The sequence below is a fragment of the Macrobrachium rosenbergii genome, chromosome 6, assembly GCF_040412425.1.
Source record: "Macrobrachium rosenbergii isolate ZJJX-2024 chromosome 6, ASM4041242v1, whole genome shotgun sequence".
Taxonomy (NCBI): domain Eukaryota; kingdom Metazoa; phylum Arthropoda; class Malacostraca; order Decapoda; family Palaemonidae; genus Macrobrachium; species Macrobrachium rosenbergii.
The window spans coordinates 679,192-790,833 of NC_089746.1; the positions used below are offsets into that span (position 1 = coordinate 679,192).

Consider the following 111,642-nt stretch of genomic DNA (forward strand, 5'->3'; position numbering starts at 1 on the left):
GCACCCAACGGGAGCTCCCGTTCTATTTTCTATTCAGGTTGATAGAAGCAACCCCACTCCTTCCTCTTGCAAGGGGGGGAAGGACGCACAGACTATAAGACAAACCCAGTGCTTGTATTTGCCTTTATGTTATCCGACGCCAAGTTCTTCTCAGCCTACTTTGCATGAACTGACGTTTCCTCCTTTCATGCAAAGGGGACTCCAGAAGTCTGACAACTGATCCTGCATTTCTTACAACCCGAGATCATTTTGTCAGAGGTAGTCTTTCCTTCCTCGCTCACGACCAGAAGGGAAGACAAGGTGGTGAACTCAGTCAGTTCATAGAGACTCACTCAGATTCCTCCTCCAACCAGTAAGTCTCTAATGTAAAGGACCGAGGGTTTGTATATTGTGTCGGAACAAATCACAATTTTAAAGTAAATTGTATTTTTCCTAACTATACAAACCCGAGGTCCTTTACACTTTATGCCCACCTCACACCACCTTGTTTGAAGTTCAACGGCCGTTTCCAGCCTACGCCTGAAATTAATCCCCTAATGTAAAGGACCTCGGGTTTGTATAGTTAGGAAAAATACAATTTACTTTAAAAATTGTGATTTTGGGGATGTCTTCTGGCGCTACTGGTACCTGAAAATATGCTTTTAAGGGATCTAATTTTGAGAATATTTTGACCCCGTGGAAGGAGGCCATTAGGTCCTACATGTTTGGTAGAGGGTAGTGGTCGGGTTCTGTGGCAAGGTTGAGCCGCCTATAGTTGCCGCAGGGTCTCCAGGTGCCGTCTGCTTTCTGCACCATGTGAAGGGGGGAGGCCCATGGGCTGGGAGCCTTCTTGCATATGCCCATCCTTTCCATCTCAGCAAAGGCCTTCTTGGCCTCCTGAAGGCACTGTGGGGGAAGCCTCCGGAACTTCGCATGCGTCGGGGGGCCCTTTGTTTTGATGTGATGATATATCCCGTGTTTGGCAGGGGCCCCGGACACCTGACGAAGCTCGGGTTTGAAGAATCCTGGGAATTCCTTCAGGAGGGAACCATACTGGTGGAGGGCGACAGAACAGACTGCGGGCTCCCTGGGGCCTAGCGAGAAGGGTAGGGACTGGCAGGACTTGGTGTCCAGCAGGCATTTGCGGCCGACGTCGACTGCCAGTCCGAAGTGGGTGAGGAAGTCCGCACCCAGGAGTGGGGTCCTAACGTCCTCGATGATGAACTTCCACCTGTACCTGAAGCAGCCTTGTTTCGTTTGTTAATCTGCACTCCTGTTTTGTGTGAGGTTACGTTCGTCTTTTTCTTTTTCTTCCTCATTCAGGTTTTGGAAGGCAGATCGACAGGTTCTCGTGATGCAGTCGAGAACAAGCAGCAGCAGTTTTTGAAGTATGTTGGTGATGGTCTTTATATGGCAGGTGCGGGTCACCTGTTGATGTCAAGGAGTATGTCAACCCAGCTCCCGAGGTTGAGGTGGTGACCAAACCTTGGTTTCCAGTTTTGAGGAGATATCCTTCTGGGGCAGCGAAGTGGCTGTCGCATCAACTCTGTTGTGGTCATTGGTGATGTCTCGGCAGTGTAGGATGGTCGACCTCGAGGATCGTGGATTGTGGCTCTGGATGATTACTCTGTTTATGATATGTTTATTTCATTTAGATATGTTGAAGGAGCAGTGTATGGCTTTGGGTAATCATTATGTTGGTTTATTTCACTTTGTTTGACGTATGATGGTTCATTACCTGATTATTTATTAGTGAGGAGCTCATGTTGTTATTGTGATTTGTGATGAGCAAGTGTATGGCTCACATTATTATTAGTTATTATTGGTAATGAATAAGTGTATGTTTAAATGGTTGTTGATTTATTTATTGCTGCTGTTTAACATGTTTATTTTAGGTCATTTTATTCTGTTAACTTTTGATAATTTAGTTAAAGTTAATTGAATTTATTGGTAATTTATGATAATGACCATTTATGTCTCTGTGCTTTCCAAAACCTGGACTCATTGTAATTACTGTAAATAACTTAGGTTTAATAAATTAGGTTTAAGACACTTGAGTACTTTCTTTTGCTCCCTCCAAATTGGGTTGTTGCAGTCCGTCAGCCCATTCCAGTCCCATTTTTACTTACGGTTTATGAATCTGGTGGTCACGTAGGAAAGTGACCATGACAATAGAGAAATAGTTTGACCTCAGATCACTTGTAAATTTTTGTACCCGCGGTCTCTGCATATACGCAGACGTCCACACGCCGCTTTATAAGTGGGTCGCTTCATCAAAAACCAACAGTACTTTTCCTGCTCATTATTTCGCACCTCTCTCACAGTGGTGACCCCGGAGTGGTTCCCGGAGCCATTAACAGACCCAAACGGCAACTTAGTCTTGGCCCGATGAACCAACCCACCCCTCTAATGGAGTAACTACGACACTCTAATAAAGCATTTGTGCTTTACTGACCCTCGTCAGCAAATCACCGGCATCATTAGCAGAACCACCCGGCATGCTCCCAAGCGTGTATTGATGCGAGTGTTCCCTCACACTCCAAGTGAGAGCGCGGAATGAGCATGGACACAGACATCCCCAACCACATACAAATTACCGCAAACTTCTCGGAGGCAGACGTCTCCCTCGTGCAACCCCATCCTGCGCGCTCCTCCACGCCGGTGCCCGTTCCCCACGTGATGCCCCTCCTGATGGACCAACCAAGGGTGGCCCTCAGCATAAAGCTGCTGCCATTCAACCATCAGAACCCAGTGTCCTGGCTCTACAGGGTCAAGGGGCAATTCAGGAGGCAGGCCTGACCGACGAGGTGTTGAAGGTGGACATCGCCATCAATTGCCCTACCAGAGGAGATATACATGAAGGTCGCCCCATGGGTGACAACAATGACGAGCCTTGCCACCTTCCAGGAGTTAAAGGCCACTCTTGTCGAGACCTGCTCCCTGCCGGTCTCCAAGAGAGCTGCCCGCGCCCTCAACCTCGCCATCAACCCCCGGCAGGACACAAACCTCTTGGAGACATGGCATGCCCTCCAGGACCTCCTCCTCCTCCCTGAGACTGACAGCAGCGGCAGGCGCAAAGAGATTAGCCTGTCGAGGGAGATCCTCCTGCGGCAGCTACTCCCAGAGGTCCATGGGCAGATCACAGAACCATACACCTTGCTGGTCGAGGACCTGATCAAAGTGGCGCAGCAGCTGACGGACTCCACGAGGGCGGCGAAGCGGGTGTCCACGCACAGACACCCCATCAACTGCCTCCAGCCGGAGGACCCCACCACAGAGGGCATCAACGCCGTCGACAGGAGGAGGCCACCCCACAAGCAGAAGAAGGAAAGGCCGGGGCTTTACTATTACCACCAGAGGTTTGTTAAGCTTCCCGAAATTGCGAAGCCCCCTGCCTTTTCTCCCCTCCAAAAAACGGGGTAAGCGGTGGCCTTCCTCATAGGCCGCCATGGCAGCAGCATCTGAAACACCCAGGGTCCCCGCACCAGTAGGCTTCTACGTCCGCGACACTATCTCCAGTAGGATGATGCTGATCAACACTGGGGCCATGAGGCCAGTGTTCCCGCCTTCCAGAGAGGACCGCAGACGTCTGCCGGACCCGGCTGCCTCCCTGACGGCCGCCAATGGGTCCCCCATCCTCTCCTACTGCACCAGGCTCCTGTCGTTCTCCATCCTTGGCCGGAGGTACAGGTGGAACTTCATCGTCGCAGACGTTAGGACCCCGCTCCCGGGTGCGGACTCCCTCGCCCACTTCGGACTGGCATTCAACGTCGTCCACAAGCGCCTGCTGGACACCGAGTCCTGCCAGTCCCTGCCCTTGTCGGCGGGCCCCAGGGAGCCCACAGTCTGTTCTGTCGTCCCCCACCAGTATGGCTCCCTCCTGAAGAAATTCCCAGAATTCTTAAAACCCGAGCTTCGTGAGGTGCCCGGGGCCCCTGCCAAACACGGGATATATCATCACATCAAGACAAGGGTCCCCCTGACGCATGCTAAGTTCCAGAGGCTTCCCCCACAGCGCCTTCAGGAGGCCAAGAAGGCCTTTGCCAAGATGGAATGGATGGGCATATGCAAGAAGGCTCCCAGCCCATGGGCCTCCCTCCTCCACATGGTACAGAAAGTGGACAGCACCTGGAGACCCTGCGGCGACTACAGGCGGCTCAACCTCGCTACAGAACCCAACAACTACCCTCTACCAAACATGCAGGACCTAATGGCTTCCTTCCACGAGGCCAAAATATTCTCAAATTTAGATCTCTTGAAATCGTACTTTCAGGTACCAGTAGCTCCAGAGGACATCCCCAAAACCTCCATCATCACACCTTTCGGGTCCTATGTCTTCACCTTCTCCACCTTCATCCTGAGGAATGCAGGGACGACCTTTCAGAGACTGATGGACAGCATCCTGGGGGACCTGAACTTCTGCATCTGCTATGTCGATGATATCCTAATTTTTTCCAGATCCCACAAGGAACACCTACGGCTCATCCGGAAGATCCTGCAACGCCTACAGGAGAGTGGCCTCGTCGTCAGGTTCAACAAGTGCACCTTCGGCACTGATAAGGTGGAATTCCTAGGCCACGAGGTATCCCCAGGAGGCGTCCACCCAGTTTCATCGAAAGTCGAGGCCGTCGTCATGTTCCCCACCCCTACCTCCGTCAGGGCCGTATAAGAATTCCTCGGAATAGTCAACTGCTACAGGAGATTCATCCCGGGGATCGGGCACACCATGGCCCCCCTGACAGAGATCCTCAAGGGCTGTCCGAAGACCTTAGAGTGGGGCCCAACCAGCAAAGGGCCTTCTCCCTAACGAAGGCCGCCCTCGCCAAGGCAACAGCTTTGGCCCACCAGGACCCCAGCACTCCCCTCCAGCTGACAACGGGCACCAGCAACATCGCCTGCGGGGCCATCCTGGAACAAGTCGTCAACGGAGCCACTCAGCCCATCTCCTTCTTCGGCAGAAAACTCAGCCCCACCGAGTCCCGCTACAGCACCTTCGACAGGGAACTCTTCGCGGTGTACCAGGCGGTACGCCACTTCAAGTTCCTCCTAGAGGGTACGCCCTTCACAATTTGGATGGACCACCAGCCGCTGGTCCACGCCTTCACGAAGCTGGGGAATGCATGGTCCTCCAGGCAGCAGCGGCACCTCACGGCCATCGTGGAGTTCATTTGCACCATCAGGTACCTCCCCGGCAAGAAGAACCCAGTAGTTGACGCCCTCTTGAGAATTGAAATCGATGCAGTGCAGCTCGGGATCGAATACGAGGACCTTGCCCGTGAACAAGCCGCCGACCCAGAGACTCTAGCTTACCGCACTGCTATCACATCGCTGAAGTGGAATGACGTGCCCCTCGGGCCTAGAGGGCCAACACTGCTGAGCGATGTAAGCACTGGCCACCCCCGCCCACTGGTGCCCGCCTCCCGTCATCGGCTGGTCTTTGACGTCATCCATGGACTGTCCCACCCCTCCGGCAGAACGATGGCCAGGCCGCCGGTGGAGAAGTTCGTCTGGCACGGCATACGGAAGGACACGACAGCCTGGGGAAGACAGTGTATACAGTGCCTGGCCAGCAAAGTAGGGTGGCACACCAAATAAGGGGTGGGCGACTTTCCCCAGCCGGGGGGACGTTTCAGGCACATCCATGTCAACGCCAGTGGGTCCTCTTCCCCCCATCAGGAGGAGCAAGATACCTTCTAACAGTTGTCGACCGCTCCACCAGGTGGCCCGAAGCTACGCCTAAGGAAGAAGCCACCTCCAGTGCGTGCACAGAGGCCCTCCTCTCCAGCTGGATCAGCCAGTTTGGTGTCCCGGACCATATAACTACGGACAGGGGCCCCGCTTTCCTATCCGAGCTGTGGACCGCCCTGGTATGCCTACTGGGACCACTCACCACAGCACTACCGTTTACAACCCCGCAGCCAACAGAATGGTGGAAAGGTTCCACAGGTCCCTGAAGGCGTCCCTCATGGCTCGTAGCACCTCCAAGAATTGGAAGTGCCAGCTGCCCTGGGTCCTCCTCAGGCTGAGGACCACCCATAGAGCCAACGGCGACCTGCCCGCAGCAGAAAAGGTCTTCGAGGAGACTCTCGTAGTCACAGAGGACCGGGACAACTTCACAATGCAGAGGCTCCGCGACAGGGTTGGGAAGTTCGCCCCCTGCCAGCGGACACATACCGACAGGACATCCCCCTTCATGCCTCCTGGTCTGTCCTCCGCCACCCACGTCTTCATCAGGGACGATGCCGTATGTCCACTCTTAACCAGACCCTACAAGGGGCCTTTCCTCATTCTTGAGAGGAACAAGAAGGCATTCCGGGTAGCTGTCCACGGGAAGGAAGACTGGGTATCGATAGACCGCCTCAAGCCTGCATTTCTGGAGGAAGACATCAGGGGCACTTCCTAAAGCCCCCTGCAGGAGATGGCGCCCCCACAGCCCCTGTCTGCAAGAAAACCTCGTGGGCGCCCCTGGAAGGCCCCAGGACCAGGCAGGAGGGCAACCCAACACACCCATCCACAGGGCACCGAAGAAGACGACCCCCCACCAGCTGGCATCAAGAAGGAGGGGCCCCCTCCGCCACCCCAGCAGATACTTGCTTTGATCAGACATTCCCTACGTCTTAGGGGGGGAGTATTGTAAAGTCCCCGCTCAATGGGTTCTCTATAATGAACACCCCGTTTTCTGCGGTACCTCCACATGCGATCTAAGGTCTGACGAACACAATCTTATTATCATTATTGTGAATTGTATACTTATTATCTGTTCATTTGCCCTTGTACCTCGTATATTTGACAGAGTATTTTTTTGTCCAACCAGTTATTGTTAATCATCATGTTTTCTGTATATACCTGTCCTGTTTTGTGTAGAGAAATAGTTTGACCTCAGGTCACTTGTAAATTTTTGTACCCATGGTCTCTGCATATACGCAGACGTCCGCACGCCGCTTTATAAGTGGGTCGCTTCATCAATAAACCAGCAGTACTTGTCTTCTTGCTCATTATTTCGCACCTCTCTCACATATGCATTGAAGCATGAACCAAACAACACAGAGAGGTCTATAGCAAGATAAGTGGCAAAAGGATATTCCCAAGTGAAAGGCGTGGATTATGAAGAGACTTTGTCACCGCGTGGATTATGAAGAGACTTTCTCACTGATCGCATGCCAGGCTACAATAAGGATGATGATGCAAGTAGCAGTGCAAGAAGATATGGAAGTTTACCAAATGGATGTGAAAACTGCCTATTTAAATGCTGATATAGACTGTGAAATATATCTTGAACAACCAGAAGGGTTCAAGAAAACCAATGAAAAAGGTGAACATTTAGTTTACAAATTGAACGTCTCTTTGTATGGACTAAAACAAAGTGGAAGAAATTGGAATAATCTGTTATATAGATTTCTTGTTAGTCATAAGTTTAAGCAATCTGCTGCTGATGCATGTTTTTATACAAAATATGAAGGCAATGATATAACTATGATATTGATATGGGTTGATGATTTGATAATTGCTGCTAATAATGGTAATGTACTCTATGTCTTACAGGAATCTCTCAAAAATAAGTTTAAAATGAAAGATATTGGGAGAATCTCATATTTTTTAGGAATTGAATTTTTTATTGATTCAGGGGGGACTATTGTTTTGAACCAAAGGAAATTTTGTGAGAAAATTCTTGAGAAATTCAGAATGAATGAATGTAACCCCAAGGCAATCCCTTGTGATTTAAGCGTAAACAAGTTAATTTCTAGTGATTCCAAAGAGTTAACTAACCCTAAATTGTATAGGGAGGTTGTTGGTAGTTTAATCTACATTATGACTGGTATTAGACCTGATTTGAGTTATGTTGTTACTAAGTTCTCCCAGTATGTCTAACTCTACTATTGCACCTTTAAGTTTAGCAAGGCATGTTTTGAAGTATTTGAAGGGTGCTTTGCATTATTGTTTAACTTTTAAGAAGTCAGATGACCCATTATGTTTAGTTGGTTACTGTGACTCAGATTGGGGTGCATCTGAGGATAGAAGAAGTATTACAGGATAGCCTATTGTTTTAAACTATGAAGGTGGACCACTAATTTCATGGAAGACAAGGAAACAAAAGGTAGTATCTTTGTCCACTTGTGAAGCTGAATATGTAGCTATAACCCACGCTATGCAGGAAGGAAATTTTTTTAGACAATTAAATGCTATGATAAATTGTAATTGTGAAACTATTATTTTGAATGTTGACAATAAGGGAGCTGTTGCATTAGCTAAGAATCCTGTCCACCACCAAAGATCTAAGCATATTGATATTAGGTATAATTTTATAAGATCTCAAATTGAAAGTAAAATTGTAGATCTTGTTTATGTGCCTTCAGATGAAAATATTGCTGATATGTTGACAAAGCCTATGTCTAAGCAAAAGTTAAAGAAATTTGCCATTGTTAGAGGCAAATTAATTTAAGTTTAAGGGGAGATGTTGAGATGTAAACTCAAATTAATTATTTTACTTGAAGAGTATGTTTAAAGATATTATACTCATTTACTTTGTAGGGAATGGTACTTTATATTATTGATACCTTTTATATTGAAGGTCCCTATTGTTATTGTTTCATGCGCTGCCATCATGTGGCGAGTCTTGTAAATAGAGTTGAGAATAAAGACGCTCACATGGAAGACATGAGTTCAAGTTGATCCTTGCATTTCTACTTATATTTTCCAAAATGGTGGACGTAAACGCAACAACTAATATCGAGAATTTTTCTCGTTATTGATTAAGCGGACTGTATTAAAGGGTTAGAGGCCCAATTTTATGGGATAAGATGTGCAGTCCTTACGGCATGAGTACAAACCAGAATCACAGGTTGTAGGATGACACACAAACAAGTTAGAACTTTACTATTTTGATACAAAAAACAGACTACAATTGCCCTAGCTGCGCACACTTACATTAATAAAAAAATATGGTAATTCTATATATTAGCTCTTCATCTATTTTTACCTTTTCAACTGGTTTTTTCTACACTTTTAGGGATTCTGATACTGGCGGTGCATCTGGTTGTTGTCGGCCAAATGGAATGTCCCTTCGCTGTGTTCAGTACTGGCCGGGGTTTACCCATACGTTAACAAGTTATTGCACTTGCCGGACGGGGTATGAACCATTCGAAACAGATGTACCCGTGCTGTGTCTTGTGATGATCGCGTATGGAAACCCCTTGTTGGATGGACTTTGGGGGTTAATTACAGGTTAATTAGACTCGAGCGCCAAAAATGAAAGGTAAATTCATAATTAGCAACCAAATAACTGTAAAAAAAAAAGCCAAGTTATAGTGCCGTCGGCGACGCGGAGCTACCCTATAGTTCTACCAAAAATATGGGAAGTTGACAAAATTACTCAGAGTTGCGCCTCACGCAACGTTACGCAACCTATGTTACTCTCAATAGCTCATTACAACATGAAAAGTTAAATTCAAAGAGGTAAACTTATGAAAGTTTCTGAATGTGAGTGGGTCATGTTAAAATTCACAAAAATTGCTTAAATCAAAAACACCGACTTCGCAATGGGCACAGGGGTTATAGCAAGACCAGGTTCTAGACATGATCCATGTCTCTACACAAAAAATGATGACCAAGATATTGACTGATATGCCGAAGTGACCTGACTTAGCCAGAGATCACAACAGGATTCCTCTGAAGCTCTTACCGTATATCTATAGTGTATGCTTTCTGAGAGAAGTTACGTGCATAATGTTGTCTGGCGTAGGCCTATTTATAGGAAACTGCTTAAGGCTTTGTTCTGGAACATTCAAGTATTTGCAACTGCAAAAACAATTATTCCCTCGGAACTGTGATCATGGAAGTTGCCCTAAATTAACAGTGCAGCCATTGGCACGCGTCACAGAATTTTACAACATTACACAAAGAAAATATAATCAAAGCTTCACATTTCGTCATGCCATTTCCTCAACCATACGTAGGTCTAGGTTCGATTGCACAGCAAAACAGACGTGACTCGTTCAGCTATTGCGTTCAAGAAACGCAATGTATAAAGGCTATTTAAAACAACTAGATTGGAAGTTTTATGACGGCAAAAATCCAACTGACAATTTTTGGTGACAAGTAATTCGCTTTTTTTTCGTAGAGCAACACTATTTATTCATTAATTACTGCATTTCCTCATATTGCGTTCGAGACTAAATACAGATTTTTATGATAAAAATAATTTACAGTGTACTTATAATGTAGTAATGTATCTGTTAAGCTCGTTCCAGATTGAGTCCCAGACTGAGCATAACAAGTGTACGCTCTCTCTCTCTCTCTCTCTCTCTCTTTAAAGTGTTTTTGGATGACAGAGCATATTATACAATATCTAAAATATTTGCTAATTATTTTCATTTTATTTTCCAGTCTGCTTTTACTAAAAAATAAAATTAAAATAATCAGCGAATATTTTATATGTATTGTACAGTATGCTCGATCATCCAAAAACACTTGACAGTAATATAATTTCAAATACATCTTACATTACCCTTATAGAGAGAGAGAGAGAGAGAGAGAGAGTAAAGCATACACTTGTTATGCTCAGTCTGGGGCCCAACCTAGACTGAGCTTAATAGATACATTTCTTATAAGTACACTGTAAACTATTTTTATCATAAAAATCTGTATTTAGTCACGAACACTGAAAAAATACAGTTATTAGTGAATACACAGTGTTGTTCTAAAAGAAAAAAAAAAAAGCGAATTAGTGATAATTTTAGAGATAGGGTCCATGGAAAAATCCGTGAATTAGTGCAAGTTCCCACAGAAAAGTGAAAGATATGTTCCATAAAAAACCCGCGATAAAATGAAGCGCGGAAAAATGAAGCGCAAAACAACGGGGTAGCACTGTGCAGCAATGGCATGCTCCTATACAATATGTGTACCTTCATGCTTCTCAAAATATTAAAACCTAAGATTTAAAACAAAGAGCCTGAAAGATTGCTCTTTCTTCAGTTCAAGAAAAGACTTTAACCCCTGCTAATAGGCGACTAAGGGCTTTACTGTTTTCAAACACGATTCTGCATACTTAAGGTAGTGAACGGCAAAAATCAAATTGCTCTTCTGCTGCACCACATTAATCTCATCCTCAAGCAACAACTTGTCATAAAACTAAATGAAGTTGCAACAGCTTTCACATTATGAATGTTTACCTTCAATAAAAGATGTTCTAGGTTTCTAAAACCCCAACAAAAGATGAACTTTGCCTCCTCCAGGCTTAACCTTTGACAAAGAGGTTCTAGATTTTCTAAAACCACAGAACAAAAGACTAACTTTGCCTCCTCCAGGCTTAACCTTTGACAAAGATGTTCTAGGCTTCTAAAACCACAACACAAACGGTTAACTTTGATTCTTCCGGGCTTAACCTTTGACAACGACACTAAGTTTTCTAAAACCACAAAAGGTTAACTTTGCCTATTCCAGGCTTAACCTTTGACAAAGATGTTTCAGGTTTTCTAAAATCATAAAACAAAAGGATAACATTGCCTCTTCCAGGCTTAACCTACCTTAGTAACTTTTAATTGCTCTAACAGAACAGAGAAGTGTTTCTGTAAGGTGTCAAAGAAACGAGCAGGTAAAGGTTACTGCTACTTTATTACAGATCCAGGCAGCTTATATTGCGGCCGACTGACGCCGGGCCGTGAGAGACAATGGAATTGACTGTGACCTGAGGTCGAAACAATAAACAATAATATGCAGTGAACGAGTACAAATTACAATACAAAACATACAGAGCTACAATATAGATACAGTCTTGATGCCTGTGAATGAAGAAACATGTGATACACAATGTGACATCCGTATAAATACCATAAAGTAAAAATGATTAAAATGCGTGACCTGGCACGTTTTAGGCGTGACTAATTGAGCTTGAAGAAAACGGGAAGTCACCAAAGAAAACAAGCTCAGCGGAGACTTAATTAATGGCGCCGCCGAAACACTATCCTGGCGCCGAATTGGTGACTTTACAAATACTCCCCCCCCAAGACGAGGGACGCGTCTGATTAATCCCTGTACCTGGTGGGACGCTGAAGGGTGCCGCGGCTCCTTGAAGATAACTGAGGGGCCTCCCGCCTGTGAGGCTGCTGTTTGGGCGGTCCCTTCCTGGGGCGGCCGCGCCTGCGGGGTGAGGGCGTGCTGGAGTGCGTTTGGGCGGAAGGGGTGCTGCGTCGCTGCCGGGACTCTCCGACAGGAAGGCGGGCTTTAGCCGGTCTATGGAAACCCAGTCGTTCTTGCCTGGGAGTGCCAGCCGGAACGCCTTGCTGTTCCGCTCCAGCACGCGGAAGGGTCCCCTGTAGGGCTTAGTTAGTGGTGGACGGACGGCGTCGACTCTGACGAAGACGTGGGTGGCGGATGACAGCTGTGGCGGCATGAAGGTGGTTGCTTTGTCGATGTATGAGCGCCTGCAAGGGGCGAACTTGCCGGCCACGTCGCGGAGCCTCTGCAGAGATGGGGAGTGGCGATCATCCGTCACGAGCTCTCCCGGCACCACGAGGGGTTCCCCAGGTTTGTTCAGCTGCGGATGGGGTGCCGTCGGCTCTGGGGGCGGTCCTCAACCCGAGGAGGACCCACGGCAGCTGATGTTTCCAGTCCTCGGCGGTGCAGCGGGCCATGAGGATGACTTTAAGGACCTGTGGAACCGTTCAACCAGGCCGTTGGCCGCTGGGTTGTACGCTGTGGTGGTGTGGTGCGTGGTTCCCAGCAGTTGAGCCAGGGCAGACCACAACTCGGAGAGGAAAGCGGGGCCCCTGTCGGTTGTGATGTGGTCCGGGGCGCGGCGGCTAACCCAACTGGAGAGCAGGGCCTCAGCGCACGCCGCGCTGGCGGTGGCTTCTTGCATGGGCGTGGCCGGGCCACCTCGTTGAACGGTCTACCACCGTGAGGAGGTATCTGGATCCGCCTGATGGGGAAGGGGCCCGACGACGTCGATGTGGATGTGGCCGAGCGGCGCCCTGGCTGTGGGAACTCGCCTACCCCGACTGCGTGTGACGACCCACTTTACTGGTCTGGCACTGCAGGCACTGTTTTGCCCAGGCTGTGGCGTCCTTTTGCACCCGTGCCAGACGAACTTTTTGAAAGCAGTTTGGCGTGGTCCTGCCGGAGGGGTGTGAGAGGCCGTGAATGATGTCGAATACCTGGCGGCGTGAGGCTGGAACCAAGGGGCGGGGCTGGCCTGTGCTGATGTCACAGAGCAGGCTGGGGCCTCCGGGGGCGAGGTCACGTCCCGCCACTTGAGGGATGTGATGGCGGTGCGGTATGCTGGGGTTTCTGGGTCAGCGGCCTGTTCTCTGGCAAGGTCCTGGTAATCTACACCAAGCTGCACTGCGTTCAACTCGACTCTGGAGAGGGCGTCTGCTACGGGGATTTTTCTTGCCGGGAGGTACCTGACGGAACAGGTAAATTCGGCTATGGCTGAGAGGTGGCGCTGCTGTCTGGAAGACCATGCGTCCCCCTGCTTCGTGGCGTGAACCAGTGGCTGGTGGTCTGTGAAGATTGTGAAGGGCGTCCCCTCCAGGAGGAACTTGAAGTGCCGAACTGCGCGGTACATCGCGCAGAGTTCCCTGTCGAAGGTGCTGTAGCGGGACTCTGCGGGACTGAACTTCTTGCTGAAGAAGGCGATGGGCTGGGGCGCCGTTGATGATTTGCTCCAGAACAGCACCGCAGGCAACGTTACTGGCGTCTGTCGTCAGCTGGAGGAGCCTTGGGATCCTGGTGTGCCAAGGCGGTTGCCTTGGTGAGGGCGGCCTTCGTCAGGGAAAAGGCCTGCTGCTGGCTGGGTCCCCAAGACAGGGACTTCGGTTGACCTTTAGGACTTCCGTCAGGGGCCGTGGTGTGCGCGATCCCGGGGATGAACCGCCTGTAGAAGTTTACCATCCCAAGGAACTCCTGGACGGCCTTGATGGAGGTGGGTGTCGGGAACTTGGCTACGGCTGCCACTTTCGATGTAAGAGGGCGGACGCCTGTCGGAGACACCTCGTGACCCAGGAATTCTGCTTTCTGGACGCCGAAGGTACACTTGTCAAAACGGACGACGAGGCCGTTTTCTTGGAGGCGCTGGAGGACTGCTTTGATGTGCCTCTGGTGTTCGCTGTGAGACCTGGAAAATATGAGAATGTCGTCGACGTAGCAGACGCAGAATTTTAGGTCCCCAGGATGCTGTCCATGAGCCGCTGGAAGGTGGCCCGGGCGTTCCTCAGCCCGAAGGTGGAGAAGGCGAACACATAGGACCCGAAGGCGTGATGATGGCTGTCTTTGGTATGTCCTCTGGCGCAACAGGTACCTGGAAATAAGATTTAAGAAGGTCCAATTTAGTGAATATTTTGGCCCGTGAAAGGAGGCCGTGAGGTCTTGCATATTGGGCAGAGGGTAGTGGTCGGGCTCCGTTGCAATGTTGAGCCGCCTGTAGTCGCCGCAGGGTCTCCAGGAGCCGTCCGGTTTCTGCACCATGTGGAGGGGGAGGCCCATGGACTGGAGGCTTTCCTGCAGATGCCCATCTGTTCCATCTCCGCGAATGCTTTTTTTTCGCCTCCTGAAGGCGCTGAGGGGGAAGCCTGCGGAACTTCGCATGTGTCGGGGCCCTTTAGTCACTATATGGTGGTATATGCCGTGCTTGGCTGGGGCCCCGGGACTTGGCGAAGCTCGGGCTTAAACACCTCAGGGAACTCCGACAGAAGGTGTGCATACTGGTGGGGGCGGCGGCGCTGATGGTGGGTCTGGGTCCCGCCGTTAACGGGAGAGACCGGCAGGAGTCGGTGTCGAGGCGCTGCGCCCCACGTCGACTAGCAGGCCGAAGCGCCAGAAAATCGGCCCCCAGGAGTGGGGTTCCTACGTCCGTGACGATGAAGTCCCAGGAGTAACTCTGGCCAAGGATGGAGATCGACAGGAGCCTGGTGCCGTGGAGAGGATGGGGTTCGTTGGCGGCCGTCAGGAAGGCGGCCGGGTCTGGTGTCTGGTTGCGGTCCTCTCTGGATGCTGGGAAGACCGACTTAAAAGGCTCCTGTGTCGACCAGCATCATCCTGCCGGAGACGGTGTCGCGGACGTAAAACCTACTGTTTTTGAGGCCCTGGGTTCTTCGGCTGCCATGGCGGCCTGTCCTGCTGGCCGCCACCACCGCGTTTTTGAACGGTTGAACGAGCAGGGCGGCTGGCAGTTTCGGGCGCCCTTTCCGAACCACTTGTGGTAGCGACAGAAGCCCGGGGACCTCCGTCTGCTGTGGTTCGGTGGACGTCTGTTGGCGATGGCGTTGACGGGCTGCTCTCACGTCCTCTTCAGGCTGGACGGAGCTGACCGGCTGTGTGGCCGGTTTTAGCCGCTGTGAAGCCTTGACGGAGTCTGTGAGGTGTTGTGCCGCCTCTATGAGGTCCTCGACAGGCATGGTGTAGGGGTGAGCGATCTGGTTGCGTACTTCCGGGAGGAGTTGGCGAAGGAAGATTTCCGTATGAAGCTTATCTCCTGCCGCTTGTTTGTGCCACCCAAGACTGGTATTGACAGGAGATCTACGACCATGCCCCAAGCGTCTCTTGGATTGAGGTCGTGGCGTGGATTATTGGCAAGGTCGATAGCACGGGCGGCCCGCTCGGCGATGGGCAGGGAGCAAGCTTCGAGGAGGAACTTTTTTGTGGTGCTGTATGTGAGGGTGTGTGTTTCGGGTACTCACGAGATGAGTTTGTTGTACGTCCTCCGGAAGGGCGTTGAGCACTGTGTCGGCCTGTAGGATTTCGTCCGTGAGGTCCGCGATTCTGAAGTGGCTCTCCACCCTGCGCAGCCACCTCGATGGGTTCCCCTGCGTAAACGGCGGCAGCTTTACGGTGAGGGCGGCCCGCGATTGTGTTGCCCGGCCGTCATGTGTTCGGGGCGCTGGTGTGGAGTTGCGGGGAGGGCCTCGATGCGGGGCGGGCGCGGCTGTGATGGGAGGTAGGTAAACCTCGGAGTCCGCGGGGTCCGCGTTTAACTGCATGAAGGAGGATATCCGCGTCCATGCTCGCTCCTTTGACCCCTTACTGGAGTGGGGTACTCGCGTCGTCACGCACTTTCGTGCGCCCGTGTGGTTCCGCTAGTGGCGCTGGTGGGGTACGCCGACGAGTCAGCACGCTCAAACGCTGGTTACAGCGCCGTGTTTAGGCCGCTAAGAGTGTTTTGGAGAAATCCTGGAGCCAAGACTGAGTCGCCGTGTGAGTCCGCTAATGGCTCCGGGATACTCCGGGGGTCACCACTGTAAGGTGTCAAAGAAACGAGCAGGTAAAGGTTACTGCTACTTTATTACAGATCCAGGCAGCTTATATTGCGGCCGACTGACGCCGGGCCGTGAGAGACAATGGAATTGACTGTGACCTGAGGTCGAAACAATAAACAATAATATGCAGTGAACGAGTACAAATTACAATACAAAACATACAGAGCTACAATATAGATACAGTCTTGATGCCTGTGAATGAAGAAACATGTGATACACAATGTGTGACATCCGTATAAATACCATAAAGTAAAAATGATTAAAATGCGTGACCTGGCACGTTTTAGGCGTGACTAATTGAGCTTGAAGAAAACGGGAAGTCACCAAAGAAAACAAGCTCAGCGGAGACTTAATTAATGGCGCCGCCGAAACACTATCCTGGCGCCGAATTGGTGACTTTACATTTCCTCTTCTTCCCCACCAAAGAGGTTAAGTTGGAATTCTTACAGTTGTAGGAAAAACTTAGCCCTAACATCATTCTCAGCACTAAGGCAAAAAGATAAAATAGCATTCCCTTTACAATAAGGAGAGTGCTTGCAATAAATTTACTCTTTTAACTGCCGATAGTGCTAAATAAAACTCATAATATAGTACAGTAGTTCAATGGAATTCATTCCACAGGCTCAAAAGGATCTGCAGGCAAAATTTAGACCTGCGTCTAAATTTCATAACATATTACTGTGCTTATCACCAGCCAGAAGTAATTGCACATGATGCAATACCGAGGAAAGCATGCAATGATAACCTTGAAAGTAGACAGTGAGAAACTCTTACTATATCTAAGAAAGCTGAGAAACCCTGATGTCTACAGGAGTACAGGTGCTGAAAACTCCTATAGAACAGCATCTGAGCAATACAAAAACCACTGCTTCTGATACAAGGCCACGGTTGTTTTCCCTTTGATTAACGATAAAACCCATAATACCTTTGAAAAACCCCTTATTGGGAGGAGACGGTCGAGCATCTCCAAGCGGTTAGGCGTGAGATGCGGAAGTTAGTGGAACCGAATGGAATTCGGTAGTTTGAGTCAATTTCTCCTTAACGGAAGAATATGAGAGACATCTACCGAGAGAGCTAGAAAGTCCGAAAATTATTTGTCCTGAGGCTAATGGGGCTCTACAGGAGTCAATGAGTAATTCTTGTACTCGAAATTTGTCCAGTACTTTCCTTAGATTAGATAAAGGGGGAAGGCATATGAGCCTAAATCAGGATGAACCTGAAGAAATGCATCCGCTGCTCAAGCCTGAGGGACCTCAAAGGGGTAGTAGTAGACTCGTTTCTGTTCATCCACATGCTAACAAGTCCACACTGAGCGCTCCTCTCATTCAACAGTGACTGCCGGACTTGTGGGTGTACCGTAATGACCTCTCTGTAGGTAGTTCTGTCCTTCCTGAATCCTTCATCGCCAAAAACATTGTCCTTCAGCAGAATCAACTCTCTAACCAATATCATTTGTTCATCCCATTCAAAGAAGCAATCTTTCTGCTGTGACTTAGTTTCTGGCCAGGAATAAACCTAAGTCATAAATCTACTAAGAATCTTCGATGATAAGGTTTATCAGGGGTAGTGTTGACCATTCAATGGTGTAATGTAAATCAGTGTAACGACACTTGTTAAAATTCTTTGTTTTGTTTTACAAGGAAGAGGGAAAAACAAAACCTGGACATATGTTTATTAAGAATACAATTCAGCTGTGGCATCCCTCCTATAGAACCTGGCAACAATGGTGTTCCTGGAATACTTACAAGTTTAATGAACATAGCTGTAAGTTATAATCCCTTATGCAGAGATTGTAATTGTGCCTGATTAATATGACAAATTCTCTAGTGTGGCCATGTCTCCTAACGAAGAAAGCCATTGCCGCATAGGAAGCTTTCCTTAAGGGCTAAAATTCTTCAAGAAGCAAGAAGTGCCTGTTAATCTTCTGACAGACAATCCTGCAAATTGCAAAAGTATCCCCACATCACCAGATAAAAATGTACTGAGCAGGAGTTATGGAAGATGACTGAAAATCATAATGCACAGAGACTGAGTCAGGTGAGACAACATATCCTTGGCCTTTGGAAAACTGTCGACTGAGTTGGCCAACCTGAACCAGTTGACTCAGTAGAAAAGAATTCTAGTCCTAAAAGTAGACACCATCCGCCTAGGGGCAGCAAATTCCCCGTGAATACTTACAGAGGCGCTGTACACAAGCCAAACAATGCACCTTGAACAGCAACACCTTCTCTGCAAATACACATCGACGGGACTTTCGTGTCTGAGGATGTACTGGTATGAGGAAAATGTCTCCTGCACGTCCACCGAAAAATTCAATAGTTCTTTAGGAAAGCCAATGAAACAATGCTGGAAAAACCAAGAGCATGGGGACAGACACATGAAGTTGTTCAGTCTCAATATTTCCTACACTGGGTGCCAGCATCTGGTTGCTTATGGCGCTAGGAAAGTTAGAGGTAAAATCGCAATGAATTACCAACACGTGCTACATTGCATTGTCTCTAATTACAACCCCCTACCGGAACCTGAGGGCTGAACTGATCCCCGAAAGGTATAAAATACTTGTACCAATATATCCTCCCTTATACCCTTAAAGAGCATTAGACTTAGAAGGTGACCCACAGGAGAAATCAAAACAGCTGCCATATCCTGTGCAGCATAAACCTTTACTTCTTCCAAAACAAGTTAGTATCACAAGCAAAAAAGTGATGAAATCACAGAAGGGGTAGTAAAGTCCAGCCACAAGAGACAGATATGGAGGTCAGGGGATACTCTGCAATCTGATAAAGTAAGATGAAAGCGAAAAGTAGAAGTAGGAGTCTTTTCTCAATTAGTATAGAAAGCAAGTCCCATTATAATGCACACAACGCTAACCACACCTAAAGAGATAGACAGTGGCACTTCTTCACGGAATACAGTTTGAAGACATATAAGCAAATGTATCCACTCAGAAGCGTGTGATCATATAAATGAAACTCTTCTTTGTGGGTAACAATTTTTTTTCTTCTTTGTCGTCGAGAATAATGCGATGAACTCATTCTGGGCTGGGTCAGTGTTAGGTGGTACTGGAATCAAGCGCTCTTGCTTAATTTTCACATCATCAGCCTTTTCAATATGCGTATTATAATGGCACTCACTTTCTATACTGATTGAGAAAAGACTGTGAGAGAGGTGCGAAATAATGAGCAGGAAGACAAGTACTGCTGGTTTATTGATGAAGCAACCCACTTATGAAGCAGCGTGCAGGACGTCTGTGTATACGCAGAGACTGCGGGTACAAAAATTTACAGGTGACCTGAGGTCAAACTATTTCTCTACAGAAAACAGGACAGATACATACAGAAGACATAATGATTAACAATGCCTGGTTGGACGTAAAAATACCCTGTCACATATACGTGGTACAAGGTCAAATGAACAAATAAATATACAATTCACAATAATGATAATAAGATTGTGTTTGTCCGACCATAGGTCGCATGTGAAGGCACTGCAGAAAACGGGATGTTCATCACAGAGAACCCATTGAGCGGGGACTTTACAATACTCTCCCCCCAAGACGTAGGTAACGTCTGATCAAATTAGGTATCTGCTGGGGCGGCGGAGGGAGCCCGCCATCTCGATGCCAGCTGGTGGGGGGTCATCTTCTTCGGTGCCCTGTGGATGGGTGTGTTGGGTTGCCCTACTGCCTGGTCCTGGGGCCTTCTGGGGCACCCACAACATTTTCTTGCAGACGGGGCGGGCTGTGGGGGCGCCATCTCTTGTGGGGGGCTTTGGGAAGTGCCCCCGACGTCTTCCTCCAGAAATGCAGGGTTGAGGCGGTCTATCGATACCCAGTCTTCCTTCCCGTGACCTACCCGGAATGCCTTCTTGTTCCTCTCCAGTACGAGGAGAGGACAGACTGGGAGGCATGAAGGGGGACGTCTTGTCGGTATATGTCCGCCGGCAGGGGGCGAACTTCCCAACCCTGTCACGGAGTCTCTGCGTTGTTAAGTCGTCCCGGTCCTCTGTGATGAGTTCCCCCGGGACTATGAGGGCCTCCCAAAGACCTTTTCTGCTGCAGACAGGTCACCGTTAGCTCTGGGGGTGGTCCTCAGCCCGAGGAGGACCCAGGGCAGCTGGTACTTCCAATTGTCGGCGGTGCAACAAGCCATGAGAGATGCCTTCAGGGACCTGTGGAACCTTTCCACCATTCCATTGGCTGCGGGGTTGTAAGCAGTGGTGTTGTGGTGAGTGGTCCCCAGCAGGTGTGCCAGGGCGGTCCACAGCTCGGACAGGAAAGCGGGCCCCTGTCCGTAGTTATATGGTCCGGGACACCGAACCGGCTGATCCAGCTGGAGAGGAGGGCCTGTGCACACTCACTGGAGGTGGCTTCTTCCATGGGCGTAGCTTTGGGCCACCTGGTGGAGCGGTCGACGACTGTTAGAAGGTATCTTGCTCCTCCTGATGGGGGAAGAGGACCCACTACGTCGACGTGGATGTGCCCGAAACGTCTCCCTGGCTGGGGAAAATCGCCCACCCCAGATTCGGTGTGCTGCCCTACTTTGCTGGCCTGGCACTGTATGCACTGCCTGGTCCAAGCCATCGCATCCTTCTGTATGCTGTGCCAGACGAACTTCTCCCCCCGCAGCCTGGCCGTCGTTCTTCCGGAGGAGTGGGACAGTCCGTGGATGACATCGAAGACCAGCTGACGACGGGAGGTGGGCACCAGTGGGTGGGGGTGGCCAGTGCTTACGTCGCTCAGCAGTGTTGGCCCTCCATGTCCAGGGCCAAGTGGCACGTCCTTCCACTTCAGCAACGTGATGGCTGTGCGGTAAGCTGGAGTCTCTGGGTCAGCGGCTTGTTCGCGGGCAAGGTCCTCGTAGTCGATCCCGAGCTGCACTGCGTCGATTTCGATCCTCGAGAGGGCGTCGACTACTGGATACTTCTTGCCGGGAAGGTACTTGATAGTGCAGGTGAACTCCGTGAAGTGCCGCTGCTGCCTGGAGGACCATGCATCCCCCAGCTTCCTGAAGGCGTGGACCAGCGGCTGGTGGTCCGTCCAAATTGTGAAGGGCGTACCCTCCAGGAGGAACTTGAAGTGGTGTACTGCCTGGTACACCGCGAAGAGTTCCCTGTCGAAGGTGCTGTAGCGGGACTTGGTGGGGCTGAGTTTTCTGCTGAAGAAGGTGATGGGCTGAGTGGTTCCGTTGACGACTTGTTCCAGGACGGCCCCGCAGGCGACGTTGCTGGCGTCCGTCATCAGCTGGAGGGGAGTGCTGGGGTCCTGGTGGGCCAAAGCTGTTGCCTTGGCGAGGGCGGCCTTTGTCAGGGAGAAGGCCCTTTGCTGGTCGGGGGAGGTTGACTCTAAGGTCTTCAGGATGAATCCCTTGAGGATCTCTGTCAGGGGCCATGGTGTGTGCCGCGATCCCCCTGGATGAATCTCCTGAAGGCGAGACATAGGACCCGAAAGGCGTGACGATGGCAGTTTTGGGGATGTCCTCTGGAGCTACTGGTACCTGACAATATGATTTCAAGAGATCTAACTTTGAGAATGTTTTGGCCTTGTGGAAGGAGGCCGTTAGATCCTGCATGTTTGGTACAGGGTAGTGGTTGGGTTCTATAGCAAGGTTGAGCTGCCTGTAGTCGCCGCAGGGTCTCCAGGTGCCATCCGCTTTCTGTATCATGTGAAGGAGGGAGGCCCATGGGCTGGGAGCCTTCTTGCATATGCCCATCCGTTCCATTTCGGTAAAGACTTCTTGGCCTCCTGAAGGCACTGTGGGGGAAGCCTCCAGAACTTTGCGTGTATCGGGGGACCCCTTGTCTTGATGTGATATATCCCATGTTTGGCAGGGGCTCCGGGCACCTGACGAAGCTCGGGTTTGAAAGCTTCCAGGAATTCCTTCAGGAGGGAGCCATACTGAACAGATTGTGGGCTCCCTGGGGCCTGGCAACAAGGGCAGGGACTGGCAGGACTCAGTGTCCAGCAGGCGCTTGCGGCTGACGTCGACTGCCAGTCCGAAGTGGGCGAGGAAGTCCACACCCAGGAGTGGGGTCCTGGCGTTTGCGACGATGAAGTTCCACCTGTACCTCTGGCCAAGGATGGAGAATGACAGGAGCCTGGTGCCATAGGAGAGGATGGGGGACCCGTTGGCGGCTGTCAGATAGGCAGCCAGGTCCGGCGGACGTCTGTGGTCCTCTCTGGAAGGCAGGAACACTGACCACATGGCCCCTGTGTTGATCAGCATCATCCTGCCGGAGATAGTGTAGCGGACATAGAAGCCTACTGGTGCAGGACCCTTGGGTGTTTCAGATGCTGCTGCCATGGCGGCCTGTGAGGGTGGCCGCCTCCTCCCCCGTCTTTTGGGGGAGGAAAGGCAGGGGGCTTCGCAATTTCAGGCAGCTTTACCGAACCTCTGGTGGTAATAGCAAAGCCCTCGCCTTTCCTTCTTCTGCTGGTGGGTTGGCCTCCTCCTGTCGACGACGTTGGTGCCCTCTGTGGTGGGGTCCTCCGGCTGGAAGCAGTTGATGGGGTGTGCGGGCATGGAAGCCCACTTCGCCGCCCTCGTGGAGTCCGTCAGCTGCTGCGCCACCCTGATCAGGTCCTCGACCAGCAGGGTGTACGGCTCTGTGATCTGCCCACGGACCTCTGGGAGTAGCTGCTGCAGGAGGATCTCCCTCAACAGGCTAATCTCTTTGCGCCTGCTGCTGCTGCTGTCAGTCCCGGGGAAGAGGAGGAGGTCCTGGAGGGCATGCCATGCCTCCAAGAGGTTTGTGTCCTGCCGAGGGTTGATGGCGAGGTCAAGGGCGTGGGAGCAGGTCTTGACGAGAGTGGCCTTTAACTCCTGGAAGGTGGCAGGGCTCGTCATTGTCGTCACCCACGGGGCGACCTTGTATATCTCCTCTGGTAGGGTGTTGATGGCGATGTCCGCCTTCAACATCTCGTCGGTCAGGCCTGCCACCCTAAATTGCCCCTCGACCCTGTAGAGCCAGGGCGCTGGGTTCTGAGGGTGAATAGCGGCAGCTTTATGCTGAGGGCTGCCCTTAGTTGGCCCTTCAGGAGGGGGACAGCGCGGGGAGCGGGCACCAGCATGGAGGAGCGTGCGGGAGTGGGTTGCACGAGGGAGACGGCTGCCTCAGAGAAGTTCGTGGTAATTTGTATGTGGTTGGGGATGTCTGTGTCCATGCTCATTCTGCACTCTCACTTGGAGTGTGAGGGAACACTTGCACCAATGCACACTGCATGCTATGTGGGTCCACTAGACGCTGGTGATTTGCCGACGAGGGTCGGTAACGCCTGAACGCTTTGTTAGAGCGCCGTAGTTAGTCCGTTAGGGGTGTGGGTTGGTTCATCAGGCAAAGACTAAGTCGCTGTTTGGGTCTATTAATGGCTCCAGGAACCACTCCAGGGGTCACCACTGTGAGAGAGGTGCGAAATAATGAGCAGGAAGACAAGTACTGCTGGTTTATTGATGAAGCGACCTGCTTATAAAGCGGTGTGCGGACGTCTGCATATACGCAGAGACTGCGGGTACAAAAATTTACAGGTGACCTGAGGTCAAACTATTTCTCTACACAAAACAGGACAGGTACATACAGAAAACATAATGATTAACAATGATTGGTTAGACATAAAAATACTCTGTCACATATACGTGGTACAAGGTCAAATGAACAGATAATTATAATACAATTCACAATAATGATAATAAGATTGTGTTCGTCCAACCCTAGGTTGCACGTGGAGGCACCGCAGAAAACGGGATGTTCATCACAGAGAACCCGTTGAGCGGGGAGTTTACAAGACTCCTACTTCTACTTCTTGCTTTCATCATGATTTATCAGGCTGCGGAGTAAAGCCCTACACCTTACTCCTTGCTTTGTATCCCCTGACCTCCATATCTGCCTCTTGTGGCTGGGCTTTACTACCCCTTTTGTGATTTCATCACTTTTTTCCCTATGATTTCAGTCCTTTTTTGCAATGGCAATGCCCTAGATCAAGAAAAATGTGTTGACTATGGAATGGGGTTGTTCAGCTTTTAGATATAGTTTTCTTAGACTTATGTGGCTTCTCCGTGAAAATGGTCAGCTCAGCTTGTTTGCTGCATAATTGTATAATTTACACACACAACACACAAATATATATATATATATATATATATATATATATATATATATATATATATATATATATATATATATATATATATATATATATGATTGTATATATACGTTTGTGTGTGCGTGTGAAAACCAGGGTGGGTCACCAATCGCAAAAACCAAAACAGCGAAGGCAAATTCGTGTGATCATTTTTAATTAAGACTAGACCACCCATGACCCATTGGATCACTTTTATAGTTACTACATTTTTAACAAAAGGCCCATACCATACCTATACCCATACCCACCATACCCATACCCTTACCTGCACCATACCCATATCCATACCATACCCATATCTGTACCATACCCATATCTGTACCATACCCATATCCATACTATACCATACCCATATCTGTACCCTACCCATATCCATACCATACCCATAACCATAGTGATAACCATGCCCATACCAATATCCATACCATAACCATATCCATGCCATACCCATACCACAGGTAAATTAACCCTACTAATATTAGTCAGCAAAAGTCTACCCGTTGGGTGACGTTTTTATTTACCATGTTTTGAACAAAAGGTCCATATCCATACTCATACCAATACCCATACCATACCCATACTAATACCCATATCTAATATACCCATATCCATACCATACCAATACCCATATCTGTACCATACTCATATCCACTCTATAATTATATCTGTACCATGCCCATACCTATACCCAAACCCATATCTGTACCATACCCATACTCAAATCCATTCCATACTCATACCCATATCTGTACCATACCCATACCCATATCCCTACCATACCCATATCGATACCATACCATTCCTATACCCATACCCATATCTGTACCATAACCATGCCCACAGCTAAATTAACCCTACTAGTAATAGTCAGTAAAAGTCTCCAGTAGTACCAGCCCTGTTTATGGGAGAGGGGAGGGAAGGGGTAAGGGGGTGGATGGAGAGGGGAGGGAAGAGGAAGGGGAGGGGAAGGGGAGGAGGAGGTGAGGGGAAGGGGAGGGGAGGAAAGGTGAAGGGGAGGGGGGAAGGTTGAATGGAGAGGGAAGGTGGAAGGGGTGAGTAGGAGGGTGAAAGGGAGGGGATGGAAGAGTGAAGGGGGGAAGGGGGAGTAGGAGGGTGAGGGGATGGGAAGGAGGATGGAAGAGTGAAGGGGAAAGGGGAGTAGGAGGATCAGGGTGAGGAAGGGGATGGAAGAGTGAAGGGGAAGGAGGGGGAGGGAGGGGAAGGTGAGTGTGAGGAGGAGGAAGAAGGGAGGTGAATGGAAGAGGGAATGGAGGGGAGGGGAAGGGGGTAAGGGGATGGAAGAGGGAAGGAGAAGGGAAGGAAGAGGGAAGGGGAGAGGGGAGGGGAAGAGGGGAGGAGAGGGAGGAGGGGAGGAGAGGGGGAAGGAAGAGGGAAGGGGAGGGGAGGGGTAAGGAAGAGGGAAGGGGAGGGGAGGGGGAAGGCAGAGGGAAGGGGAAGGGAGGGGGAGGACAGCTAAATTAACACTTGATTATGTGCTCTAGTGTGCAAACAAACAAACGTTTCAGAGTTTTGGTACTATACAGAGATGAATGACAGCAAGGTGGTGTTAGGGCGTCAAATCGCCTCTCCTTTCTTGTGTGTTGCTCTTCATACGTACATTAATCATGTCATATATGTTACTTGTTGATATTTCAGATTCTTTATGTATCTCATTGTATGCATCACTGTACAGCCTGTCCATCAATATATATACCTGCCTTTTACATGTTCTGTAATGCATTATATATGTCTTTTTATGCCTGTTAACAAACACCACCTCTGTATGGATGCACCAGGGGGCCTCAGGTCGCCCACTACCTTTGTGTCCACTTTCTGTATTATAAACACCTGTCGAGAATAATAAAGGATCAGTCTTTCACTTCTGACATTTCTTGAACCTCACACTGGTGACCCTGGAAAGGGACAGGTAGCGTGGTTTTGGCCCAGCCATTAACGGACTAAAGACGGCCGCAGTCTACCATCAAAGAGCCTTTAGCGGACTAACTATGGCGCAAAGTTTAGGTCTCTGATAGCTCCCTCCCTGGCAGAAACCGTGCCATTAACGGACTAAATATGGCGTACACAAAAAGGTCACGTTTTGGCACTTCGTTCGACCACTTGAACAATCAGCACCATTAATGGACTCAATACGGCGCATTTTCTCGTGTTTTGGTGTGTGAGTAGTAAAGATGTCGGAAGCTGAACCTCAATGTGAAACCACGAGCATTGTCTGTATGCCTCTCACCAACAAAGCCAGATGCGGTCAAACTTCCCGTTTTTGCTGCAGAACACAGCATCATGGTTCCTGCGTGCAGACACGCACTTTCGCATGGTGTGCATCTCAGACAATGCTATCAAATCCGACACCACCATGACAGCGCTCCCAGAAGAGGTGTTCAACAGAATCTCACCCTGGCTTGACACACAACTGGACAAGGTCACATACGCAGCCTTGAAGGATAAACTGATGCAGTCTTACTCAATGCCCGTGACTGAGAGTGCAGTGCGCACTCAGACCTATTATCCCAGCTCCTCGGAGAAGCATCACCCAGGGAAGCCTGGGATGAACTACGGTGGTTGGTAACACTGCCAGGCTGCAACGAAAATGGGAGGAGGAGGACGGTAGATTAAACAAAAGTGATCTTCCTTCGGCACCTCCCACAGGAAGTTAGGCGCCAGATAAGGGATGCAAACACCCTTGACATGGACGCCTTAGTCGACGACGCCCAGAAACTGCACGAGGTTACCAAGGCATCAAAACACGCCGCCACCCTCGCAGCTGCCATCTTGGGAGCCTGCGGCCTGACAGAGGAGAACGATGACAATGACAGAGACATCAATGTTATTTACAGAAAGAAGACACTGTTCAGGGCACACAGGACATGGTCAAACCTGGCGTGGTGCTTCTTCCACATAAAGTTCGGAACCACTGGCCTTTTCCGTCAAAAAAAAAAAAAAAAAAAAAAGCGGCCTGCGTAACGGTGGCTGTTGAAATAAACTTCCCCTGCAGGTTTCTTTAGCGAGACAGATTTCCCTAGGACCTCACGGACTTCTCTGTCGGCGTCGCACCATCAGGAAGACAAACGCCTCCTGACTCGACACAGGAACCTGCCAGCCCGCCAGCTCTCCACCGGACCTGGAATGCCCACCATCTATCTCCACTGCCCCCAACGGCTACACGTTCCAAATGTATTCAAACCAGAGCTCCACCAGTCACCTAGGGCTTCAGCAAAGCATGGCATCTTCCATCACATCACCACAATGGGCCCACCAACCCATGCCAAATTCCGACAACTGTCCCCCCAGAAGTTACAAGACACCAAACGGGCCTTTGCAGAGATGGAACGGTTGGGTGTGTACAAAAGCATCAAGCCCGTGGGCTTTCCCCCTCCACATGGTAAAGAAATCCGATGGTTCATGGAGGCCCTGCGGGGACTATCAGCATTTTAATTTACTAACAATAATAATAATAATAATAATAATAATAATAATAATAATAAGCTTTATTCCAATATTTACACTACTCCCTCCTTAACATGCAAGACCTGACGGGTGCCCTCCTTGGAGCGAAGATTTTCTCCAAGATGGACCTGTTGAAGTCATACTTCCAAGCCCCTGTGCATCCTGACGACGTCCCAAAGACCACCATCATCAAGCCCTTCGGGAGCTACACATTTTCCTATTCCACCTTTGGTCTTAGGAACGCAAGTGCCACATTCCAGCGCCTGATGGACACCATCTTGGGGGATCTGCCTTTCTGCATCTGCTACATCGATGACATTCTCATCTTCTCCAGGTCCCCAGAGGAACACCTTTGCCACATCCACACCATCCTGAAATGTTGGCAGGACAAAAGACTAGTCATCAGGTTCGACAAGTGCATTTTCGGGAAAGAAAAAGTAGACATCCTCGGCCACGAGATTTCCCCAGCAGGAGTGCGCCCCACGGCCTCTAAAGTAAAAGCTATAGAGAATTTCCTGAAACCACAAACCATCAAGGCCCTTCAGGAGTTTCTCGGGATGATAAACTACTACCGACGTTTCATCCCAGACGTCGCCCGCACTATGTACCCCCTGACGTCAATCCTGAAGGGCAAACCAAAAACACTGGCCGCCTGGGAGGCTCCGCAGCAGCAGGCATTCATTAAAACAAAGAGAGCCCTCTCCAGTGCCACTACCTTAACTCACCACAACCCCACTGCTGCCCTCAGGTTGACAACGGACACCAGCAACATCGCCTGCGGCACAGTACTCGAGCAGCTGGTGAATGGCACCCCCCAGCCCTTGGCCTTCTTCAGCCACAAGTTTTCGCCAGCAGAGACCCCTAAAGCGCCTTCGACAGGGAGCTGCTGGCTATCTACCAGGCCGTGAGGCACTGCAAGTACCTGCTGGAGGGGACCAAATTCACAATACTAACATATCACAAAACCTTGGTGCACGAATTTGCAAAGCTGGGAGATGCATGGTCTGCAAGGCAACAGTGGCACCTGACCACCATCTCCGAATTCGGGTGCACCAACAATTACGTTCCTGGCAAGAAAAAAACGGTAGCCGACGCCCTGTCAAGGGTAGAAATCAATTCCCTTCACCTCGGCATCGACTACGAAGACCTGGCAAGAGAACAAGCAGCGGACCCAGAGATGGCAGACTACAGGACGGCAGTAACGGCTCTTAAGTGGGAAGACATGCCCTTAGCAAGCTTGAACACAACTCTCCTCTGCAGCACCAGCACAGGCCGACCATGCCCCCTAGTGCCCGCTTTGAGGAGAAAGCAGGTGTTCGACATAGTCCACTGCCTCTCCCATCCATCAGGGCGCACAACGGCGTTCCTCATGACTAACAAGTTCGTCTGCCATGGCATCAACAAGGACGTTCGACAGTGGGCAAGGAGCTTCATCCCGTGCCAGGCAAGCAAAACGTCCTGGCACACAGAGTCCGAGGTCGGCGACTTCCCCAGCCTCGTTGGCGTTTCGGCCACATCCACATCGATGTCGTCGGGCCTCTTCCACAGTTGGGAGGAGCCAGATACCTCCTGATGATCATAGACCGCTCCACCCACTGGCCCAGGGCAACCCCCATGGAGGAGGCATCAACAGCATCATGCACAGAGGCCCTCCTCTCCAGTTGGATCAGCCATTTTGGAGTGCCAGACAGCATCACTACGGACAGGGATTCAGCCTTCCTGTCAGAGTTCTGGGTCTCCTTGGCACACCTGATAGGTACAACTCTACACAGCACAACGGCCTACAACCCCACAGCGAACGGCATGGTCGAGAGGGCGCACCACTCTCTTAAGGCAGCTCTCATGGCACGTTGCACCAATGAGAGGTGGAAGGAACAGCTGCCCTGGGTCCTGCTGGGTCTCCGCACTGCACTGAAAGCAAATGGCGACGCCTTCCCTGCTGAGAAAGTCTACGGGGAGACACTGGTCGTTCCTGGAGAATTCTTCCTGCCGTCGGCACCGACAACCCCCCCTCCCGAGGTTGAGGGAACTCGCACAGAAGTTTGCGCCCTGCCATAAGACCTTCACCGACAGAACCACCACCTACAACCCACCCACCTTACACTCCTGTACCTACATCTTCGTCAGGGTGGACACCCATCGGCTGCCCTTAACCAGGCCCCACAAGGGGCCCCACCCAGTCATCAGGCAGGCCGCCAAGGCATGCCTCCTTGATATCCACAGGCAGGAAGACTGGATTACCATCAACAGGTTGAAGCCGGTATTCATGTTGGACAGCGAAGTACGCGAGGAAGAAGGCAGGCGGCCCAGAGTTCCCCCTCAGTACCTCACTGCAGACATACCCGCTCCCCCACCAAAGCGGTGTCCGGGGTGGCCCAGAAAACACATGGAGCCAACCCCAGATGTCGGTTCCACCCCACGCCGACAGTTCTCCAGGTGCAGGGACCCACTCCAACTGCCTCAGCGTTTGTGTGATTAATGTTGTTTCATCCAATAATTGCTCCTCTAATTATTGTTGGGGGGGTGGGGGGTATTTGTAAGGGCGTCAAATTGCCTCTCCCTTTTTGTGCTTCGCTCTTCATACGTACATTAATCACGTCATATATGTTACTTGTTGATATTTCAGATTCTTTATGTATCTTATTGTATGCATCATTGTACGGCCTGTCCGCCGATATATATACCTGCCTTTTCCATGTTCTGTAATGCATTATATATGTCTTTTTATGCCTGTTAACAAACACAACCTCTGTATGGACGCACCGGGGGGCCTCAGGTTGCCCGTTACCTTTCTGTCCTCTTTCTGTATTATAAACACCTGTCGAGAATAATAAAGGATCAGTCTTTCACTTCTGACATTTCGTGAACCTCACAGTGGGTATAAAGGAGGTGGTTGCATCTGGAGCAGAAGGAAATTGACTAGTTGGGATCTCACGTCGGCCCTGGCACTTGCCTGCCTAGCCCACACCCCCTTTACACCAGGGCTGAGCATTGACAGAAATTCCTCTGCTGAATGGATGAAGATGTCATACTACAGACATGTCACCTGCGGGAATATTTCCGCAATGAGCATCTTTTGTGTAGAATTCCCTCAGATGAATAAATAATAAAACTGAAAACTAGATGAGTATTTCCTATTGGTTTGCCCGTCACAATAAATACATTAGGTGAATATGATTATTTTTGGTTTCTGCATGTTAAGTACTTCCTATTACAAGCATTTAGTCATTTACATAATAATTTTTTATTTCTTGGAAAGCAATGAAAATTTACAAATTTCCTTATGCTTTTCTGATTTATGTGGCATGTAGTGATAGCACAAGACACCATAATTTAGCTATGTTAAAATGTCAACACAGTTTAAAAGACCGGCTTCCCGCTTTGACAACTGACAGATGACGAGGATGGTAGAAATGGGGCGGAGCTTAGTGATGTCATAGCTAGCCAATCAGGACAAAGTAGTAGTTTTTAATTAAGGCTTTTTTCATTTTTTAATCATTGTTGGTATCAGTATCAGGAGTGCAACAAAAAATCTACAACTTTGTATAAGCTTGTGAAGCTATTTTTATTATAGTGAAACTCAAAAAACAAACAGGTAAAAATCTTATTTAGGTTTGTGTTACCACAGCGCTCAATGTGGGTGACGCTACCTCTTCCTCTAGATGCCTTGACTGAAAGAAAGTCAGCAAGCTTCTCCTAACACCACTTGCTACTTACACACATTAAGAAAACCGTATCTTTTCTAATGTTGTGAGCAGTCCGTACCTGAGCATCAAGAAATTTGAATTTTGGTGGCACTGTACGTTTAAAATTTCATTATTTCAAAAACAAACCCTGAAAAGCACCCATCTAGAATGTGAGCTTTCAGAAAAACTAAGTTTCACAGCTGTATCTTTTACCCTTATAGCTCCATAGATATGTTAGGACCCATCCACCCACCCTCTGAACGCCAAAATTCAATATCTGGATATCTGGAATGGTGTAACAGGATTTTGATTTTGTTTGGCACAATTAGAGATCTTAGTGGGAAACCTCTAAGGCCAGAATTTCATCCCAGTCGGCTGAATATTTTCAGAGTTATAAAGGGCCAAAGTTCAGGTTTTTGTGTACTCTGGGTTACTGGGCTTTACTGCTAACTACTGTGGCAGATAATAAACATGAGGACATTAGCCTGCAGTGTCAGAAACAGGTTTAACTGCACAAGTTAAAAACTCTGACACTTCCTTGCTAAACTTCTGCTGGCACCAAAAACACTGAGGCTGGGTCCACAAACTCCCTAAACTGGTGCCACAAACAAACTAAGCTGGTGCAGAAAAGCGGCAATTATGCTGAGCAAAAGTTCAGTAAAAGATAAAAATTTCAACAATCTAAACAGAGACCTGGACAACAAACTCCCTTTCAGCAAGCCCAAAGCACTGACCAGTCTTGAGTTTGTCTCTCAAAGGAACGGTACAAAGAAAAATCACAGTTTTTAAAAGTAAATTGTATTTTTCTAACCATACAAACCTGAGGTCCTTTACATTAGGAATTACTTTCAGCGTAGGCTGGAAACAGCCGTTGAACTTTGGAACAAGGTGGTTAGGCAGTTAACTACTGTCCAGGAGGCGGGAGTACCGCCTGCCCAGATGTAAACATTCCAATTTGCCTTTCAGCCCAGGTATCAGATTGAGGGATGGCATGAGGTGGGCATGAAATGTAATGTAAAGGACCTCAGGTTTTTATAGTTAGGAAAAATACAATTTACTTTTAAAAATTGTGATTTGTTCTGACACGATATACAAACCATCAGTCCTTTACATTAGGAAGACTCACTGGTTGGAGGGAGGAATCTGAGTGAGTCTCTATCAACTGACTGGAGTTCACCACACCTTGTCTTCCCTTCCTGGTCGGTAGAGCGAGGAAGGGAAAACTGCCTCTGATGAAATGATTGGGTTGCAAGAAATGCGGGATCAATTGTCAGACTTCTGGGTCCCTTTGCATGAAAGAGGAATTGTCAGTTCATGCAAAGTAGGCTAGGAAGAACTTGGAGTTGGTGACATTAAGGCAATCACAAGCATTGGGTTTGTCATGGTCTCCTTCCCCTCCTTCCAAGGGGAAGGAGTGGGGTTGCTTCTATAAACCTGAATGGAAAATAGAACGGGAGCTCCTGTTGGGTGCTTCCCTGCATCAACCGCCAGATCCAGCATGTAACGGCACGTCCGCTGCCTGCCCATGGGAAGAGAACCGAGATCGGGAGAAAGAAGAGAGGTCAGTCACTCCACATTCATTCTCCCAATCATAACCGTACATCTTAGGTGAGATGCAACCTGTCCTGTTAGAGGAGCTGGGTAAGCTACACAACTTGTTGAGCAGCCACCACAGGACCCAAGGAAAAAGTGTCCAAGGACTTGTGAGCAACATCCCAAAGGTAGAAGAAGGTGAAGGTGGTCTGTTGGGACCACACACCTGCTTTCAACACCTGAAGAACCGACATGTTCTTCCGTAATGCGAGGGACAGACCAATGCTGTGGACTTCATGAGCTCTCAGACAAAGTGTACCGGCGTTGTCTTCTCTAGCAGCAGAATACACTCTCCTTATCATCTCACGAAGCCAGAAAGAGATCATGTTCTTGGACACTTCTTTCTTGGTCGAGCCAGTACTAACAAAGAGTCGTCGACACTCAGGCCGGAGACGTCGAGTCCTCTACAGATAGCGCCGCAGCACTCTAACAGGACACAGTCGCATCTCGTCTGGTCCATTACCTACAAAGTCCTCTAGGGAGGGGATCATGAAGGACTGGAACTGTGCGTCAGGGACCGAAGAATTCTGAGTCTTCACTACGAAATCCGGGACAAAATTGAGCGTAACCGATCCCAAGTGTTTAACATCGAAGGAAAGTCCATGCAGTTTGCCAACTCTCTTTGCCGATGCCAGGGCCAGCAAGAGGATGGTCTTGAGGGTCAGATCCCTGTCTGAAGACTCTCGTAAAGGCTCGTACAGTGCACAGGTCAGGCTCCTTAGAACGACAGTCACATCCCACGCAGGGGGCCTGAGGTCCCTGGGTAGGCAAGACCTTTCAAAGCTTCTCATCATTAGAGAAATCTTGAAGGAGGAGGGGATATCTACTCCTTTCAGCTGCAAGACCAGGCCAAGTGTGGTGCAGTAGCCTTTTACAGCTGAAACGGAGAGAAGCTTCTCTTGGCGAAGGAAGATGAGGAAGTCCGCGACCCACTGAAAAAATAGCTCTGACTGGAGAGATACCCCATCCACGACACCAACCACAGAAGACGGACCACTTTCCCTGGTATACCGCTGTGGAGGATCGTCTGAGGTACCCGACCATCTCTGTTGCTGCATGATGCTAAAAGCCTCTTGCTCATGGGAGATGGTGGATAACCTGCAACCATGAAGACACAGGGACTGCACTGCCTGGTGGTACCGCTCTACGTGGGGTTGACACAGCAGGTGGGGGGGGGGTTGTCTCTCTCGGTGCCTCAGAGAGGAGAGCTAGCAGGTCGGGATACCAAATGGCCCTGGGTGCCACCAGAATCATTCTGAGATTCAGAGTGATCATCGCCTGGCTGATCACTCTGCGAATCAGACAGAATGGAGGAAAGGTGTAGACGTCAAGGTTATCCTCCGCAGCGGCCCATGGGTCCAGCACGACAGAGCAGAAGACCTGAAGTTTTCTGTTGTGCCGGGTGGTGACCAGATTGATGACTGGATGCCCCCACAGGTTGAAAAGCTTTTCCGTGACTTCTAAGTGAAGGGACCATTCGGTTCCGATCACCTGATTCTGGTTGCTGAGCTTGTCTGCCACGACATTTCTCTTGCCTGGAATGTAGCTGGCTGACAGCTCTACCGAGTGAGCCACGGCCCACTTGTGCACCTGCATCGTTAACTGGTGGAGCGGGAGGGATACTAGACCCCCCTGCTTGTTGACGTATGCCACTACCATGGTATTGTTGTTCTTCAGTACCACGGAGTGTCCCATCACTCGATCGTGGAACTCTTGGAGAGCCAGGAAGGCTGCCTTGAGTTCCAAGATGTTGATGTGAAGGTGCTTGTCGTCTCGGTGCCACACTCCCGAAGTCAGCAACTCCTCCAGGTGTGCGCCCCATCCCTCGGTTGATGTGTCTGAGAACAGCAGCATGTCTGGAGGGGGAGTATGCAGGGATACTCCTATCAAGAGTATCCCTGAATACTCCTATCAAGAGGTTCCTGTCGTCCATCCACCAACGAAGGTCTTCTCTCACCTCCTCGGAAAGAGGGATGAGAAAGGACTGGGGGTCTCGGGACTAGGACCATTACTCCTTTAGTCTCCATTGTAGAGGCCGCAGGTGAAGACGCCCATGAGGTACCAGCTTCTCCTGCGACGACAGGTGACCGATGACGACTTGCCATTGCCGGTCTTGACAGGAACAGATGTGCTGCCTGCCTAAACCTGCTGATACGAGAGTCCGAGGGAAAGATTTTTGCTGCTACCTTGTCTATCAGTATGCCCAGGTACTTTATCCTCTGCTTGGGGGTGAGATCCGACTTATCAAGATTCACCATGATCCCAAGATCGAGGCAAAACTCGAGGAGCTGATCCCTGTCCTGCAGCAACTGTGAGCGGGAGCTCACCAGGACTAGCCAGTTGTCGAGATACCTCAGTAGACGTATCTTGTGCAAATGGGCCCAAGCTGACACAAGAGAGAAGACTCTTGTGAACACCTGGGGATTGGTCGAGAGCCTGAAGCAGAGTGCCCTGAATTGGAAGACCGACTCCCTGAGGATAAAGCAGAGGTACTTGCGAGAGGATGGATGAATGGGTATTTGGAAATACGCATCCCTCAAGTCCACCGTAAACATGAAGTTGTCCTCCCTGATGGAAATGAGCATGGAACGTGTCGTTTTCATCGTGAACAGAGTCTGGCAAACGAATCAGTTCAGGGGAGAGAGGTCTATGACCGGTCTCCATCCCCCTGCGGCTTTCTCTACGAGGAAGACATGGCTGTAAAAGCCTGGGGACTGGTCTGACACGACTTCCACAGCACCCTTACTCAGCATGGATTGCACTTCTTGCTGTAGTGTGGAGTCCTTTGGTGTTCCTTGGACATAGGTGCAGAGACGGACCAGAGAGTAGGTGAGGGGTGGCTGAGACTCGAAGGGTAGTAGCTATCCCTCCCACAGGACATCCACTATCCAGGTCTCGGCTCTGTGTCGCTGCCACGTTGCCCAATGGCTCGACAGGCAACCCCCACCTTTGGGAGCTGTTGGGGAGGGAACACTGCCCCTAGCATTTCCCCTCTTTCTTCTTCCCCTTGCCCCCTTTTCTGGATTGGACAGCGGGCTGAAAGGGGAGGGAAGACTCACCTTTTCCAGAGGAAGAAGGCTGGGTGTTTCCACGGGATCCCTTCGAAGACTGGGACTTCTTAAGGGCCGAGGAAAGCGACCTGACCCGAGGGCCTAGCCACAGTGGAATGCAAAGACCCGGAGGTCTTGGCCACTGCCTGGTGAACAAGGTGGTCACTGTCATCGGCCCGAAGCTTGTCTACCAACTCTCTAGGGAAGAGAGAGGTATACCCCAGCAACGGTCCATTCCGCAGGGTCATTGCCGACTTGGGCCCCATGGACCAGGAGAAGCGAGAAGGAACAGCGTCCCTTCGCCTCAGGACCAGGTTAGCCCACAGGTTTGCCGTCTGGTGGCGAGGTAGGAGATGGCTCTACCTCCAGACTGGCATAGTCTCCCGTAAGAAGTCTTCCACAGGTACGATAGCATCCGAGGAAGCAGCCACTTTGAACACTGTGAGGGACCACAGATCCAGCCAGGAGACTGCCTGGAAAGCTGCCATGGCGGTGGCTTCCAGGGTTTGCGGCCCCTTGCTGAGAGAGAGGTGATGCTCCCTGCAGTAAGTTGCTGCAACGAGGGACCCGGATCCAGATGAACCAGGTCCGGGTCAACCTACTTAGACAGCAATGGCCTCCCGATGGCATGTAGAAATGCTTCTGACGAGGCAGAGGAGGGGGAAGCAGCTTCTCCGAGCAGTTAGATCGGAGTGAATTGCCCTGCCCAGACACAAGACCATTCACCTGATCGAGGACCCCCCTCAGCAAGTGTGGACCACGGCAGCCCCATCAAAGCCTTGGGTTCCTTCTTGGGTCCCCAAAAGGATTCAAGGTGCAATGGATGATCCACAGACGAAGCCATGGTTCCTTCCCCAAGTTCGTTGTGCTGATGAATCAGCTCAATTACCTCTGCAAAAGTCCTCTGTATCTTGGGGGTCTCCGCGTCCTGGGGAAGAGGACACTCGAGTCCTTCCAGCATGCAGTCCTCCTGATCTACTCTCCCTGCAGGAGGGAGAACCTCAGCAGACCCCTGTGATCCTTCCTGCGCCACGCAGGCGTATGACCTGGCTGTATCAAGGACCGAGCCAGGCACATACACCCCTGAGGTAGAACTCTGGGGAGACAACTCACCAGAGTTCTTCCTGTCCGACTCACGCCCCCTGGGTAGACAGGACAGGTGAGGAGGATCAGGCGCTCCCACTGGTCTTGCTGGCAGAACCAACGGAAGCAGTGGGCCAGGAGCGGTCACCAACCCTTGGTGGTGACAGAAACCCAGGTCGAGGGAACTCTTTCGCCTGGTGAAGCATTCTCCCGAGGGGAGCGGAGTGGCTCACGCGAGTCGAGCCACGCACTCAGCTTCTCCGAGCCAGGCTGGCCACGCAAACGCGGTCGGGGACTGGGAGAAGTCGAGCGTGCGTTGGCTGCCGCGAACTTGCACTGTCCTCTGGACACACCCCAGTCTTCTTCAAGGCCAAAACCTCTCGGGAAGACTGAGCAGGGACCTCTTCTCTACCTCCCCAGGTGTCTGGACCCAAGGGACTGGTGTACCTTCCCGGGAACCTGGTTTGGTACTCGAAGAAGCACCAGCAGGAAGAGTCTGAGCACCTGCATGCTCAGACTCTTTCTCCCGTCCCGTGCCCGAGTCGGTACAGAGAGAGGTTTCTCCTGTACCAGCCCAGGGTACTCTGGTCTCCTTAGAGACCTGGGTACTCGGAGCAACTTGCGATCGAGTGTCCGACATGGCCCTGCTGGCCTTAGAAGCAGGCTTCTTAGGCACAGCGGGGGGAGTGCAAACTGTGGTCTGCATGCCCTCAGCTCCCGATACGACTGACCCGGGGGTAAACACAACGGTTCCCTGGTCCATAGACCAGGAAGAGCCAACGAGAGATCCCACTGCCTTCCCTGTGGAAGGAGACAGTCCCTTAGAAGTCTTGGTGCAAGACTTCTTAGGGCAGGGGAGAGGTAGGTTTCTTCTTCGGCTGGCGAGCCTCAGAAGAAGAGGTAGCAGATGACGACGATGACAAAGATGAGGACGATGACACCTTCCTCGATCTCTTCTTCCACTTCTTCTTCATCATCTTCCTTAGGATGGCAGTCAGGTCCCCTATCAAGAAGGAGCAACAGAAGGCACAGGAACAACCAGGGGGGCCAGGGGAGCAGGCGCGACCCATGGAGGAGGCGCACCGGGTAGCAGAGATGGTGCGCAGGCCAGCAGCTATCGGGACAGGTGCAGCAGCGTGGGAGCCAGGAGACGTAGCCAGGTTCGAAGGCCTGGGTGGCGCATGGGAAAACAGGCTGGGCTAAGTGTCAGGGAAGCACGTAGCCGGAACCGTGGTCATGAACGAGCGTGGGTCGGCAACAGGAGCAAGCATTGACAAGTAGGGCACCGATGAAGTCACCATGTGCAAGGGGGCAGCCAGGGATAACGGGGCCAGGAACCCAGGAGGCAGCGGCACAGAGTGGAATGTAGCAGGAGCAGCTGACACCTGGGTGTCCAGGTGCGAGGCCACCATCACAGGCAGCTTACCAAAAGTCAAAGGTGAAGGTCGTGGGGGTGGATGTGTTGGCTGCGTGGGTCGTCACCAGAGCGCCTGACAAATGGGTCACCAGACCCTCCAGTGACGGAATGCCAGGCAGACCCAGGTGCAGCCAGGCAGAGGCGAGACCAGGTACCTGGCCAACAGAAGACGCTTCAACCCCCAAAGCCTGAGGACAGAGTCGGGTTAAAAACAAAAGCCTCTACTTGCTCTGAGGGAAAAAATTCGCCCCTGGAGTGAGGAGAGGCCCCAGAGAGGATGTCATGAGCGACCGCTTCCCCGCGGCCTTCCACACCCGATGAAATGAATGAGGAAGGGGAAGGGGAGTCCTCACTCGAGGGAGAGGCAGCAAGAAGGGGAAGCGTGACAGAAGGGAGAAACAATCCAGACAGATCAGCCACCACAGGAGTTGTTGGGGGTGTGCTACCCTCGGATGACGCCTTGGCGGGCTTCCTATGGTATCGTCTCCTCCCCTCAAACTTTGCCCACTGCTCGGCAGACCAGGAGCAACAGTCAGCACAGGGCGAAGCGCACACATACACACGTCCCCTGCAGGTGGGGCAGGGGGCATGCGGGTCCGTGTCAACCCTAGATCTAAATGAGTTACATTTTTCACCTCCCACCCCAGGATACACACGCTGGGGGAAGAAGGGCTTAAAGGACTTATCCACATTCATTGCTAAGCAAAAGAAAAATGGAAGTTCCCACAGGGAAAAGCTCAACAGCAGTCAGGCAGAAAGCGAGAAAACAACGACCAGAGTCTACGATGGCCGAAAGCAAATTGGAATTTTTACATTCAGGCAGGCTGTACTCCCACCTCCTGGACGGTAGTTAACTGCCTAACCACCTTGTTCAAAAGTTCAACGGCCGTTTCCAGCCTACGCTGAAAGTAATTCCTAATGTAAAGAACCAACGGTTTTTACATCATGTCGGAACAACTGGCTCTTTGGATGAAGACCATTTAAGTGCCAATTAGGCACCTGTATCATAAGAGGCGGTTCTCTGCGACTTCATAAGAAACAGGAGACAAGCGTCAACAGACTTAAAAGAAGCTTTGTGCACCAGAGTACGAGAAAACTTAATGCACTCTAATTGAAGGAGAAAGCTTGAGTTCTCTCTCTCTAAATACTTAAAGGGCGCCAAAATACTTGAAGACAACAGAGACCTATCTCTACATGGCATGTCTCTTCACTAAATAAGGATAAAGAAAAGTGCAATGCTCCAGTAAATGCTGACAAACCGAAGGAGATTCCTCTGATTCCAACTTCTTCTGCCAGAGGGCGACAGGAGGTGACAGAAAGTGACAGCTGATGACAGGAAATGACAGCAGTCGAGTACTTTTAAAGCATCCACGACTCGGTTAAGGGAGAGGGAAACGCAGACTGAAGAGACTCAGCTGAGTAAACACAAGTCAGCTGAGCAAAAGAAAATGGTAAATGTTGGAGTTACATCAACCCTGCCGCCTTGTCTGGAAGCGAGTCAACAGACTTGAGAACATTCCCATGTGACACGTCCTTAGGAAGCTAAGTAGGTAGAATAATATCTAGCTTGGAAACAACAGAAGATACTGTAGAAAGCATGTAAACAACAAACAAGTGTATATTGATGGAGCAAGAGGAAAAGGCTACCAGATGGTTTAGAATGAGTAATAGATGAAATGATTGGTTTAACACTACTAAATCGAAATCACATCAGAACAGGTCAACTCACTACAGACACATTATTGTTAATAACACAGTCCATAGTCCTATCGGTGCTAACGACCTCATACAAGGTGCCGGTGACTGTAGAATCACATACGTTGTGAAGATTAAGTTTCCAAAAACGATCTTTCGGCTAACACATTAAATGAGACTTAGAGCATGAAAAATGAGAGCCAGGTGACAGAGGGCACAGAAACACATCGCCCCCAGAACAGGCCCAGTTCCTTGGCAGTGGACCCTTCCAACCGTCGCAGGGCAGTACTAGGCTTGGGCTACAGGTGGGCTCGGGGACCAACACCTTACCTCTTATAAGGGAATGCGAAAATGATCGCACACCATGGGGGAACCTGGAACAGTTCCCTTACAAATTTATAATTTCTCAATAAGTTTTTCCTGTACTGAAAGGGGAGTGAAAGGCAGAGGTAAAGACGAAGCCTCAGTACTAACTAAAGCATTAGCAAAGGAAAAGCCTAGATTGAGTATGAATAACTACAGATGAAGGACCTGGAGGAGAAAATAATGACAGGTTGGTGACCTGATCCAACTAGTTGATTTCGCAATCTATCTGCTTTCCTTCTTTTTCTATACAGTACTAATGAACTTGAGCAGGGAGTCTTTCGAAAACCCACACTTCCTCACATCTATTAAAAAAATCAAACTTTATACCATTACAGCTGGTGCAGTGTATATCTCCTAAAAAAAACTTCCTGCTAACACAGTAATCATTTCTACAGACTCTGACATTCTTAGCCTTGATTCCAGTGGCAGGCATCCTAGGAAAAATAAATGTAAAGTACTTTGATAGCAGCAAACAGCCATAAAATACCAACAGCGCCTAAACACAATGGCAGCAAGGAGAATTCTGACAACAGCTAAAACATTAAAAACACAAATGGTGGAGAACAGTACAAGACAGTCATCCTGGCAGCCACTCGATCTTCTGTTTGAATGAAGACTTGCCTACTGGGGCGGAAATATAAGCTATCTTTAACAGTAAGTAAGATTCATCCCAAATAATTTCTTTTGTCTTCAGTTCACGAATCACTAGTTAATTTAACATTACTGAAGACTATAATCCGGTGTTTGGGATTACTGGTTTTATAATTTTGCTTGGGTAGTCATAATGGCAAAACTTGATAACTTTCGAAAACTATAATTCAATGAATGTGGTATATTCTATAATATATAACACTTAGGTGGTTGGAGGGAGAAAACTAGTGTATGGAAATTTCCATGCATTTTATTCTTTGAAAAAATGATCATTCTCTTATAAAAATGAAAGGAAAACATGAAGGATTAATATGAAAATGTTTATGACCTTTACACTTTTATTGTGATGCTCTTTTGCAGTATTCAGGGGCAACATAACACCTAGCTGGCTCATACATCCAGCACTCAGGTTGAAAATCCTATTTTCAACATCGGCATAGCCAGCAGGATTAACCTTCACACAAATCTCATTAAGACCGCATCCATTTTCCTAAAGCACTGTTTAATACCTTTTTCATTTCTTCGCTTTTATAATTTAATTACTTATTTATACCTGCCAATATTTAGGAGTGAAGGAAAGCACAACCACTGCCACACCCTGGCTATGCCCATGGAAATCATCATAGCTAATTTCACAATAACTAAAACCAATAAATATCTATAAAAGTCAAATGGCAATTGTTTACAAACAATAACGTTTATATGAGCTGACGAATGACGTCATAAATGCTAGCAATGTTTGTAAATTATATTATCTTCAAAACATATGTTCTAGGCTTACTTCTACTACATTACAATGTGTTTAACATAATTTAATACAGTACATGCAAATAAATGTCAGCAGTGGTACATTTAGTTGGGACTTTCTAGCTGAAGGTTGATATTTTTCAGTTTGAATTCCAAATGTTAATATCTATGATGTGACAGTAATTTTATGATGTTTTGAATGTTCTTTGTTATTGTTCATATTTGTAACTGAAATTTACAAATACTTTTTTGTACCATGAAAAATCTCTTTCTAATATTATATTACCGCTATTTGTTAGGCTTTGGGCATAAAAACCAATTGGACAAACAGGGAAAATGTTTATGATTTTTTCCACTTAGGTTTCATAATAATTCTTTTTGACCAAGTTCTACTACTCACATTGAAGGTACTTAGAGTTGGACCATGCCAACACTCCCCTAGATGTCACCTCAAAGCAAGAACTATGTATTTTATTATGGTCTATGGATGACATTGTCAAAATATCTTGATTTCCACCCTATGTCATTAGTATTTCTTGACTGACCAATGAGTGAGCCTATAGGTGAGGGGAGTGGTTCTTTGGTCTTTGATTTATTAGTTTTCTGTTTTAGCTTTACTGGATTTTTTAACCAGCCCTCCTCTTGTGCAATTGTTTCTAATTTAGACAACAGTATAATATGTTTCTTTGGTCATGCTGTAATTTTGACCTCAGAGCCATGGCTGCTTGGTCAGTACTGAATGGCCTTTGTGATCATTGGTGGAGATGCCTTCCCTAGTGATCAATTGCTTGATATTACTTTCCTGTAGATGCCTTCCTAGTGATTAATTGCTTGATATTGCTTTCCTGTAGATGCCTTCCCTAGTGATCAATTGCTTGATATTACTTTCCCGTACATTTTCTTCTTTATCAACCTCTCATGATTGCATGGCACCGAGGGTTTCACAGATATTCCAAGTTGAATTTTATTCTTTTATCTTTGTTTTCTAATTCTGAATTAATAATACTTATATAGTCATTCAACAGGTTTTGCTTCACTACATTTCAGAGTTTTAGCAGTTTTAATTTGACATTACAAATATAAAATGGATATTTAACGAAGCATGGGAAGTGCCCTTGAATGTAGTTAACTATTTTGAATACAATCATTTTATAGTTGCCAGATCATAAGTATACACTATTGCATGATTTTTTTTATACTGTATTCACATTTGCTGTATTTCTTGCACTAGAGAGCTCTTCTGCATAAGATCTGTTCCCTGTTTTGGCCTAAAAATGAACTATTTGTCCATTAATTTACATTTTTATCACTGAATGACACCTCTGCTTTTATTCTGTGGAATACTTTCAAACATCAGTACACTTTGTACACTTTTGGGAGGAAGTCTAAAATCATGTTAGTTATGTGGCAGTATTACCACCTGACCACCATCCTTTTTGTGTTACATATTTAGTATATATATTTCTGATTGAATTTTGGTGGTGGTTTAACCACCATTATTTTTGTTTGAATGGAATTTCCTAACTGATGGTCCTCTAATGTGAAATTTAGATTTTTTTGTGCTTTTAGTGAAACTACAAAACTCGGCTAATTTTCATTTCCTAAGAGGGCAACAAATTCGATCAAGGTTAAGTTTTGTCCTATACTTTCCCTTTCTTTACGGCTTTTTATTACCTCATGCAGCTTTACTGCTGTGCCTGACCTTACTCTCTGGTCTTGACTAATGGGGAGAGGCTGCATAATCGTCTGTATTTGCATAAAGGCCATCTATGTTTCAAATACTCTATTTGCTTAAGGCATGGGGTTTAAAAATTCATTGAAGTTTTTTCAGGGATGACACTGAACCAATATTTAAAGTATGGGGGTACCACTGACATAGGCCATTCCAATTGAAACATCATACTTAGGGCATTTAGGATTATCAGCCCTTCATGACTGGACCATTCACTGGGAGCAGAGCTTGACCAAAGACTTCTTCATTTAACCATGTAGGTTAAACAAAATTCAAACATGAAGTGCACAAGACAAGAAAGTTGAGAGGACTCATTAATAGAAAGCTGCATAGCTTTGAATATAGGTTTGATTCCTCTAAAAACATGGTGGAGGATAATATTTGACTGCTTGCCTCTTTATATTTGAAGAATCAAACCTATATTCAAAGATTTGCAGCTTTCATTAATGAGTCCTCTCTACTTTCTTGTCTTGCGCACTTTATGCATGAATTCCCAAATTGTCTGGGTTGTCATCTTTGCCTTTTTTCCATGATTTCCAGGCCTTCCTGTGGGTCTTCGTTTTGCTACCACTTTTCATCATATCTGAACCATCTTTAAACTTTACCTTGGTCTGTTTTTGAGATACTGGACATCACATCTCTCTGCCACTTCCTCCTTTGTAATTACATCTTCCCATCATACTGTTTGTGAATCTTGCCATTCTATAGTCACATCTTTCTAAAAAATATCCTTCCTTTGTTAATGCCCATGGCTTTGCTACATACAGTGGTACAGGCTTCTTACATGCATCATAAATTTTTGTTGTTTACTTATGTGATACTTTTATTTACCTGTAGTGTAGCAATCTCTTTCCACTTCACACAAGCATTTGCTATTTTTCTTCCATAAGTTTTGCCTCTTCCCACACCTGCCCTTCCAACATAACATGGCATTCCACCTCCTTTTATTCTCCATTTACTCTTCTTATACATTTGAGAGCATAAATAACTTCCTACACATCATATACCTGTATTTTGATACTGAACATCTCATTGTTATATTCAATAAATGGCAATGAATTCATCCCCAACCCCATATAATTTGTCCACACCATCCACATGGCCCTTTTCTAACTATTTTTCCCTGTGCATCTTTTTCCTAACTATTTTTCCCTGTGCATCTTTTTCAGTCACCTAAAGCTTTGTTTTGCTATTGTTCATTTTTTATCCCGTCCTTTCCACTCGCCTATCAAGTTTTCAATCATTTCTACAACCTCTTCCTCAGACTCTACTGTTGACACTTGGTCATTTGCATAAATCAGAAGGACCTTGATGAATACCAATGTTATCTCAAATTCCTCTGATCCATACCACTGCCACAGTCTTCACTCTTGAGTGTCTGTTATACTACAAAAACATCACTAGTTAATGAGTCTTTCCAGAACATTTTGCCTTTGCATTGCCTATCTAACTGCTTGTCCCAATAATCAGTCAAATACCTTTCCAAGCTCTAAAAATATGTGGTATAATTTTCCCTCCTCTTTGCAGGGTACATTTTCCTAGTTGTCTCATTCTAGGCTGAAACAACTCATTACTGGTTTACCAATTTTCCTAAGCCTTTAAGCCTTTCCTACACATTCAAGGAATCTCATCCTTCTAAAATATCTGCATTGTAATGAATCCCTCTTCTTTTGTATACTATTACTGTCATAGCCTTTTCCCATTCACCTTATCCTAATCTGGCCTTTATAAGGTTTCCATATTTTCTAGTCTGCTAATCAATGCATAGTCTTGGGGCTTTCCCAGTCTTCGTCTCTGAAGGCTCTTTTAATCTCTTCAGATCTTATATTCTCTAAAGGTCTCTTCTATGCCCTAAAGATTTCCAAAATTCTACTTCAATCAACCTGTAGGTCTTTTTTAACCTTTACTCTTCCATTTCCATCATTTACATACTTAACTCATTTCACATCATTTCCCTATTTTCTCTGCCACTTTGCTATCCCGAACAATAATAATAATTTCTTTCATTATCAGCACTGAAATTCTGATTCCTTCTTTTCACTCTTTGCCCTTGCAACCTAACTTGACCTCCTCCTCCTCCTCCTCCTTCTCCTTGCATACAATTCTATCCTCTTCCCTGCCCATCCTTAACTAAAAGCTTGAAGATTCTCTTTTCTTTAGCTAAACCATAATGTCTCTGTTTATCTGCTCCCTTCCCTACTGTCATACTGCATACTACTTCTTTTACCTTTTGTATGAAAAGCATGCCTTCTTTCAGCTATTTTCACTAACCACTTTTTGCTGATAATTTCTCATGGTACTCCTTTTAGATATCTTCATTTTCAAAGTTTACTTCTTTTGAAGATGGGAAAAAGGGAGAACACACTAGCTATAATTTACCGAGAGAAATTACACAATCATGAGCACTGGAAATCCAATTTGGGCAGTAACTCCATAATACCCTAACTCACAACATGGGGCTAAGAGTTTGTTATTACTGTTCACAGCAAGTGTTGTCAATTCCAAAAGTCTTACCTGGAGATACAGAACCTCCCCAATAACAAAATTATTGTATTATCAAAATTAGAGATGAAATGGGGAAGACTTCTGAACTGGAACCAGCAGAAATAAATGAGCGAAAATAAAAACCAAAATCATTCAGGAAAAAGCAAAGCACTCATAAAACAATCAGACAGCAGTGCTTTCTCTTCAAATAGGACATAGTAACAGATTAAAAGTTAAATGCCTAATAACCATAAAAATTTTCTAAATGCCTGAAATGTCAATAACAAAAAACAATCATCACCTTTGCTAAATGATATGGCGAGTTATCATTCTTCTGAGAATTACAAAGATTATGCAAGGACATGTGCTGTCACTGTATGTGATCTTTAATGGAAGCCTTCATTTAAACAATTTGCTTTACATCAAATGTCTTTCCCAAGTACCAGGTAAAGTAATTATTTTCCATAAAACCACAACAGAAATTAACTCAAAATAATATGCAACATCAAACCTTACATGTCTTCTTCAACTAACTCATTTTCTGGTATGAATTCTTAATCTTTATTCAAACATGCATTTGCATTTAACCTATGTGGATAAATATGGCTTCTGAGTGAATAATACAACCACTAAGGAAACTTACATGAATGATATAAGGTCAAAACACAAATCTGCCAAATACTTTATAAAGGATGATTAATTATTCTCATGTTCCCCATTATCATTAGCAAGAATGTCAAATACCTAGTGGTATCTTTAGTGAACAAAACATAATATAGAATAAAATAACCTCACGTAATCAACTACTGTATATGCTCTTTACTTTGTGGTAGGAGACAAGTGTCTCCAAGGAATACCAATCCTTTAATATGGCAACAGTTACAGCAGGTTTACAAAATTTACAATTTTCAACTGTTCATGATCTGCTTGAATAACCTTTAAACAGTAATCTTTGTAAGACATTCTTAAACATTTTTGAAATGAAAGTTATCTTCATATAGTGACTGTATAAAACTACCTGATCAACTTCAAAATAGGCTTTCACAAATATCATCTGTCACTATGGCGTACAACTCTTGTGCCACCACCAAGTATTACACATTCAGGCCTTGCTACCCTAGCTTCCTGGACACCAGCAGTTGTCACTTTGGTATTAGTAACATCTAAGTAACGGAGTGAAGGAACTAAACGTATGATATCCTGTAACCCATAATCAGAGATAGCACATCCAGCAAGAACTAAAGTGTGGAGCACTTTGGTATTCTGGCCTAGGGCTCGTACCAAATTATCAGACAATCCTTCATCTGGTTCCTGGTAAGGTTCATCACCCAAGTCAATATTATCATTAACATTTATGCCGTGATGACAACCTTGCAAATTATCTACATGATTTTCATTTTCTTCATCTTCTCCTTCATCAGCTGGTTTCTGCTTGCTAGATTGCTCTTCATCAACATCTATTTTGCCACTCTCATTCAATGCTCCATCTGAGACCTTTGATGCATCACTTCTCTGCTGGTTGGACTCAGATGTTTTTGCCTTACAAGATGATAAGTGCCTTTTATCTGAATTGCAGCAAGTAAAATTATGTGCCTTGGAATCCTCAACTTCATGCACTCTTCCCTCTTCTTCTTCTCCTCCTTCTTCTTCATCTTCTTCATCTTCCTCCTCCTCCTCCTCCTTCCCCTTCCCAGCTTGAGAATCACTATCATCCTCATGTTCAACTGGTCTGCCATCCCTCCCAATAAAGTAATGTCTATCCTCATCCACTACTTCTGCTCGATTATGTTGAACAACAGGTGCATTCCTCACCCACTGCAAACCCATTCCATCAAGTTCTTCATCATTAACTTGCTGCCAGTGAGGGCCATTAGGGCCAACATTAATAACAACTACTTGATGTCTTTCTTCTTGCCAACGGGGGTCAGGCATAACAAGATTGTGGTCTTGAACAGAATCATGTGAAAGTCTTTTGATTGGCCCCATTGGACCTATGTAAAGTGATTGTAGTTTACCATTCTGTACTACAGACAGGACCTCATTGTCTTCTAGACTGGTCCCTCTCAAGTCCAGGTGTTCTAGATTCTGAAATCCAAAACGGAATCCAAGCGCTATGTAAGCCATGGCCCTGCCAACTTTGGGTAAGTTCCTCAGCACTAAACTTTTAAGTGTATCAATTTTACTGAGAACCATGAGATCATAATCATCAATCCAGTTACACTTGGTAATCTTGAGGTACTGCAAATTAGTAAGAATTTTGTGGGTTCTTTTGAAATAAGAACCTTCAACTACTGGTGAAGGAAGATTAACGCATTCACAGTCAACTAAAGAAAGCTTTTTAATAGACTTTATAGGGAGAAAGTCATGAATTTTCACTCTCTTTGCATCAATAAAAGCCTCACACAGTGTTAGTTCTTCTAGTTCTTGACATTTTTCTCCTAATAACTTTAAAAAGCTTGCACTTATAAGAGGGACCTTTGACCTTGGGGTCCCAGCAAATCTTCTTTTGAATCCTCGCAAAATAAGGCGTCGTGTTGATGGCCGGAGGAAAGTGTGCCATTGTCGTAACTGCTGAAGGGAGAGGCACCCAGCACTGAAGTCAACTTCAACCCACAATGATTTATCCCTGGCTACTTTACTAAATCGTTCACAAGTTCTGAAAGTAAATAAGAATAAAGATAATCCCAACTACTATCATTATTTCTGACAGACTTGACAAGTGCCAGCTGTCTGAGGAGTAATCATTTTTATATATATACAGTATATTAATAGATTCCTTGCTAAAATGAGTACAAAATTTAAAAGCTTATCTAATTATTTTTACATAAAATAAATCCTAAACTTTTTAATCTGTTTAAAAGTAAATTATATTATTCATGGAATACAAACCATAGTTTTACAAAGGTCTTTGAAGCTACTTGTAATGGCTAAAGCAAAAATGCTTTAGAAAAAGGATTTTGACAAAGGAAAAATCTATTTCTGGAGAGGGGCCCGTGTCACCCGGTGAAATAGTCCATTCAGCACTTATTTCTAGGTAATTCCGTTAGATACCAGAGAAAGCTAAATGAAATGCTGGAGTTACTACCCCCAGGGCGTCCACTAGATGGAGTCGTCTAAAAAGGGTGAACTAAAAAACACGGAATGCTTTAGAAATGCCTTTAATCCTATTTGTAACTACTAAGGACAATTTCAAAGACTACACACTAATTAGTTATTGACAGTTAAGCACTAACATGCTGCTCAAATGTCTGCTAATGATGCAGGCAGGTGGGAATTTATATACAACTAAGACTTCAATAGAAAACTATAATGAAATTACTTCAAATTCCCATACTTGAGTGCTGTTTAAATATAGCACAAAGCAGTGTTATAAATTACAAATAAAAAAAAAGGCACAAAATATGAATCCTGGTGGAGCCAAGTCTCCCATGAATGGTGAATGAAGATAAACACTAAAATATAAAAAAATAATGATTCTTATGATAAAATAAATTTTTTAAGGACTTACCCTCTATCATTTGTTTTATCTGCAACTACTTGGCGCAGGTTCAGCAAATGTTAAAATTGAAACAATCCTTAAAGAACACTCTAAACAGTTACTCCCACTTTTGGAGAGTTGGGGTGAGACAGTGACTGTTTTGGGTGTCATTCTTTTCTTAATCTCTTAGGCGGGGAGGAGGGAGGGAGGGATCTCAATGACAGAGGGTAAATACCTAAAAAACTGATTTTATCATAAAAATAATTATTTTTGATGTGAAATTTATCCTCTACCATTTGCTGACTCCAACTTTGTGTGCTGGAGGAGGGTAAGAGATTACCCTATACTGTAATCAAATGATCAAATATTATAAATGTCCTTATTCCAGCTTACCTGATGAATATGATCCCATGGCAAGTACTTGACACATGAGGATCTTCATGAGGTCCACTATTGTACAAGGCGGAATGTGGACCCCCAAAATGGCCATTGGTTGATTATTGTACAATGCAGAATGGTAAGTTAGGTCTCTGTGCCTCAGGCCTGCAGAGCTGATGATAGCTAAAACCACAACTAAACATAATCCCTAAAAAGATACCACCTACCTACCTGAGTTGTTCTAGCACCTTACACCCAAAACAATAACATCGATTTGCAAGAAAAGGTGGTTCCTAATCTGCTCAAGGTAGCTTTCTTCAATAAGGAGCAATGGCTCTGCAACATAAGTCCAACACCACTTACTCTAACATACTTTGTTTGCCCTTACTTAAAAGAAACAAAGTAAATATAATTAAGCATAATACTGTAATCAAAACAAAAGTAGAGTATGAAATTACCATGTATGAACTCCAGTACATAAGGTTTCCCACTTACCCAGGATGAGGATCGACATTGAGAGCCTTTATTCGTTCGTAACAAATGAGAGGTAGAGACTAGGAGAAATCATCCCTGCCAAAACTATAGGTGCTAGTGTATGGCAGTCTTCACACTGGATCTCAAGTAGTTAGACGTGAACACAGAGCTAAATACCACTGAGCTACCAAAACTAGATGGTCTAGCGCCAGGTACTGATGAAAACTAATAGATATAGCCACTGCTCTGACATACTGTGGCCTCACCTTCAATAGGGAATTCTTGACTGTGCAAAATAGGTTCCTACACTGTTCCCTTAATAGTTTAAGATAGGCTGTATAAATCCTTATAACCCTAACAGGGAAAATAAGTAGCTCTTCATTTTCAGGTATTAGGGGTTCTGGAGAGGGAATTGAGAAAACTCTTGGAAGAGTTTTAGCTTTGACATCATTCTTAGCACAAAAGGATACCAAAAAAGATATTCTGCTCCCATACGCAAAAACGCTACTAATGATGATATCGCTCATAATTCAAAAAATTGTTTGGTTGAAGCCACGGCTACCAATAAGTGTTTTCTAAGAAAGAGCCTTGAGAGAATCCTTTCTCAGGGATTTGAAGGGAGGGCCTCTAATGTGTCTCAAGATAACATTCAGGTGCCAAAAAAGCAGCTTTAGCAGAACATTCGGCATTCCAGTTGACATGAGCAAATAGCTTCGCATAAATCAATCTCTCTTGAAACACCCAATCCAGAATGCCATAATACACGAGTCAGCGTGGATTTACAGCCTTTGATGGAGGAAACAGACAAAACTTTGGCATCTTTCAAGAAACGCAGAAACTTTATTATACATATATTGTTAATGTTGGTGCAGAGACAGGAAATACCCCTGGACTTGCACCATGATCTATACAGCTGCTCCCACTGTACTGATCAAGAAATTAGTGGACTTTCCCTTGCCATTAGGATATAGTCCCTAGATGACTTGGAAAAGTCTCTAGGGCTGGGGAGCTTGTTGACAGTTTCCATGCAGTTAGGCGAAGCATGCTGATATTTCTGTGAAGCTTCCCTGTCCCCACCTCATGGAGTAGATCTGTCCATGGAGGTAATTGTCTGGGACCTTCTACCGACATTTCCAGGTCTGTAAACAATGCCTCCTCAGCTACCAAGGCACAATTGGAATCATGGTGGTGTTCCTGAGAGCCCTGAACTTCTTGAGTAGAGTCACTACTCAACTTATGAATGAGTTACGTTCCGGACGGCCATTCGTATCTTGAACTGTTCACAAATTGGTTTTTAATAAATAGTGCATAATTTTTTGATGTTTATATTCCCGAGTTAACCTGGGAGTCACAGATAATACTAGTTCCACTGTATTTTTTAATCATGCAATATTATAGAAAATTACTTCATAAAAAAGAAGAAAAGATTCATGGAACATTAAAAATTTTGTATTTTTTCCAAGCTTTGCAAGTTATGAACTTAGAAGAATTTCACAGGAGCAGTGTCAGATACTGGAAATTCACAAAGTAAACAATGCACACCACCATCTATTGACAAAAATACATCCTAAATATTTCCTATGGGGAGAGGAAATATAGAAAATGGGAATTCATCAAAGAACTAATTAATCGGGAAGACAGAAATAAGTACGAATATTTTATGAATATGAACGAGTATTCTCATGATTGTAAGAATACAAGGTAGTAATCACGAGAATATGCAGGATAATCAGGGAAGAGGCTAAAGTATCAGGTTCTTCTTCTTCCTCGTGTTCTGTTCTTTGCAAACATTCTTACTAGCAGAATAGGTGCACAGAGCAAAATTTAAAAATACGGGTGGCAAATGGGAGTGCTAAAAACACAATTTTAATTTGTGACCCTGTCTGTTCATATCTCTGAGTGTTTGTCTACTGCCCAGGCTTGAGGGTCTGGAACTAGGGAGACATACAGCTCAAGATGACAATTCTGCTTCATTGTGAAGAGATTGGTAAGGGGTTGGATGAGCACTCCAAATCACCTCACAAACTACAGGGTTAAAGATTAATCGTGGGAGAGTACCTGACTTGGACAACTTAACATGTCTTCCAGAACGTTGTCAACCAGGCATAAACTGGGGCATCAGGACAAGCTTCCCCTCCTCCGGAGGCTAAATCCCTGGTGATGGCTACCAAGGTTTCTGACTTCATAGCTCCGTCTTCTTAGATTAGCCAGAGATGTCACATTCGAGAAGACAGAAATTACTTTGTTGGATACTGCTCCTTCCATGTCTTTCAGTCACTTTTGGATAGCCAACAACTCCCTGCAGTTTATGCGAAGACTTGCTTCTTTTGGTGACCACACCCCTGAAACAACTTGGTTCCTGATAACCACAGCCCCATCCTCGTCTGAGGCATCTGAATACAGTGAGAGGTCTGGGCTTGGGGACTAGGGACTTCCCTGCAGGAAGCACTTCTATGGACATCCACCAACTAAGGTAAGGGATCAGTTCTTGGCTCCATGGCACCAACTCATGGTCTGGCTGAATCTCTCCGTGCCAGTGCCTCTCAAGTGCAACTGGGGGGGCGGGGGCATCATCCAAAGTTGAACAACTGGAACTATCTCCTCCAGAAATGACATATGGCCTAATAGATAAAGCCAGCACTGGCAGACATTCTCCCTGGGGAGGTGAATTCTCTTGTGATTAATAACAGACTGTCTACTAGAGCTTCCGTAGGAAAAACCTTGAAAAGAACAAAATTAATCACCACACCAGGTAGGTCACCCTTTGTAGATTCCAGAGATGATTTTGCAACATTTATAAGTAAGCCTATGGCTTTTACCAAGCCAAGTACAAGCTCTCTTGCCCTCAGGTAATCCTCTCTGGGCTTCACAAAGATAATCAGTCATCCAGGTACAGAAGTATCCTTACTCCTATAAAAGAAGCCACCTGCGAAGGGGATAGCACCCTGGTGAAAACTTGGTTCACCCTCCCCCCTGAGTTTTCAAGCTCAGGGGGGAGGGTGAGCCTGTCAAATATGTCAAATTACATTTGATGGGTTCAACCTCCCCCCAGAGCTCTGAAACTCAGCAAAAGATCGAGGTTGAAATTTCTGTTTAAAATTTTTAGTAACTTTCTATAGAAATGCATAGTACTTATTATGTGGTAAATCATTTATTTATCATACAAAACAAATAAACATACCATAAAAATTCTCTCATCTCAGTAAAAGAGAGAGAGAGAGAGAGAGAATGGTTATTTTTATTCTTTATTAAACTTAATATTAATATTTGAAAATTAGTACTGTAAATCATTATTTTATTATAAAATGTACCCTCTAAAAATAATGTTGCCAAAATGTGATCAAGTGAATTTCTTTTTTTTTCTTCTTTCTTTCTCTCTCTCTCTCTCCAAAGGGTAGAATGTGAGGAAATAAATAGGTAGATAAACAGATACATAGTTCTCTCTCTCTCTTGCCTGAAAAGATACTGCTAATTTGTGCCTGTTTAATGTTTTAAAAATGCAGAGTAAAGGTAATACATATTTGGAAGACAAAAAACAAACATATAAATTTTGTTGTTATCAGTTGCTTAAAGAGAAATGGATTAACATTCCTTGAGAGATTAAAAGAGATAAACTCTCTCTCACTCACTTTTGCCTCACGTGACAGCACAAGGGTTGGAAGTAAGTATGTACAGTATATATTTTTAAGGGTACTAATGCTTTTGATGTAGGATGATACTCTAAGTAAACATTAGGTATTTTAACTTTCAAGATAGGCAGTTATACGCAGTTTTTGAGAGGGATTCTAAGTATTCTTGGATATTAACTATTCCAGGGATCTGCAAATATGGGAGGTTTAGCTGAAACCAATGACTGTCTGCTAAGGAGGGAGACCTACGGAACCAGCAGAGAGCATAGCTGCTCTCTCCTGTGAATTTTGAGGTTGCTTTTAACATGAGACAGTTCACCTATCACATCAAGAAATGCCTTATCTAGGGAAGTAAAAATACTTCAGGCCTTATCAAAGGAACCCTGGCCAATGGAGGAAGAAGTTCATCAAACTCCTTTAAATACGTTTAACAGTGTTCAGCATGATTCACTAAAAGACAGCTTTGATGGCGTTAGCCAAGCTCTTATACATATTCTCGGCCTCTTGAATTGAGAAATGTAACTCAGCAGGTGTAATTGCCACTCCCTTGGCTAGAAAAACACAGACAAAAACAGACCATCCTCGGCTGGATCAGGAGAAAAAGTGGGAAAAAATTCCCTGTACATCAAAGTCTTCCTAGCAGGTAGGAAGGGAGACATGAGAGAGGGCCTCTAAGAGGAGATTCTCTTAGGCAAAACATTTGCGATCGAGTCAAATCTCCCAAGAACAGAATCTGATCCCTTAAAGGATGAACTAGAGATATCTGTCAGAGCACAACTGAACCAATTCCTTAAAAACTGAGGGGATAGATCTCAATGCTCCTCTTCCTTCTCCACATCTTGTATAGGAGGTGAAGGAGAATGCTGACAGGAAGAGCCAGGTCTGTAAGAGTCTTTTACATCAGAGACAAGAGATGTAGCCCCAGAACCTGATAGTCTAGCAAGACCAGGAACTAAAGTTCTCATAATCCATTCTGGCAGAAACTCAAAAGTTGAAGGCTGTCTCTCAACACAGGAAGGAGTCAAATTATTAGATGCAGAGGAGAAAGAACCCTCTCCTGAGGCAACTTACCCTCCAAAACTGGAAAAGTCTGTGCACTTCACTGAGGCAACTATAAACCTGATCACACATACTTAACACCTCCCACAGCCTATGAACAGAAAGAGGACTTGATGCCTCAAGCAGCTTCAACAAATGTGTGTGGATTCACAGATGCCTCATGCACTCACTAGTCCTTCATGTGGACTCGCCGACACCTTGTGCAGATTTGCTGACGCCTTGTGCGGACTTGCTGATGGCTCGTGCAGACTCACTGACAACTCGTGCGGACTTGCTGATGCCTGTGGGGACCCACTGATGCCCTGTTCAAACTAGAAAATGCCTTGAGTGGCTTCGATGACACCTCTTGCAAATCGATGACATCTGTAGAACTGTAAGCAGACTTGATGGCCCCCATGGCATCGATCGCCAAGCAAAAACCAATGGACCTACAGGCAAATGCAAAAATCTGGCAAGCTTAGCCACAGCTTGAAAGAATGTTTATAAAAGCCATAAAACCCCAGGCAAGGACACACCAGTGGCCCTGTCAAAAACAAAACTTGGACTATCGGTGATCAAGGGGAGGACTGGCACAAACACTTACTACCCGACTGCCTATCTACACACCCAACTCTTGCGACAGCTGCTGGTGCAACAGCAGCACTCATTACAGATCACAATCAGTTACTTGGCTGAGGCGAATCACTAGAATAACCATGGGACAACAGGGTGAAACATGAAGATCTAGACCTACCATAAAACACGAAGATCAAGACCTACCATACCTGTCCTCAGGCAACCCCGATCTAACTCTGTCCATGGAGGAACAATATTGGGATGTTGATGCCAGTGTTAGTTGCCATAAATAAACCAATAAATCCTGGTATGTTAGTCCTTGTCTGAACTCTGGGACTACAGTACCAAGCCCATTGGCAGGGGCCATCATGGTGACAGGCAAGGCTGCATCCACAGAGTGGCCAAAGGAATGAGGGGACACTGTCACTGCCAACTCACTACACATGTTTGATGCAAAAGATTAAAATTTGTTACAAAAAAATCACATCTACATTTACTCAAATCAATACTGTATCTGACTCCAATATACAATCACTCAAAAAAGTTTTGCAACATACTTCAAACTCAATTGTAAGCACATGAAACAACTGAACACTAGTGGTGGGTCTGAGAAATTACCTGCAGTTTCCCTTAAACAGGGCTTTTTCTGATACTGCTTACTGTTGTCATACTTTACTTAATAAAAGGATGTTACTATAATACTTCAGAAGTCATCGCTGTTCTTATATTTTAATATTTTCATCTCCAACTGCCATCACTATCTTTGTTTTATCTCCTTCATATGTGTGAACTTTGTAGACATAGGCCTACGACTGTTTTAAGTTGAACTATTAGTCTAATTAACATCAACAATTACGACTTTTGTAAAGATTTGCTTGCACATTATTATTAAAATCAAATTTCTGAATCCAGTAATCCTATGTATATTGTGAACTAGTGAAACCATAATAAATATACTGAACTTCTAGGTATTCCAAAATGTTTTTGATATACCAGAGAAAAAGAGCTTTCAGGAAAGCTGGGTTACTAACCCCAGATCATATATATTCTCCAAGGAAGACGTCCCGTGTAACCTGGTGAAAAGATCCATTCAGCACGGAGTCTTTCTCGGTAATCTCCCCTGTTAAAACCAGAAAAGCTAAATGAAATGCTGGAGCCCCCACACAGCAAACACCCGCCAGATGGAGTCGACACCAGCGCCACCTAACTCATTCCATTTTCACGGAACGTGATCGCTAGAGATTCCTTTTTGTGTGCAAAAGTCCCTTTTGAGGTTTATTTTCATCTTCCACCATGTCTACCGAGCAACTGTATACCATCAACACTAGTTAATTCCATCTTATTGTGGGGTTTTGTTCTATATTTTGGCTGTAATGATCCTTATTTTGTGCAATTTTGAGATTTTTATGGCATCCACGGCGTTCTTCACCAGCCATGAGTACCAGTGTTTTATTGTTTTTTAGGCATCAGTTCTTTTTTGTTTAGTTTAATAATTAAAGGGATTTATATGTTATTTTCTGCCCCATGGTTCTCTCTTGACCTCTCTTGGTCTTGGGCCCCCATTTTGTTTTGTGTTTTTATTTGTGTCCCTTTTATTTAGGATATTTGCCATTAATGATCCCCCAACTTTTGGGTTTTGATTAATTTTATGTTTGTCTCTGCATCCCTACTTAGAAGTGCTGTTTAGTTTTATTCTGAGCGATGGTGCCCATTGTTTTTATTCATTGTTTACCTTTAGCGTTTTAGGCCTCAGATCTAACCACTTCCCGAGGTAGGCTTCGCACCTGTTATCATTTTATTATCCCATGTTCATGTGATGGTTATTTAGTGGAGTAGGCTTCTTTTGCTTCCCTCCTCTTGCCCATTCGCGTGGAGAATCCATCAGGTTGAGGAGTTTTGGTTGCTGTTTCCTCCAGGGTCGTTTTGGTGGCCTCATTATGCTTTAGTTTTGTCCCTCACTTCCTTTGGGGGGGATCTTATTCTTTGGATGTGTCTACTGTCTAGGTTTTTACTTTGTTTTTACCCCCTTGTTTTTATAATTTTGGTTTATTTTGTGTTCACAAAATTTCTGGTCCCTGTTTGCTGTCCTCCTCCCTTCCGCACTCCTTCCGTTTTCCTAGCCTATACTGGTTTTATTTCCTTGTTTTAGACTCACCTTCTCAGGCAGTGGGAACATGATTTTCGGGTTGCATCCCTCCCCTTAATTTTTGAGGCCACCCTCCTAAGGATTCATGATGCTTGGAGTGGTTTTGGGGTGTTTCAGTTGAACTGGGTGATTTATTTCCCCTGTCTCCTGTTCTCATTTTCGGCCTACCACTCTCCCCCTCCTCCACCATGTCCCCCTCCCCTCCCAGCCTTGTTTTATTATGAATTATTTGAGCTAGATGGCGTTTTCTCTGAGTTCAGGGACTCCTCCATTTGGTAGAGGGATTCGCTCCCTCCCATACAGTCCCTAGGGGTTGCTGTGTTGGTGTTGGTGGTTTCGTTTACTCGTGTGCTCGAATCGTGTTCGAACACTCTCTCCAGTTTCTTTTCTCCCCGTCGGGTTACATGTTGTGTTGTATTATGGTTGCTTCGGCTTTGTTTGTTTCTGGCTTGAGCATCTTGCCCACCTTGCTTCACTGTTTGGGAAGTTTCACTTAGAGAGGAGGAGATTATATATAAGGGGCGGATCCCTCCGGTCTCGGGTAGTTTGCACCTTTGTACCATCACTTGTTTAATGTTATTTTTATTATGTATATACATATTTAGATAAGTGTATTTATCTAATCCTGTTCACACTCCCTCCTTTTATATTTTTATTATTTTGAGTCGGTTCTACACCCTTCTTCTCCCGTTGTTTTACTGGCAACCCTTGCGGTGAGTTCTGTTGTCTCATACCTTTCATTCCCGGAATTCCGGGGGTCTGGAAGATTTTTACCTTCCACTCTGTGTAATTTAGAGCTTATTGGCCTCCCTGTTAACGAGGGATTTCTCCTCCACGGGTATTCCAGTTGTGGCAAATTCCCCCTTGCCAGCTTTAGGGAGTGCTTAGAGTGGTAGGTTCATGTACTTTTACTTTCTTACAGACTGTTGGCTGTGAGGAGCCTGGGTGCACTCGCCTTTTCTCTGCAACAACCTGTGCGGACACGTGGTGTGCGGACCCACGCTGGTTGTGCGGTCGGCTCGGGACCTGATTGTCTGGCACCCTGATGGCTGTGAGGTTTGCTTTGCCTCCTGTGCCTAAGCGTCCAGGATGAGTCGGTAAGTGACAGTCTTCCTCCGTGTGCGCTCCTCATGTTTGAATACTGTTTATATGATTCTCGAATTATTCTTTCGTTCTGCTAATTGTTGGTTTTTCTTACAGGCGGACGAGTCCTCCAAGAAGTCTGCCTTGGAATCCCTCCCGCCTTGGGTGGCTGGGTTTGGAAGGAACGTTCCGTCGGGGAAGCCCTATGTCCTCGGCGCCAAGTTGAGGGACCTGCTTTACCCGGCGCACGGGTGGCGGCCGCAGTGCCAGAAGATCTTGCCACCCCATCATCCAGCAGATCCGGGATGTGACCCAGCCACCCCAAGTAGATATTCTTTATGCCGAAGGTTTCAGGACCTTCTGCCATTTTGTCTTGGACCTGGAACCAATGAATGTTCCGAGGACCAGGTGGTATGTGGCTAAGTGAGGTTGTTGGGCCTGGGCCCCCTTTTTTCTCCCCAGTTTCTTCTGTATCATCTTTTGCAGGTTTTGTAAAGTCTTCCTCCTTGGGTGATAGAGCTCCATCAGCCATCCCCAAGTTGAAGTTGAAGACTTCATGGAAGGCGAAGGGCTATAAGTCCTCGTCTTCCAAGAAACCATTGCCTTTCCCCGTCGAAGGCTAAGGTCTCAGCACCTGTAGCCTCGGAGCAAGTCTGGTTCCTCCGGCAAAGGCGCACGTAAGAGGGCAGCATGAAGCCCTCCTCGCCAGCCTGCCTTTGATGCGGAGGCCTTTGCTGAACCAGCTCTTCCAAAACGTTCTTATATGAGGACCTGGACTCAAATTTACAAAAATCTCAGAAAAGTTGGCCAGCCATGACAATATACTGGCGGGAATGGCTCGCCCACCCCAGCCGAACCACAGTATGTCATCCCCGACACTGCGGACCTCCCTCCTTTTATGTCGGGAACCCTGGCGTTTTATTCTCCGGGCCATCCAACATGATGGCAATTTAACAGTCGAAGGTCTTGGCACGAGGCGGTTGGAGGAATGGAGTTCTTCCCCACGATCTCTTGCCACCCTACCCAGGCTTCGTTAGGCTAACAGAGGAAGCCTGGGGCGTTCAGATAAGGTTCCTAGGGAGACTGTGATCGTCCCTAGGGACCAAGCTCAGTCGGCTCTCCTGCGCACTCTGACGGAGTGGCAGGCAGACAATACAAAGTTGACACCTTTCAAGGGCAGCTTCACCATGTTCGCCCTGGAGACAACTTGCCCACCCCCTGTTTGAACAAAATCGCTCTGGCTACGGCCCGGCGTGCTTTGAAGGGTTTCCTCACCACAGCTGAGGGAAACAGACTCCACTTCCCTGGTATTCCCGGGAGGTGATCTTCTGGACGGATGCACCGTCCACTTTCACTGTTCTCGGGGAAGTTGGACCCCTTTGTGCTTCCTCCCAGTTCAGTGAGCAGCTCCCAAGCTGCCGGAATTCTGGTATATTGCGGAGTTTGATGCCCGGACTAAGCTAGCCCGGTCCCTGAACTCCGTCTGCCTTATGAAGCCACTGCCGTCTCCTGCGCGGTGTCCATTCTTCCAAGTTTTTGGCTAAGTCCTGCTGGCTGGCTTTCAGTCTGACCTTTTTGAATTCATCATGGCCAGACTTGAATGCAGAAAGTTCATTTTTGCTGATGCCACCATCCGTCACGAGCCTAACAAGCTCGTAAAGAGCTCGATCTGGGGGCCTAACCTCTTCCCGGAAAAGAGGTTACGAATGTCATGGTGAGGCTACAAGGGCCAACCAGAGTCTGCGCTCTCGCTGGGGCATTTCATCCTACAAGCGCAAGACCCCAGAATCTGGCGGCCCCCAGGCGAGAGGAGGCAAACGTTTCAGGAGGCATAAGAGACCCCACCATCAGGCGGTGGTCAAGCCGTCCCGGTCTCGGCAGTGGCACAGCCCTCCACCTCAAAGGCTCATCCCCAACAATATGTGCTGGTTCAACCAGCTCATTCCTGCTGGGACATGTGTTGCTCACCAGCATACAACCCCTCCTATGAGGGCTGTGGATACTTTCACGGCCTTAATAGGAGCACAAGGGGAAGAGGTCATTGCCCTCATAAAATCCAACACCACCCCAAGAGGTAAACCTGGACGTGGTAGAGGGAACAAACCCGCTCCCTCCCACTGAGAGAACACAGGTAGGTGGTCGCCTGTATTGGTTCAGGGACCAATGGACCTTCAGCCCTTGGGCACACAGCATTGTGTCCAAGGGTCTAGGATGGAGCTGGATCAAAAACCCTCCTCCTCTGACCAGGTTTTACCAGCCACCTCACCAATCCTGCAGGATTACGTGGGCAGAATTGCTCAACAAACAAGCAATAAAGAAAGTAAGGCACCTAAAGTTTCAAGGCAGGTTATTCACTGTTCCCAAAAAAGACTCCGACCAGCAAAGAGTGATCCTGGATCTGTCGCGTCTAAATCTCTATATAAAATGCAACAAATTTCGCATGCTTACGGTAGCTCAGGTACGGACTCTACTTCCGCGTGGAGCCGTCACCACCTCTATCGATCTTTCAGACGCTTATTATCACGTCCCGGTTGCTTTGAACTTCTCTCAGTTCCTCGGTTTCAGACTCGAGAATCAAGCCTACTCCTTCAGGGTCATGCCCTTTCTAAACATTGCGCCCAGGATATTTACAAAGCTGGCGGACACGGTAGTTCAACAACTCCGGTCCCGAGGGATATCCCTAGCAGCGTGCCTGGACGATTGGATAATTTGGGCACCAACAGTTCTGGAGCGTCAGAAGGCTACATCCATGGTCATCAACTTCCTGGAGTCGCTGGGTTTTCAGCTGAACAGAGAGAAGTCCCGCCTGACTCCGGAGTCCCGGTTTCAGTGGCTGGGTCTCCAGTGGGATCTGTCCTCTCACACGTTATCTCTCCCCGCCTCCCAAGAGGAAAGAGATAGCATCTCTCACCAGAAAATTTCTGAAAAATCAATCAGCATCCCGCCGGTCCCAAGAAAGAGTCCTTGGGTCTCTTCAATTTGCCTCAGTGACGGACCTGCTCTTAAAAGCAAAACTAAAGACATAAACAGAGTGTGGCGGAGTCGAGCCAATGTCAAGCTCAGAGACAAGGTCTCCTCTATTCCTCGAATCTTAAAGACCAGACTGCGGCCTTGGGCCAGTCAGAGGCCTGTAACAAGTCAGTTCCGCTTCAATTTCCCCCCCGGCACTAGTTGTTCACACGGACGCTTCCTAAGCGGCTGGGGGATATTCACCAAAACAAAAAGTACAAGGAACGTGGTCCACAATGTTTCAGCAGTTCCATATAAACACCCTGGAAGCTATGGCGGTTTTTCTAACTCTAAAGAAAATCCGCCCCCCTCTAACCGATTCATATCAGGCTGGTATTGGACAGCGCAGTGGTAGTTCATTGCATCAACAGGGCGGCTCCAAATCAGGTCGAGTAAACCAGGTAATGATTGCTATCTTCTCCCTGGCGAACAAGCACAGCTGGCATCTGTCAGCCACCCACCAGCGGGGTTCGGAACGTGGTGGCAGATTCCCTGTCCAGGCTACTCCGTTGGAGACGGAGGGTCCCTGGACGGGAATCCTTCAAATGGATTTGCCGCCAGGTTCCGGGTCTCCAAGTGGATCTGTTTGCTACGGAGAGCAACTTCAAGCTCCCCTGTTATGTGGCCCCGAACCTGGACCCCCAGGCGTACGCCACGGACGCAATGACAGTAGATTGGAACTATTGGGAGAAAATTTATCTGTTCCCTCCAATAAATTTGCTGCTGAAAGTATTACACAAACTCAGGACATTCAAAGGTCAACCAGCCCTAGTAGCCCCTATTGGCCGAAGAGCAATTGGTTCCCTCTTCTTCAGGAACTGGGATTGCAGAGTCTTGATTCCCAAGCCCAAACTGACCCAGACAGTACAAACCAAGACTGTGTCAGCTTCCTCAAGAATTCAGAATGCCCTAGTTTTATGGACTTTATAAAATTCGCAGCCCAAAAGGAGCAAACATTGACCCTGTCAACACTCTGTTTTTAGAATCAGACAAAAGAGATTCTACTCTTAGACAATATGACTCAGCAGTCAAAAAATTAGCCTCCTTCCTGAAAACATCTGAAGCCAAAATCATGACGACTAATTTAGCAGTTTCCTTCTTTAGGTCACTGTTTGAGAAAGGCCTTGCTCGGCCACTATTACCACAGCCAAGTCAGCCCTGAAGAAGGTATTTCTATACGGCTTTCAAATTGACCTTACAGATTCCTATTTTTCATCTATCCCCAGAGCATGGCTCGTCTGAGACCCGTATCACGCCCACAGTCTGTTCGTGGTTCCTCAATGACGTCCTTAAGTTAGCATCAGAGATGAACAACTTTCAATGCTCTTATCAGGATCTGTTAAGGAAGACTTTATTTCTGATTAGCTTGGCTTCAGGTGCAGAATCTCAGAGCTATCGGCTCTCACTAGAGGTGATGATTTTGTGAACTTCCTCCCGTCTGAGAGAGGTCCTCCTTTCCCTGACCCTAGATTCTTAGCCAAAAATGAAGACCCACAAGACAGGTGGTCCCCTTGGAAGGTGGTGCCCCTTCCACAAGACCAGTCTTTATGTCCAGTGTATACACTTAAATCTTACCTTTTAAGAACTCCACAGAGTAAGTCGGGTCCTTAGATCAGGGAGAAAGGTGGTACTCTTTCACTAAATGCAATAAGACAACAGATTTTGTATTTTATTAAACAAGCCAACCCAGATTCAGTTCCTAAGGTTCATGATATTCGAGCAGTTGCTACTTCCATTAATTACTTTCATAATATGGACTTCTCAGAACTCTCTAAATACACGGGTTGGAAATCACCTCTAGTGTTTAAACGCCACTATTTAAAATCACTTAAGCCCTGAAATTTTCTACAATAGCTGTGGGAAGTGTCATCTCCCCACCTTAATTAATCATATCCTTATCCTCCCCTTTCCCCCCCTGCCCGCCTGCCTCATTTACTTCTCTGCTTATCCTCCTGGTTGATCATGCCTCACTGCCTTGCTCCTCATATTGATGTATCTTGTCTCTGTTGAGTGGAAACTGTAATCTGACATGTTATGATTTGTTTTCTTGTGGGGTACTGGGCAGTTTTTATTTTGCTCCAGGTACCCTAGATATATATATATGTACTGTATGTAATTATTTCCCATTTTATATTGTCTCTTACGTGTTTAGCTTTAAGATTACGTGTGTAGCTTTAAGATTGTGTATGCCATTTAACCTATTGTAATTTTCATATGTCATTATGCTTTAGTAGTATTAAGTATTTTTGGGGCTTCTTCCTGCCACACTGGGGACTTCCCCAACTTTTTGTAATGTTAAGCCTTTTTATATGCCTTAGGTTTAGTGTTCTTTTCACATGTAAGAGATTTGATTAAAACCATTTTCGTAATTTATGTTTTTTTCTTCAGATTACCTTGTTTCCTCGTAGTTTGCAGCCTTGGCATGATTCTCTATCACTATTTCACCGGCTGACACGGGACTGGACTCAGAAAAGGGATTTTGACAAAGGAAAAATCTATTTCTGAGGAAGGTCCCGTGTCACCATGACCCTCCCCAGTGACTCACCTGTTGCTTTTCCTACTTGCACATGCCAAGTCTGGGGTTAGTGCTAGCCTGGAATGAGGTAGGTGGCGCTGGTGTCGCCGAGCTGGCGGTGTTTGTGTGTGGGGGCTGTAACGGCTCACCGCTCTCTTCTGGAGGTTTTAACAGGAGAGATCTTTCGAGTAAGACTCCGTGGTAGTGATCTTTCACTCACCCTTCCAGATACCGACGTCTTCCTTGGAGAAGGGAAAAATCTATCTGGGGTAGTAACCCCAGCTTTCCTGAAAACTCTTTTTCTCTGGTATATCTAGCATTTTATACCTAGAAATTCATGCTGTGATGGAATTTCACCGGGTGACACGGGACCTTCCTCAGAAATAGATTTTCCTTTGTCAAAATCCCTTTTTGAATGACTAATCCTATGTATATTGTGAACTAGTGAAACTTAATAAATATACTGAACTAGACTAACAGATTCCAACGTTCTGTTTTTGTAATGCATAGAATATAATTTCCATACATGACTGTGGTATGCATCCAGTGACACATATAACATATATATATATATATATATATATATATATATTTCATTTATATATATATATATATATAATATATATATATATATATATATAAGTATATGGTATATATGTATATATATATATTCTATATATATAACATATATATATATTTTCATCATACATACATACATACATACATACATACATACATACATACATACATACATACATACATACATACATATATATATATATATATATATATATATATATATATATATATATATAATGCCATTATCATGTGTAATTTCTCATTTCTTTCATTGCTACTTAGGCCTATCATTTTGAAGCCTCTTATGAAGTTAACCAAATATATAACGCCTATTTTTGTATTTCTTATTATCTAAGTTTCTAAAGAATTAAAATTAGCAAGAAGTTCAACATTAATTTAGTTAATGCTAAACGCCAGCAGTGAAGAAGACTACCATGCTCATCAGTGGAGAATGTCTCCTCCTCATCGCAAAAGATGACTCTTACAGAAATCATCGGCCACTGGATTATATTATAACGCAAACCCTAGCCTCTATTCTTTGTGTTTTGCTGATATGAAGTGTTTCTTGGCAGGAGTATGATGAAATAATATCTTGGTCTCATGTAGCCTGTTATGGATGGTTTGAGCAGCAACTTGAAGGGAAAGCGTAATGTTATCTCTTTATGGCAACACCGGCTTGTCAGGGGGGGTTAGAAGGAGCTCCTTCAGTGATCATCCGATGATGATCCTTAACAGTAGTACAACAATGGGGTCGTCCTCCACTTTTTACAATGAATTTATCATAGTTCCTCGTTCTCTCTGTTGTTTTATTCCTCTATACATGGTTGTTTTATTTAAGCTAAGCTGTCGAGCAGTATCTACAATAGAGACATTAGTCTTATGCAAGCTAATGATTATGGTTCGGCTGAGTGTGTTGCCCATCTTATCGGTGCAAGTGACGAGACAATTTAGTTTAATTTTCCTGCCCGAATGTGGAGTCACACGATAACATACGACGTTACGAGATTTTTTCTTTTTTGTTTTTGATAACAATAATGGTTGAATTCTTTCTTTCTTTATTTATATATAATTTCATTGATGATTATTCAATATTATTTTATTAGTCAATAAGCTTTTATCTGGATTCGAAATATAGTTTCTTCTTTGACTCTTTTGTCCAATCATCTGAAGTGAAATTTTTCAAAATGTTTCGTCATTTTTTGTAATATGAATTTTTCGCTCACCATTTTTTTTTATATTGTTAACCGTATGATTAATAACCAAAGTCGAATAGGAAAATTACATTTTCTTGTAAATATCAAAAGAACAAATTACTGTTAGGTGAACGAAAACTTCTGGAACATGTTGCAAAACATTTTTGAGTGACTGTACAACCCTGATTTGACAAGTGGGTGTAGGGGGATCTAATTCCACCTAATTCTGCAACCAACTAATTCTGCAATTCACCATCTTTTCTATCTCTTCCAAAGACCAATCCTTGCAATGATCACAACAGTTGTCTGAATCATAATTACATCAATATGATCAATGCATATCTCATGAGTATCATACTTCAATTAATATAATCTGGTCTTACCTTACAAAATCTAACAGATTCAGATAGTGAAGATTGAGAAGATGAATCCACATTGCCAGTAACAAACCAAAATCCAGACATTAACCAAGGAAAAAACAATCCAAAATTCAGAGCACCTGTCTACACAACTGCCTGTTTTCATCAACAAGAGAAGAATTACAACCAAACCAGTTGCAGTCTTACTCCCATCCTCCAAAGAGTGGGGGTAACCATCATGAGCATTCATTAACAACTGTTTCAATTTTAACACTTGTCGAACTCGCGCCAAGTAGCTGCAGATAAAGAAACTGATAGAGGGTAAGTTTCCCTTCAAAAAATTATTTTTACACAATTCCATTGTATTATTTACAGTTGCTTTAATTTTATAAATAAAAATCTGTTTTACTCCATTCGTATTTAAAAATAAAATGGCAGGTTAGCGGTACCCCAACACATGCACTAATAGGTCCCCGGGGCATCCAGCAGTTATATATTAGCTGGGAATGGGCGGTGGGAATTCCACACTGTAAGTGATAGGTTTGTATGATGGAATTAATTTTGGTTTTCTTAAATGTGATTGCTTATGTTATTCAAAAACAAAAATCATAATAAAAAAGTCTAATCTTTTGCAGAACGGCAGTTTCTGAAATTTACTTGAAATGCCACTGGTATCATACACTACAGTTCTTACCTTGAGCCTTGAAGAGCAGTCCATTTTTAATGCCCATACAACTTTGGCATTCAATTAAAAAAATGCTTCAATCAAAAGGACTAAGGAGTCATCACAATGTGGCTGGTATTCATCATATTAAAAAGCCATATTTTATATAGGTATGACCTATCCATGAATGGCAATAGGCTGTCTCCCATCTCCTGTGCCTACTACTATACTTACAAGGAGATGGTATCACCATTGTGATCCCTCATTTTTCTCCCCACTGCATTTCACCCTTTTTGCCATTTATCTTGAAAAAGACCTCTGATTCAAGCAATAAGTCATTACACAAAAGCTGATACTATCTTGAACTAAGTTCAGTGAAGCTTCTCATGCTAATTCATCAACCTCTCCATGAACACCTGAAGGATTTTATTTTAGGAAAAATACGCATTACTTTCAAAATTTTATATTTGTTCCTACACAAACAGTACAAAGCTTTGTTCTCTACATAGGAGACTTACCCACTGGTGGAGGGTAGCCTGGGTACTCTCCGCACTGACTGGTATGTTTGCCTGACCCGGGAATACCACCTTCCTGGTCCATACAGGTGCAAAGGAAGGATGACCCTGCACCTCTAGCTTGCTACTCATATGGGATGTTACACCTGGTAAACTTCTGGACCACTAAGTAATGGATTTGTAATGCAATTACTTAACAAGGCCGAAAGAACCTCACATAATATGCTGTCAGACAGTAAAAAGGGCACAAGTAAACCAATGGCTTTGTCTGACTCTATCCTCCTCTCCCCTCCTCAAGAAAAGGGAATGACTTGCATTTACTCATAAACAACAATGAAAGACTAGTGCTCAGTCACATAGCTTGCCTGCATGCTCGTCTGTCCCGCTTGCAAACAGCTTGGTACCCTGTCTCTCTGACCCAAGAGAAGAGAGGAAGGAAGAGAAAAAGAGAGGGAAATTAGTCACTTACACACCTCTCCCACAAACTGGATACCTTAGACAAGAAGCTACCTTTCCTAAGAGCAGACCTGGTCAGCTACACTAACTTGTTGAGCAGCCACCACAGGACCCAAGAAAAAAAAGTTTCTGAGGACTTGTGGGCAATGTCCTGCTGGCAAAAGTAGGTAAATTTGGTTTGTTGCAACCACACCCCCCACACAAAACACATGCTGAACTGACAGGTTCTTTTGGAATTCTAGGGGTGAGGTGGGGCCCCTGAACTCATGTCCTCTCAATTGGACTGTATATACCGTCCTTCCTTGCTGGATGAATCATATGCCTGCTTGATCATATCACGGAGCCAGAAAGAGATGGTCTTCTTAGACACCTCTTTCTTCGCTATATCTGTACAAACAAATGAGGCATCAGTCCTGAGGCCAGAGATGCTGAGCTCTCTTCAAGTAGCACTGCAGCACTCTAACTGGACATAGCATCTTGTCTGGATCACAGCTAATGAAGTCCTCTATGGAGGGGATCGAAAAGGACTCGAACCTGGCATCTGGGACTGACAGATTCTGAGCCCATTACTAATTCCAGGACAAATTCAAACAAGATGGATCCCCAATATATGAGGTGCCATGTAACTCACCAACTCTCTTTGCCAATGCCAGGGCTAAAAAAAGTGTCTTCAATGTCAGATCCCTGTCTAATGACACACTCAAGGACTAGTGTGGGCCAAAATTCAGACTCCTGGGGGCCTGAGTTCCCTGGGGAACAAGACTATTTGAAGCTCCTCAAGAGCATGGAGATCTCCCGAAGGGTAGAGAGATCCACAACATTCAGTCTCAATACCTGTCTTAAGGCAGACCTATCACCTTCACAGTGGTGGCTATGATCACAGAGAGACCATGTCTATAACACCAACCACAGAGGATGGCCTATTTCCCTTGGTAGACATCTGGTGAGGATCCATGTAAGTATGCTGGCATCTCCTTGCTGTGGATTGAAAAAATCATCTTGTTTGGAGGAGATGCTGAACAGTTTCCAGGAATGAAGTACATTTGACTCTATGGCCTGATGAAACCTCTCTAATTGAGGCTGGCACAGAAGATTGTGCCATGGGGGATTCTCTCCTGGGACCTCGGATAACAGAGCCAGAACTTGGCACATGGTCTCCTGGGCGTCACCAGAGTTAACCTGAGATTTGGGGTGTTCAAAACTCTGTTGATTACCCTCCTGATCAGGCAGAATGGTGGAAAAGTGCTGTGGCTGTATACTGTCAAGTATCTATGTATGAATAAATTACATTACAGTATTAATATTCTAAAATTTCAATATTGTAACATAGTTACACTGTCTTTTGTATTAGTCACTTTTCTCCCTCATGTTACGATTAATAATGGGAATCCTTTCTCATTTCAGGTCTGATGTGGTGAGATTTGCCCCAACAAGAGTCTGACAGACTATGGTGTTCAAGAAGCACTGTTGGTTGCTATTTATGGAAGATTACTGAACATTACCATAGATTGTGGTGGAAATTACTGGCAGTCTATGAGTATGAGTACCACCTTGGCACATTGTTCAGCAGCAATAAACTTTTGTGGTAGCCAAATATGCAAGCCACCGCTGATAAAATTCTGAGTGGTTGTAGTGGTGGTGTCTGTGCAGCTTTCTCTACTTCTAATGCTTGCGTGCTGGGACCTCATGAAGTGATTCATTCATTTGTTGAAACTGCCAAAGGGAACTGAAATAAATGGGAGAGCAAAAGAAGACGAAGTGCCACCAGGCATCAGAGAAAGTGGGAAAGGTTGGGAGGAGGGGGCGGGAAGTGACAGTGACATCAGACACCCTCGCCTCATCCGGAAGCGACTCAACAGACATAAGAGCATTCCAATAAGACACATCATTAGAGAGTAAGGCAGCTAGAATAATATGATAAATTTCATGATAAAATTAATTACTTGGATACTTACCTACTGTTGAAGTTAGCTTTATCTTCACGCTGTCTGGTGTGATCAACATAAAAAAATTCAAAATATGCTTGGCTAACCCGCTCAGCGCTCAGACTGTCTATAGTCATCTGTTTCCCACCATATGTTTTTGTCTTAATTTTTCATGATCACCCACTAAGATGTTGGGAGGCTGAGTGGGTTTCCAATTTTACAGTAGGTAAGTATCCCAATAATTAATTTTATCATGAAAATTATCATTACTTGGAATGAATCTTACCTACTGTTAAAGTTAGCTGACTAGCACATTGAATGAGGAAGGTGGGTTGGTGTAGCCAGAGTAAGTGTACAGCCAAGCCAACTAAAAAACAGGTTTTGACGTAGGAAAAACCTATTTTTGGTAGTTGCTGTTGAGTCCTCAAGGAGTTACCTTCCATGGTCTACCAGAGCTCCATGGTGACCGAACTAATATCAAAGAATTCTCTTCTAATTTAGTTGGTCTTTTGGCCAGGTATTGTGTCGTAATGATTAACAATATAACATGTGATGGAGTATATAATGGACTCAAAGATAAGGGGGCACTTTCCCTTATCTTCAGCAAAGCTGAACCCAGTTTTTCCATCAAAAGAACCTGCAAGAAAAAGAAGTGACTATTGCACATGCGCATCCACCCTCTTGTTTACAACCGGGCCATTAAAAGACCAAGGAACCATTACTCTCTGTTGGTCAATGGAGGCTGATCCCTTGCCCAAATCCCATGCCTTTTCGTCAGGGAAGTGGGAGGGTTTTAAGGACTCAACAGCGACTACCAAAAATAGGTTTATCCTAGGTCAAAACCTGTTTTTTGATAGCATAGTCGCTGTTTCGTCCTCAAGGAGCTTTACAAAGGAACTGACAGGTGACGAAAAAGGCTTAAGCTCTCACTTTCTAATCCCAACACCCCAAACGAAATAACATTTCCGGTCCAAGGTCAAGCCACAGATTTCAAGTCCCATTCTTTATTCCAAATACTCTTCAGGTTTTGATACCAAGGAACAAGAAACTATACGCAAACTTATGTTTTAGGATGTAGTTCTACAGTGGCTTACCTAAATCGCTGGGTTTGGTTGTAGTACTGTCGCCCCTCTCCCAGCGATAGTTAGCATACTCACCGTCAGTAAGACCCCTGGTTTTCTGCCGCAGGACCTAGGGGTTAAGACTAACCATGCCACCTACTGATACACAGTGTAGTCGAATTTGTTCGAGCATGTGGCAATAATTTAACTGATGACCACCCTGTACATTTGGAGACTTCTTCGAAAGACATTTCTGAAGAAGGCCAAAGATGTACTTACTTTCCTAACATCATGTGACCTGTGGATTTGCCTTTTTAATGAGAAACACTACAATCATTCTCAGCCTTTGTAGGGAGAGTGGTTAGTTTGTGCTAGGGTGTAGGAAAATGGGGCCTTCTGGGGTGTTTGCTGTGACTTCTAGGTAAACCTTAAGTGCTTGAACCGGCCATAATGTCTTGCCTGCTAAATTGAGTTTTCCTATAAGAATGGATTTCCTTTTTAAAGGATCCATATTCTTGGCCAGGAATGATGGGCCAGGGGACAATAATAACTGATGGTCAGCCATTTGCGTGATGCATTGTCCCCATCTAAGAGAGCCCAGTTCACTAATATGAGATCCTGATGCTAATGCAATCAAGATGATCACCTTTTGTAGCCTGTGCATTGTGAACGTATTGGGTCCACTGAATTGAAGGGTTGATAGAAGTCTACGCACCTTGCTCAGGGACCAAGAAATTGGAAGTCTTTCAGGAGTGGGCCTTTGTAGAGCAAAAGACTGCAGAAGGGAAGTGACAACTTCTATACTGGAGTCAATCCCGAATCCATAAAGCAAAGGTTCCGTTAATGCAGCTTTGTATGCCATCACTGTTGTAACCCCAAGGCATTTGTCTTCAAAAGGGTATATAAGAAATAAAGTGTTTCTATTGTCACCCATCTGCCAGATTGGCATCTTAATTTTGTATATAGCTCTAATTTTCATTTTTTATGGAAATGTACAGTTCATTCCTGTACCTGTTTTTAAGATCCCTGGTTGTATCTTTAGTTATCCCGTTTTCAGAGTGCTTTTGTTTTCCCTGCCTTCTTTAAGTTTTCTTCAGACCACCGATTTCATGCATAGTTAGTCTCACCTGGTCCTCTACTGTGATAAGTGTCCTATTGGAGTGGCTGACTTCTTATTCTTCAGTTTTTGTAATGTATTAATGTTCTTTTATATAAGTCTTGAGTGAACCTTAGTGATACTGATAACGTAACTCATATTTAAAATTTAGTATATTAAGGTTTATTGATTTTGGTATTTGTGCGGTGCAGGATTGTTTGAATGTTTCTTGGTTTATGCTGTAAGAAAGGGATTAACGTAATTATGTAAACTGTTTCAATATTAAATATTAAAGTGTTAAATTTTGTTCTGTTTTGAAATTAAACCTTTCCTTACTTATTTTATGTGACCTATGGAAGAACTTTTTATTCTCTGAACCTTGGCCATAAAGTCGTCACATAATTTGGGGGCCTGTCCGGGATCTATCTCGTTTACCGTATTGAGGATTCATTCAGTTAGACAATTGTCGCCACAAATAGTGTTCAATATTTCTAGTTTCACTCAAGATTTATTGTAAACATTCTGAATACCTGTTATTAGGGTTAATGATATATATGTGCATTGTGAAACCATTTTCATATTATTGTTTATAGACGGTTTGCTCTTTTAGGTAATGTTAACGAAGTAGTATATTTTTATTTTCGCCCTCATAGAGTCCATGACTCTCTCGAGACTCACGAGCTATCCAGAAGCTCTTATCCATATTTTGTCCTTATATAATTACAACTACGACTTGTGCAGTCATTTCCCTGGGTTGGACGATACCAGGATCGGCGTAGTTTAGGCGATAGGTGAGGAATCGTTTAAACCTTTATTTACTTTATTTTTCTCTGCGCCGACGTTTAAAGTTTGTAAGTTGTCATTCAAGTTGTTTGGAGTAAATAACGCTTGTTTAGGACCAACGGGTTATTTCCTTAGTTCCTCCATATCAGCTTGAATCGGGAATGTAAAAATTGTTTTCACTCCCTCGTGTTCTTTATTACCTTTTGCTTTCGAATCGGGACTGTCCCTTTTCCCAAAAACCCTAAAATAATCTTATTACTTGTAATGCTTGTTGTTTAATTTTGTCAAGAAACTATAAACTCGCTAACATGATAATTTTGTATTGTGGTTTGTAATGCATTTACTTGAATGGCAGCAGGAACGTGTTAGTCTATTATAATTGTAAAACAGGAATTCAATTGTTTACTAAAGGAAGTTTTCTTTAACTTTAACCATGGCTCAATTTAACGTTCAGAGGTTCAAAGGGGAATTCTGTGTCTGCTATCATGTATGCTCGAACCCTAAGGCTCAAGACACGAGGATGAAACCTAGCCAAGCAACCAAAGCAGCTGGCGGGCAGTGTCGAGACACCTGGGTTTCTTGGCACTTTCTCTTGTCCTGTGCCTCTCGTTAGGAGAGTGCTCGTGATTCATAGGATTCGAGCGACCCATGAGACTCCCAAAAATCGGGAGCGGCTGCTTTCGGTTTTCTAAGAAATCAGAAAGAGCCAGGCACAGGACCAGTCTTAGACGCAGACTTCTAAGACTCAGACGCAGACTTCTAAGACTGGCAACAAGGGCATGACCTCCAGAGGCCACACTCTTGCGACCCCCGAAACGCCAGACCACACAGGAGAATGTGAATCGGTTCCCAACTGAGGGCAGGAACAGCCAACAAGAGAAACTTGTCTCCTGGAAGAGAGTCAGTCCCTTAGAAGTCCCGCAGGACTCCCAAAGAGAATCTTTTCCCTACTGCTTCTGGTGTTTGAACTGATAGGATTGAGACTCCATGCTGGGAACCCGACTGAGCACTGGTAAGCACTTGGGGAGCGCTTGTGATGCTGGCAGGAAGAGCTGAGACACCTGGGTGCCTCGGCCCTTTCTCTTGAACTGCTCCCGAACTGGACCGGGGAGAGTACTCTCCAGACCAGATCAGGATACTCGATATTCCACAGTATCTCGAGCACTAGGAGCGGCTCACGAACGAGCGCCTAAAGCAGCCCCAGTCTTAGAGGCGGAACCTCTAGGATTGGGAATGGGATCGCAAAAAGAGGACTGTGCGCCCACGGCTCCTGAAACACAAAACCAAGGGCTATGCGAATCGGTTTCCTAACCCGAAGGTTGGGAAGAGCCAACGAGAGACCCACTGCCTCCTCGGAAGGAGGCAGTCCCTAGATGTCCAAGGGCATCAAGGGGAAAGAAGCAGCCTACCTCTCCTTCGACCGACAGAGGTCTGCCCAGTTTCCGGGACTCCCACGAACCTTGGGAGAGGAAGGGAAGAGGCAGCAGGAGATGAAATCGAAAATAAGTTGAAGACGGCGGCCACTTCCACAGGGCGACTTCCTTCACCATCACTCCGACATCTTCTACAGGATGGTGGACAATAAACATCATAACCTCCAGGCCAGCTAGGCAGGAACACAATGGAACCGGCCCAGGACACAACCACCATGACAAGCATCTGCTATCCTGATCGTGCCGATCAGGATAGCAGATGCAGGAGCTACGGAAGCGGTTCGGAAGGCAGGAGCTACCGCAATGGACAGGAACGTCACTTCCACAGGGAGACTTCCTTCACCTTCACTCCCACATCTTCTACAGGATGGCAGACATAGCAACCTCCAGGGCAGCTATGCAGGAACGCAATGGAAGCAGCTCAGGTCACCACCACTAGGAGAAGCAGCAGGCACGATCAGGACAGCTGATGCAGGAGCTACGGAAGCAGTTAGGAAGGCAGGAGCTACAGCAACGGCCAGGAATGTCATATGAAAGGCCAGGAACGTCACATGAAAGTCACCAGCAGCGACAGGAACAATCAGGATGGCTGCGGCAGGAGACCAGGAAGAGCCACCCACAGATTGTCGTCAAGTTAACAGAAGCATAACACAGGAAACAGCATGAGCAGATGGACCTCAGATATGCCAGAGGCAGTGCCAAGGCATACATGAAGGCCAGCAATGACAGCGATTGATCCTCATCGGCGGGAACAGAGTCGGAACGATCCCGACGTGGAACTATGCAATTCCAACCAGGTACTGTGTCAATCCTGAAGCAATACTGAATGACCTCGGAACTCCTGCATGCAAGATATCCCCTGAGATATCCAGCCAACTACTGCTGTGAAGAGGGCAAAGGAAAGAGATCTCTACCAAAGGAGAGATAAGGAAGAACTTACAGGGAGAGAGAAGGAAGGAGGGGAGGCCACCAAGGGCGCCTTGGAAGCGGAACTTACCGACCTCCCACCTGCAACTCTCTATGCGCAGGCTGCGAAAGCAACACTCAGCACAAGTAGGAAGGAAGAAGTCATGAACTTGTACACGGAGGGCGGGAGCCCGAGAAGGGAAGCAAACTCTTATGTCCCGATCAATGAAGGAGAGCGAAGATATTACATCCTAATCTAATATCTCTGAACATACAGGGGAACACCTTCAGTACAGTATCTAAATAAAGGGCTACTGGAAGAGACACATTACCACTTGGTTACGCCCCTCTAAATATGCCCTTAGCTGTCAAACCCGAGACACAGACGCAGGGGAACAACAGCTTATGCGAGGTTATCACAAATCGTGAGCTTATATATTAATAAATATCAAACACACGCGATATATACACAAAAATACACGAAGATCCCACTGGGATAATAAAGAGCTTAACGACAGTCAGGCAAAGAGATCCGAAACCATGTCTGAAATGCATGACAGCCGAAAGCAAACTGGAATGTTTACATCTGGGCAGGCGGGTATTCCCGCCTACCTGGCGGTAGTTACTGCCTAACCACCTTGTTCAAGAGTTTAAAGGCCGTGTCCAGCTTCGCCGTAAGTAATTCCTGATGTAAAGGACTGATGGTTTGTATATCATGTCAGAACAAATAATAATTAACTGATATTCTGAATTTTAATGTCACAGTTTTTAAAAGTAAATAGTATTTTTCCTAACTATACAAACCTGAGGTCCTTTACATTAGGAACTACTTTAAGCGTAGGCTGGAAACGGTTGTTGAACTTTCAAACAAAGTGGTTAGGCAGTTAACTACCATCCGGGAGGCTGGGGTACTGCCTGCCTTGATGTAAACAGTCCAATTGGCCTTTCGGCCCAGGTATCAGATTGGGGGGTGGCATGAGGTGGGCATGAAATGTAAAGGACCTCGGGTTTGTATAGTTAGGAAAAATACAATTTACTTTAAAAATTGTGATTTGTTCCGACACGATATACAAACCCTCGGTCCTTTACATTAGGAAGACTCACTGGTTGGAGGGAGGAATCTGAGTGAGTCTCCTGAATTGACTGAAGTTCACCACACCTTGTCTTCCCTTCCCAGTCGATAGAGCGAGGAAGGGAAAACTGCCTCTGACAATATGATCGGGTTGTAAGAAACGCGGGATCAATTGTCAGACTTCTGAGTCCCTTTGCATGAAAGGGGAATCGTCAGTTCATGGAAAGTAGGCTAGGAAGAACTTGGAGTCGGATGACATTAAGGCAATCGCAAGCATTGAGTTTGTCTTATAGTCATGGTCTCCTTCCCCTCCTTGCAAGGGGAAGGAGTGAGGTTGCTTCTAACTACCTGAATGGAAAATAGAACGGGCGCTCCCGTTGGGTGCTTACCTGCATCGACCGCCAGATCCAGCATGTAACGGCAAGTCAGCTCCCTGCCCATGGGAAGAGAGCCAGGATGGGGAGAAAGAAAAGAGGCCAGTCACTCCACATTCATTCTCCCAATCACAACCGTACATCTTAGGCGAGATGCAACCTGTCCTGTTAGAGGAGCTGGGTAAGCTACACAACTTGTTGAGCAGCCACCACAGGACCCAAGGAAGAAGTGTCCAAGGACTTGTGAGCAACATCCCAGAGGTAGAAGGAGGTGAAGGTGGTCTGCTGGGACCACACGCCTGCCTTCAGCACCTGCACAGCCGACATGATCTTCCGGAATGCGAGGGACGGACCAATGCTGCGGACTTCGCGACCTCTCGGATGAAGCGTACCGGTGTCGTCTTCTCCTGCAACAGAATACACTCTCCTTATTGTCTCACGAAGCCAGAAAGAGATCGTCTTCTTGGACACTTCTTTTGAGCCAGTATTAACGAAGAGTCGCTGACACTCAGGCCGGAGACGTCGAGTCCTCTTCAGATACCGCCGCAGCACTCTAACAGGACACAGTAGCATCTCGTGTGGTTCATTACCTACAAAGTCCTCTAGGGAGGGGATCGTGAAGGACTCGAACCGTGCGTCAAGGACCGAAGGATTCTGAGTCTTCGCTGCAAAATCTGGGACGGAATCGGGTGTAACTGATCCCCATCCCCTCAAGTGTTTAACACTGAAGGAAAGTCTGTGCAGTTCGCCAACTCTCTTCGCCGATGCCAGGGCCAGCAGGAAGACGGTCTTGAGGGTCAGATCCCTGTCTGACGACTCTCGTAAAGGCTCATATGGTGCACGAGTCAGGCTCCTTAGAACGAGAGTCACATCCCATGCAGGGGGCCTGAGATCCCTGAGTGGGCAAGACCTTTCAAAGCTTCTCATCAGTAGGGAAATCTTGAAGGTGGAAGAGATGTCTACTCCTTTCAGCTGCAAGACTGGGCCAAGTGCGGCACAGTAGCCTTTTACAGCTGAAACGGAGAGAAGCTTCTCTTGGCGAAGGAAGACGAGGAAATCCGCGACCTGCTGAATAGTAGCTCCAACCGGAGAGATACCCCGTCCACGACACCAACCACGGAAGACAGACCACTTTCCCTGGTATACCGCTGCGGAGGATCGTCTGAGGTACCCGCCATCTCTGTTGCTGCGCGACGCGAAAAGCCTCTCGCTCGCAGGAGATGGTGGATAACCTCCAGTCGTGAAGACACAGGGACTGCACTGCCAAGTGGTACCGCTCCACGTGGGGTTGACACAGCAGGTTGGGCCAGGGGGAGATTTCTCTCGGTGCCTTGGAGAGGAGAGCTAGCAGGTCAGGATACCAAACGGGCTGGGGATGCCACCAGAATCATTCTGAGCTTCGGAGTGATCATCACTTGGTTGATCACTTGGTGAATCAGACAGAACGGAGGAAAGGCACAAAAGTCGAGTTTGTCCCACAGGTGCTAGAACGCCTCCTCCACAGCGGCCCATGGGTCCAGCACAACCGAGCAGAAGACTTGGAGTTTTCTGTTGTGCCGGGTGGCGAACAGGTCAATGAATGGACACCCCCACAGGTCGAATAGCCTTTCCATCACTTCCGAGTGAAGGAACCATTCGGTCCCGATCACCTGATTCTGATGGCTGAGCTTGTCTGCCACGACATTCCTCCTGCCTGGAATGTACCTGGCTGACAGATCTACCGAGTGAGCCACGGCCCACTCGCGCACCTGCATCATCAACTGGTGGAGCGGGAGGGATACTAGACCTCCCTGCTTGTTGACTTATGCCATTACTATGGTATTGTCGCTCATCAGTACCATGGAGTGCCCCATCACTCGATCCCCGGAACTCTTGGAGAGCCAGGAAGGCTGCCTTGAGTTCCAGGATGTTCATGTGAAGGTGCTTGTCATCTCGGTGCCACACTCCCAAAGTTAGCAACTCCTCCAGGTGTGCGCCCCAACCCTCGGTCAATGTGTCTGAGAACAACAGCATGTCTGGAGGGGGAGTATGTAGGGATACTCCTATCAAGAGGTTCCTGTTGTCCATCCACCAGTGAAGGTCCTCTCTCACCTCCTCGGAAAAACTGGGACCAATACTCCTTTAGCCTCCATTGTAGAGACCGCATGTGAAGCCGCCCATGAGGTACCAGCTTCTCCAGCGATGACAGGTGACCGATGACGACTTGCCATTGCCAGGCTGGCTGCTCCTGTCGTGACAGGAACAGCTGTGCCGCCTGCCTGAACCTGCTGATACGAGAGTCCGAGGGAAAGACTTTCGCTGCTACCATGTCTATCAGCATGCCCAGGTACTTTATCCTCTGCTTGGGAGTGAGATCTGACTTCTCGAGGTTCACCAAGATCCCAAGATCGCGGCAAAACTTGAGGAGTCGATCCCTGTCCTGCAGCAACTGTGAGCAGGAGCTCGCCAGGATGAGCCAGTCGTCGAGATACCTCAATAGACGTATCCTATACGAGTGGGCCCAAGCTGACACGAGAGAGAAGACTCTCGTGAACACCTGGGGAGCGGTTGAGAGCCCAAAGCAGAGTGCCCTGAATTGGAAGACCGTCTCTCCGAGGATAAGCATGAAGTCGTTCTCCCTGATGGAAACAAGCATGGATTGTATTGTTTCCATTGTGAACCGGGTCTGGCGAATGAATCGGTCCAAGGGAGAAAGGTCTATGACTGGTCTCCATCCCCCTGTGGCTTTCTCTGCCAGAAAGACACGGCTGTAAAAGCCTGGAGACTGGTCTGACACGACTTCCATAGCACCCTTGCTCAGCATGGCTTGCACTTCTTGCTGTAGTGCGGAGGCCTTCTGAGTTCCTTCGACATATGTGCGGAGATGGACAGGTGAGTAGGTGAGGGGAGGCCGAGACTCGAAGGGTAGTAGATATCCCTCTAGAAGGACATCCACTATCCAGGTCTCGGCTCCATGTCACTGCCATGTTGCCCAATGGCTTGACAGGCACCCCCCTCACCTTCGGCAGCATTTGGGGGGAACGCCACCCCTAGCGTTTCCCCTTCTTCTTCTTTCCCTTGCCCCCTTTCCGGGTTGGAAAGCGGGCTGAAAGGGGTGGGAGGATCCACCCTTTCTAGAGGAAGAAGGCTGGGTGTTTCCACGGGACCCCTTCGAAGACTGGGTCTTTGCCACTGCCTGGTGGACAAGCCGGTTGCTGTCATCGGCCCAGTGCTTGTCCACCACAGCGTCCACCAACTCTCTAGGGAAGACAGAGACAGAACCCAGCAACGGTCCATTCCACAGGGTCTCTGCCGACTCGGGCCCCACAGACCTGGAGAAGCGAGAGAGAACAGCGTCCCTTCACTTCAGGACCAGGTTAGCCCACAGGTTTGCCGTCTGGTGGGTAGATGGCCCTACCTCCAGACTGGCACAATCTCCCGAAGGCAGAGTCCTCCCTGGGTAAGGTAGGGCCCGAGGAAGCAGCCACCTTGGATACTGTGAAAGACCACAGATCCAGCAAGGAGACTGCCTGGAAGCCACCATCAGAGTTGCAGCTTCTTGCAGAGAGAGAGAGATACTTTCTGCAGTAAGTTGCTGCAACATAGACCCGGATCTAGACAAACCAGGTCCAGGTCAACCTGTTTAGGCAGCAATGCCCTCTCCGACGGAGTGTAGAAGCGCTTCTGGCGAGGCAGAGGAAGGAGAAGAAGCTTATCCAAGTGGTTCGATCAGAGAGAATTGTCTTGCCCAGACACAAGACCATTCACTTGATCAAGGACCCCCTCGGCAAGCGTGGACCACAGCAGCCCCACCGATGCCTTGGGTTCCTTCTTGGGTCCCCAGTAGGATTCGAGGCGCGAAGGACGATCCACAGAAGAGGCTGTGGTCCCTTCCCCGAGGTCGTTGTGCTGACGAATCAGCGCAATAACCTCAGCAAATGTCCTCTGTATCTCGGGGGTGTCCGCGTCCTGGGGGAGAGGGCCCTTGAGTCCTTCCAGGGTGCGGTCCTCCCAATCTACTCTCCCTGCAGGAGGGAGAACCTCGGCAGACCCCCGTGATCCTTCCTGCACCACATGGGCGTAAGACCTGGCCGAACCGAGGACCGAGCCAGGCACATACACCCCCGAGGTAAAGCTCTGGGGAGACAACTCGCCAGAGTTCTTCCTGTCCGACTTGCACCCCCTGGAAGGAGCCCAGGAGGTAGAGGGGACAGGCGAGGAGGATCGGGTGTTCCCACTGGCCTTGCTGGCAGAACCAATAGGGGCAGTGGGCCGGGAGCGGTCACCAACTCGTGGTGGTGACGGCAGCCCAGGTCAAGGAGAGCACTTTTGCCTGGGAGAAGCAGTCTCCTGAGGAGAGCGGAGTGGCTCGCGCGAGTCGAGCTGCGCACTCGCCTCCCCCGAGCCAGGCTGGCTGCAAGGACGTGGCCGGGGACTGGGAGAAGTCGAGCGTGTGGCTGGCTGGCGGGAACTTGCGCTGTCTTCTAGACGCGCCCCAGTCTTCTTCAAGGCCCAAACCTCTCTGGAAGACTTAGCAGGGGACCTCTTCTCTGCTTCTCCAGGTGTCCAGACTCTAGGGACCGGTGCACCTTCCTGGGAACCTGGCTTGGTGCTCGCAGAAGTACCAGCCGGAAGAGTCGGGGCACCTGCATGCCCGGACTCTTTCTCTCGCCCCACGCCCAAGTCTGTATGGAGAGAGGTTTCTCCCATACCAGACTGGGGTACTCGGGTCCCCTTGGAAACCCGGGTACTTGGAGCGACTCACGAATGAGTGTCTGACGTGGACCTGCTGGCCTTAGAAGTAGGTTTCTTTGGCGCAGCAGGGGGAGAGTGCGGACCGTCGTCTGCAAGCCCTTGGCTCCCGATGTGACTGACCCGGGGGGTCAGCACAGCGGTTCCCTGATCCAGGGATCGGGGAGAGCCAGCAAGAGATCCCACTGCCTTCCCTGTGGGAGGAGGCAGTCCCTTAGAGGTCTCGGTGTGAGACTTCTTATGGTGGGGGAGAGGCAGGCTTTTTCTTCTTTGGCTGGTGAGCCTCAGAAGGAGAAGAGGAAGAAGAGGCAGCAGACGAAGACGAAGATGACAACACCTTTCGCGATCTCTTCTTTGACTTCTTCTTAGCCATCTTCCTGAGGGTAAAGGTCAGGTCCCCAAACCATGCAGGGAAGCAGCCGAAGACACAGGAACAACCCCCCTGGTTGTTCTTGTGCAGCAGGCACAACCCGTGTAGCGGTGACGGTGCTCGGGCCAGCAGTTGCCGGGGCAGATACATTAGCGCGGCAGTCAGGAATGTCCAGGTGAGGAGCCAGGGTTGAAGGCACGGGTGGCGCGTGAGCAGCCAGGCCAGGCCAAGACAGGGTCAAAGGCATGGGTGGCGCGTCAGCAGCTAGGCTGGGCCGAGAGACTGGGAAGCGAGGCACCGGAACCATTTTCATAAACAAGCCAGGGTCAGCAATTGGAGCAGGCACTGTCATGTATGGTACCGATGACGTCACCATTTAAGAAGGACTAGGGCGGGATAGCGGGGCCAGGAACCCAGGGGGCAGCGACACAGGATGGCGAGTGGCAGGGGCAGCCAAACCTTGGTGTCTATATGCGAAGCCACCGTCACAGGCAGCTTCCCGAACGCCGACATGGTGACAGTCGTGGTGGTGGAAGCGGTAGCCGAGTGGGTTGCCACTGGAGCGCCAGACAAGTGGGACACCAGGCCCACCAGTGACGGAGTGCCAGGTAGACCCAGGTGTAGCCAGGCAGAGGACAAGTCCGATACTTGGTCCATAGAAGGAGCTTCCAAACCCAAACCTGGGGATACAGTTGGGTTAAAATGGGAAGCCTCCACTCGCTCCGGGGAGGCCCCAGAGAGGATGTCCTGAGCAACCACTCCCCCACACCCTTCCACACCCGATGAAACAAATGAAGAAGGGGAGGGGGAGTCCTCACCCGAGGGAGAGGGAGCAAGCAGGGGAAGCTCACAGGGAGGGAGAAACGATCCCGACAGGTTAGCCACCACCGGAGTCGTCAGGGGCGTGTTACCCTCAGACGATTCCTTGGCGGGCTTCCGATGGTAGCGTCTCCTCCCTTCGAACCTCTTCCATTGCTCAGGAGACCAGGCACAACACTCACTACAAGGAGCATTGCGTGAACACACACATCCCCTGCAAGTTGGGCAGAGGGCGTGTGGGTCCATGTCGACGCTAGATTGAAAAGTATTCCATCTCTTGCCTCCTACCCCAGGACACACATACTGGGCATAGGAGGGCTTAGAAGTCTTATCAACATTCAATGTTACACAAAAGTAAGGAAAAATCCCACCGAGAAAGCTGAAGGGCAGTCAGGCAGAGAGTGAGAACAACGTCCACATTCTACAATGGCCGAAAGCAAATTGGAATGTTTATATCAGTACTGTGGACGACCGAGGGACGCCCCCATAACTCATTAACGACGACTCTAAATGAAAAATTGCATAGAATAAATGTTGCTCAGCATGCCAGATTCTATCCAAAAAGTACCTTACTTGACCAATTTGCTTGATTTTCCCGAACGACAATTTTTCAGCGGAGCGTAACTTTTTCTAAGTACCAAGTTGACGTGACCGGTGTCACACAGCACCACTCTCCCGTAGTTCTTAAGATGGCTGAAGTGCGGCAATCCTCTCACCCTGTAGTTCCTAAGGCTGTTGCTGTACGTCGCCCCGACCTGACCACGGGAAATTTAATTCAGTCCAATCGTATTCCGGGCTGACCCATGTCATTCCCTAGGGCTTACGGATTGAATACTTCGAACCAGTCACAATGTGTTCAATCGATATGATTCATAGGCCTAGGCCAACACCAGAATCATGCGTTCTTTCTTTCTTGAACCTGCGCGATGGAAAGTCACGACTTGATTTTGTTCCCAAAAGCAATACCTAGAAGGTATTCCATGTCCATTTCGGGCATTTCTGGATTTAGTTAAGTGTGTCTGTCTGCTCAAGAGCCGCCCGACATCCCCTATCTCTGATTTACTTTCCCGACCGTCTATAATAAGAACCGGACCGAGTAACTCCCACTCACCTGTTCAGCAGCCAGCAGTTGCAAAGAGGCCCATGATAGTAGGACCTACAAAGCCGATACTGTTACCTACATGGTCGGACAGCAGCGACTTTGAATACAGTAAGCAGGGCATTTACCTGCCTTTTTACATTTGTTTTGTTGCTAGGTTAGGTTATGTTTTGGAACGGACCCTAGTGTGCAGTTTGTTGTTTTTGTAACCTGTGGCTACACTGAATACAGATATTACCTCTTGCCAGAACACAGGAGCTTGCCAAGAATCTTTCAAAATGCGGATAAGGCGACTTACGGCCTTAGGATTTTACTACCCAAACTGAGAGCAGATATGTTAAAAAAAATCACCCAGTTACAAAATTAACGCCCGTTCTAATGTAGGTAGGAGGCAGGAAATAGCCTAACCAATGTTTCTTATGTCTGGCTACAAATAGCCTAGGCTAAAAAGTATTTCCTGTCCGCCCTAAAACTTTTGAAAATAGCCTAACCATGGTTCTTATAGGCTACAAGTACCCTAGGCTAGCAGTTTCTGTAGGTTCATCAGGGCCTACTGTAAGGAGAGTGGCGGGACAACATTTTGTGTGCAGAGTACCGGGTCAGCCTCATGTATGTAGATTAGCGGGTCAGCCTTACGTATGTAGCCTAGCGGGACAACCTTTTGTAAGCAGACTAGTGGGTCAGAAACTGGCAAATTTTGTACGTTACGGAGGGCAGGAAACCCGACTTTTGCTTTCCCCCACCCAAAACCCCAGTTCCCAACAGGGTCCCCTGTACCGTTTATTAGTTTTCCAGTTGCTTTTCCTTTTGGCAACACTGCAAAGCACAGTTTTCATTACCATTTTTATAGCCAATTCTTGATGCCAAAAGTGGGGTCCCGCAGTAATTCACAGGCTCCCTTACATCCGGGCAGGAAGTACTCCCACCTCCCCGACGGTAGTTAACTGCCTAACCACCTTGTTCAAAAGTTCAACGGCTATTTCCAGCCTACGCTGAAAGTAATTCCTAATGTAAAGGACCGAGGGTTTGTATATCGTGTTGGAACAAATACCTTTTTGGTGTGTAAGTAAGGAAGCATGAGTAAATGTATTTATTGTATGTATATATGCCAGTACGAGTGCATGTGCCTACGTGCAGTTTCTGATTTCATTTTAATTCATTCATCATCATACTGAATGACCTATTGGGTCCTAGTGCTTGGCCTCAGGCCTAGACCTGGTATTTTATTCTAATCCTTCAGGCCAGCCCTATGACAGCTAAAAGTCAGCTCAGTGGTCTGGTTAAACTACTTTAATAATAATAATAATAATAATAATAATAATGATAATAATAATAAATAATAATAATAATAATAATAATAATAATAATAATAATAATAATAATAATAATAATAATGCTAATCCTTACAATTTAGTGAAAAACAATCTGAGTAATAAAAATCCACAATTATATAGTAAATATATTACTATGTAAAAAGAACCAAAGACTTTCAAACACCTGAACGGTGTTCCTCATCAGTGTTAACGTTAACCTCTTCCCTGCTCAACCCCTGTGTATTCTCGGGTTTAAGATAACCCCCTGAGTCATATTTCAGTAAGCCTTCAGTATACTCCTTTTCTGTTATCTCCTTCCTAGCAACTCCCAGTAAAACTCGGCTGTTGTTTATATTAGTCTCCCACTATAGAAAGCCGTTTTCTATGCATATAAGTGGTCCTTTTTTTTTAAATTGTAGCTACCTTGAATGCGCCAGTTGGCCATTGGAGATGCAGCAATCAGAGCCATCAGGCAGGATTTCCATTGTTTTTCGTGGATTTTCTTTTATTATTATTGATATAATTATCATGAGTAGTGAGTCTGACAGTGATACAGAGTATTATGATGGAATGGACGATTCAGGGCGCGAAAGTGATGGTGATATGACGTCAGAATACTCTGATACTTCAGATGAAGATGATGACTACGATAATGTTCCTGATAACCAAGGCTGGCAAAGAATAACAATTTCGGATGATAAACCACCCTCTCCTCCACAGCCTGCATTTCCCTTTATTGGTGATAATATAATTCATCATGTATATAATACTGAAGATGATGAAGAAAATACATATATTCAGTATTTTGAGTCATTTCTTGATGACAATATTTTAGACATTATTGTCACAGAGACGAACAGGAATGCTGAACAAAAGCTGAGTGGAAAATCAGAAACAGAGAAAAAGAAATGGCACCCAACATATCGGGAAGAAATGAGGATTTTCCTTAGTGTTATTATGCTACGGGGGATTGTAAAGAAACTTGAAGAAAGCCAATACTGGTCTAAGATGCCTTTGTTACATACACCAATTTTTGCTATAATTATGCCACATCGCAGATTTTGCAAAATAAAACAGTATTTGCATTTGTCAAATAATGAGGATTTTGACCCTGCCACTCATCCTTGCCCAAAGCTCAACAAAATCTGGAAGTTTTATAATAGCATTGTTAGCAAATTCAAAAGTATGTACACGCCTGCACAAAATGTACCTATAGACGAAAGTCTTTTACTTTATTAAAGGACGTCTTGGTTGGGTACAATATTTGCCACTAAAAAGAGCTAGATTTGGGATAAAATATTTCATGTTGCGTGAATCAGAATCAGGATATGTTTGGAATTTTGTCATTTATACAGGTCAAGGAACAATGTTTGATAATGATTATGAAGACCTTCCCGTGTCTTCAAAAATTGTTATGACGCTGATGAAGCCATTACTGAAAAAAGGCTATTGCCTTACAATGGATAATTATTATAACTCTCCCCAATATGTTATTTTCATAATAAAATAAATTTTTGAACATACTTACCTGGTAGTTATATATAAAGGATTTTGACAAAGGAAAAATCTATTTCTGGGGAGGGGCCCATGTCACCCGGTGAAATAATCCATTCAGCACTTATTTCTAGGTAATTCCGTTGCTAGATACCAGAGAAAAGCTAAATGTAAAGCTGGGGTTACTACCCCCAGAGCGACTCAAGAAATGGAGTCGTATATGGTAAAGGGTGAGATTGTCACAATCACGGGACCCTGCCCTATAAAGATTCCCAATGTCAAAAGTCCCAACAGAGAGGTGCCGATACAAGCCCATGCACTACTCAAGGGACTGTACACAAGGCAACACTAGTCGCATTCCATGTTAGCACCCACCCCACTAGAATGATGTTTACCATGGGAGGGAGAGAATGAAAAACGGGTGGGTCACCGGGTGACACGGGCCCCTCCCCAGAAATAGATTTTTCCTTTGTCAAAATCCTTTTTCTGGATCGGGGACCCGTGTCAGCCAGTGAAATAATAACAGAGAAATAAATATCATTCTTATACTATTAAAGACTTAAAATAGAGACGTTGAAAACTAGGGGAGAATTCCACCCTGAACATTAGTAAGGTCCTCGAAATTCATGTAATGAAAATAATGTAAGTGGCCACCGTCTAAGAGCATGAGCTTTGGAATTGAACCTGAATAGGTTTGTATTAAGAAAACACTTGCTGCCTAATAGTAGACACAATGACAGTAACCCCCCCCTTCTCAAATAGAGAGGACCTGACTAAAAAAAGCCTGTAAGGAGAAAACTGGGCACAGAGACAGACCTTGTGAAAGGGGAGTACTTTCCAAGGTGACCACTGAAAATGAGGACCTTCAACTGCAGATAGAAAGTTAGGGTGAGGAATTCGCAACACTACCCCTGAGTGGGGAAACCAAAATGGTTGGTTCCGCTAGACAGGGCAGACAGTACAGGAAAACTAGCACTAGAAGCTAAGCTGATTAAAAATTTGGGTCTTCCCCAACAAGGAAAGGTAAGAACAAGATGATTGTTGGTTACCGAAGCTAACTCCGATACATTACTCAAAGACCAGGAAACCGAATGTGGACGGAGTACTGGTCTCAGACGAACACAGACCTTAGGGTTGAAAGTTAAGGGCCTGTGAGTCTGGTTCCAACAAAACACTTTCCTCGGGGCCAATGCGGCTGCATCATTACTGTAGCATCAAAAACTATGTGAAGAGTGCTAGTTACTTAACTGCAGAACCATACTGCAGTAGAGTAGGATCCCTTGACTGCTTTTAGGAAAACAGTAATAATAGGACCAATATCAGTTTCCTCCTAAACTGTAAAATTCACAAAGACTACAAAGCCAGGGCACCAGAACTCCGAGGAGGCTGACGCAGGCTGAGTATATACCAGTCGTGGCAGCTTGATAGTTTGTGGCTGAATTGGGTTGCAAACAGACCTACTTCTAGGTCCAGGAAAAGATCACAAGACTACCTGAATGACGCTCCGTCTAAGGACTATTCCGACACCAGGGGGGAGGCCCTGGATAGGGAAAATGTAGTGACCTTTTGGACCCCTACAAGAAGGGTGGGAAAATGTAGTGACCTTTTGGACCCCTACAAGAAGGGTGGCAGACAGAGGCACTTGTGACTGTTGGTTATGGAGAAGAATGAACCATAACCTGAATGATGCAACTCGAGTTCGAACCCACTTGTTTACGCAGGCGCACTATTGCTGCTTTGTTCAGAACCAGCGTAAAATAAATCCTCTTGGGAGGAAGAAGTTTCCCAAGGACAGGAAGACTGCCACAGCCCTCCAAAGCGTTGATATGGAACTGCCGGAACGTGACCGACTAAGTTCCATGTACTTCATGGGGTCAAAAATATCCACCCCACCCGCCCAGAGAGGTGACGGTGTGGAATACTGAGGCCGGAGGGGAAAGCTGGAGAGGAACTGACTTCGATAAGCTCTTGACAGATGTTCAAGGCCGGAGACCACTATCCAAACAGGAGGAATCAGGGAGACACGTCCCTGACTCCGCCATACCCCGGTTATAAACTCCAGCTTTGACTTCAGAAGGAGAACCGTTACTGAAGCAAACTGGAGAGAGCCCAAGACCTTTTCTTGGGCACGGCGAGAGGTATGCTTGTGTTGATGAAATGTTTGGTTGCTCTTGCTATCTCTTTCCGCTTCCACTGGATTCACAACTACTGAAGGCTACCCTCCGGAAACAGGTGGGATTCCTTCCTGTGTACTTAGAAGCCCAGAGACTCTAGAAAACCGATTATAATGACCGGCACCCTCAGGCAATTCCCGACGCTGGGTGCCCAAATGAGCCAGGCAACTAGATATGCGGCTAGCATAGCCTCCTAATACCGGAGCTGTTGAACTACGGTATTGTTCAAACTGGCAAAGATTCTGGGGGCTGCAAAGAGGAGGGCATGAACCTGAAGGGGTACGCCTGCTCCCCGAGTCTGAATCCCAAGAAGGGATAGAACCTTCCTGCAACCAAGATGTGAAAGGAAGCGTCGGAAAGGTCTATAGAGGTGGTTACGGCTCCACGGAGCAGTAGGATCCGAACCTACAAGACTGTAAGCAACCGAGACTTGCCGCATTGAATGAGGAAAATAAACGGGACACGCCTGGAAAAACTTTCCAGTGGAAGGGAACTTCCTTGGCAGACTGAAAAAGCCTGACAGGCCATTCAGAAAGTCGGTGGGGGACAAACAGTCCAGCTCCACCCCGGGCCTTGATAACTATACTCTGGGCCCAGGGACTGAAGTTCCAGTGGCCCTGAAAATGGTACAGCCTCCCACCCATGTGAGAAATACTACTGGGAGGAGGCTTGAATGCCTCCCCTGAAGCGTATGCCTTCCCAATTTCTCGGAGAGGAGCAGGATGCTTCCTGCTCCTATGATAACCCCGAGGTTCAGTGCCTCTGGAAGAATGTCTAGTGAAAATTCCTTCCTTGGGTTTTTGTATGAAGCAAAGAAAAATCCAGGGGAGGCACATGGGGGAGGCAGAGACACACGGGGAGTCACAAGGGGCTGATGTGTTGGCTGAACCCGCACACATCGAGGTGGAGGCTGGGAGTGAGAGGCTGACGGCTGCCCAGGGGCAGGAACCTGAAGAGCCTGCACCACCGCCTGAGCAGGGGGCGCTTGAACTACATGAACTTTTTGCCGGACTTGGGATAGGGCCCGGCAAGACCAGATTGTTTCCGCCCATAAGGTAGACACCCACGAGAACGGAGGCTCTGATTAACATTAGTAGCCCCGGACAGACCGTAACAACGCCCACCTGGGGAAAAGATTAATTCTCCAGGTGAAACTGTTCATAAGACTTTTCGGCTCAAGGCGGAACGTGGCTGGTGAAAAATGTGTTTTCAGCTGTCCATCCGGACTGATGAAATAAAGCGGGACCTGCAGAAAACCTGACAAGAGAGATTTTATCAGGACCGGAAACAACGAACCGCCATTATATACCACAGACGTTGTTTCTGTTAAAGTTAAAGAGTTCCAGGACCTGGCAAGCCTGTCTTTACACCCTGTTTCAGCTTCCAGGAATTGACTCCGAATAAAATAGAAGCGTAGTCCGGGGTTAGAAGATTCATTGTGAACGATTCTGTGATATCTGTCTCCCGGAAATGCGGCAGTGGTTTATTTTCAAAAACAAGCCTGTTGATAAGAGGGGCTACATTCGGAGCACAAGGGTAGGAAGCAGGGCTCTCAAAGAGAACACGGTAAGACCCCATAGCTGGCGTGAACTTGGAATTCTCCGCCTGCCACTCCGTTAGAATTCACAACGGAGACGATGTGCCCAGCCCCTAGGGAAGATGAGGGCTCCCTTAGGGATCTTGCCAGATAGATACCATGCTCCTTCTGCCAGTCTGGGAAAACCCGGATAAGGGGATACCAGGCCGGAAGGGAAGAAATGCAATTCCGCCAACCTCCGTGTGCCCACACCCCCGATAGGAGGGTGCCTTCATGCTGGGAAGCATAAAGGGTTAGGCGCCAAAGGTTCCCCAGACCGAAGGGGAAAAGAGGTGGAGGTGTCCGGAACGATAGAATTCCGGAACGGAGCAGGATTTTACAGGTGATCCGTTGATAATGAGTCCTGAGATTAATCTCTTTGGGATTTAAGCTCCTGGGAAAGGGAAGGCACAGACCATGAGGTAGATAGATAGCTAGATAGTTTGATAGGTTGTCAATGACCCTCAAATCGAGCTCCTTATAAGGAGACCCATAAAAGAGTCTGCAACAAAGGAAGGAGGGGGTAACCACCTTGCTTTGCTTGGGCCGTGTCCCTTTCCAGAAGACGAGGCCTAACTCGTAGACGGCACCAGACTAGAGATCCGAGACGTCCTCGAGGGGGCCCCGGAGCGGGTCTTCTTGGTTAAAAAGGGTCTTTCTTGACTGAATTCACCTTAGGGACGGTAGACCAGGAACCGTCAAAAAGGAATGAGGAGCTAACGAATCCCCTAAAGGAAAAGTTTGCCTCACTTATTCCCGCACCAACTTATCACTCCGGGACGATGTTCACAGGTTCGAGAACGAGACTGAAAGGCCGCAACGTCTTCAGAAAACTCTCCGTAAACAGTTAATTTACTTTAATAGGACCGGGTCAACTCTTGGACTCCGGTAAACAAAGGGGCAGCAACTTCTTCAGCAACTGATATTGAGAACTGGGCGCCAAGGAAAGGAACATTACAAATGTCCATCGAAAGGACACAGGAATTTCCCGACTCTACGTTTCGCCCGAAGCTGCTGACCCCGGACTAGAGGGTGTGAAGCGAAGAGTTACGAGAATTGTGGCCGGCCTCCAGGAGGGGGAAAGTTAAGACCCCATACACAGAAGGAGTAACTATTAATAAGTCATATGAGACGGAGTTTGGCGAAGGAAAACCGATAGGTGTATATGAAACCTACCGATTCGCCGAGAATCTCGCTCGGAGACGGAGTTTGGCGGAGGGAAATCGATAGGTGTATATGAAACCTACCGATTCACCGAGAATCTCGCCTGGAGAGAGCCCAAACACTGAAAGAGCGACTATTAATAAGCCACATGAGGCGGAGTTTGACGGAGGTAAAACCGGCAGGTGTATATGAAACCTACGGATTCATCAGGTAGCCTGCTCGGAGAGAGCATAGCGTACAACGCAACCTGCCGGGTGCCAAACGACTAATAATAAGCGATATGAGGCGGCGTTCGGCGGACATAAAACCGACCAGGTGTAAATAAAACCTACGGATTCATCAAGTAGCCTGCTCGGAGAGAGCATAGCGTACTTCACAACCTTCCGGCCAAAAATAAGCCATATGAGGCGGAGTTTGACGGAGATAAAACCGACAGGTGTATAAAAAACCTACGGGTTCATTAAGTAGTCTACTCGGGGAGAGCATAGCGTACTTCACAACCTTCCGTGCCAAACTATAAATTCTCCAACACAGACTGCGCACCGAATGGGAACTACTGTATAGACTCCGTGACCGCTGGCTTGTTGCAGGATAGCAGAGCATTCCTGCACACTACAAAACCAGCTGAAAACGTATGAGAAATGGGCATGCTGGAACGGATGCCGGAGCAGAGTACCGTAGCAGCGACTTAGCCTAGTCAGACCAGGAAAACCCCCGGAAAAAACCGGAGAGAAAACCGGGCTAACAGGACAAATCTCATAGACACAAAAACAGAGTCAACGGAACATTCCGGAGCGACCATGTTTTAACAAAATGTGACGGATACAAACACAGTGGGAAGGTTATGAACTGTTCGGAAGTGGGCGCACTCAGAGCCAAGAGAGGAAAACCCCAGAGGAGGATATCCTGAACGAAGTGATAGCGGTGGGGGGAATAAACGCCGACCGCTAAACACTATAACCGCCGGAGCAGTAAGCAAGGAGAGCGCCCAACAAGATAATGAAACACCGAACAGGTAGTAGCAAAATGGAGGGGGAACGCCGAAAGTAAATAAAACAGAAGACAGTTAGGTGGAAAACGCTAACTGGCCTCATATGAGATCCCAACAGTGAGGTGCGAACATGTAGGAAGCACCACCACGAAGGGAAACAGTCGACGTAAAAGGAAGGGGAGGGAAGGATAGGCCAGGAGGTTGGTAACCCAAAGTAGCGACCAGGGTGGGACAGAACTCCCCGGGCGCCCAGAGATCCTCATAGATCCCCTCGCTATGTGAGCTGCGTTGCACGACAAGAGCGAGAGAAAAGGAGAGGAAGGGCAAAAACCTCTACGGCCAGGAGAGCAAAGAAAGGCAAAAGGAGTGTGAACAGGAGTGGGGAGAGCACTCCCGGTCACCTCCAGGTCCAGGTGGGTGACAACCGATACTCAGACACACCGAGGGACAACCAATCAATGCAGAGGAGGGGATGTAGGCTACAGCACAAAAATAAGGATAAATTGCTCTCAAGCCTTGGAAAGTTAACAAACCTTGAAAACGAACCAAGGGGAGAGAGAGCAAAGGGTAAAAGGGGGAAAAGGGGATTCTCGATACAACAAAATAATATATATAATCGGTAAAAGGAGTGTGAACAGGAGTGGGGAGAGCAGTCCCGGTCACCTTTGGTAAGCAACCCAAAGAAGGATTGAACTAGGATAGGCTACGCAGGTAAACCCTCGCTATTCCAACTTAACCTATTAGGAACATTAGCCTAAGTGAAAAGCCGAAACAGGGAGAGGGTGGACATAGGCAATATATCCAAGCCAAAACCAAACAAAGGGAAGCACCAGACATAAAACACATATGTACAGAACGAGATCACAGACATGAAACTCATACGTACAGATCGAGATCGCCCCTCCCCTAACGATTTTTCCCCGAAGGGAAAAAAGTGCTATAGCCAACCCTAGGCTAACCTAACTGAGGCGATGCAAAGGAAGGAAGCCTAGGAGAGGGATAAGGCTAACTAATAACCCAAATAATGCATAATAAAACAAAAATTTTCTATAAGGTACATGTAGGAGGATAGGCAGGCCCAACACAACATGGAAAAGGGTGAACTACAAAAACACGGAACCTGAAGGGAAATGACCGACCTCAGTTAAATGAATGAAGTACCCAAAATAAAATCAACAAAATTCAAAAGCATCCGAAGCACAAGGTCAAAATTTTCAATGTACCAATGAAAAATCATGTTCCCATAAAATTAACATGACAATGTGAAAAGAATAAACAAAAATCTAAAAATATTGAAAACCTTATAACTTAAATGTGTCAAAATAAAGCCAAAATAAAGGGGATAACTGAGGGCAGTGGAGGAGGAAATGACTAGGGATCAGAAAGGAACCAGAGGGAGGGACAACGTTTGACTGCAAAGATGCAGAATTTAAAAGCTTCTAAATTTCAAATAGTGACGTTTGAAAACCAAGGGGTGACTTCCAAAAGTGTACCTGTAAGATCCAAAATAATGAAAGAAATTAATGGAGGTGGCCAAAGCTCTGATATCATGAACTTTTGGGACTGAGTCAGGGTTAGCCTGCAATCTGAATAGCAGACATAGAGATACTTCCTGCCTAATAGCAGACCCAATAAGTGCAAAGGAGAGGACCACAAAACAAAATTTTCAAAATAAACAAAATGAACGTGAAAAAAGGTCCCAAAAAAAAAAGAAAAGTACCCAAAATAATCAACAAAATTCAAAAGCATCCGACAAATGTACCAATGAAAATCATGTTCCCCATAAGCTTAGAAAGTGAGAGTCTAAAATAAGGCAAAATAAAGCCAAAATAATAAGCGAATAGGCCCGAGGGGAACCACGTAAGCCTAAACAGCAAGACAGCACTTGACCAGCAAGGGAACACAAAATTCACAAAATAAACAAAATTGTAAAAAACAAAGTAAAAAACCGTAACAGTACCAATGAAAATAAGATTCCCAAAAGCTAAGAGAAGTGAGGGACAAAATTAAGGCATAATGAAGCCATGAAAATAAGCGAATGGGCCCGAGGGGGTAGCTCGTAGCCTAAACGCTAAACATCACTTCTCGTAGTAAAGGGTACAGAACAAACATAAAATTAATCAAACCCACTAAAGTTAGGAATCATTAATTGGGAATATATCCCAAACAAAAAAGTATACAAATAAATAACACAAAACAAACATGCCGACCCAAGACCAAAAGAGGTCATGAGACATCGTGAGGGGAGATCGAGACGGGCGTTATAAATCCCTTTAATTATTAAACTAAAGGAAAATAAGGAGCCTCAATCGCCTAAAAAACAATAAAACACTGGTACTCAAGTTGTTAAAGAAGAACCTTGCGAGGATGTCATAAAAAAAGTCAAAATAGAGCATAAAATAAAGAGCACAACGAAATTACGTGTGAACGAAATTTGCTAAAATGGAATGCGACTAATGTTGCCTTGTGTGCAGTCCAGTAGTGCATGGGCAGGGTCCAGGTAATCGGACACCATTCTCTATTCCATTGGGACTTTTGACATTGGGAATCTTTATAGGGCAGGGTCCCGTGATTGTGACAATCTCACCCTTTACCATATACAACTCCATTTCTTTATTTCGCTCTGGGGTAGTAACCCAGCTTTACATTTAGCATTTATTACTTTTCTCTGGTATCCAGAAATAGCAAGTCCCTGGAATTTCAAAACTCCTCTAACCTAACCCAGGTAACTGCTGATCTTCCATGGAGGGAGGAGGGAGGGAATTATTTCACCAAAATTTATTTTATTATGAAAATAACATTTTCAAACATCTAACAGACCTGGTAGTTATATATATAGCTGATTGACACCTTTGGTGGAGGTCAGAGACAGCTAACATCGTTGGAATTGAAATACTAAAAATTTACAAAACCAACTAAAGGTTTCCTACCTGTTAAGGAAGCTGACTTCATTGTTTTCCTGCCTCATTATGTCTGCATTCCTTAAGAGATCCAGCGATCCACCCAGGGGCTGAAAAATCTCTAGGGCTGTCAACCGGTGTATAACCTCTATGTGACTAGACCTCCTTTAATACCCTTATTCCGGCGCTACCAAGGAACAAACGACCACCTGACTAAGAGAACTGAAGTAAATGATATTATTTAAAAAACTGTCTGCTAATGATTGCGGAAGACTGCGTCCAGCCTTCGCAAACAACCAAAAACATCTTAGTTCCAAGGAAGAAAAAGGGTATTGGGTTATGGGATTGTAGGGGTAGCTCTTTTCTCACTACTGAATTTGCAGCTACAAAAGAACCCAGCATGTAACAATCTTCATAAACAGTCTGTACCTGTTTAAGGTAATGTGAGGCAAAAACAGACTTGCTCCTCCAGAAGGTCGTATCAAGATACTCTGGAGGGACCTATTTTGTTTAAAAGCCACAGAGGTTCCTACCGCTCTGACTTCGTGTGCTTAACTTTTAGAATTTTGTGGTCCGCTTCCGTACATCCCGAATGAGCTTCTTTTTATTAATTGTCTGATAAAAAGGACAGAGCATTCTTAGACATTTGTAAAGAGGGTTTTTGACAGAGCACCAAAGCCCTTCTGAATCCCCTGTAAGTCTTTTTTGTCCTTTCTAGATAATATTTTAGAGCTCTTACTGGGCACAGAGTTCTTTCTATTTCTCACCTGTGACATCCGTCAGGTTCGAATCTCAATGCTTTGGGCCAAGGTTGAGATGGACGTTCATTTTTTGCCAGAAAATCTAGTCGAAGTGAGCAAACTGCTTTGCCTTGTCTAAAACCTATAGCTTTGTTAAAAGCATGAATCTCACTTACTCGTTTTGCAGTAGCTAAACTGACTAGAAAAAGGGTTTTCATTGTGAGATCTTTTAAGGATGCCTTTTGTAAAGGTTCGAATCTATCACTCGTGAGGAACCTCAGGACCACGTCCCAGGTTCCAAGCCGATGATTCTTGTACCCTCTCCTTAGATGTATCGAAGGATCTGAGAAGGTCTTGGAGGTCCTTATTGTTAGAAAGGTCTAAGTTTCTGTGTCTAAAGACCGATGCTAACATACTTCTATACCCTTTAATGGTTGAAGTTGAAAATCTAAGGTTCTTCCTATGATGAAGAAGGAAGTCTGCTATCTGAGTCACAGAGGTACTGGTAGAGGATACAGAGTTGTTTTTACACCATCCTCTAAAAATTTCCCACTTGGATTGGTATACCTTAATGGTGGAAGACCTCCTTGCTCTTGCGATCGCGCTAGCTGCCTCCTTCGAAAAGCCTCTAGCTCTTGCGAGTTTTTCGATAGTCTGAAGGCAGTCATGTGTAGCGCTTGGAGGTTTTGGTGATACCTTTCCAAGTGGGGTTGTTTGAGTAGATCTACTCTTAGCGGAAGTTCTCTCGGAGTGTCCACTATCCATTCCAGTACCTCTGTGAACCAATCTCTTGTGGGCCAGTAAGGAGCGACTAGAGTCATTCTGGTGCCCTCGTGCGACACGAACTTCTGCAATACTTTGTGGATTATTTTGAAAGGTGGGAATGCGTAAATGTCCAAGTTTGACCAGTCCATGAGGAACGCGTCTATGTAAGCAGCCTCTGGATCCGGAACGGGGGAACAATAAGTTTCTATTCTCTTCGTCCGTGCTGTGGCGAAAAGGTCTATGCACGGTCGCCCCCAAATCAGCCACATGCTCTTGCAGACGTCCTGATGTAGCATCCATTCTGTGGACAGGACTTGATCCTTCCTGCTCAGCATGTCTGCTCTTACATTTCTCTGCCCTTGAATAAAGCGGGTTAGTAGTATCACATTCTTCTCCTTCGCCCAGAGAAGAAGCTTTCTTGTTGTCTCGTATAGAGATTTGGAGTGAGTGCCCCCTTGTTTGCTGATGTAGGCCAGCGCCGTTGTGTTGTTGGAGTTGACCTGCACCACTTTGTTTTTTACTACCTGTTCGTATTCTTTGAGAGCAAGAAGGATAGCTGTTAGTTCCTTCTGATTGATATGCCAAGACTCTTGCTGTTTGGTCCAAGAGCCCGAGACTTCGTTGATTCCCAGAGTCGCTCCCCATCCTGAGTCTGATGCGTCGGAGAACAACACTAGGTCTGGGTTCCTCTGTTTTAGGGAAAGGCCCTCTTGTAGCTTGATGTGGTCGTTCCACCATTTTAGATATTGCCTCACAGGTTTCGAGATGGGGATACACTTCGTCTCCAATTCTTTTTCCTTGTCGCAGTTCCGATTGAGATGGAACTGTAACGGGTGAAGATTCAGTCTCCCCAAAGAGACAAACTGCTCTAGAGCGGAAAGGGTCCCCAGCAGACTCATCCATTCCCTCACCGAGCATGTTCGTTTCCTTAAGAAGCTCTGAATCTTTTCTAAGGCTTGTTCCGTCCTTGACAACGACGGAAAAGCCCGAAAAGTCTGACTGAATCCTCATCCCAAGGTATAGAATCTCTTGGGATGGAATCAGTTGGGATTTTTCCTTGTTTATAAGTAGGCCCAGTTCTTCTGATAACTGGATTGTCGTCTGAAGATCCTTCAGGCAGCGTGTGTGGAAGGGGCTCTGAGAAGCCAGTTGTTCTAGGTATAAGGAGATTCTGATGCCTCTCATTGTGCAACATTCCTGCTACATTGTTCATCAACCTTGTGAAAACTTGAGGAGCGGTGCTTAGGCGAAACAAAGAGCTCAAAACTGGAACACTTCTTCCTCGTGAACGAATCTCAGATATTTCTTGGAGCTCGGGTGGATAGGGATATGGAAATAAGCATCCTGCAGATCCAATGATACCATCCAGTCGTGCTGTCTGACTGCTGCTAGGACAGATTTCAAAGTTTCCATTGTAAATTTTGTCTTTTGAATAAAAACGTTGAGAGCACTCACGTCCAACACTGGTCTCCATCCCCGAGTTCTTGGGAACCAGGAATAAGCGATTGTAAAATCCTGGGAATCCACGTCTTGAACTCTTTCTATGGCTTTCTTTTGCAACAGAGAGATATTTGCTGTTGCAGAGCCTCCGCCGTTTTTTTTCTTGTATCTGGCCGAAGGTCTATCGGTCTTGATGCTAGAGGGGGCTTCCTGAGGAAAGGGATCTTGTACCCCTCTTTGATCAACTGGATGGACCACGGATCCGATCCTCTCCTCTCCCACACTTGCCAGAAGTTGTTCAGTCTGGCTCCTACCGCTGTCTAAAGGAGACCCCCATCAGACTCTGTGTCTTCCTTGTCTGTAGCCTCTCTTCGTTGATCTTCTCCCAGCAGATCTTGAGTTTCCTCTACTGAGGGCTTTGAAACGAAAGGGCTGAGAGACAGGAGCTTCTCCTCTATTCTTCCGTGCGACGAAGCTCGTTGGCAGTACTTTTTTAGCTGTTTTTGTAATCAAGTCCTGCGTGGCCTTTTGTGATAAGGCCGCTGTGACTTCTTTTACCAGCTCTTGAGGGAACAGGTGAGCAGAAAGAGGAGCATAAAGGAGTTCCGATTTTTGAATAGTAGTTACTCCATTGGAAAGGAAAGAGCAAAGATGTGCCCTTTTCTTTAAGATTCCTGCAGAGAAAAGTGCCGCTAGCTCGTTGGCACCATCTCTGAGAGCCTTATCCATGCAAGCCATTATATGTACCAGATCCTCCGTGTCTGCATTCTTGTTGGCATCCATCTTTTTACCCAAGGCTCCCAGGGTCCAGTCAAGGAAATTAAAAACCTCAAAGGCCCTAAAGATTCCTTTGAGAAGATGGTCCATTTCAGACGCAGACCAAAACACCTTCGACTTCATCATAGCTGCTTGCGGAAGGGAAAGCGTCTACTAGGCTCGAGAAATCCCCCTGGGAAGAAGAGGGAACTCCTAGGCCAAGAGATTCTCCAGTTTCGTATCAAACGCTAGATCTAGAAGCTAGCCTGGCTGGGGAAAGGAGAACACCGTCCGGCCTAGATCTTTCTTAGTATTCATCCACACTTCCATCAATTTTAAAGCCCGTTTGGATGAGCGAGAGATAAACCATTTTCAGAAAGAAGTTCGTTGACGACGTCTTTCTTAAAAGTAAATTCGATGGAGGAGAAACGAGGAGAGGCTGGAATGAAGTTATCAGGAAAAAGTTCCGTGAAAACTTTCATTAATTTCTATAAGTCCGAAGAGGGATGTTGGTCTTTTCGCACTTCCTCGTCCGACATGTCATCCACCGGATTGTCTAGTGAGTGAGGCAGATCGTCTTCCACGTCATCCGACTGCTGTCCTGTTATCGGGTCGGTAAAGTCCTCCTTTGTATATTGGAGTTCAGTTTCATGACGCTTGAAGTCCTGGTGTATGTCATCTTGACGTTTGGCGTCCTGGCGTCCTGTTAGAGCATATTGACGTCCAGCTTCTTGACGCCTGGTGTCTTGGAGGCTGTCTTCTAAAAGATTAACTTCCCGTGGTACAGTCTCATGACGCTTGATGCCTTGGCGTCCAAATTCTTGACGCCTGGCGTCCTGGAGCCCAATCTCTTGAAGCTTGACTTCTTGGCGTCCAGTTTCATGACGCTTGGCGTCCTGGCGCCGAACTCCTTGACGCCTGGCGTCCTGGCGTCTGTCTTCCTGCAGATCCATGTCCTTGCGTCCAGCCAAATGACGCTTGGCGCCTTGTTGTTCAACTTCTTGTGCGTCCCGTCGTGCAGCCTTCTGGCGTTCGCTGTCCCGCCAAACCTTGAGGTCACTTGAGAACTGGCGCCTGTCAGCGACAAACGGTCAAAAGCTTCCTCAGGTTGACGTACAGCGATCGGAACTTCTTGAGCAGGACCAATCTTCTTTCTGTGTTCGCTGTACCGCCGATCCTTTAAGTCACTTGAGAACTGGCTGCCTGTGCGACATCTGTCCCAAGTATCTTCCGGGTGGCATACAGCAATCGGAGGAAGAACCGTATCCTTCTTCCCTGCAGGATGTAAAACTTGAACTAAGGAAGAGAGTTTCTGCTGCATATCTTTAATGAGTTGCAATTGTGGAGCTTCCTGCTGCTGGGGACAGACTGGGGAAGCTGCAACTTCCTCTATCAACTCTCTCTCAACGTCCCGTAAGGATTGGGGAGAGTGTTCTGGGGACGAATACCAATCCGAGGGAAGGGGAGGGGCATGTACAGAGGGTAGTAATGCGTCCACCTTCTTGCTGTCAGGTGTCCTGATCGGACCTGCCAGTTTACGTCTACTCTTGGCGGGTGAGCTGCCTTCGGAGTTGGAAGGAAAGCGCTCCGGACTGCTCCAGTGGCTACACCCTGGAGCTTGACTTGTCTCTCTATGACGTCCTGCAACAGCGGGAAGTTTTCTCTTGAGAGGTCTCGATTCCGATTTAAGACGCCAGCCCCGTCTGGGGACTGCGTCGTCCGAAGACGAAGAACACGACTTAACCTCGCCTTTTCTATGGCGAGGGTGAGCATCCTGGGAAGCGTCAACAGGTACGCTCGAGGGGACGACCGCTCGGGAACTAAAGCCTCTCGCCTCCCTTCGTCTTTCGACATTCCTTCTCACAGGGGTTGGTGAGCTTGGAAGAGGTCCAGGACTAGGAGTGCGACAGGACCGAGCGGCCACACCCTCCACTGCACTTGCACTAAACTTTTCACTTTTTAGATCTCTCATATCGGACCATAACTTCTCCCTGTCTTCTGCAAGGGATTCTACCTGTTTTCCCAGGGTATGAATGGCCGCCATCGTATCCTGAAGAGTTGGTTCTTTATTACCTGTATCAGAAGGGGAGTTAGAAATTACCGCTACTGCGGAAGGGTCAATTGGATTGTTAGAATGGGGCAAGGAAATATCTAACCCCTGACTGTCCCTTGAAGAGTGAGATATAGAACTCTTGGCTCTTCTGAGCCGGTCTCTTTCAAGTTTTCTCACATACCGGTTGTAATCTAACCATTCTCTTTCAGACAGACCCAAACATTCATCACATCTATCGTCCAATTGACAACTCTTACCTCTACATTTTACACATATTTGATGGGGATCCAAAGAGGCTTTAGCAAGTCTAGTCTTACATCCCCTCACACACATTCTTACACTCGATGAAGAGTCAGACATGTTGAAAAATCAAAAGAGAGATCCAAAACACAAGCAGAGGCTCAAACCAATCAGTATCTAAAAGGTCTAAGAATAATCCAAAAGCAAATCCAAAAGCGAGCGAAAGTCAAAGCCAAAGTGTACTTCACCAAATAACTGAAAAAACACAGGCTGCGAATGAAATTCCAACGATGTCACCGTTACGGCGGCAGGGAAGATCTGAGGAATATGTAGAATGGTTCCAGTTACCTGGGTAGAGGGCGCACAGGTAGACCACCTGACTACCCGATCGGCGATTGCTGCGAGTTTTTGAAATTCTGCCGTCACGTCAGGGACTTAGGCTATATATATAACTACCAGGTCAGTTAGATGTTTGAAATAGCAGATTTACTGACAGAAAATGAAACAGATGTATATGGCATTGTCCATGTTAGTAGAAAGGAAATGCCCTCTGGATTGAAACGAGAAAAACTGCAGAAAGGCGGTATGGTGGCTTACAAAAGAAGAAAAGTAACAGCAATAAAATGGAAGGATAAGAAAGATGTTGTATTACTTTCCACAGTCCATAACACAGAAATGGTAGAAACAGAAAAAAGACGAAAATTGGTGAAGAAGCCTAAACTAGTTATGGACTACAATAACACAATGGGAGGGTTGACAAAGTAGATCAACGTCTCCAGGATTATCCTCTTACAAGAAAAAAAGAGAAAAGAGGTATTACAAGAAAATATTCTTTCATATTGTCGACTTCAGCATTGTGAAATCCTATCTTTTGTATCTCAAATCAGGAGGAGAAGCAACAGCTCTAAAGTACCGTCTTCAAGTGATTGACGAGACAATAAAAAGTACCATACACCTATGATGTCATCAAAGTAGGACGACCAAGTAGTGTACCTCACCCTCTTCGTCTTACAGAAAGGCACTTCCCAGATGTCATGCCACCTACAGAAAAGAAAAGTAACCCCACAAGACGTGTAGTTTGTAGCAGAAAGCGAGATGCAAGTGGAAAAGGCTAAGGAAGGAAAGCAGATACTGCTGTTTAGTGTGTGATGTAGCACTGTGTATAACTCCTTGCTTTAGGATATATCACACGAAGGATAACTTTTTAGGAAAAGATGAAAGAATTTATTTTATTTTATCTTCTGTACAGAGTAAATACATTTATTTTCAAAATATAAAGCTGAAATAGGTAATACGGAAAGAAAAGTATCATTCATTATGATGAAGGTAAAACCTTTCATTTCAATTTGTCCTTTTCTATTACTTTTTCATAAAGGCAAGAATCTTTTTCTTTTGTGATAATGAAACCTTTTACATTTTCTATTGAAAGTATTATATTTTGTCATCATATTTTTTCTTCTATGTTAGTCACCAGGCTTTACTTTTTCATATTGCATTTTTCATAAATGCAAGATTTTTTTTTTTTGTAATAAAATTTTGCTCTTTTTATTTTGTTTTGAAGATCAGTTATGTTATAAAGTTTTACATTTATCATGTGTAATTATTTTGTTGTTATACTGAAGAATTATGAAAGAATAAAAATACAGAAGAAAATGGAATAAATATATTCTTTATTTGTTATTTTCCTTGTTTTTATAATTTCCAGAAAACTCTAACATGTTGAGAAGTTATGTAATAGTTGAAGACTATCCTGACAAAAAAATATTTTTTTAAGAAATATTCATGTGATTTATCACTTTAGCATATACTTTAGAAATAAAGAATAAAAAAATATGCTTCATAAAGACTGGAAGTTGGGATAAAAAGTGTGAGAGGGAAGGGGTTAAAATGCAAAGTGAGGGTAGTTTTCTTATGAAATAGTTTTTAAAAATTGGGGGTGGGGCGAGAAGATAACAGCTCATCACGGAAGTGCTGGTTCGGGTGTTATGTAATACCAAATTCAACAGGCAGTTGTGCCAATCTCCTTGATCTTCGTACTTGCGATGTTGCATCTGCCTGCGCTGCATAGGTGTCATAGTCGGAACCATCCACAAGGACGTCGGCTATCTGGAGAGAGAGGGGAAGAGGAAGCAGAGCATCAGGGTTCACACGGTCAACGTCAGTTTTGAAATTAAAATGTTTAATGTAGTGTTTGGCAATAAACCAGTTGATGAAAGGGTCTTCATTAGTAAATGACTTATTATCTTCAAACGATATTCCCATGTTTATGGCAGCACCTTTGACTAATCTTCTCACGTGAGAATCGTCACTTTTCTGAAATAGTTCGGGCACCACCCCAATTAATTTGTGGTCTAAATTAAAACTATGAGCTACCAAAGCACTCCCTGTGCATGAAGATCATAGGCCCTTCTATGTTCCCTTAATCTTACATCCAGTCCCCTACCACTCTCCCCCGTAGTAACAACCATTGCAATCATGGCAGGGAACCTTGTAAACACCGCTGTTTCTCTTGGTGCTGTTATTATTCTTGGTAAGGGCTTTTGCCAAGGTGTTTTTTATAGGTATAAACAATTTTATATCCTTTTGGTATTTATTCATATAATCGCCCACTCTTGAGACTTCTTCTTCAAAGGGTAATGATACATGTTTCTTATTACTTATCTCCTTATTAACATGGCCTATATAAAAGCTCCTTTTAACGGCTGATGGCGTCAGAAATAAAATGTTCCGGGTATTTTAAGGACCTAAAGGTATCTACGACATGGGAGAGTTCTTCATCTAGAAATTGGGGTCGATATCACTGAAGTGCTCTTAAAACAAAGCTAATGATAACATTCCTTTTAACTTGCTGTGGTGGTGGGAAAAATAATGAGTATAATTTTCTTTGTTAGTAGCTTTCTAAAAAACTGACAATTTGAAAGAGTTACTGTTTACATCCCTATGAATTAAGACATCTAAGAAAGAAATCTTGCCATCAACCTCTTTTTTCAACTGTAAATTTTATAGAATCAAGCAACGTTGTTGGCAGTATTCAGTAAGCAGTCTAAAAGCTACGTCATCGCCGTAAAAATAATAAATATATCGTCTACATATCTCACCCACAGAGCAGGCTTGCAGGTTGGGTTACATCTCTTTAATATTTCAACTTTTATGAACTCCATGCACAGGTTAGCTAAAACTGGTGACAGTGGTGAACCCATAGAAACACCAGATTTTTGCTGGAAATATTCATCATTAAAAGTGAAAATGCACAATCAACACAAATTCTAACCAAGTCGAGAAATTGGTCACATGGAATAGGAAAGCTGATAATCCCTTCTTCGTGTCTTTTCTTTAAATTTTCCAAAACAAAATCAAGCGGAACATTCGTAAATAAAGAGGTGACATCGAGGCTAATCATCCTACCATCGGACCGGTTAAAATTCCTTAGTCTAAAATCCCCAGTTGGCCATATTTCTATGGTTTGCCTAAAATACACAAAGTAGGTACTCCCCTCTGTCCAATAGTTGCCACTTGTAATGACCAGAGTGTTCTGCCTCTTGGTTGGCTAAGTCCAATTACTCGGCACCATATCTGATGCTCACCTAATACACTCCTCCCATTTCATTGATAGACTAAGGAATTTTAACCATTCGATGGTAGGAAGATTAGCCTCGATGTCACCTCTTTATTTACGAATGTTCCGCTTGATTTTGTTTTGGAAAATTTAAAGAAAAGACACGAAGAAGGGATTATCAGCTTTCCTATTCCATGTGACCAATTTCTCGACTTGGTTAGAATTTGTGTTGATTGTACATTTTCACTTTCAATGATAAATATTTCCAGCAAAAATCTGGTGTTTCTATGGGTTCACCACTGTCACCAGTTTTAGCTAACCTGTGAATGGAGTTCATAAAGTTGAAATATTAAAGAGATGTAACCCAACCTGCAAGCCTGCTCTGTAAGTGAGATATGTAGACGATATATTTATTATTTTTTACGGCGATGACGAGCTTTTAGACTGCTTACTGAACACTGCCAACAACGTTGTTTCCATTCTATAAAATTTACAGTTGAAAAAGAGGTTGATGGCAAAGATTTCTTTCTTAGATGTCTTAATTCATAGGGATGTAAACAGTAACTCTTTCAAATTGTCAGTTTTAGAAAAGCTACTAACAAAGAAAATTATATTCATTATTTTTCCCACCACCACAGCAAGTTAAAAGGAATGTTATCATTAGCTTTGTTTTAAGAGCACTGTATATGCGACCCCAATTTCTAGATGAAGAACTCTCCCATGTCGAGATACCTTTAGGTCCTTAAAATACCTGAACATTTTATTTCTGACGCCATCAGCCGTATAAAAGGAGCTTTTATATAGGCCATGTTAATAAGAGATAAGTAACAGGAAACATGTATCATTACCCTTTGAAGAAGTCTCAAGAGTGGGAATATATGAATAAATACCAAAAGGATACAAAAATTGTTTATACCTATAAAAACACCTTGGCAAAAGCCCTTACCAAGAATAATAACAGCACCAAGAGAAACAGCGGTGTTTACAAGGTTCCTGCCATGATTGCAATGGTTGTTACTATGGGGAGAGTGGTAGGGGACTGGATGTAAGATTAAGGAACATAAAAGGGCCTATGATCTTCATGCACAGGGGAGTGCTTTGGTAGCTCATAGTTTTAATTTAGACCACAAAATTAATTGGGGTGGTGCACGAACTATTTTTAAAAGTGACGATTCTCACGTGAGAAGATTAGTTGAAGGTGCTGCCATAAACATGGGAATATCGTTTGAAGATAATAAGTCATTTACTAATGAAGACCCTTTCATCAACTGGTTTATTGCCAAACACTACATTAAACATTTTAATTTCAAAACTGACGTTGACCGTGAACCCTGATGCTCTGCTTCCTCTTCCCTCTCTCCAGATAGCCGACGTTATTGTGGATGGTTCCGACTATGGCACCTATGCAGCGCAGGCAGATGCAACATCGCAAGTACGAAGATCAAGAAGATTGGCACAACTGCCTGTTGAATTTGGTATTACATAACACCCGAACCAGCACTTCCGTGATGAACTGTTATCTTCTCGCCCCGCCCCCAATTTTTACAAACTATTTCATAAGTAAACTACCCTCACTTTGCATTTTAACGTTAACACTGATGAGGAACACCGTTCAGGTGTTCGAAAGTCTTTGGTTCTTTTTACATAGTAATATATTTACTATATAATTGTGGATTCTTATTACTCACAATAATAATAATAATAATAATGGAAAGAGAAACCCACAAGATTCTTGTGTATAACTTGTTTACTGGTAAATATTTACATATTACTTTGATCTCGAGTACTTTCAGGTCCTAACTGTGACCCTTTTTCAAGAGATGAGGTAGTCAGGCTGGTTCAAGGCCCAGCAATCTTCTGGAACTTCTTCTCCCTGTGCTGTCATTTATATGATGGCTGTCCTGGTTTCCATTCTCTTGAGAGTTGTTAATCTCCTCCTGTCGGTCTGATATCCTGATCTGATGGTCAGTGGTATTAATCCTGTGGTATGTGAGTAGTCTGTTGGGCAGTCACATCAGGTCAGAAGGGTGTCTTTTAATCTGATCAGCTTGATGGGATCTTCTGAGTAAATCCTTTGCCCTATCACTTTAATCTGTCTGACCCTCCTCCTTGACTGATGTTATTGCTTTTGGCTATAAGCCTACTGTTTTTAAAATCCATCCTATGGTCCTTTTCCCAACAATGCCTAGCTATAGCACTCCCCTGTGAGTTGAGTTGTACTGCCCTCATGTGTTCTTGGATTCTAGTCCTTATTCCCCTACCTGTTTCACCCACATATTTGTCTCCACAATTGTTGCAATTAACCCTTAAACGCCGACTGGACGTATCATACGTCGACTAAAATTGTCTGTTGGGTGCCGAGTGGGCGTACCGTCACGTCGACTTCAAAAAATATTTCAACCTTGGTCAACTTTGACGCAACCAAATGGTCGAAAAAACGCAATTGTAAGCTAAAACTGTTACATTCTAGTAATATTCAATCATTTACCTTCATTTTGCAACAAATTGGAAGTCTCTAGCACAATATTTCGATTTATGGTGAATTTTTGAAAAAAACTTTTCCTTACACCATTCGGACAGCGGTAACTCGCCAAAAATTTCAGAAATTCTTTCGTCATTTTGTCGTAAGTTTTGCACTGTTTTATATTAGCCGTTACATAAATTTTATATATGAAAATGTGCGCAATTTCATGTAAAATACAGCAACATACAACCCATGGTTGTAGCTTTTATCAGTTTGGAAATATTTTCATATAAACATTGATAACTGCCAAAATTTCAACCTTCAATCAACTTTGACTCGACGAAATGGTCAAAAAACGCAATTGTAAGCTAAAACTCTTACATTCTAGTAATATTCAATCATTTACCTTCATTTTGCAACAAATTGGAAGTCTCTAGCACAATATTTCGATTTATGGTGAATTTTGAAAAAACTTTTCCTTACGTCCGCAGCCAGAAATTCTTTGGTCATGTTGTCGTAATGTTTGCACCGTTTTATATTAGTCGTTACATAAAGTTTTATATATGGAAATGCGCAATTTCATGTAGAATACAACAGAAAATAACTCATGGTTGTAGCTTTTATCAGTTTTGAAATATTTTCATATAAATCACGACAACTGCCAAAATTTCAACCTTCGGTCAACTTTAACTCGACCTAAATGGTAAAAAAACGCAATTATAAGCTAAAAATCTTACATTCTAGTAATATTCAATCATGTACCTTCATTTTGCAACAAACTGGAAGTCTCTAGCAAAATATTTCGATTTATGGTGAATTTCTGAAGAAAAAAACTTTTTCATTACGTCTGCGCCAGATAACTCGGCCAACATCTCAGAAATTCTTTCATCACGTTGTCGTAATGTTTGCATCATTTTACATTAGTCGTTACATAAACTTTTATACATGAAAATGTGCGCAATTTCATGTAGAATACAACAGAAAATAGCTCATTGTTGTAGCTTTTATCAGTTTTGAAATATTTTCACATAAATCACGATAACTGCCAAAATTTCAACCTTCGGTCAACTTTAACTCGACCGAAATGGTCGAAAAACGCAATTGTAAGCTAAAACTCTTACATTCTAGTAATATTCAATCATTTACCTTCATTTTGCAACAAACTGGAAGTCTCTAGCACAATATTTCGATTTATAGTGAATTTTTGAAAAAAACATTTTCCTTACGTCCGCGTGGTAACTCGGACAAACATCTCAGAAATTCTTTCGTCACGTTGTCGTAATGTTTGCACCGTTTTATATTAGTCGTTACGTAAAGTTTTACACATGAAAATGTGCGCAATTTCATGTACAATACAACAGAAAATAACTCATGGTTATAGCTTTTATCAGTTTTGAAATATTTTCATATAAATCACGATAAATAGAAAAAATTCTACTTTGGTCAACTTTAACTCGAATGAAATGGTCGAAAAACTGCAATTGTAAGCTAAAACACTTACAGTCTAATAATATTCAATCAATTAGCTTCATTTTTCAACAAACAGGAAGTCTCTAGCACAATATTTCGATTTAAGGTGAATTTTTGAAAAAACATTTTTTACGCCCACGCGTTATGAATTCATGCATCATTTTGTGATAATGTTTTCTCTGTGTTACTTTGATCGTTTTACCATTTGTTATATACCAAAATCATCGCAATTTAGTGTACAATACAAAGAAAAAAATAACCCGTTAGCTTTAACCGTTTTGCTCACAGCGCGATTTGTATAAAATTATATGAAAATTTTTTTTGCGCTGTCATATATGTCAATATTTATATATGATAATGATATTTTTTTTCATTTCTGATGGTTGCATAGTAAACTTCAGGCAATGACAAAAAAAAGGAGCCAAAAATGATCTCTTAATCTTAAAAACTAAGCGTGCTGTGATTTTTTTAAAAAAACTTTTTTTCCGCTTCGGCACTAACTCCCGAACGCCGCCGGCATACGGGAGACGTTTTTGTAAATAGAGGCTCGGCATTTAAGGGTTAATTATGTATACTCCCCCTACATCATCTGCATTACTATCTTCTCCTTCCAATTTACTTTTTACATACTTTGTTTTTTATGGTGTTGTCAAAGGTATACACAAATTTATATTTAATTTCTTTCATTTTTTATGTCATTTGTTTCATTTTAGGCATATAAGAACACAGGAGGGCAGTACAACTCAACTCACAGGGGAGTGCTATAGCTAGGCATTGTTGGGAAAAGGACCATAGGATGGATTTTAAAAACAGTAGGCTTATATACAAAAGCAATAACATCAGTCATAGGAGGGTAGTGGAAGGGGCACTCATCAGACAGATTAAAGTGATAGAAGGAAACAAAGGATTTACCTCAGAAGATCCCATAAGCTGATCTTTAATATTAAAAGAAGCTAAGATTGACCCTTCTGACCTGGATGTTAGGTCTCCTGCCCAACAGACAGATGGTGACTACTCACATACCACAAGGATAAATACCACTGACCATCAGAGCAGGATATCAGACCGACAGGAGGAGATTAACAACTCTCAAGAGAATGGAAACCAGGACAGCCATCATATAAATGACAGCACAGGGAGAAGAAGTTCCAGAAGATTGCTGGGCCTTGAACCAGCCTGACTACCTCATCTCTTGAAAAAGGGTCACAGTTAGGACCTGAAAGTACTCGAGATCAAAGTAATATGTAAATATTTACCAGTAAACAAGTTATACACAAGAATCTTGTGGGTTTCTCTTTCCATCTTCAGAAGAAAACTGAAAGAAGTTTTTGTTTGGTTAATAATAATAATGTTATAGGGGACCCCACCACTAGCCTATATCCTACAATTCGGCCTATTCCCATAAACATTTCTCATCCAGATTGAGGTAAATTTATGGAAAGTTTCTATACTAACTTGCACTAGGGTAAGGACCCACTGCCTTACGTTAGGTTAGGTGATTTGCTACAGAAACGTCAGAAACATTCGAAGCACACACTCACAGCCTACAAGAAAATTACATTCCAAGCTCCGGAATGTGATGATTAGTTTAATGGAGAAACGTACCATTCATCCAGACTGTAATTTTTCTGGGCTGTTAAAAAATCTGGCCCCAGACACGACTGACGTGTGTGTGAGTGTGTGTGGTGGGCCAAACCTTCGAGATTTACCTTGGAGTTCTGGCTACGATGAACGTAAGTGTTTAACTCATGTACTATAAAAAAGAATTGCTTCGCCCACTTACTTGGCGAGATGAATGAGGTCCCAGGCTTTTAAATAGGAGAAGATAAGTAAAAGAACGTCGTCAGAGAGATCAAGCAAAGAAGCGGGGCCAAACAATGCCATTTGCGCGTTAGAACATTCAGCGTCTGCAAGACAAGTTCTCAAATCATCACAAAAGCATCACGGAGTTCTTCTTCTTCTTTTTCGGTGCCTAGATTCCGTCCTCTTTCAAAGTTAGCTGGGATGTAACGTTGTTCACGTCTTGTCAATACGAATAACGTATTGGAAGTCTAGAACTACCATGAGGCAAATTAAATCATAAAATAGTTCAGCCTGCCATGTTTGTCAACAGTAATACAACGTTGTCTACTGAGATGGAAGAGTCTGCTGCAAACTTGTGGTACTCATCCACTTATTGGCAGCAGGCTTCTCATCGGAAACTAGACAAAATGCACCATTGCCCGAATGCACCAGACCATTAGCCTAGACCGAATACACCACAGCCTGGTCTAAATGCACCAATCACTTAGTCTGAATGCACCATTTTGTAAATAGTCTGAATGCACCATCTCGGCGATGGCCTTCTTGGCCTCCTGAAGGCGCTGTGGGGGAAGCCTTCGGAACTTTGCGTGCGTCGGGGCGCCTCTTGTCTTGATGTGATGATATATCCCGTGTTTGGCAGGGACCCCGGA

The 111,642-nt window shown here is 45.6% G+C and overlaps 1 protein-coding gene across 1 annotated transcript; it reads right to left on the reverse strand.

The window, feature by feature from the left end:
- Nucleotides 1–44,993: 44,993 nt before the first annotated feature.
- On the reverse strand, nt 44,994–111,202 carry LOC136839102 (uncharacterized). Its single transcript, XM_067104746.1, has 2 exons — nt 110,973–111,202; nt 44,994–48,988 (listed from the first exon to the last, which is right to left on the reverse strand). Exons 1-2 carry the CDS (start codon nt 111,071–111,073, stop codon nt 47,383–47,385), a joined length of 1,707 nt encoding a protein of 568 aa, XP_066960847.1. The 5' UTR covers nt 111,074–111,202; the 3' UTR covers nt 44,994–47,382.
- Between the last annotated feature and the right edge of the window lie 440 nt (nt 111,203–111,642).

Coding starts and splice junctions, on each gene's coding strand:
- LOC136839102 (XM_067104746.1), bottom strand. CDS start 111,073: ATGGCATTGTTTGGCCCCGCTTCTTTGCTTGATCTCTCTGACGACGTT. Junction 48,989..110,972: donor GACCTCATTCATCTCGCCAA/GTAAGTGGGCGA, acceptor ATTTACTTTCAG/AACTTGTGAACGATTTAGTA.